Genomic DNA, 127,022 nt, shown 5'->3' with positions numbered 1-127,022 from the left:
GCCCAGGGGTCGGTTATGTTCCCTGTCTGGTCCAGAAAGAGAGGCTATGGACAAATATATTTGTGAGTCCCTTGATGCCGATCTCATCTGTCCCGCCTCGTCTCCTGCTAGTTCAGGATTTTTCTTTGTTAAGAAGAAGGATGGCTCCTTGCGCTCTTGTATTGATTTGAACGACATTACCATTAAGAATAGGTACCCCCTGCCCTTAATGTCATCTGCCTTTGAACTTTTGCAGGGAGCCAAGGTCTTCAGTAAGTTGGACCTCCGTAATGCTTATCACCTGGTTCGGATTCGAGAGGGGGATGAGTGGAAGACAGCATTCATCACTCCTTCGGGACATTATGAGTACCAGGTGCTACCCTTTGGCCTGACAAATGCCCCAGCTGTCTTCCAGGCCCTAGTTAATGACATGTTGAGAGACATGGTTAACAAGTTTGTCTTTGTGTACCTTGATGACATTCTCATTTTTTCTCCTTCACTTTAGGTACACACCCAACACGTGCGTCAGGTGCTACAATGGCTGCTGGAGAACCAGCTATATGTTAAAGCGGAGAATTGCGTTTCCACTTTAAGTCAGTTCCCTTCCTGGGCTATATCATTTCGGCGGAGGGAATCATAGCAGGTCCTGCTAAGGTAAGGGCTGTAGCCGAGTGGCCACCTGCAGACTCACACAAGGCACTGCAACGATTTCTGGGATATGCCAACTTCTAAAGGCGCTTCATCAGAAACTTTAGTCAGGTTGCTGCACCCCTGACAGCACTTACCTCCACTAAGGTGCCATTAAGGTGGCTTAGGAGGCCTTTAATGACCTTATGTTCATCCGATTCATTTCTGCTCCTGTTCTTTTGTTTCCAGACCCTGAACGTCAGTTTATTGTGGAGGTGGATGTTTCTGAGATTGGAGTAGGTGCGGTCCTTTCTCAGAGGTCCCCCAGAGATGGGAAGGTACATCCCTGTGCCTACTACCCTCACCGCCTGAGCCCAGCAGAACGGAATTATGACATAGGGAACCGGGAGCTGTTGGCGGTCAGGCTGGCCTTGGGTGAGTGGCGTCACTGGTTGGAGGTGTCAGCGCAGCCATTCTTGGTTTGGACGGACCATAACAATTTGGAATAGTCCGTTCGGCCAAGAGGGTGAGTTCACGCCAGGCCCGATGGGCACTCTTCTTTGGCCTGTTCAACTTCTCTCTCTCGTATCGCCCAGGCTCCAAAAATGTAAAACCCGATGCCCTCCCCTGTCTTTACAGGGATACTAAGAGAACAGGTGCATCAAATGAAACCATTATCCCTAGAGAAATGTTGGTGGGGTCCCTCTCCTGGGATGTGGAGAGGAGAGTGCTGGAGGCCATACGAGAGAGAGAGAGGTGCCAAGGGGGTGCCCAGAGGGTAGACTTTTCGTGATACGCTATGGGTGCATCATTACTATCCACAGAAAAAGTGATGGGACAAACTGGGAGCAATGCTGTGACCTTACAGCTGGCTCTCAGCCTGAAGAGTAAAAGAGTGCAAACTAGGACAAAATAAATGTTGTTTTTATGATTATTTATTAGTTTATTCAAATATGACTTTCTGGGATTGTTCTGTCACTCACACAAACATTTGTCTGAGGAACAAAATAATACCAGACTGTGCTCACTGACTAAACAACTTCCTGCTGAATGAACCTCATTTAGGCTAATAATTAATATTCATGAGGAAAGTAGAGCTGGAAAAGAAACTGACTAGAGCTGCAGGAAAATTACATCACATCAAAACACGGCTGATGAAAATGAAACTGCATCCGAATTCAAAGTTTCATACATGTTCTATTTTGAGATTAGTTTCCTGATCTTGTACCTCATATGCAAATACATATATGCTGCTAAGTTCACTCATTTCAGCCATGTACATAACATTGATGGGAGCTAATATTTTAATAATCAATGTAGATTTTTAGTGGCATTTGCATGTGCCAGTATAGGACCCTGTAATTAATAACTTATATATCAAAGCTAAATTGACCAACCTCAAATTTGAACCTGTAAGCTTGGCTGTGGCGTCAAAAAGATAACAGAAGTGAGAAAATTACACGTCTTTTGGTAAATCTTACCATTAAATCCCACTTAAGACTGGACATCTGATAGACGTGCAGATCATGTCTATATTACGTCCATCGATCCATGATCATTTCTTAATATCTATTCGACGTCCAAAGTAGGTCCACTATTTGGACGGCCTACCATGACCCAACTTGGACGTCATATTGACATTCAACATTTGATATTTGAACTGGTTATGTTTTTGGACGTCGTTTGGGACCGAATTTGGATGTCCAAAAATTACACGAAAAAGACGTCACTCCGACAGCACATTGCGCAGCTGGATAAGTTAACATTTGCATTTAGAATTATATCAACATGATAAACATAAAAAATAAACTTAACTGCACCTCAACTCTTTGTGGTCCCGCTGGAAGACGTTGAATTTGAATTCCGTGATTCCTGCCTAAACGCTGACATTGATGCATGCACAATTTGCGATGACAGATGTAACATTTTGGGGTAACTTATGTTTACTTTTTTATGTTTCAGATATTACTCTTAACAAATAGGTATTTTTTTTACTAATACTAATGATTGAATAGTAATAGAAAAATATAAGAAAAAAAAAAGGTTTTATTTTTAAAATCGCAAAAAAATGCATTATAATTATTGCATAAATATTAAATAGTACCATGAAATTCTCTCAAAATACAATAGATGTATTTTGTATTTAGAGAGAATTTCATGGTACTGTTTAATATTTCTATCTCCGGTCACTTTTGACAGCGAACAACAGAAGTATGACCCCCAAATGAATACCAGAGGGTTAATAAATATCTCAGACACTCGCTTAATTATGCTTATTTTATTCCACATAAACATCTTGTTTGGAAAGTTCCCTCATCTTTTGAATTTGAGTTATATTCATAAAGCAATTACTACTATTCTTGTCATAGTAATATTTAATGAATGTAACTAGGGTTGTAACGATATACCGGTATGAAGATATACCGTTATATAAACATGAACGATTATCATACCATGTACATTTGCTTATCTACAGTATTGGGAAAAAATAACAGACACTGAATCTCACCTGCACCTAGGCAACCACTTTCCACCTATCTGTTGTCTAGCTCCACCCACACGTACAGCGGGGACAACATCAGAGACAGAGGCCGTTATTTCTATCCCACATCAAAATAGGAGTTAAAATCGGCACTAGTATGGGAATACTTTTTATATAGAAAAGACAAATGCTTATTTGTCCTTGAAGGTAGACACCGTTTACAAAAACTGTGGTCGGAAAGCAGATGCAAAACGAGGAAACGCATCGAACATGTTTACCTATTCAGAACATCATCCGGTGCATATACAGCTATGTCCCATTTATAATTTGAGGTTAATGCATTATGATTTCTGTGATGTGGAGTGAAGCACAGAATCCAGTCATGACAAATTAATTTACAGTAGCTAGCCACTCTGCAGATGTCACATAAAATGTGCGATTTGATGGATTGATGAATAAATAAAAAACAAAGCTGTAAAATAATGACAAAAGCACTGCTATATAATATATAGGCTAATCTGTTTGTTTTGCATGTCTCTCCGTGAATGAGTGGCGTTGTGTCGTGTACTATACTCAAGTATGCACCAGCGTGGCTGAAAGTGGCAGGTTTAACAGAGCCTGCTGTCTCACTATCTGAGGACATGAACACAAACACTGAGAGCCTCACTGAGAGAACAATTAATAATCATTTCATTATTTTATCTCAGAAAACCACTGTCAAAAACAAATACATTGACACTCAAAGCTCTTCAATACAACCCGTCCAAAATAAAAGTCTGCTTTTTAACTAGAAGAAATTGACAAAATTATGATTGTACTATAATGTAGCCTACTTCTAAAATAATAATAATAATAATTTACATGAAGCAAAATTTCTTGATGGCTTTTGTTTTTTATAAAAAATTTGCTTTTGGTTTCACAAGGCATTATCTGTTGGACTAGAGTGGTGTGGATTATTTTCATGAATGATGCAATTCTACATTTCTCCAAATCTGATGAAGAAACAAACTCATCCATATCTTGGATGGCCTGGGGGTGATTTTCTCAAATTAAAATTTTTGGGTAAACTAATGATTGTGTATGCATTATTTGTGTCTTGAAGAGCTTCATTTATTTCAGTGTGCTTTTTTCTTGGATTTGCATGTAATATGTTTTGAGACTCACATATTGATATTGATGGTGTTTGCAGTAGCAACCGATACTCAGAGTCTCATTGCTGACCTTGAGAGTCTCATTGCTGACCTCGGTGGTCCTGAAAACCAAAGCGGACGCAGAGAGTCCTAGAGCAAGAACCCAGAGTCCTGCCAGCACCCGTGTGAGCATCCTGCGGTTCGTCAGTGTCCCCATGTGTTTTAGCCACACTATCACCACCAGCCTGTGGAGACTCATCAGCATGATCAGAAATATGGAAGCGTACATGTTGGTGCAGCAGAGGTAGAATAGGACTCTGCACAGAGCCAGGCCAAAAATCCAGCTGCCCTGAGCCAAACCTCTGCTGGGGTAGCTGTGGCCTAATGGTTAGAGCATTGGATTAATTACCAGAAGGTCCCCTTACGAAAGGAAAATATATTTACCAATATATTTCTTAAAATATATTGTGATATATTGTAATATATTATTTTCCCTTTTTATTTTCTAACATTTTATATATTTGAATACATTTAATAATATATTGATGATACATATATTATATAATATATTGCAAAATATACAAATGATTGCCACTTTCAATATATTGCAATATAATGGAAAAACTAAATATATATAAGAATATATGCCTAATATATTACATGATATTTTTCAATATACTGCAATATATTTTTGTTTCATAAGGGTCGCCGGTTCAAGTCTCGGTGCTGACAGGAGTTGTAGGTTAGAGGGAGTGAATAAATAGCGCTCTCTTCCTCTGTTAATACCCATGGCTGAAGTGCCCTTGAGCAAGGCACTGAACCCCCAGTTGCTCCCTGGGTGCTGGATCTATAGCTACCCACTGCTCTGTGTGTGTATGTGTGTGTGTGTGTGTGTGTGTGTGTGTGTGTGTGTGTGTGTGTGCACGCACTTGGAGGGGTTAAATGCAGAGCACCAATTCCGAGTATGGGCTACCATACTTGGCAAATGTCATGACTTTCACTTTTTACTTTCAAATACAAAGAATATTTTTTTTTAATTTGTATGAATTAAATTTAAAATTTTATATAATATAAAATTTTGTGGGCAGGCGAGGGAGGGGGTGGGTGGAATTTGCTGACCTGCACCCCTTTTTAAAAAAAGTGATGTTTATATTATTGTTGTTGTTGTTGTTTATATTGTTATTGTGTATTTAATTTATAAGGCCTACACTTGAATAACAACTGAATGTGTTATAAGTGTTATATTCTACTTCTTTTTGCTGCACGTGACCCATTTGTGAAACATTTAATACTGATAAACCACAATGTCAAGGGGAAACACATTTGTTTGCATTTTGGATATATTTTTTCGATGTCACTGTAAATGACGTCTGTGTTCTTCTGACAGCAGCACAGTTCAGGGTGTCATAGCCCCAGTGGTGGCCAGAGGAGAAAATCCTGTCCGCAGAGCCACTTACTGTACATTAGTGAAGTCATTAGCATACAGCAGACGCTGACAGGCTCTCTGGTGCATTACAAACACATTTCACTGAAGTGATTACAGGAGTCCTCGCGCCACATCTCCACGACTCAATATGACCACAAACCATCCGTTCAAGAGACACCAATGTTGTACACCGAGTGAAAGAACAATGCGTCCATTAGAGGAAAGATAAGAGACGCAGAACACCATAAGTGAAAGTCTAGGAAACACAGAATCAATCTGAAGAAATGCCAATGGACACTGTGCAGACTCAGTCTTTATACAGTATTTGATGAATGCCAGTGTTTGTATGAAGAACCACTTCTGCACTCAAAACTTGTTTATCACTGCAGGAAGTTAATACAGGAAATTATTTGAGGTCATTTATGCTGACTGGGGTTTTTACTAGAAGGTAAACCTGCATGTTTTTAATCAACATTAAAAAAATAAAAATGTCACACAATAAAACACATCATTTGGTTTTACTTGGTGTAGTGTTGTTACTTCAGCATTGTGCTATTAGTTTCTCATAATGTGTGGGTGTTTTTTGTGATTTAAAATCCTAATTATAATTACAAGACATAATATTTTTCTTATATGATTAATATATGATTCATAATATAAATTATAATTTAATAAATAAATACATAAATTATGCAAATATATAATATTTCCACATTTCTCCATTACATTATTAGTAATAGATAAGTCATCAAGTTATGAAATAACACAAAAATGAGTTGTGGGAATGATGTGGTGACCAAAACTTGTAAAGATTGTACATTTTTGAGGAAGAAAAGTTTATGTTTCACAATTTATATTGGGTTATAATTTGTTTGGCATGTGTGACGAGTGGGGCGGGGCCAAGAGACGTGGGAACGGGGAGTGAGGCCAGGTGTGGTGATTGGAGATGAGCTACACCTGCGACCCACCACCGGTCTCGAGTCCCACGTAGGAGATGGAAGGATATAAAACTGAAGCGACGACCGTGAAGGACGAGAGAAGACCAGGCCTGGGCAATATTTTATGTTTGCTTTTTATTTTGTGCACACCAGTCGTCCGTGAGGGGCTGATGCGCTGTTTTGTGTTTATTTTTGTCATTAAAGTTTCATTTTGATTGTGTGCCGGTTCCCGCCTCCTTCTTCCCGATGATTATGGAGTAATATTATTACAGCATGGTAAATGGCAAAAAAGTGCATGAAAAGTAGATTGTCTTGGTAGATATAAAACATTAAATTATCAGTTATTACACTAAACTTACACCTAAGTGTGAAAATAACTAATAAAAACTTTTTTTTATGTATACAATACAAACAATCATTTTCCTATTTGTCGCCTAAACTCTGGAATAACCTACCTAACATTGTTCGGGAGGCAGACACACTCTTGCAGTTTAAAACTAGATTAAAGACCCATCTCTTTAACCTGGCATACACATAACATACTAATATGCTTTTAATATCCAAATCTGTTAAAGCATTTTTAGGCTGCATTAATTAGGTAAACCGGAAACGGAAACACTTCCCATAACACCCTGTGTACTTGCTATCATTAGAAGAATGGCATCTACGCTAATATTAGTCTGTTTCTCTCTTATTCTGAGGTCATCGTGGCCACCAGATCCAGTCTGTGTCCAGATCAGAGGGTCACTGCAGTCACCCGGATCCAGTACGTATCCAGACCAGATGGTGGATCAGCACCTAGAAAGGACCTCTACTGCCCTGAAAGACAGCGGAGACCAGGACAACTAGAGCCCCAGACACAGATCCCCTGTAAAGACCTTGTCTCAGAGGAGCACCAGGACAAGACCACAGGAAACAGATGATTCTTCTGCACAATCTGACTTTGCTGCAGCCTGGAATTGAACTACTGGTTTCGTCTGGTCAGAGGAGAACTGGCCCCCCAACTGAGCCTGGTTTCCCCCAAGGTTTTTTCTCCATTCTGTCACCGATGGAGTTTTGGTTCCTTGCCGCTGTCGCCTCTGGCTTGCTTAGTTGGGGTCACTTCATCTACAGCGATATCGTTGACTTGATTGCAAATAAATGCACAGACACTATTTAACTGAACAGAGATTACATCACTGAATTCAATGATGAACTGCCTTTAACTGTCATTTGCATTATTGACACACTGTAATTATTGACACACTGTCACACTGTGTAGTTTCAGCGCTAAAATGCTTTGTGAAATACTTTAGGAGTACTTAAAGGGGGGGTGAAATGCTCGTTTTCACTCAATATCCTGTTAATCTTGAGTACATATAGAGTAGTACTGCATCCTTCATAAATCCAAAAAGTCTTTAGTTTTATTATATTCATAAGAGAAAGATAGTCTGTACCGATTTTTCCCGGAAAAACATGACCGGCTGGAGGCGTGATGTGTGGGCGGAGCTAAAGAATCACGAGCGCGAGTAGGCTTTTGAGTTGAGAGCGTTTGGAAGCTGTGACATTACCCAGAGCCGTTAAAAAACATATTAAAGGCTCTGACATTATCGTGAGGGAAAAACCATCATCCAAAACAAACCATGGCTAACAGTCAGATTCAGCCGTTTATTTATGATCCAAAATCAGATCCCGAGGCTGAAACTGAACGAAAGCAGCAGCAGCAACGACTCGCTCAGAGCGGGGCTCGAACCCGGGTCTCCGGCATGGGAGGCGGACGCACTAACATGGAGGCAGAGATATTTTAAGCAGTTTTACTCACCGCCTGCGGTTCCAACACACGATCGTGAACCTTTTTCCTTGGGATTGCATCATCCTTAAGAAATAAACAATACGCAAATCCGTCGTCAAACTGGGCCTTGTGAACAGGCATCTTCGAAATGCAGGGAACAAACAAAAACACTTGCACAACTCCGTTGATGCTCTGTAAAAATAAACTCCATCCACTGGTCCCTTAATGCTGTTTCTCTTTTGGTAATCTGTGCAGGGTTGTCTTGCCCTGGCAACCAAAAATACACTTCTTTTGTGACTTTTCGCAACGCTCTCGCTCTGATCAGTGAACGTCTGTTGTGCTCTCAGTGCTCTGCTATACGGGAGCGCGCTCTTCCGGCAGAAGTGCCTTAGGACCCATATAAGGAAATTCCGCTCCATCTAACGTCACACAGAGCCATACTCGAAAAAAACTTTCCGAAACTTGTGACAAACTGGAAGGAGTATTTTGGGAACAAAAATACTCCTTCAAACGTACAACTTAATTTTTGAAACTTTGTCCATGTTTAGCATGGGAATCCAACTCTTTAACAGTGTAAAAAACTCAGTATGCATGAAATAGCATTTCACCCCCCCTTTAATTTAGGATTGACACAACCTGTCATGATCCTGACTCTTTCCTTCTCTTTTTTTCATCCCTTGCCTCCCTCTGCTGGTTTTTTTTATGTCCTACTTTCACTCTTACCCACTGACTCTACCCCTCATTACCTTCAGCTGGTTCTCATTCTCTCATCTTCACACCTGTTCTCTATCTGCCTCTTTTGCCCTCGCTATATCTAGCTCTCTTTTTGTGACTGTGTTGTCAGATTATTGTTTGTCCTAGTTGCATGAAGCAGAATTTCCAGAATTTCTCAGTAATTGTGTCTTGTTTTGTTCAGTCCTGTCTAAATGGTGTTTACTCATTGAGCCTCAGTTTTGCCTTTGTGATTACCTCTTCTGTGCTGTACCCAGCGGTCTTCGTTGAGGGTTGCAGAGAGCATCTCATCTCGTCTGTACTCCAGACCCCTCTGCTCAAGATCTGCCCGAATCAGCGGCTGATATCCTGTGTTACCATTTTAAGAAGAAGCAGTCAAGCACCCTGAGTTACCTTTGAGACTTTTAGTTCTGTTTATCAGCCTTGCGGCGCATCATTATTAAAGAGAGACTGTACCTGTAATCGTTTCTGGACTCCTGTTTCATTACACAACCATTATTTTTAAGATTTTCTCCTAAATTGGCGAGTTACTTTTAGCCTTAATGTCATGAATCCGGTCTACATACTTCCATTTGTTCACCATCCGAGGTCATAATCCACCACATAGACTCTTCCTATAATCCTCTGCTTGGACATGTTATCAGTTGCACTCACCTGTTTTTCATCAGATCTCATCATCAGTTCACAGCTGTCTCACATTAGATGGACAGGGCCGAGAGCCGTGGGAACTGAGCGAGGCTGGTGGAGTTAATGAGTGACACCTGCACCACTCACCGGTCTTGAGTCCCGCAGAGGAGCTCTGTAAGGATAAAAAGAGGAGGAACGACAGTGAAGGATGAGAGAGGACCAGGTCTGGGTTTTATTTTGTGTTTTGTTTATGCATGGCAGTCATCCGCAAGGGGCTGTTGTGTGTCTATTTTATGATTTAAGTTTTTGTTTGAATGTTCGCCAGTTCCCGCCTCCTTCTTCACGTCCTACAAACGGCATTACAATGGTGATTGAATGTTTAGCCTCCTGTTGTCTTGCCTTCCTTGTTTCCGTGTTATTGTGTTTTGATCTTGGACTATTTCCTTGTTTTTCACATGTTACTGACTGCCATGACCTACGTCTGTTTATCTGGATTAGCCTACTCTTTTGCCTTGTCTTTGCTGTTGTTGTTTGCTAATATGTTGACCGTGCCTGTTTCTACTAAGCTCTCTGAATTAAAGTTTGCGCTTGGATTCCCACTTCGTCTTCATGACCCCACGAATGGTACACTTAAGATGTTTTGTGAATATGGGACCAGATGTTTTTTGGGATATTTGATATTTTCTGTAAATTCAATAGACTTTAGGTTTGAAGTTCAATACAGAATTATTAAGTGATAAAATACAACATCTTATACAACTACATAATTTATTTGAGTTTAATTATTTTTATAGGTTGACAAATTGGACTTTGAATTTTCTAGTTTCCATGTATTATCTTTTCCAGTGGAGTTGGCAAAATAAATTGCATGGCAGGAGAAAGCTGGTTCACCAACTTCATGCCAAGGCAACAAATTATCTCCATTAGGAGGCATGAGTGTTAATTCATATGTTGTACAAGCACCATCTGCTGGACAGAGAGTCATCCAACAACATCAGATGATTAGTCACAGATCACATGACTTCTCCTGGAAGTCCACTGTCCTGCAAAATGGCATTTCTCAGTTTGGAGACCCTGATTAACTGGTTCAGGTGTGTCTAATTAGGGTCAGTGTCTCCCAGAAGTATGGACAGAAGTATGTTTGCTGAATGAACAACAACAAACCTTTACAAAGTCACAGGTCTATTCATGTTTTTTGGAGATGCACTTCACAGATGGTTATTGGGTTTGTTGGTTATTGGCTCCCCGAGTCTAAACTGGCACAAACAGGAGTGCACTTCTGTAATGAGGAAAAAAAAACAACAACAGTCACAGAAAACTGGACAAACCAACTTTATTGAAGAACAAATATCGATCAGTTTTCAATAGTTAACAATCCAAGTTTCAAAAAACATTATATTGTGTTTCTTTTGGAGTTTAAACTAGGTCCCCTTCTATTTTCAATATACATGTTGCCCCTTGGTAATATTATTAGAAAATACGGAATTAGCTTCCACTGTAATGCTGATGATACTCAGCTATATATCTCAACGAGACCAGATGAAACTTCCCTTTATCTAAGCTAACAGAGTGTGTTAAAAATGTAAAAGATTGGATGACAAATAATTTTCTCCAATTAAATTTGGATAAGACAGAGATACTAATTATTGGACCAAAAAACACTACACAGAATCTTGTAGATTACAATCTGCAACTAGACTGATGTACTGTTACTTCCTCTACAGTCAGAAATCTGAGTGTCATATTAGACAGCAATTTGTCTTTTGAAAATCATGTTTCCAATGTTACAAAAACTGCATTCTTCCATCTTATAAACATTGCCAAGCTACGAAACCTGTTATCTGTTTCTGATGCAGAAAAGCTAGTTCATGCATTTATGACCTCTAGACTGGACTATTGTTAATGCAATTCTAGGTGGTTGTCCTGCTTCGTCAATAAACAAGCTTACAAGTCCTTACGAGGTCAAGAAAATATTATCATATTACCCCAATTTTACAGTCTCTGCACTGGCTACCTATTAAGTTCCGTATCAGTTACAAATTATCATTACTTACCTATAAGGCCCTAAATGGTTTAGCTCCTGCGTACCTAACTAACCTTCTACCACGCTACAACCCATCACGCACCCTAAGGTCACAAAACGCTGGACTTTTGGTCGTTCCTAGGATAGCAAAGTCCACTAAAGGAGGTAGAGCTTTCTCACATTTGGCTCCCAAACTCTGGAATAGCCTTCCTGATAATGTTCGGGGTTCAGACACACTCTCTCTGTTTAAATCTAGATTAAAAACGCATCTCTTTCGCCAAGCATTTGAATAATGTATCTTTTATTTGTGAGTGTAGTTGCATCTGATAAAAGGTGCATTCTTATTCATTAGCTTGGGTTAAACTAATTTTACTTTGTTGGATCAGCAGCTATGCTAATGATGTCTCTATTTTGTTTCTATGTTTCGCCACGGGATGTAACTAGGATTTACACAAGCTCCAGTCTGGATCCAGAACACCTGAGAAGAGATGATGCTGACCCTCAGAGGACCCCAGATGATGCTAACCCTGAATCCACAAACAGAACTAACAATTATTGCTAAATGTGTGACTGAATCATATAATAACTTAATTAATAATATTCATCGTCTAGCTGACTACGTCTTGTATTATTATTATAATTTTTTTTTTTTCTAAAATCCTGTCAAATGTGCACAAACTACTAGCTACTACTAAATATTGTAGAAACATAATTTTCTGTAAAGTTGCTTTGTAACGATTTGTTTTGTAAAAAGCGCTATACAAATAAACTTGAATTGAATTTAAAACTTGAAATTTAGCACAAAAACAATTTATTTATGCATTTGTTTGTGTACTGTATTCCAGTAAGGGTTAAGTCACTAGCTATGTTCCCATCCCTATCTTTACGCACATTTTGAGATATCTCATAAAAAAATAATAATAATAATAATAATAATAATAAATAAAAAATGCTGGATGGAAATGCCAAGATGTACATAAATTAAAAAATAAATGTGCTTAATTGAGGTGGATACTGTTTTTGTCCAATAAGAAGATATGTGCATAATTTACAGCATAAATCTTTTGCCTCAACAGAGGATGTGATTGGATACCTGGACTCATTGGAATCATCAATCATCATCTTTCTTTCCTACATTTTTATTATTATTATTATTATTATTTTGGTCATGAAGTCTATAATGTCAATCATAGTCCCGAGCCTCTTCTCCTGTAAGAGTGTAATGATGACATCACCACAACTCTTTTCTGACTTCAGTCTCAACACTACTGTCCGAAGAATCTAGAAATTAATTTTGTTAAATAAAGTTTATATATTAAATTCAATTAAATCTACAAATCCACAGAATTATATTTTACAGTGTGTCAGCACGCATACGAGTTATCAGTTGACAACATTTTATTCAATAGACTTTATTAATCAACAGCTACATTTATCAACAACACGGGTCTCAGTGGTTAATTTAAAATAGCTCTGTTTGAAACTGCTCAGTGGATGTCCATGAAACTGGTTCAGGGATTTCTATAAGCTACACTGAGTCAGTGGTGAGATGAAGGTTATCTTCATTCACAGCAGCTGTATGAGATCATTCAGTTATACATGACCCACTCATCATACTATTCTATAGATAAAACTAGACCGAATTCAAAAATACAAACACTCAAGTGGCAAAGCTATAACTTGCAGAAAACGCTGCGATACCTAAGGCGAGCATGAATAATGAGACTAATCATCTTTCACTTTGTATTTATAAAACAATGTTTTTAATGAAACCATATGCCTTGAGAGACATGCAAATAGTAATGGCCTAAAATAAGCACTGACGACCTCATCTCGCATGTTGTGTTTTAATATTTGTATTATCAGTCCTCTGTTGATGGCCTCATCAGGTCAATGTCCCATTCAAATTTTACTTGTTGGTGGTTTGTTGTTAATAAAGGACACATCTGCAGAATCTCTGTGTGAATCATGTTGTTTTTGTTGATGATGATAACAAAAAGATTTAAAAGTTAAATTTTTAGGCCAGTCAGCCTCAGCAGCGCTCGTCAGTATCATGACTGAGATGACAAATCAAATTGAAGTAGGCGGGGTTTACCGTTCACTCAAGCAGAGCGTGAATTAAAAGAGAAAGACAGTGAGATGATAAACTGATGAGAGTAGTGAAACACTTAATTATATTGTTGATCACGGGGGTTAAATATGAATGTTAAATGTATTCTTGTGCATTCTCAACAGCAACTTCAGCGTTCTCATAAGTAGCTGCTGTGCCCATCTTTACAGCATCATATACAGAATCAGATTCTCTTGCTGTGTCCCATCCTATAGCTCCTCCTGCGATGAATCCTGAAAGCCCTGCAACTGAGAGAGTAACACATGCAGCAGATGAACCAATCCCTGCACCTCCTGCAAGCCCTGCCTTTAGTGCAGCTGCTTCAATACCTGTCCCAGCTGCTTCTGAAGAGCTGGCTTCTATTAGGCAGGTCGCAGCTAATGCAACACTACCAACAATGCTCAATAAAGCACCAGTTAGAGCCCCTATTGATGCACCTGCAAGTTTCATCATTAGATGATCATGCACAATTCTCTCTGCTCTCTCTCGCTGCTGGTTTGGAGACACTGAGTCTTCATTTGTATTCATCATTTCTTGAATAATCATCTGCTCCACATTTTGTAGCATCTCATTGGTGTAGCGGCCGTTCTCATTAAACATTTAATTTATGGTAGCTAGTAGATTTTGAAGCTGGACCCTGTTGCTTTTGAACCCACAGCTACAGGGGCAATGGAGACATTATCTCCTGTATTTACTGTCAATGACGTGACAGCGACCTCCACATCTGTCAACAAGCTCCTGCAGCTGTGGACTTCTCTGAACAAATTCTTCAATGGTTTGACCCTCTACATCTTCACCGTGAGTGAATAAAACCACTGAATGTCTAAAGGCTTCCTCTCCACAATACTTTCTTATTTCATTCACAATCTCTCTTTCGTGTCTTGTGTACCTTTCAACTTTTAGAACAATGACAAAGGCATCAACGCCTGGAGCACAATTAATAATGGATCTAATGATCTCAGATCTGATGGACTCATCATCTCGATCTGTGTCAAAGAGTCCAGGAGTGTCGATAACTGTGATCTTCTGTCCATAAACCTTCCTCTCTCCTCTCATAGATCGAACTGTAACTCAATTTGGTGAAGCATCAGGGGTGAAAACATTTTTTCCAAGGATTGTGTTTCCAGCGCTGCTTTTTCCATCTCTGGTTTTCCCAAAAAGGATATAGAGAACAATAGGATATAGAGAAAAAAGACTACTTCAAAACAGTGTGTCAATAATGCAAAATGACAGTTAAAGGCAGTTCATCAGTGAATTCAGTGACGTCATCTCTGTTCAGTTAAATAGTGTCTGTGCAATCCTTTATAATCAAGGCAACGATATCGCTGTAGATGAAGTGACCCCAACTAAGCAAGCCAGAGGCGACAGCGGCAAGGAACCGAAACTCCATCGGTGACATAATGGAGAAAAAAACCTTGGGAGAAACCAGGCTCAGTTGGGGGGCCAGTTCTCCTCTGACCAGACGAAAACCAGTAGTTCAATTCCAGACTGCAGCAAAGTCAGATTGTGCAGAAGAATCATCTGTTTCCTGTGGTCTTGTCCTGGTGCTCCTCTGAGACAAGCTCTTTACAGGGGATCTGTATCTGGGGCTCTAGTTGTCCTGGTCTCCGCTGTCTTTCAGGGCAGTAGAGGTCCTTTCTAGGTCCTGATCCACCATCTGGTCTGGATACGTACTGAATCTGGGCGACTGCAGTAACCCTCTGATCTGGACACAGACTGGATCTGGTGGCCACGGTGACCTCGGAACAAGAGAGAAACAGACAAATATTAGCGTAGATGCCATGATAGCAAGTACACAGGGTGTTATGTGAAGTGTTTCCGGTTCCGGTTTACCTAATTAATGCAGCCTAAAAATCCTTTAACGGATTTGGATATTAAAAGCATATTAGTATGTTATGTGTATGCCAGGTTAAAGAGATGGGTCTTTAATCTAGATTTAAACTGCAAGAGTGTGTCTGCCTCCTAAACAATGTTAGGTAGGTTATTCCAGAGTTTAGGCACCAAATAGGAAAAGGATCTGCCGCCCGCAGTTGATTTTGATATTCTAGGTATTATCAAATTGCCTGAGTTTTGAGAACGTAGCGGACGTAGAGGAGTATAATGTAAAAGGAGCTCATTCAAATACTGAGGTGCTAAACCATTCAGGGCTTTATAAGTAATAAGCAATATTTTAAAATCTATACGATGTTTAATAGGGAGCCAGTGCAGTGTGGACAGGACCGGGCTAATATGGTCATACTTCCTGGTTCTAGTAAGAACTCTTGCTGCTGCATTTTGGACTAGCTGTAGTTTGTTTACCAAGCGTGCAGAACAACCACCCAATAAAGCATTACAATAGTCTAACTTTTTCAATTTTAGAAGGCAATGGAAGATACAAGCATGCTCCATGGTGTCAAATGTCTTGTAGAAATCTAAAAACATTCCTCTGAAATCAAATCAGAATAGTCAGGGATGTCTAAAATTAATATGATGTTATTAGAAATTTACCTATTTTTATTTTTTTAATTCAGATTGAGATTTATCAGTTAAATAGCTCATCACTTTCTATAATCATTGTGCAAAGACTTGAGCTAGAATATTGTAATCAGTGTTAAGTTAAGGGGGGGGGGGGGGTGAAATGCTCGTTTTCACTCAATATCCTGTTAATCTTGAGTACCTATAGAGTAGTACTGCATCCTTCACAACTCCAAAAAGTCTTTAGTTTTATTATATTTATAAGAGAAAGATAGTCTCTACCGATTTTTCCCGGAAAAACATGAGTGGCTGGAGGCCTGACGTGTGGGCGGAGCTAAAGAATCACGAGCGTGAGTAGGCTTTTGCGTTGAGAGTGTTTAACTGTGACATTACCGTGAGGAAAAAACCATCATCCAAAACAAACCATGGCTAACAGTCAGAATCAGCCGTTTATTTATGATCCAGAATCAGATCCAGAGGCTGAAATTTAACAAGAGCAGCATCAGCAACGACTACAGCAGGACGTCTCTATGTAGTATGTATTGACACAGTATTTATTTGCTTAGCGGTTTTGGAAAATGACTAAGTTCCACTTTATGTCGTCTTTTTTTTTTTTTTTAAGCTGTACATGTGGAAACTGCAGTTTGATGACAACAAGCATCTTCGAAATGCAGGGAACAAACAAAAACACTTGCACAACTCCGTTGATGCTCTGTAAAAATAAACTCCGACCACTTGTGACAAACCGGAAGAGGTATTTATGGAACAAAAATACTCCTTCAAACGTACAACTTAATTTTTGAAACTTTGTCTATGTTTAGCATGGGAATCCAACTCTTTAACAGTATGCATGAAATAGCATTTCACCCCCCCCCCCCCCCCCCTTAACAAATTGGACAGCAATTTTCAATAAGAAGTGGATCCTTTTTGGGTTTTGGAATCAGAGTAATAGCTTGGAATAAGAGACATTCTCAGAATCTCAGATCTCTGTGTAAACCTCTGCAAGAAATGGAAAAGGGTCCAGAAAAGACCTTCTTAAGATCTGTCATCCTCATCGAATCTAGAGTTATATTACAACTTATAAAACTTATAGCAATAACTAGAAATTGTCTTGGGGTTATCTGTTATGACACCATCAACACTTAGTTTAGTCATGCTATTATAACTGGCACTCGACTTCTCTAACATGAAGAAGTATGTTTATTTTCACCTTGCTCCATCCATCTCCTCCTAGATCTCACAAAGACACCTTCAACTTTACAGAGTGTTCATTTCCACGAGAAAACCAAAGGACATTACCCCATTGTGATCTCCAGAGTTTTACATCATTAACAGAGGAATGGGATTCTTGGAAAAAAAGGCTTCAGTTGTTTCGCAAAAAAAAAAAAAAACATCCGTCTGGACATTTCATGAAAAAAAATAACTACGCAGACTACACCGGTTACATTAAGTGAACCAACTTATCATATAACATCTTGACAAGTTCCAGACAAAAGGTTTTGGACTATACTTAAAATAATATTAAGGCCCATAACTGATCTCCATAATTAAAGAGTTGAGTGTGTTGTTGCTGTTGTCTTTTATTTGCATGTTTGTATTACTCTGTGTGATAGTGTTCATGACACAACTGATACAGAACATGTTCACATTTCGTGAGAATATTGTAGTTTGGGAAGCAGAAACATGTTGTTGGTCTCTGACATTATCAAAACTGAAAGAAAATGGAAAACAGAAATGTAAATGTTGAGGTTGTTCGTGTGAAGCTGCTGGAAATACACTTCATTCCAGAACACACAGACTCTCCGTCTCCACCACATTCAAATGAACACACTTCCACAGAATTACAGCAACAAAGACACACAGACATCAACAGTGACAGGAGGAAATACATGTGAACGAGGAAGAAGAATGAAAAGGGCTTTTGTTTTAGAGTAATAAACACGTGAAGTGACGAATGAGAGCAGATATAATCATCACAGAGTGTGAAGCTGAAGACAGAAACATCAGACTCAGAACAGAAACACACGACCTCTAAAGTAAGAACAACTCACATCTTCATTCTTTAAATCAGACTTTGAGATATTAATATTGTCTTAATGATTGTGTATGATGCATTTATGTTCCTGTTATGATGGATTTTTAATTATAACTGAAATAATGATTAACACTAAAATTAATTATTGAATTGTTAATTTATCTGTATTTCTCCCCCTCAGAAATGGAGCAAACTCTATATTTCATTCTTCTTCTCGTTGGTGAGTGTTTGTGGTTTTATTTATGGTTTCTAGTTTCATTAGGTTTGATGCTGTTCTGAAAAGCATTAAAGCAGCGTCTCTCTTTCACAGCTCTCTGCTCCGTATCTGAATGTGTTCAGCGTCAGTATCACTTTATAAATGAGAAGAAGACCTGGACTGAAGCTCAGAGATACTGCAGAGAGAAATACACAGATCTGGCCACCGCTGACAACATGAACGACATGAACGAGCTGATGAAGAGTGTGATTGATGTACGTTTCTGGATTGGACTGGAGAGAAAATGGCATTGGTCTTCAGGTGAACCTGTTCTCTATCTGAACTGGGCTCCTAAACAACCTGATGGCAGAGATGAGTGTGCAGGGATGAAAAATGGAGAATGGCATGATTTGGGATGTAGTGATGACTACCAATTCATCTGCAACAACAGTGAGTGCAGCTATTTAAAATTAATTTATAGAAATTCAACAACCATTCATTTATAGATGTGCAAATATCACATTTTTATGCAATACTAACCACTATTTTAATTAGATTGTAAATATAGAGGTGACTGTATATTTTCACTTTCATTGTTTATTCAATTTCTGTATAGACACAATATTTTCCAGAAAATAATAGACTTCACATTATGGGGTAATTTATCACAATGATAACCTGCAGTTAAAGAGATTATAGAGAAATAAATCACAGAGAGAGATATTGATATGGGTCTAGTTATAAATACTCATAACAATAATTGGTAACACGTTAGAATAAGGCTCCATTAGTTTATGCTAATGAATGTATTAATTAACATGAACAAACAATGAACAATACATTTATTACTGTGTTTATTAATCTTTATGAAAATACAGTTATTCATTATTAGTTAATGTTAATTCACAGTGCATTAACTCATGTTAACAAGCACAACTTTTGATTTGAATAATGCATTGGTAAATGTTGAAATTAACATTTACTAAGATTAATAAATTCTGTAGAAGGATAATTCTTGCTTAATTCATGTTAACTAAAGTAGTTAAATAACATTAACTAATGGAAACTGTTACGTAATCATACGTATCTTGACTGTGCCTGTTGTATCTCTCTTGTTTCTGCTTTTTCGCCAGGTTAAGAAGCAACACCTGTTGTTAATCAATGCTCCTAAGTGTAAGCGTCGGCTGATTCGCTCTTGTGACTGTTCTCCTAACCATAAAAGCCAGCTAGTTCTCCAGTGCAGGAGGGACGGGAGGTTTTCCCTCTGTTGTGAAGAGTCCCTGTTGTCTGTTGCAGACGTGTGGTTTCTTTTTGGTGACTGATTATTGCAGGACTCTTGTTATTGAATCCCTGAGTGCAGGGCTAGTTGTTTTCATGTTTTATTTATTTTCCAATTACTTTATGATTTAAGGAAGCTGTAGGGAGGGGGGTGCCATTTATTTTTATATATTCTTTTCTCCTGTTTATGGGTAGTCAGGGAGGTAGGTTTAGTATTGTCTTTTGGTTTGCATCGTTATTTTGTGTTTAGGTTATTTATGTTCCTAAAGTATTTAGATGTATTTTTGTTTGTTATTTTGGCCTTTACCCCCTGCTGAATTTAATTTGCTTCCATTTAGATGTCTCTGTTTCTTATGTTCTATTAATAAGATTTTATTTTTGTTTAACTTATGTTCTGGGTGTTGAGTCAGTGCTGGGACAGAAGGCAGGGGCTCTGAAGAAGTTTAATTTATTTGGAAATCTTTTTTTTTTTCATCTGTTCATTCTCCTCTACCCTAGACAGAGGAGATTGTAACAAAACATATTCTAAAGTGTTACCCAGTAATCATCTGACTATAATCATAATGTTTATAAGAAATATGTACAGCAGTGACTAGAGTTGATAAAGTTTATTTCAGTCTTCAGTATCTCAATACAAACCTGTAACATCTTTATTTTACTTGTACATGAACTCAAGTCCAGTTCATGATACTCCATTAAAACAATTAATTTATTATCTTTTATTTTATAAATTACTAATCTACAGTCCAAATGAATGTTAATGAGCATATTTATTTTTTATTTTATTTATCTGCAGTGTAACATCTTCCTCTGTTTGATGTTTCTCTCATCGGCTCTTTGTGTCTGAGTCAAGTGTTCATAATGGATCAGTAGAGAGAGCTTTAAAATCATCACAATGTTCCTCAGTGTTACTTCATGATAGAGCTTTAATATAATCCTGAAAATATAGTTAATATTCAGTAAATCACCAGATGAAGAAGCAGCTCAAGTCTCTGACAGATGTGTTTTTGATCTTTCCACCACTGCTCCTGTTCACATCCAAACCATAAAGCAGCGAAAGAATAATGAACAAACTGATTCATGAATCTTTGTCCATTTGTCTTTCTTAAAGCGAACACAGGACTCATCTTTATTGATCAGAAGAAAAACTGGAGAGACGCTCAGAGTTACTGCAGACAGAATCACACTGATCTGGTCAGTGTGAGAAACCAGGATGAGAATGAGAAGGTTAAGAAGTTCATTAGTGAGAAGCACCCATCTGGATCATTTGTCTGGATCGGTCTGTTCAGAGACTCATGGCAGTGGTCAGATCAGAGTAACTACTCTTTCAGTTACTGGAAGTCTGGTGAACCTAATAATGATGGAGGTAATGAAGACTGTACAGCTGTTGAAAAGAGTGCTCAGGGACGATGGATTGACATCTCTTGCAACAATAAGTTTCCTTTTGTGTGTCATGAAGGTGAGTAGATCCTCACAAAACACACACAATCCATCATCTCCTCCAGATCTCCTAAAGTTCCCGCTACATGTCTGACATGACAAATTCATCCACAGTGTTTGTTCTGATGTTGTTTTTGATCAGTCTCTCTCTAGTTTCTGCTTGTGCTCTGTTTGGTTTCCAGATAAACTGATTGTGATCAGAGAGAATCTGACGTGGTCTGAAGCTCTGAGATACTGCAGACAGAATCATGTGGATCTGGTCTCGGTTCATTCAGAAGAGATTCAGCGTCGTGTGATGAACGTGGTTAAACGAGCGTCTACTGCGGAGCTGTGGTTGGGTTTACGTTACTCTCATATTTTGGGCGTCTGGTACTGGGTGAATGGAGAGACGGTGTGCTATCAGAACTGGGCTCCAGGGAACGGCACATCAGAGGAGGACTGTGAACACACAGTGAGATCTGGAGCAGTTCAGTCTGGAGGAGATCAGCGCTGGATCAGCCGTCCTGAAACTGACAAACTCAACTTCATCTGCAGCAGATATTAAGAGTGAAAGAGTACACAGACCTTCATGTGAGGAAACAAGTGTTTGTGTGTTCACTTCCTTTAACTTCTTTTTCAGTCATTACTTTGTTAAACAATCATTTTTCATATAATAATTTAGTCTGAGCAGACAGTCGCACCAGAGGTGAATCTCTTGCTCAGACAGGGGAAGTCGTGGCCTAATGGTTAGAGAGTCGGACTCCCAATCGAAAGGTTGTGAGTTCGAGTCCCGGGTCGGCAGGAATTGTGGGTGGGGGGAGTGCTCCACCTTCAATACCATGACTTAGGTGCCCTTGAGCAAGGCATTGAACCCCCAACTGCTCCCCGGGCGACGCAGCATAAATGGCTGCCCACTGCTCCGGGTGTGTGCTCACAGTGTGTGTGTGTGTGTGTTCACTGCTCTGTGTGTGTGCACTTCGGATGGGTTAAATGCAGAGCACAAATTCTGAGTATGGGTCACCATACTTGGCTGAATGTCACGTCACTTTTAAATATGATTTTTTTGTTTGTTTGTTTTGTTCAAATATATTCTTCAGTCAACTGTAAATTGACTAAATTGTTCTGTCGAGGCTCTGTTTTCCATCAGTTAGATGAGTTTCTGTTGATGTATGAGTTTGATTCTTCTGGGTTTATTTGATCCATTTTATGAGCCCCGATGGCAAGAATAGTTGTTAACATGTTTTGCTTTTACAAACTAATTCTATCATGTCTTTTTGTTATTTACTTACTTCAAAACTATGAGACGCTAATCTGTTAACTGCATTTTGTGAGGGGTCAAAGGGTATAATTTACTCAACATTGGATATACATTTACAAAGTTTCCTTCTATTATATTATAAGATAATTTATGAATTTTTATAAGATTTACATTTATGATTTAAGGATCTGAATTTGCTGGTGTGAATTTGATTTATCTTTTTTCTTTTATTACATTTCATGTATTGATCATATCTTTGATTAGAAATGACTGGTTCAGTGTGAGTTAGCAAACACATGCCTTAACTCAATGAAATATTGTTTATTCTTAAAGGTGTGAAGATCATGTATACAGTAATATATCTACTATCCTTTTGTACTAAACATAAAAAAACATGTCAACAACATCAGCTCAAATAAACTACAACCAGCAAACTCATCTCTTGACTCTTTCCCAACATCAGAATGATCATTACATTATAAAATCCAACAAAAAGGTTTAAAAACCTGTTTAACTTCTGAGGCATAATGTAACTCTTCTGTTGTTGTTATTTTTTAATACGACTGACTTTATATTAAATGTGAATGTATCTTTTGAAAGTTAATGTGATATAAATAACCAGTGCCAGCCAGTGAATATGAATTTAGCAGCTGATGATATGACCCAGCAAACATTGGTCTGATGGCAACGTCGTGTGTCCAGCCAAAAATAGGTGCGGTAGGACGGCATAAATCTGTAAAAAGAACATGTCCGAAAAAATGCATTCAAATACATTTGTTCATGTCTGAGCCTGTCCTCCAACAAAAAATTACCATATAGGTCATTTGTGCAAGCACCTTATTACTACCCATATTTACGTTTTAAAGTTAAGCACCCTCTAGCAGGCGTAAAAATAATGACAGTATCGTGTTCCGTCTAATTCATACATATTTTACTAGGTGGCTTATTCGTTCGAATTACCACACCTAACCCCACCCCTAAACCTAACCCTCACAGAAATCATGCTAAATTATGATTCATTGAGCATATACATATTACGCGCACATCCGTCCATTATAGCATGATTACATATCATATAAATAAAAGAGTACAAAACATTAATATGAAAGCAACCTTTTGCCAATAGGGGCGCAATTGTAGTATACGCTCATATGGGTCGTATTTCAGGGATTTGGACAAACGACCTATACGAGCGTATTGGTTGGAGGACAGGTTGACATGTCTATAGTTCTATGGGGTTGCATGTATAATTGTTACTTTGACTTTTAGCTACGTGTAGTTCAATATATATCCGTGTTGTAATTTGGTTGTGAGAGGACATCACTAGGGGACGTCTTTTACACGTGCATTACACGTCCATTATGACCCTCTATGAAATCCTTTTGAAATATGCAAAAGCTGTGCTTATACCTCGATTAATACGGCAATAATTAATTCAAGTGCACCAAGTAGTTTTCAAGAGGTTTTCAAGGGGTTGTGAAAAGACATCCAAGCAAGACTAGCAGAAAAAAACAATTGTATACAAAGTAAATATATTTACTTTATCTTGTTTAAATAAATTATAATCACAAAGTGCCCAGTGTGTTTAAGTGATTGCAAAGCCACGCTGCAATTTAGTCATTATTTCAACCTGTTTTATGTTTTGTTTTGTTTTTTCTACAATGGTAGTTAATGGGTTGTGAGATCTGCTTGGTTACAAATATCTTTGTTTATTAGATAACTGTCTAAGTCAATGACAAGATTAATAAAGACATGATAAAAAGAAACCGTCTTTTAACATTCTAGTAGAAAACAAGTGAAAACATTCTCAGTTATGTAATATTTGAATTCATGTCGTTTCTGTAAAGTTTAAAATCATTTACACCCCTTTGATTTTATAAATAGCAATGATTTCAATCACATTTTATGATGAGGGTCTTCTATGTTTTATGAGTTTCTTGTCACATGACAACAATGGCTCCTGCAAGGTTGTTATTCCACTTGTTCAAATATAAAAATATTCTTATTATTATTTTTAAATAAATATGATTAAACTATTTAAAAATAAATGCAATTAATATTTATATTATTGTACTGTATATTAAAAACATGAACAAAAAAAACTGGGGAAAAAAAATATTTATACTCAAACACTATTCATAGATTGTTCCTGTAATTGTGTATGTTGTACCAAGTGTCACGTCCCCGGGCTGATCTGTCTGTTTTTCCTTATAGTGTGTGTGGTTGTTTACATTTACCATGTGCCTCTGTGTCATCCTAGTGCCTGTCTCCTCCTTCTTGTTTCATTATTATCTTGTTATTGGTCACCATCACCTGCTCTGCATCATGTTAATCACTCCTCTATTTAGTCTCCTCATGTGTGCTGTCTGTTGTCAGATCGACGTTTTGTACTTGTTTATGTCTTAGCGTCACTCCTTTTCTTCAGGTTTGATAACCTGGTCAACTTGGCCCTCCGTGTAGAGAGCCGCCTTCACCTTCGTCGCCAACAATCGACTGCTCACACTTCTTGGAGGGTGGGGGATATGACCAGCGATTCAACCCATGTCCTGTCTCTGCCATCTCCTGCTGACTCTGAACCTATGCAAGTGGGACGTCTGCATCTCACTCCTCAGCAGAAGCAAGAGAGAATCATCCAAGGCTTATGTTTCTACTGTGGGAGGGCCTAACACTTCGTATGAAAATGCCCACCAAAAGCCAGGGCCCATCAGTAGCCAGGGGGATTCTGGTGGGCACATCTCCTTTTAATTTCCCCCAATCTTCCCGCACACTTCTTCCCGTGGGTGTTCAGTTTGGAGGTTCCAGTCACTCCTGTTCGGTCCTGGTGGATTCTGGGGCCGGTGGTAGTTTCATGGACACGGCACTGGCCAAGCAGTGGGGAATTCCTGCCATTTCCCTCTCTACTCCTATCTCTGTTTGGTCTCTTGATGATTCCCCGATCACAACCATCACTTACCTCACCCCTCCTGTAAGTCTTATCGTTTCGGGCAATCACCATGAGATCACCGAGCTGTACCTTCTTGACTCCCCGAGTGCCCCCGTGGTTCTGGGACACCTGTGGTTGGTGCAGCATGGCCCTCATGTGGATTGGGCCAGAAACTCAGTTTTGTCTTGGAAGCAGTCTTGTCTCAAGTCTTGTTTGGGTTCTGCCTCTTTTCCTGGTGCTGTGTTTCCTGTTGTGCAGGTGGATGATGTTGATCTGTCCGGGGTTCCGGAAGAGTACTGCGATCTACGGGAGGTTTTCAGCAAGTCCCGGGCTGTGTCCCTGCCTCCTCACCGGCCTTATGCTTGTGCCATCAAGATCCTCCCAGCAACTTCTCCGCCCAGGGGTCGGTTATATTCCCTGTCTGGTCCAGAAAAGAGAAGCTATGGACAAATATTTTTCTGAGTCCCTTGCTGCCGGTCTCATCTGTCCCTCCTCGTCTCCTGCTGGTGCAGGATTTTTCTTTGTTAAGAAGAAGGATTGCTCCTTGCACCCTTGTATTGATTACAGAGGTTTGAAGGACATTACCATTAAGAATAGGTACCCCCTGCCTTTAATGTCACCTGCCTTTGAACTTTTGCAGGGAGCCAAGGTCTTCAGTAAGTTGGACCTCCGTAATGCTTATCACCTGGTTCGGATTCGAGAGGGGGATGAGTGGAAGACAACATTCATCACTTCTTCGGGACATTATGAGTACCAGGTGCTACCCTTTGGCCTGACAAATGCCCCAGCTGTCTTCCAGGCCCTAGTTAATGACATGTTGAGAGACGTGGTTAACAAGTTTGTCTTTGTGTACCTTGATGACATTCTAATTTTTTTCTCCTTCACTTCAGGTACACACCCAACACTTGCGCCAGGTGCTACAATGGCTGCTGGAGAACCAGCTATATGTTAAAGCGGAGAAGTGCATTTCCACTCCAAGTCAGTTCCCTTCCCGGGCTATATCATTTCGGCAGAGGGAATCAAAGCAGGTCCCGCTAAGGTAAGGGCTGTAGCCGAGTGGCCACCTCCAAACTCACACAAGGCACTGCAGCGGTTTCTGGGATTTGCCAACTTCTACAGGCGCTTCATCAGAAACTTTAGTCAGGTTGCTGCACCCTTGACAGCCCTTACCTCCACTAAGGTGCCATTTAGGTGGAATTTGAAGGCTCAGGAGGCCTTTAATGACCTAAAGTTCATCCAATTCGTTTCTGCTCCTGTTCTTTCGTTTCCAGACCCTGAACGTCAGTTTATTGTGGAGGTGGATGTTTCTGAGATTGGAGTAGGTGCGGTCCTTTCTCAGAGGTCCCCCAGAGATGGGAAGGTACATCCCTGTGCCTACTACCCTCACCACCTGAGCCCAGCAGAACCGGAAGCTGTTGGCGGTCAGGCTGGCCTTGGGTGAGTGTCGTCACTGGTTGGAGGGGTCAGCACAGCCCTTCTTGGTTTGGACGGACCATAATAATTTGGAATAAGTCCGTTCGGCCAAGAGGGTGAGTTCACCCAGGCTCCAAAAATGTAAAACCCGATGCCCTCTCCCGTCTTTAAAGGTCTTTACAGAGAACAAGTGCATCAACTGAAACCATTATCCCTAGAGAGATTGTTGGTGGGGTCCCTCTCCTGGGATGTGGAGAGGAGAGTGCTGGAGGCCATACGAGAGAGAGAGAGGTGCCAAGGGGGTGCCCAGAGGGTAGACTTTTCGTGATACGCTATGGGTGCACCATCAGTATCCACAGAAAAAGTGCTGGGACAAACTGGGAGCAATGCTGTGACCTTACAGCTGCCTCTCAGCCTGAAGAGTAAAAGAGTGCAAACTAGGAAAAAAGAAATGTTGTTTTTATGATTATTTATTAGTTCATTCAAATATGACTTTCTGGGATTGTTCTGTCACTCACACAAACATTTGTTGGAGGAACAAAATAATACCAGACTGTGCTCACTTACTAACAACTGCCTGCTGAATGAACCTCATTTAGGCTAATAATTAATATTCATGAGGCAAGAAGAGCTGGAAAAGAAACTGACTTGAGCTGCAGGAAAATTACATCACATCAACACACGGCTGATGAAAATGAAACTGCATCAGAATTCAAAGTTTCATACATTTTCTATTTTTAGATTAGTTTCCTGATCTTGTACCTCATATGCAAATAAGTATATGCTGCTAACCAGTTCACTAATTTCAGCCATGTACATAACATTGATGGGAGCTAATATTTTAATAATCAATGTAGATTTTTAGTGGTATTTGCACGTGCCAGTACAGGACCCTGTAATTACTAATTTATATATCAAAGCTAAATTGACCAACCTCAAATTTGAACCTGTAAGCTTGGCTGTGGCGTCAAAAAGATAACAGAAGTGAGAAAATTACACGTCTTTTGGTAAATCTTACCATTAAATCCCACTTAAGACTGGACATCTGATAGACGTGCAGATCATGTCTATATTACGTCCATCGATCCATGATCATTTCTTAATATCTAGTCGACGTCCAAAGTAGGTCCACTATTTGGACGGCCAACCATGACCCAATTTGGACATCATATTGACATTCAACATTTGATATTTGAACTGGTTATTTTTTTGGACGTCGTTTGGGACCGAATTTGGACATCCAAAAATTACACTAAAAAGATGTCACTCCGACAGCACATTGCACAGTGGGATAAGTTAATATTTGCATTAAGAATTATATCAACATGATAAACATAAAAAATAAACTTACCTGCACCTCAACTCTTCGCGGTCCCGCTGGAAGACGTTGAATTTGAATTCCGTGATTCCTGCCTAAACGCTGACATTGACGCATGCACAATTTGCGATGACAGATATGATATTTTGGGGTAACTTATGTTTTATTTTTTTTATGTTTCAGATATTACTGTTAACAAATAGGTACTTTTTTTTTTTTACTAATAATAATGATTAAAAAGTAATAGAAAAATATTAAAAAAAAAAGTTTTATTTTTAATCGGAAAAAAATGCATCATAATTATTGCAGAAATATTAAATACTACCATGAAATTCTCTCAAAAAACAATAGATAACTTTTGTATTTTGAGAGAATTTCATGGTACTGTTTAATATTTCTGTCTCCAGTCACTTTTGACAGCGAACAACAGAAGTATGACCCCCAAATGAATACCAGAGGGTTAATAATTATCTCAGACACTTGCTTAATTTTGCATATTTTATTACACATAAACATCTTGTTTGGAAAGTTCCCTCGTCTTTTGAATTTAAGTTACTGTATATTCATAAAGCAATTATTACTATTCTAAAATCGGCACTAGTATGGGAATACATTTTATATAGAAAAGACAAATGCTTATTTGTCCTTGAAGGTAGACACCTTTGCAAAAACTGTGGTCAGAAAGCAGCTGCAAAACGAGGAAACACATCGAACATGTTTACGTTTGCAAAAACTGTGGTCGGAAAATGAGGAAATGCGTCGAACATGTTTACCTATTCAGAACATCATCATCCGGTGCATATACAGCTATGTCCCATTTATAATTTGAGGTTAATGCAATATGATTTCTGTGATGCTGAGTGAAGCACAGAATCCAGTCATGACAATGAATTTACAGTAGCTAGCTACTCTGCAGATGTCACATAAAATGATTGATGAATAAATAAAAACAAAGCTGTAAAATAATGACAAAAGCACTGCTATATAATATCTGGCTAATCTGTTTGTTTTGCATGTCTCTCCGTGAATGAGTGGCGATGTGTCGTGTACTACATACTCAAGTATGCACCAGCGTGGCTGAAAGTGGCAGGTTTAACAGAGCCTGCTGTCTCACTATCTGAGGACATGAACACAAACACTGAGAGAACAATTAATAATCATTTCATCGTTTTATTTGAGAAAACCACTGTCAAAAACAAATACACTGACACTCAAAGCTCTTCATTACAACCCGTCCAAATAAAAGTCTGCTTTTTAACTCAAAGAAATTGACAAAATTACGATTGTACTATAATGTAGCCTACTTCTAAAATAATAATAATAATAATTTACATGAAGCAAAATTTCTTGATGGCTTTTGTTTCTTATAAAATGTTTGCTTTTGGTTTCACAAGGCATTAACTGTTGGACTAGAGTGGTGTTGATTATTTTCATGAATGATGCAATTCTACATTTCTCCAAATCTGATGAAGAAACAAACTCATCTATATCTTGGATGGCCTGGGGGCTTGTGTATGTGTGTCTTGAAGAGCTTCATTTATTTCAGTGTGGATTTTTCTTGGATTTGCATGTAATATGTTTTGAGCTGAAAAGAAAAGAAACTGACAAGTCTGAAAAGACTCACATATTGATGTTGATGGTGTTTGCAGTAGCACCCGATACTCAGAGTCTCATTGCTGACCTCGGTGGTCCTGAAAACCAAAGCGGGCGCAGAGAGTCCTAGAGCAGAGTCCCGCCAGCACCCGTGTGACCATCCTGCGGTTCGTGAGTGTGCCCATGTGTTTATTATTATTCCACCAAAGTCGAAAAAAAGCCAAATTCACCACACAAAAGGTTTCAAAACTGCGTCCGCTTCAAACAAAGCCACTGTGCCTCTTGTTAAATATCAAGAGACTGTGGTGAGGAGAGTTAGATAACTTTACTTATATACATTTTGTCAACACTTTCACAAACATGCTGTAGAACTGGTGGAAACTGGCCTGGGAAGGTTTTCCTGAAAGCGGTTTATGTGCCATGGGTGAAGTTTATGTGGAAATGTGCAGGTAACTGTAACTTTTAGCTTTTTACCTTTATTTGGCCAACTCAGTAAATATAGTGGCCAAAAGTGATGTACGGAGGGGATGTTTGCTTTTAATGACACTAGGTTCAGTTAAACAATCAAAACATACGGAGTAGGAGTATGTTATATTGGGGGAAAAAATAAGACACGACATTTGGTTTAAATGACAGTTATTTGGCAATAAAGCAATTTCCAACATATCATGGATTATGGGTTTTATTGCAACAACAACAACAACAAATGCATAGTAGTATAACAAAGAGCTTACTGAAAATGTAAATGCATTAATATTACACAATTAATAAACGTAACCAGCTATTAATAGTTTGTCTGTTTCTCCATTGTTTTTGATTACAGAAGCCATTCTTTTAGCTGATATGTCATTATTCACTTCTTTCAGTCCTCCTGAAGGTCTTCCCAAAGTTGAGCATCATTAGAAGAGCTGCATGACTTACAACAGTTCAGCTTAAAACATTTCCCAAAAGTCTATTAATCTACAACATGTTGGCCATTAAATATTAATTTTGTCTGCTGTAATATGATCTTTATCTGTGTCTTTATCTATAATGCATCTTTGTGATTTATCAGAGGAAAAACTCCTTCACACATCTGATGCTCAGTAATCAAAAAGGTTGTCCATAGGTTTCCTACAGCAGAATTTGTTTTAGTATTTAATCTAAAGTTCCAGGATTTTGATGTTATTGTGACATGTATGAAAGAGATTAATTTATTTTTAATTAATACATATTTCCATTAGGTTCCACCTGGTGATGGCTTTATATCTAAAGTGCATTAGTAATATTTATCTCGATGCTCCCTCTTGTGGCCTTTTCTTCACCCTACTGAAATTATGCATTTTAAATTCGAATGTTAGTACAAAATACAATTTTAGTTTTTCAGCGATTTCATACACATGCAGAGACAAATTCAAAATGGCCATGTTATTGTGGTCCAATTCCACACATTCAATTTAAAGACTTTTGGCCCTGTCTGCCTTCCACAACACTTACAGGTGACAAACATGGGTACTGAAAGCACACAGTTCTTCAGATTAAAAGTTTGTCAGTTTATTAAGCACCCCCCAAAAAGGCACGAGGTATATATTTGTTAACTGTTAGTTGCAATGGGTGTTTTGTGTAATTCACTGTATGTTGATGATAATGCAATGGAGAGAGCACGTTTAATGTGCACTTGCCAAACTGAGTTTTGTTTAGCTCTTATGTTTTTTTTTTGTTTGTTTGTTGAGTGATAAAGTAAGCAATAAACTTAATAAAACATCAGTAAAGGCAGTAACACATCATTCAAGTGAGGTCCATACACTTACAAAAGTTACAAAAGTTATTTAGTCAAGAATAGTGTGCGATCTTTTGCTATTTGATTAACATTAAAGTGCAGACAGCAGCGCTAGGATTACACAACAGACATTATACAGCTCAGTGTCTTCAGTTAATTCATAAACCCTCGGTTTGTTAAATCAGCCTTTTCCTTATATAGCCGATATGCCGATGGTTGGATATTGAGGAAAAATCAGCCGATAATTATCGGTGGCCGATACATCGGTGCATCACTACACTCTCAGAAATAAAGGTACAAAAGCTGTCACTGGGGCATTACCTTTTCAAAAGGCACATTTTGTACCTAATGGGTCCATAAAGTGTACATATTAGTACCTAATAGGAACAAAAGTGTGCCTTTTGAAAATGTACCACCCCAGTGACAGCTTTTGTACCTTTATTTCTGAGTGTGTAGATTTCATCAATGTTCAGGAAACGATGACTGATTGCTCTCTCACTCCCTGACAAGCAGCATTCGGACAGAATACACCAGATCTGTGAGGTAGATCAGGAAGTTGAGAGCGGTGAGAACGGCTACGACCACCAGTTTATCCCACGGACACAAACCGTGACTGTTTCGGCAGTAGTCCGGTCGGCTTGAGCTTCTCGAAAAACGGCTGTCAAAATTAAAGACCGGCCAAATGATAGTGGCAGTGAGGTACATGACGGCCGCCAACAGGCTGTAGAAGGAGAGGAAGCGGTCGAATGACATCCACCCGGTGCATCCAGCGCCGCACATCACCACGATGGCCGCCGAAATCATGAAACAGATGCAGTACACAGCCATGCACCACTTCAGAGCCCAGTGACTGTCATACGAGACGGGGTCAGTTTAAGGCTTTTTTTAACATGATTTGACGTGGTGATATTGTTCACAAACCACACACACGTTATCTTGGCACATTCACTTCTATGGAAAATGAGAAACCCTCAAATAAACTTGTATTTCATGTGTAATTCACTTCTACATACACTGAGTGAAATAGCGTTATTTAGCAGTCTGTTATTTGCACTGTGCAAATAGCGATATATTTTATTTACGCTATTTATAAATAGCAGTATGTTTGCATTTAAGTGTTGATAAGCAGATAGGCTATATAAAAAGTATGCAGTAGTTAAAATGAAAATATATATAAAAAAAAAAACATTGGCGGGAAAAAAATCTCATTATGTCACTTTTTTTATTTGCATTAATATACTATATATATATATATATATATATATAACTTTCATGTCGCTTTTGCCGAATCTGCTGGAATGGGACGTGAAACAGTTAGCTCAGATGCACGCGCACGTCCCCAGTTGATCCATAACACGGGTCGTGGTGTTGGTGTGATAGTTGTGTTTTATGGCTCTGATGAGATTGAGATGAACTCAAAAGTCATCCTTTATGGGGTTGTGACGTCCCCTTTATAGCGACGCAATCTCTGAACTAAACACATTGAACAGATTCATCACAGAACTTGCGCTTAAAAGATGCCTGATGTTCAGCTAACTACGAAATATACAAATAGATTTAAATCCAGCGCAGACTGAAACTGTGAGCGATTTTATTAAATTGAGGCGTATTCCTCAAACTGACGCGTCCTGTCTACAACAATAAACCAGTTTTTCTTAATTACTAAATCAATACCAAGGCAAGCAGACAAAACCAAACCAACAGAAATTAAGTGATACAGACTTACTCTGCGATAGTTTTTTCCCGCTTTATTCTAGTTGAATGTATGATAAAGGAGATTCGAGCCCCTCTTTGTCTCACTTCAGTGCTCCACACCCATTTCCCCAAATTCACTGCCTTTCTTTCCTTCTCCATCTGACCTCCCTTACAGTACAGAGAAGGGGGTGTAAGAATGTGAATGTGACCAAACTGTTTAAAATAGCTGGACTAAGATATATAACTTGAAATATATTTCTTTAGCCTATACTCACATTATCCTGACCATAAAATGTTTCACCCCCCCCCCCCCCCCCTAAAAAAAAAAAAAAAAAGATCGTTTCAACGGCTTACTAAAGATACATCATTTGGATATTTTCATGTCCGGGACGAAATTGGGGATTAAACCGGTTACGTAAATAATGTTACATATTGAGGGCATGGTGCTAAACAAGGGGAGAACACTCCGTTTAGACAATCTAATGATATAAGAGTTAGCCGAATCATGGTAAAAACAGGATGTATCCTGCGACCATAAATCTGCACACAGCGCTCCCTGGTGGTCTAGTGGTTAGGATTCGGCGCTCTCACCGCCGCGGCCCGGGTTCGATTCCCGGTCAGGGAACAGTTGCTTTTTACATTCGATAGAAAACAAAATATCTATTTCTTCTTGTATTAAGAATCAAGGGTTACTGAAATGGATTAGCGTGAATACATTGAAGATATTGATTTGATTTGTCGATTTGAGCCCATGTGAAAAAGTAGCATAATTTACATATGATTTACAGTTTATTTTAATAAATATTAAACATTATATTCAATTGTGCATTATAGCTGACACCTAGATGAACAGTTACAGTTGTTTTTATGACTGTAAGTCATTCTCCTCAAATGCTACTGACGTTAGAAAAGTGTATACCAATATCGCATGTAACTTTAGAGACGGTCCCTAAATTTGAGACTCTCCAACGCCAAGACAACTTTATGTCCTTTTCTTCTTTCTCTTTTCGGCACCAGAGGGATACATCCTTTTTGTGACATGACTTATCGTTTATTACAGTGACGCGCACATGCGCGAATTATCAATGCACGCGAGGAGTCTATGCGCAATTGCACATGACTCAAACGCTAGCAGACACAGCAGCAGTTGTCGGTAAATACGAATTTTCTTGTCTTGAATTATTCATTTATTCGTTTATTATTCATTCATTCATTTATATCACTTGTTTAAGTTATTTAATTGTAAAAAAAAAAAAAAAAAACACATGATTGGGGGGCCCCCTGACCACTTATGCCTCGGGCCGGTGTTCTGTCAATTTGTCCTACGATTTTTACCTACCTCCCACTAAAACAGTGGATAGTACAATTCCACAACGAAAAATGCTACTGTAAAGTCATGGTTTATTAACGTATACACCTACCACAACCCTACCGGCCCTGAAAACCAGGTTCTTGCGCTTCCAAATCAATAGTCACAGGTCATTTCGTGTTCTAGCGTACGCGAACACAGCGCTCCCTGGTGGTCTAGTGGTTAGGATTCGGCGCTCTCACCGCCGCGGCCCGGGTTCGATTCCCGGTCAGGGAACAGTTCTCTTTTACAGTCGCTGGAAAACAAAATATGTATTTCTTCTTGTTTTATAAATCAATGGTTATTGAAATGGATTAGCGGGAAATTGAATACATTGATTTGATTCGTCACTGTGATAAATACGAACACGTAGCCAAAATAGAAGCTACATGTGTTAAATAGCGGGGCTAAGATATATAATATTTTTTATGACATCAGAAATATGATATTTCTTTAGCCTATACTCATATTATCCTTACCATAAAATAAAAAAAATAATAAATAATAATAATAAAAATGTATTGATTGTTTCAACGGCTTACTAATGACACATCATTTGGATTCATGTCCTTGACGAAATAAGGGATTAAACCGGTTACGTAAATAACGTTACATATTGAGGGCAGGGAGCTAAACAACTTGGACAACAATAATAGGACTGTGCACTGACATATAATGAGAATAAAGGGAGAATACTCCAGTCAGACAATCTAATGATATAAGAGTAGCCGAATCATGGTAGGATCATAGACAGTAAAAGAAATGGACACAGCGACCCCATTGGAACTCAATTGAGACAAATGAAGCCCGGTTTTAGCGTTTTTTAGCACTTCCGTTTCTGACGCGCAGACTCAAACGAAGCTTGACGACGTCAGCAACCTGTCTGGCAGATGTAAATCTTCTAGTAGCTGTGCGTGAAAACTGCCATCGTTAATCTTGCAGAGACGGCGAGTTTGAGCGGGGAGTTCTTTGACGTGAGTGAGCAGGAGTAAGTATTCTGATTAATTATTTTGTATAGTATTTTAAAATGTAACGCCAGTACGCCATATTAAGTTAATTGCCTGCGAGCTTCTCCTCCTGTCTGTACGGTAATGCGACAGAGAGCCGAGTGGTTATGACGCAATAGTTAGCCTATTTTTTACAAAAACTGTTTATACGGGGCCATAATGTAACATAGAAGGTAATGGAGTCCTTTATACATTGTCGTGTATCTTTAGAAATAAATAATGGACAAACAGAGTCTTTAAACGCCTCAGATGTAAAGTTATTCGCTGTCAAAGTGACGCCAAAATGAATGGGAGTCAATGGGAATGCTAACGCAAGTGAAGTTCTGCTAAAAGATGGCAGCCCCCACCCGACTTCAACTTCCGGTCGAGTTCCTTGCCCCCTGGGTAGGATGCATCTTGCGCCTGTGAGTCAAGAGTGACAGGTCATTTCGAGTTCTAGCGCACGCGCACACAGCGCTCCCTGGTGGTCTAGTGGTTAGGATTCGGCGCTCTCACCGCCGCGGCCCGGGTTCGATTCCCGGTCAGGGAACAGTTGCTTTTTACAGTGGCTGGAAAACAAAATATGTGTTTCTTCTTGTTTTATGAATCAATGGTTACTGAAATGAATTAGCTGGAAATTGAATACATTGATTTGATTTGTTACTGTGAGATTTACGAACACACATCCAAAATAGAAGCTACATGTGTTTACTGAAAAATGCAAACAGTCAGAATTTTTATTATTATTATTATTTTTTAACCATGTACAACAACTACAAATGTATGCATACTGCAAGAGGTGTTACCAAAACTAAATAGGTAAATTTAGAATTTACGAGTTGTGTTCTTTTAGTATCAGTGAGAGATAATATTGTTTTTGTCCATATTTTTAATTAGATGATTTTCTGATTTCATGTTTAAATTTACTTGTTAATTTTGTTAAGCTTTTGTCATTATTGTTTTTAGTTTTAGTTGTTTTTAAGTATGTTTAGAACTAAATTAAAATGAGAATTGAGGCCTCGGAAATTAACTATTTTTTTTTCTTCTTTTTTTCTTCTCTTTTTTCTAGTTGAGATTTATTTTATTTAGTAAGAAAATTTTCTTATAGTTTTGGTTTTAGCTTTAATTAACTATAATAACTGAAAATAAAAATGACTGAGCAGATCCATTATATGCATAGCTTGTTTAAAATGTTTAAAATATATCTCATCTTTCATCAATATTCACACATGAATATGATACTTTCCTAGTAAAATTATATATATATATATATATATATATATATATATATATATATATATATATATATATATATATGTTGTGGGTTCGAATCTCGATCAAATAAGATCTCTTCATCTGGAAAGTATCTGCTGTGTCTCTAAAATGTTAGTTTTAGATGGATTATAAATCATAAACATATTACAGACATCTTCTAAACGTCTATTTAACATCTGATTGGAAATGCCTTTTGTATCTATTGCAGGTGAACATACACTAAAAAAATAGGTCTTGCAGATGTAATGCAGACGTCAAACAGATGTGATGTACGTGTAAACACATCAAGTAGTTAATTTTCGGAATCTGACGTAATCCAGATCAGATGTAATCAGTCACTGATCTAAAAACCTGATTCTCCTTGTTCATCCAGTTTGACCTGTGCACGAGTTTTACACGCAGTAGCATAATCCAACCGATTGAGGACGAGCGCGAGTCTGTTTGCCTTCCCAGCCGAACATAAACCCGGGATGATGGTGTTATTCCGGAATGGCGAACGCTCGCGCGTTGGGATTACACCACCAATAAAGACCGACAGAGCACACATTTTTGGGAAGCAGTGAGAGGACATCGACGCTGACCGTGCATACACCGAGAGACGGACGCGAGAGACGCGGATTCAAGAGCCTGCGGATCAAATGAATGTCTCTGGCCGCCAAACGAGCGTGTGCGAGTCGCCGAGACACGGACAATAATTGCGCCGCGAAAAGAGGACGTTCCGAGGCGGCTTTGTCGCGCCACGCGTGCAGAAGATCGCGAGCGGAACGCGCGGCTCGCCAGTGTTCTACCGCGCGCGCGTGAAGGTGAACGGCCGTCGGAGCCGCGCTCTGCGTGCGGCGCTTGTCCGGTACGCGGCGGCGGGGATGCGCGCCGTGCGGGCCTCGCGTGCACTGGACCGGCGGATTGTCTCGCTGAAAGCACGGGATCGTGTGTGTTTGCGCGTCGCACGGTATTGTTCAGTGAGTGCGTTGAGCGTCAGATGGTGCATGCATGCTGTCACCTCTGGGAACCTTGCTGCTGATTAATCATTTCTATGCACTTTATTTGCGTCCTATCACTGTGTGTTGAGTAGCTGCTCAGTCTTTCTGCTCCTCTTGCATTGCACTGAACTCAGTAGCTCTAAAACACTAGCAGCATCTGACTGTGAATCACCTCGAGTCCCAAAACACAGCAGTGAAGCCCCAGGATCGCACTCGGACTGATCGAATGGTTTTAAAGCGATCCTAAAGTGGGACGATGACTCAGTCCACAGGAATCTCTTTACTGAAGCTCCAGAGATTAAACAGAAGTGTGGTGTATTGATCCTGCATGCTCCCCTGAGAGAGTCTAGCTCTTATGAAGCTAACAAACACTACGAAGTGACCTTCACTCGGTGTATGTGTACATTAGGAGCTTGTTTATTAAATGGGACGATGCTGGTGAGGAGGATCTCTGTGTTTCCCCGAAAGGAACTTTGACCCTTACAGAACTGAAAGGACTAAACTCATCTCGAGAAGTGGGAAGAGGAAATAATACTCACTCCACACTAATGACATGATCTCAGACTGACAGAGAAAACACTAGACTAGTAATCAGACAAACCTGACAGCCATGAGTGTTCGACAGCCGACCTCCACGCTGGATAGGTGAGGCTTTCTGACAACGACCTTTAGACCCACACCGATTCCCCGATAGAACGTAAACATCTCGGAGACGTCTATTTGACGTCTGCGTTACATCTTCAAGACGTATTTTGTAGAGTGTTTGCTCCTCTGCAATACGTCTACAGCACGTTTCCTATCAGATGTCAAATAGACGTTTAGAAGATGTCTTTAAGATGTTTATGAGCTAGAATGCATGTAAAACTGACATCTTAAAGACGTCTACACCGCAGATCTTGCAGATGCATGTGTTTGTGTGTATTGTCTGTGATACCTGACTTTAGTCTATTCCACAATGCAGAATCACTTAAAAACAACTGTTTTCAGTTACCATGCTTTATTTCCCGCTAGCCACACAATTTATTTGTTTAGCTAGTGAAATTAGGGCTGTACTGAGTGTGTAGTATCCAGCTGATCACGTGACATCAACATGACGGCCCTCGCGAAAAATAATAAGATGCATCAGAAAAAAAGTTCTTGGTAGAGCAGTGCCACATTCAGCGATTTTAGCATAAATCCCAGTATAATAAAGAGAGAAATATTAAGATTTGAAACATTTTAAATAAGGAGAATTTTACCAAGTTTATGATTAAGTTTTAGGATGGTTCTCGCGAAACTATATTTTCTGCCATTTTTGTTTTCAAGATAAATGAATATATACAATTTTTGAAAATGGAGGGAAAAATATAATTTTGTTCATAGTTTTTATGCATGTGTAAGTAACAAGTCAAGCTGCAGTGCCAAAAAAGACCACACGGTCTACCAATACTAGTCACCTTAACCTGACTATATACGGATTCATTCAGAATTATTAAAGAGAGTAAAAAAAACAAATAAAAAAGTATATATAAACTTTCAGAATTTGTTGAATGTGGTGACTGAACAAACAATATCGACTGATTTGTGTTTTTCAGTGCCGATTATTACAGATCAAGTAGACTGATAACCGATATGTCTGGTGTAAAAATACAATTAATGTCAAAAGTAAGAGTAACAAACTTTTTTTTTTAAATCATATTATCTGCAAATCGATTTTGAAAATGACCGATAACCATAAAAAGCGTAATATCGGTGCCGATAATCGGTCGACCTCTGTTGAGAACGACTGAGAAAAAAAGTCACCAGATTTATCGGTAGACCTGCTAATTGAATATAAATGTGAGATTATCACCGTTATTGAGCCTCTAGACTCTATTTCCCAGACTTTACTGTAGATTTTAGCCGATAGAAGAGGACACACAGGTAAAATCACTGTTTACAGTGAAAACACCAGCTAAATTCAAGGCTTTGTGGGCTTGCAAGGGTAACATTAAGTTCAGACGGTTACTGCCTCCTCAGATCACTGTCTCGTGTCCTCTGTCTAACAATACAGGTTTTTCCATTCGTCCAGTGTGCCTTCGTTTCCTCGTTGCTATTTTTACCGTCTCAGTGCATCAGTTTGTGTCACAGCTGTGTGTTTTGTGTTTAACTGATGAGTCGCTCTGGAGAAGATCACCCATCAGAAGATGCTCTTCATTAATGTCCACTTGTCTTGTGTGTGTGTATTTCTGTTTGGTTCTGTCTCAAGATCTTTTGTTTCTCTTTCCCACTGACTTGTTTTTCCTGTGCATCCACTTCCTGTTTGTGTCATGTGACTGCAGGGCAGCCATTAAGAAACAAACACACCTGCCCAGGTATGACGAGTCAAAGTCAAGCCCAACACAAGACATCTGTCAGTCATTAACACAGGTTTCCGCTGGAGTAGTAGTGATGATGATGTTTAACTGTTGAGTTTTGAGCTGTCAATCACACGAGCCTCTTCCACTATGTGCTTATTTGGGAGGAGTTACACCAGCTCTGAACTCTCTCACACGTCTTTCACTTTCTCACTCAGTTTTACAGTCCACCTCATGTTGAGTATTTGCTCTTTCTTTGTATTTCTCGCTCTTTTTCTTCCATCTGTCTCACTGTAATGTCTTCCTTCTCTCTTTCACGCTTCCTTTTAGTCCTTTTGCTGCTTGGTGAGTTTTCCGGTTTATTTTCATGCTATAATTAGTGGCAGACCAGGATGAAGTTTGTAGATTATGTATGTTTTTTGTTTTGTTTATTTGTTTCTTAGTTTTTCCAGTTGTGTAATAGCAGTTTAAGTAATACTGTATGTGTAAAATGCATTTTTTTTGTCGCTCGATATTTGAGTTCCCTATTGAAAACACAATATTGGTCAACCACTGTTTTCTAATGCCAGCGCTGATGTGAAACTCTGGAACATGTCTGAAATCCTTTTACTTTTTGTTCAGTCTGGTTAAATTCAACTACTTTCAGTTTTATTTTGCATCATGCATCAATTATGTTGCATGCATCATTCCCTACTTTGTATTTTTTCTGGTTCTCTGTCCTTATCTCCTGCTCCCTGCTCTCCTAGTTATCTATTTCTCGTCTCATTGATTTTAACATGTGGTTGTCTCAGGTTGAGCAGTTTGACGTTGGGAGACTCGGAGCGCAGGTCTTCTCCCGGCCAGCAGAGGGAGACACTGTCTGATCTCCCCTCGGACAGCGCAGGTGAAGCACAGCTCCCGTATGCAACTGACCACGATCACATGACTTGTTGTTATTGAAAGGTCCTCTGTTTTTGGTTCATAGGGACGGGTTTAGTCCAAAGATGTGTGGTTGTGCAGAGGGACAATCTGGGGTTTGGCTTCACCGTGTGTGGCGAGAGAATCAAACTAGTGCAGAATGTCCGGCCAGGTAATTAATACCTGTAATAAAGCCCGAGGGTAACACACCTGTAAATGATAAACCGCTTCCAGAACCAAACCTAATGTCTTTGTCCTCGCAGGTGGAGCGGCGGTCAAGGCTGGAGTCCAGGAAGGAGACCGAATCATTAAGGTACGCTTTGCCATCGTAAAACAAAAGTGATTGTAATTGAATTAATAGCTAATCTCTTATTTGTCATCTCTGTTTGCGTTTCAGGTCAATGGTTCTTTGGTTTCGTCGATGTCTCATCAGGAAGTGGTGAAAATGATCAAATGTGAGTCTGGCAGCTGTGTGTTTAGTTTGTTGTAGTTGTGAGGAGTGTCTTCACTGACGTTTGTTCTCGTCCTCGGACAGCTGGGACGTATGTGGCGTTGACTCTTCAGGGCCCGCCTCCTTCAGCCGCGTCCATCCCGCTTCAGCCACTCCCCACTGACCCCTTGCCCAATCACAGGACTGCTCCTGGCGAAGCCCCGCCTCCTCCACCAACTCCACCCACAGGAAGCAGCACCCCGACTCAGAGAATCACAGGACCCAAACCCTTACAGGTGCGCCATGTTTTGAAGCTGGTATTGACTATATTATAGTATTATAGGCGTCCAATCTGCCTTATGGAGTATTACCAGTCAGTATTAAACGCAAATAGACTCAAGAACTGCTCTGAGAGTCACATGTGGCCAAAAACTTAAAGATTTTCTACAATCCGCCAAAATAAAAGTTCGGATTTACTTGAAGAAATTATGACAGAAATATATTATTATTCTACAGCAGAATGTGCTCAAAGTGATAATACATTATTTTTGAAGAAGCATCACACACAATTGTTGTAGCTCTGTTTGCTAATTAAAGGATTGTTCAAATGTTATTTTATTTGAAGTTTTTATTCATTAACGCGCAGAATCCAGATAAAAATAAAACCGACAGCACAGGTTTTGAGAAATGACACCTTTTATTATTAATATTGTTTCACTACAGTTTTGATATATGATTAAATTATTAAAGTTAAAAAAAAATTATAAACTGAACATAATTATTAAAACTGAATTTAACAAAACCCTTAATATAGAAAACAAAAAATGAAAACAAAAAAATAATGAATAAAAACAAATTAAAAATAAAAACTTAGTATTAAATAGGAGTATAGGGTTTTTGTATTGTTCAAATGAAAATTGTTAATTTTATATGAATTGAGATGCATTAAACCATTAAAATATAATTTTTATTATTTTAAATAAATTTATGTTAATATAATTTTTATTATTAATTTCTATTAATATAAACCGTTAGGCATTCATGATGATTATTAAAATGTTAATTAAAATGGAAACTAAAAATAAATAAAATAAGCAACACAGATTTTGTCAGGGAAAACTATAATTAAAATATAAAAAATAATTTAATAATATATGATATAATAATAATAAAACATTTCATAGGGCACTACTATTGTTAAAATTGTATTAAGTGGTTATATTGTTAAAGTTTTATGTGTTTAATTGATCTACATTTAAGTAAAGGGGACGTAACACACAGTTTCTGCCAATCTCATGTTAATCTTGAGTTATACTCTTAACAGTGTAAATAAGTCAGAATGCATGATGGAAAACAGTGCATTTCTGAAATATCAAACAGATTTTTTTATTGATTAGTGAAGTCCTTCATCATTCAGATGTGTCTCTCCTCTGTTGTCAGGACCCTGAGGTGCAGAAACACGCCACAGAAATCCTGCGCAGGATGCTGGAGCAGGAGGAGGCAGAGCTGCAGGTATCAGTGATGCAGCACCAGCTCTTCTCAGGTGTGTTCAGACACTTCATTAATGATGTTCACCGCTCTCTCTCTGTCTGTGCAGAACCTCCTGGAGGAGCACTCCCGAAACCCCTCGTCTTCTTTAGAGGAGCGGATCGAAAGAGCCAGACGAAGAGCCAGCCAAGTCCGGGTGAAGATCCAGCAGGATGTGGTACGAGTGCTGCTCGATATAATCTAACTCACTCAGCCTCACATCGTCTAAGATGGAGACATGTGCACCAGTAGTTGCCTCTTATAGTCGATCAGTCGTTTCCACACACACAGCGTTCATCTGAAATGTCTCTTCTGTTTCAGGATGGCACTCGATCAGAAGCGGTCGCTAGCTATCTCACAGCTGGAGAAGGTCACTATACCTTCATTAACTCGTGTGTGAAGAGCTGAAGAGATCTTTATGATCCGTCAGTGCTCGTGGTGTAATGCTGGTGTGATTTCTCTCTTTGAGCAGGTCGGTTATCAGTGGACTCCAGCGAAGGAGACCTCGAGGTGAGCTACGTTCTTATATTCTCAAATGCTAGTATTGTGATTGTACTGTTGTTCTGTAAAATAAGACAATAATAATAATTACAACTGCTCTGTTGATGCTTTTATTATAAAGTTCACACATAGTGTTCAAATCAGGATTTTTAAACCGTTTTGAAAGAAGTTTCTTCAGCTCAGCAAGACTGCTTTTATTTGTACAGTAGAAGAAAGTCTGACGGCCAACAAATACTATTTTACTAACTTAAATTTAAGTTAAATTGTGCTTAAATTGATTTGCTTATGATAGATTTTTTCTTTTTTCTTTGGAAAGCAAGACAAAACAGTGAAAAGCACATTTTGGCTATTTAATTTATTCAGTTGTGACCCTGGAGCGTAAAATCAGTCTGAAGTCACTTGAGTATATTTGTAGCAATAGCCAAAAAAACAACAACAAAAAAAACATTTTATGGGTCAAAATTATCGATCATTCTTTTATGGCAAAAATCATTAGGATATTAAGTAAAGATCATGTTCAATACTGAAATTTAGTGATTTTCCTACCGTAAATATATCAAAACTTTACTAAGAACAAAGCATTGCTAAGAATTAATTTGTTCAACTTTAAAGGTAGTTTTCTCAATATTTAGATTTTTTTTTCACCCTCAGATTCCATATTGTCAAATACTTAAATCTCAGCCAAATATAGTCTTATCCTAACAAACCTTGCATCAATTGAAAGTTTGCTTTTGTATTCAATATAGAAAAATTGACACAAAAAAAAAAAAAAAAAAATACATGGAGGAAAAACTCCAAACCATGTTTTGTATTCAGCCTTCGATTCAGTGTTTAATTTTGTTCGGCTTCAGCCAAGAGTTTCTCTGTCGGAGCATCCCTAGTTCACCGTTCACTTTAAGAAGCGCCTCTCATCAGATTCCTCGGAGTGATTTAACAGTCTCCTGTGTGTCTGTGTTCAGGCGTGTGAGAGCCCCTTCTCGTCCCCCTCCACCTTCAGGATCCGCCGGCAGGGGTCCGACACGCTCCCCTCAGACTCGGTAAGAACCTCAGAGGATCCCTGTAGCGCTCGCCTGTGCTCTGTGTTCAGCCTGAGGTCTGAGTGTCCTGTGTCCCGTCAGGGAGGGAAGAGCCAGATCATCGGCCCGGAGGAAGAGGAGGAGGAGGAGGATGGGTACTCCATCAATGAGGTCAGACCGTTCGCTGTTATCACTGTCTCCCAGAGTTAGGGGTTTATTAGATGAAAGAATTCAAATAAATTAGGGATTTAAAATAGAAACATTTGAATAAATAGTTTACCTGTAAGCATACAGATTAGTGCTGTCAATCGATTAAAAAAAATTAACTAATTAATCGCACAATTTTTTAAAATTAATCGCGATTAATCGCGATTAATCGCAATTAAAAGACTGAAACTTTTTGGATATGTAAATGTAAAATGTAAATAATTAATGTAAACTCAAGACAAAGAAACTATTTAAATTCAAAATATGATTGTTTATTGGAATTTTTGTTTAACTTGTAACACAGATTTTCTCATGTACCTACAACATACCTGCAATAAACCATCAATATCCTCCAAATTAACTGTTGGCTTGAAAGCCATATTTATTACAGAAATAAAAACACAGGCATGTAAGTATCATTTGAATTTCAAAACAATCAATGCCAATAAAAAACAAAAATGATTTCCATGTTGAATTCTAAGTTGACTGCAAAAAAATTCCAAAGTATAGTCATTGCCAGTGCTTTAAGTGGGCCAGTACACACAGGTACTCAGTACCGCCACTTCCAAATATAGCTCTTGAGCGTACCGCCACCTCTCCGTGCGCCCAGAACGTGCTTGTAGCGTACCGGTACGCTCATTTGGACATCTGTTTTAATAGAGGTTTTAATCTTTTACCTGCACTGCCGATTTTCAGAGCGCCCTTCACAATGCAAGCTTCCTAATTCATCCCACCCAGAGTAGAAACTACATTACCCATTCACCCTTAAGTTATACAAGTGAATAGCGCATGTGTCGCTTTTCCCACTGTTAAGTGTCAACAACTCAACGTGGCCGGAGAAGGTGTGTGAAACTCGTTGTGAGTTATACTAAAGCAAAATCTTGAGTATTTATTGTCTGATAAACATTACAAACTGTCTGCGGAGGTTGAGTCGTCCTGCAGCCCCCGCTGGCTGTTCATTGGCTGCAGCATCTTTTTTCTAAGTTCTAAAAAAATACCGTAGACGGAAAGGCACAAATTTAGATATTCATTTATCTAATTAATCTATAGCCTATGCACAAAGACAATATGATCTTTTTGTCCCCTTTTTGTTTTAAAGCTTGATGAAGAGAGAGAGCGCAAGTTGCTGCAGCTGCGAGGAGGACAGTGATGCACGCGTACAGGAGTGATTGACAGTTCGCGGCACTGTGTACAAAAAATACTCCGCTACACAATTATTTCGTTATTTTCGCTTAAGCTTATTAACGTTAGCGTTACAGAAAGGTCTGATTCACGCACTGTTACAGTCATTGTTTTTTTTTTTTTTTTTTTAAACAATGATATTTGAGTTCATGATTTTAATGTTGCTGTTTCTTGTGGCAGACTAAATGAAGAGTAATGTTTCTTGTGGCAGACTGAAGAGTAATCCGGCAGAGTTTTATACTGAAACTTTACGTCTAAAAGTCCTTCCTTGGTCTTATCCATATTTCTTTGCACGTTGAACACACATAGGCCACAACTGGAAATAAAAAAAAAACTGCAACCGCGTTAATTGCGTTATTTTTTTTTAACGCGTTAAATATTTCAAATTAATCGAATGCGTTAACGCGCTAATTTTGACAGCACTAATACAGATATGTTCTCAAATTCTTAAAATATTTGTGTAATATATAAATTAAATAATATATATTTTAGTAATTGATATATTTTAGTGTCATCAGTTGTTTTCTCTCAAATAAATATTTTACACATTCATATGCATTTAATTTTTGAGAAATGGTGTTGAATATCTCGGCAAGTGAAGTTGAGCGATGCTTATCTGTTGAGATTGTCTCTTTATAACCAAGACCCTCTTATTTTATTGGACATTATTTGGATATGCACAATTATGCAAAGCGTAGTCATCAGAGTTGTTAATCACATTTTCATATGCGTGTTAAATGCATGCATTAAAGACAACCTGGGCTGAGTCTAGAATAGCACACTACTCTTACTGTTTCTGCCACATCTTTAGTGTGCTGTTCCTAATTCAGTGTTTAAATCGACCTTTGGGGTTATAGCACATAGAGCTCAAAGCTAGAGATGGATAAACATGCTTCTGATGAAGTATTATAGACAACAATGTTATTGTGCTCCACAGCGCCACACAGTGCATTCAGTTATAACTGACTTTGTGTGCTCAGGATTTTTATTTACTGACAGCAAAGCAACACATTTAATTCGAAAAGTGTCTTTATTTTTTAAATAATAATTACCGATCGAATCTTCGAGTGTTTGTGCGCACTCCTGATATTATTTCACGTGAAGCCAGAGACCGTGGAGTAGATGAGATGGTGTCTGTAACTCTTCCTCACTGTTCATGACAGACGGACGGGCCGTTTCAGGACATCGAGCTGCTGAAGAGTCGTCCGGCTCACATGACGGTCTTCATGAGATACGTGTTCAATCAACTACTGGATCCAAACCCGCTGGTCAGCCCTGCTTTCTCATGTGATACACAGGGGTGTAACGTTCAGTGTGCATGTGTACCGAACAAATACATCGATGCTTTAACCACTGCACGAGCAGAACTTCACTGAAGAGAAACCACAGCTTCAAGGGGCTTATTGCGTTTATTAAACGGTTATTCCATATACGTAGTAAAGTTTCACAAAATAAAACCCGGTTAATAAAGTGTAATGCTATTAATAAGAACAGTATTCTTCCGCCGAACAATGTAGTTCCTCAGAAACAGGTGTTGTTCTGACAAATGGTTGCCAAGCAACACACAGAAGTAAACAAAGGTGTTTGTTTGGAGAGTAACAGTTTGGAACTTGGCTCAACCAATCAGAATCAAGGACGGAACTCTGTTTAAAAAATTGTTACTTTCGATAAGAAACAAAGTGTCATCTTTCAAATAATGTAATTTTTTCAGGAAATTCAAAACCTAAATGATTGTTTTTGATGTGTCCACAGATCGCTTTATAAACGCCTCAGTTTGTGATCATGCATCACTCTTTACTACTAGTTATAACACAAAATAAACATGAATGAACATATCATCCTCAAAATCGCTCAGAGTTTGAACTGTGAAAAGACGGCAATAAAGCAGTGACGTAAAAATAGTCATAAATAGCAGTTTAATTTAAATTTGGTCTCTGTGGTTAATTGTAACGTTATAATAATGTAAAGGGCTACTGTAAGCCGAGGTGGATTTTTATCCCTAAGAAAAGTTTAATTGCAATTAAATTAATTTAAAGAGAGCAGTTTGTTCAGTACACCAGTTTAACTCCTTAACTCTCATCCCCCTTTTTGAAACATAAACGTGAAAGTGCGCTATTTAAAGTTATATTGTTATAATTCATGAACGCTTTTGAATACAAACTTGGTCTCTTTCTAAACAAAACAATCATCAGATTATTTCAAAAGTGAATCATAAAAAAAAAAATGAAAGTATAAAATAAGTTATAGAAGATTAAATTTACTGTAAAGAAAATGTACTGTTTTAACTTTATGTAAAATAAATATTTACAAAATCGTTTTTTAATCCACAATTGCTATAAAGTGTTTCAAGTTTTAAGTGTTTGAAGTTGATGTCTAAATATGATGATGTTCCCATTCAATTTAGTTTAGGTGTTATACAAAACTTGGCCACCAGGTGACACCCAAATTCCTCTGAATTTTTTTTGGATGCATTTTTCTGCCACAAATGTTTCAATTTCTCTCTCAATATTACTTCTATCAGAAAATGAACCACTAAATATGAAATCTTGAGACTCATACCTTTCCAATGATATGTATTTTGTCAAGATTATGTTCAGTACACCAGTTTAATATAAAAAAAAAAGCCTTTTCACCTCTCCTGCTGTACCGAACCATGATGAAAACCGAGGTACCCTCATGTTTGTGTACGTTACACCCCTAATCTGAAATCTTAAAGGCCAGCTCGATAAGCATCAGTGGCTGCCTGAGCACAGATGTGTGTGTGACGTGTGTGTTTGTGTCGATGCAGCTCTTTTATCTGTCTGTGGAGGCGTATCTGGGCTCGAGTCCTAAAGACGCCCGATCGCTCGCCCCTCAGATCTGCTCACACTTCCTGGAGCCCGATGCGGTGAGTGTCTGATGTACAGTCGACCGGCGCTGCGTCTCTCACCGAGCTCTCTGTGTGACTGTGATCTGTGATTCGTTTCAGCCTGTGAAGATCAAAGTCCGGGAGGAGATCCTGACAGACATAGGTGAGCTCTCGTGAACAGAAACCCCGTCTGGAGCGGCTGATGGGGCGGTGTTTAACCGTGTGTGGTGTTTGTTCTGGTGTAGAGGGTCGTCTGCACGCTCAGGAGGACATCAGAGGACCTCTGTCTGAGCTCCAGCAGCAGGTGCTTCCAGACATTCAGGAGCAGCTCCAGGACTACAGGTGCGCCTCCAGATTCACCGCAGTATTCACAGAGGAGCAGGTTATCTGACACCGCTCAGGTGGATTCAATTCATGGTGTTTTTTCTTTTTTTTTACAAAATTTGATTTACGACGGATTATTAATTAAATGTGAAATTGAAATATAACACTATAATAATACACTAATATAGCACTTGCTCTTTTGTTGGTTCTGATTGTCTCTATTGTCATCATTTGGATAAAAGCGTCTGCTAAATGACAAAATTTTAATATAATGTTAATGTAAATAACACAACTAAATGTACATTGTAAAACAAGCCCCAAATCAAATAAATAACACAAGTAAATTAAATCTCTTCATATAAACAAACTAAGGCTTCGTCTGAGCTCTTTCCATCTAAAACGAAAGGCAGCCTCTGCAAATCATGATCCGAACAAAGATGCTGCTGCATGCAACATGAGCAGTTATTAATCTAAATCACCGAAAGCAGAATGATTTGACTTCAGCTGTGTGAAACTATACATTAGAAACATCTGCATGGAGATAGAAACAGCAGACGAGCTGAACGAGACGCAGATTGACTCTCTGCCAGCAGGTGGAGCTTAAAACCTTTCCCTGGTTTCTGTACTCATCAACTTTACTATGCATTATACCGAGGTAAGATGAAACTATTAAATACCATCTGAACTCTTCTAAAGACTCAGACACACATTCGTATAAACTCCTACCTCTAACTGAATCGTGATTTGTTGAGCATCTCAACTGATTTTAATCATCACATATTTGATGTGACTTTCAACCGTCTCTCAGTTAATCGTTACACCCCTAATACTCAGTTCTGCTGCTGGAACCCTTCTCGTAGTTCACACACACACACACACACACACACTGATGTCTGATGTCTGTGTGCTGCAGGAGTAAGCAGACGATGGGGCTGGGCTCTCTGTAACACACACACACACACACTGATGTCTGATGTCTGTGTGCTGCAGGAATAAGCAGACGATGGGTCTTGGCTCTCTGTTTGGGGAGGGTGACCTGCAGCAGTTAGATGGAGACCCAGTGAAGGAGCGGACGGTGGTGGACAGACAGGTGCTGGCGCTCTGGGACATCCTGTGAGTGGAGAACACCTGCACACACACACACACACACACACACACTGTGTCTCTCTAATGTGTGACGCATCAGTGCACCTGAGACTGAGGACACAACTTACTGGCTTTAATCTGAAGCAGACTTCTGCTGTAATATAATACTTTCTTCTTTTGGAAAAAAAATATTAATAGCATTTTAGTATTTCTGTTGTTTTCATTCTTCTTATTAATCAGTTTTTATTATTATTATTAATATTACTAAAATTAATAACACTTTCAATAATACATTTATTTATTAGTTTTGATTTTTAAAAGTTGATAGTAACAACATTTTTAGTTAATACATTTCTTTAAAGGTATTATTATGTTAAAGGTATTATTTTCTTAATTGTATTATTATTATTATTATTATTATTATTATATTTTTATTAAATACTCAAGTTTTATAATACAACTAAACAGTAGTAGTACAACACTGATAATAGTAGCAATAGTTATTATTCATTTATATATATATATATGTATCACTATTGTAGTGATAGTTTTTTACTACGAATATTTTTATTATCAATATAATAATTTTTGCAATAAAAGAAAATAGTATTATCACAATGGTAATGCAAATGGATAGTCTTATTTTATAATTTAATAAACATAATTATAGTTATGATTATTTCATAGTACAAAGGTATTACAATAGCAATACATTTGTTCAATGGTTTAATTTTAAAAAATTTTATTACTAATTACTAATTTTACTATTAAGGTTTAATAAGTTAGAATGGGTTTCATTAAGAAAAAAAAAATTGTGCTTTAAAGTTCAGCTCTGTATCCTTTCCCCTCTGGATCCTCATGTTAAAGTGAAATCCTCTTAAATACTTCAGATAATATTTGAAAACACTTCTTGTCAGGGAAAGTGAAGAGAAAAGGCACACACTATACCCCGTCTGGTTAATATGCTGTAAAACCAACAGGAGAAATCTACCATAAACCAGCAGCACGGGTTATAAAGCCGTCAGGTGACAGAAATAAACTGAAAGTGAGCTAGCGTGAGATACAAAGGTCCCGGGACACGCCTGGACGCGGAGCAGTCACATGACCCACAGACGGGTCACATGACCGCTGTACACACAGCATGAGGCGTCCGTCACGGGACCCTGTCTCTCTTCAGGTGTGTGTCTGAGTAAATCCAGTCGTCTAACAGCAGCTTCCTCTCCTTCCAGCTCCAAACATGAGGAGGACCGAAGGTATGAGCTTCAATCCTGCGCTAGCGCTGATTTCTGTGATTATATGAGATTAGATGAGGATGCTGACCGTTGTTCTGCTGTCAGCTCTCCGCTAGCGTCTGCGGTTCATCTCTACCTCAGACACTCGGGCATTAAACTCAGAGACTCCAAAGTGTTCCCCGGCTTGATGTCCGAGAAGGAAAAGTGGCTCCCGTTCTTTCCTAAAGCGAAGAAGGTAATGTGTGGTGTGCAGTGATCGGACCAGCTCTGGCTCTGACTGGATCCTCACGATGCTCTTCACGTCTCACACACAGCTGAGCAGCGCCAGACGAGAGAAGGACGGAGACGACAAGAAGCGCAATCCCATCCTGAAGTACATCGGCAAACCCAGAAGCACGTCCCAGTCCAGTAAACACACACACACACACACACACAGCACGTGTTTGAGTCGTTCAGTGTTTATTTAGTTTTCTTTATTTTAGTGTGAAACGCTGTCGTTTGTATCATTTTCTCATGGTTTGTTTATGTCTCCAGCGTTCCATGTTCCTTTGTCCCCGGCTGAAGGTACACCTCCTCCACTTTTACATCTTCATTTGTTTTGTTTTTTCATTTCAGTTATATATTAATATATTTTTTATTATATATATATAATGATATGAGTTTATGCTTGAAACAAGAACAAATGTGTCAATAAGATCTTGAAGTGTTTTGAGGCCATTGATAGGTTTTTGTTCTTGTTTAAAACTCATTTTATTTTCATCAGTTTCTCAGACAAGACGTCATTTTACTTCTTTTTTCCTTTTTTTGCTCGTTTCATTTATTCAAGGACACACAGTAGTAGTGTAGTTTTAGTAAATATTCAAAACATTGATGTTAAACAATACAAAAGTGTTGTGTTGTACACAATTGGAGCAGGAATATTAATGACTGACTGTGTTTGTGTCCACAGTTCGTCCTGGCAGCGTGAGAAACATCATTCAGCAGTTTGAGAATAACTCAGACTCGGTTGAAGAAGGGGACAGTGAGGGACAGACCCTGTCCTCCAGCAGTTTTGGAGAGGACAGCATGGACAGGTCACAACACAGTTACACGTCATCCAAGACGTCCAGCTTTAATGAGTTGATGCTGATTGGTTTATTCTCCTCCTCAGTCCGACCATATCAGTGCGACTGGCTCGCAGCGAGTCTCTGAAGGCTCAGGGGGAGGGGCGTCGGCGAGGAGGCGGGGCGGGGGCGGAGTCTGTCCCTCGTTCTCGTAGTGATGTGGATATGGAGGATGTGGAGGAGAGGGAGGGGCCTGGACTGAGGCTGTTACATCACAGCGCTTCGTCTTCAGCCTCCAGCAGCTCGGCACGGTACACACACACACACACACGGGACACAAATAGACACTCCGTTAAAATAATGTCTAAATATCGGCCGATATATCGGTCGACCACTATTTACATTATCGATTTTTATAGAGTAGTTGTTGCAGCCCTAGCAACATTCAATAGATAAATCCATTAAATTAAATTACATTTTCTTCTGTGTTGAGTTTCTAACTTTATTAGTGTTCTTTCAGATCGCTGGAGAACCCGACGCCGCCGTACACACCTCGCTCTCAGCGCAGGTGAGGTTTATCAGCTCTCGTTCTGTCTCTGCTCTGTCTCTGCTCGTGCGTCTCACTCTCTCTCTCTCTCTCTCTCCGTCCTCAGGATGCTGGACGCTCCGGTGGCTCTGTTACCGGACGCTCCGGCTCTGGACGAGGATGTGGTTGACTCACACAACTGGCAGGAGACGGTGGAGCCACACGTCCTGGCGTCTCTCAGCTCACGAGAGATCGACCGACAGGCCGTCATCTACGGTACACACTTACACAGACACACACTGAAGTCAGGTCTCGTCACACACGCTTGACTGAGCAAAGGCAGGACACTGGGAAACCTGTTTGAAAACAGTCATTTTGTGGTGCAGAAACGACTCGCTTCTATTTAAACATCTGCATTTATTAAATAAATATTTCCTGTTCAGTTCAACTTTACAGCATCTGTGACATGACATCAGTCACTGCAGCTCATTTTAAGACACTTATAATGGGAGATATTACACTAAGCACTGATTTAAAGTACACAAACAATAGGTAAACTCTTCATTAAAGGGTTAGTTCGCCTAGAAATGGAATATGTATTTAAGCAAATGTATGCATTTTTATAAGAATAAACAAACAGTCAAAACACTTTAATCTAGTTAATCTGTGTTTACTGTTGTAAACGAGGCAGTTTAAGACTAGGTTGCTGTTGTGAGATGTGTTAGTGAGACCAGCAGGGGGCAGGATTGTGAAGAGCTTTATAATATCACATCAACTATCAACAGTTTAATACACTGACTGTGTCTGTCACACACTGGACATCTTTAATAAATTATTTTAAATCTCAGTGCATGACTTCCTCCAAGTAATAACCAGCTCAGGGTGAAGCATGAACCGTGAAATACGAGAGAGTTTCATCAGATCCGTCAGGCGTCTGTGTCTCTGTAATGAGCAGTGTTTCTCCTCGGGACGGAGAAATGAGCTTCACGACAATCCCAGACACGCTGGAGATGTTTCGTTTGTTTTAAGATGATACGTCTGTGAAAACTAATACAGTGATTTCAGATAGCCTCGAGCCTCAGACTTCAGTGCGTTTATGGGTTAAATGGAAGAACATGAACAATTTTAAGAAGTTGTAACCCAAATCTCAGGATGTTTTGAGAGGCACGTGAGAAGATCTGAGGATATTACGCTGTCAGAGCCTCGTCAGGTTCGGTGTGTTTTATGTGGAGAATAGTTAAACCTCTTCAACTGTAGCTCGAGGTTTGAGCAGGTTCTGGTGATGTTGTAGCAGATTAAGCGATCAGAGCGTGTGTGTGTGTGTGTGTGTGTGTGTGTGTGTAGCTCAGGTGTTTAACTCTCTGTTCTTCAGAGCTGTACACCACGGAGGCGTCTCACCTGCGGACGCTCAGGGTCCTGGACCAGGTGTTTTATCAGAAGATGCAGAGCGTCCTCAGTCCTGAAGAGCTGTCCTGTATCTTCCTGAACCTGCGGCACGTCTACGAGCTCCACGGTCAGTGCTGGTCAAACACTCAGACACTGGGATCCTTTACTGTTGTGTTTGCGCTGACTGCTGTATATTTAGTCTTGTAAGACACATGTATTCCTGCAGGGTGGACATAAGACTTAACAAACCTATGAACTGAATGCAGCGCTCTGATGAATGCATGCGTGTAGATGTAATACTCCAGGTCTGATGATGTTTCTCTATCCCAGCGAGCTTATGTGAGGCCATGAAGAAGCGCAGGGAATCGCCGGTCGTTCAGGGCATCGGGGACATCATGCTGGCCAGAGTGAGTGCCTCGCTCCTCTCGTCTTAGAGGAGTTTGAGGAAAAGTTCATCAAAAATCTGCTCTCTCTTGGGCCATCCAAGATGTCTGTTTCTTCATCCGGTTTGGAGAAATGTAGCACTGCATCAGAGTCTCATCAATGGATGCTCATCAGTGAGTGGGTGCCGTCAGAACGAGAGTCCAAACAGCTGATAGACACATCACAATAATCCACAGCTCTCCAGTCCATCAGTTAATGCATTCAGAAGATAAAAGCTGCAACAGATCCATTATTAAGGAGTTTTTAACCTTCAACTGCTGCTTCCATCATCCATAATAACACTTCCTCTCTTGAAAAGTCATTCTGCCTGGATCAGGAGAGAAATCTGCACAGGTCAAGCATCGTTTAAAAGCCAAAACAGATGAAGGACTATTATACTGTAGGAAGCATTATTATTAATTATGGACTATAATACTTATATATATGGACTTTCAACTCATTTGATGTTAAACACATCTCAATTATGGATTTGTTTCTCATAAACATGCAGTTTTTCATTTCACAAAGTGTTAACTGATGGAGTGCTGTGGATTATTGTGATGTTTTTATCAGCTGTTTGGACTCTCGTTCTGACGGCACCCATTCACTGCAGAGCATACTGAACAAGTGATGCAATGCTACATTTCTCCAAATCTGATGAAGAAACAAACTCGTCCTAATCTTACATGGCTTGAGGGAGAGGAAACTGTCAGAAATGTTTATTTTGGGGTGAGCTGTTCCTTCAAAAGTGATGGTTTTGTGTGTGTGTGTGCGCGTGTGTGTGTGTGTGTGCAGCTGGAGGGCGAGGCTGGAGATCAGTTCGAGGAGCAGGTGTCTCATCTGTGCAGTCAGCAGAGTCAAGCGCTGGAGCTCATCAAGAGCAAACAGCGTAAAGACCCTCGCTTCGCTCACCTCATACAGGTAAGACCTGCTCCAGGGCCCTGTGGTGCGTCTCCAGCCCCCCGTGACTCACGTGTGTGTGTGTGTGTGTGTGTGTGTGTGTGTGTGTAGGAGTGTGAGGCCAGTCCTCACTGTCGCAGGTTACAGCTGAAGGATCTGCTGGTGGCTGAGATGCAGCGCTTGACTAAATACCCTCTTCTGCTGGACAACATCATCAAACACAGCGAGCGTGAGTCCACACACACACACACACACACACACGTCAGGATCATGAGAACGACTGGCGCTAACCCTCCTCTGTGTGTTATATCTGTGTGCAGCGTCGTCTCCGGACCTGCCGCTGCTCCAGAGAGCTCAGGCCCGGTGTCGTGGTATACTGCAGGCGGTCAATGAGGTGGTCAGAGAGACGGAGCACCGGCATCGGCTCGGACAGTACCAGCGCAGGCTGGACCTGACGCCTCTGGAGCGGCTGGCCAATCCCCTCGCAGCACAGTTCAAGGTGAGAGCCGTCCCCGTCCCATCATCACTCACTCACAGTCACAGAGATCTTCATGCTGTCGCTTCTCTCTCAGAGCCTGGATCTCACCACGAAGAGGATGATCCACGAGGGGTCGCTCACCTGGAGGGTCAGCAAGGACAAGGCCATCGGTACAGATGTGTGACGCACACCGACACAGAACACAATCAAAGTGCAACTAATTCAAAATCACCAGTTACCATAGTGTCTGCTGAGATGCATTACTCCATACAGGAGCTTTTGCTACAATCCAGTAATGCACATTTATCTAAAGGCAGTTCCTTTCCTATGTTGACTTGTAGATGTGCAGTTTATATATAAAAATATATTATTCAATCATGCTGTGTTGCAATAGCAAAATATATATCACACAAATACATATACATAAATATACTTATACATTATATATTTGTGTCTGTATGTATTTCAAATATATTAAATTATATTTTATTATATTAAAATATCTTAACTTTTAAATTAAGTCATTTGATTAAATATATTATTTGTTATATTAAATATTAATACATTTTATTTAAATATTTTCTTTTCAATGTAACATTTTAAATATGATTATTAAATTTAATAATATATATTATATTTTTTCGTTTTCATTAGTGTAGGCAATGCTTTAGTAATTTTGTTGTTGTATTTTTTATTAGTAGGTTTATGTGTGTTGTTAATTTTTATTAAGCAAATCTATTTATTAGAAGTTCGATATTTATTGATAAAATCTGTTTTAGATTGAATTATTTTAGTAAATCAAGTGTTGCCTTAGGAAAGCTAAAATAAGTTGTTTTTCATTTTATATTTTGAGTTAATGTTAAATATTTTTAAATATTTTTTATTTAAGGAAAGTGTTTAATGGTTTGAGTGAAGTGTAATAGCACATATCTGAGCTCAGAGCTTGTAGACGTGAGATAACGTGTGTGTGATGTTTGGGCCGTCCCAGAGGTGCAGGCGCTGCTGCTCTCAGATCTGCTGGTGCTCCTTCAGAGGGGTGCAGACGAGCGCCTCGTCCTGCGCTGTCCGTCACGCTCGCTGGGCGGAGCTCCAGACCTCAAGATCCCCTTCTGCCCAATCCTGCGCCTCGACTCCGCCCTCGTCCGATTGGTTGCCACCGGTGAGAGTGGAAGCTTCACGAGCTGCTTCATGTTTTACGCTCACTGAGTGAACTCTGAATCTTCTCAATACACCCTTATTATTTAAAGTATTTGATGAACTCATTTCCGTCTTGCAGACAATAAAGCTCTGTACGTGATCAGCACGTCTGAGAGTCAGATCTACGAGCTGGTGGCCGGGACGTCGTCAGAGAAGAACACGTGAGTCTCCGCTCGGCCCTCATTGGCTGCTCGTGTGATTGACAGGATTGCAGCCAATCAGGGAGCTTTAATCATTCCTTCATGTTTCCTCACAGTTGGAAAGATCTGCTGGAGAAGACGATCGCTGCTGCCAGTCTAGGAGCAGGATCGAGCAAACAAGGATCGCCAGCGCCGTACGTCACACCATCAGCACACAAACACTGACATACAGCCGTATCATCACTAGATCTGATGAACTCACGTCTGCTCTGTTTCAGGTCCTCAGGTGTGCGCTCATCTGACAATGCTTTAGGTGAGAGCAGTGTGTGAACTGTGTGTTGTAAATGCCAAAATCAGGAAATCAAAAATAGCATATATACTACCATTCAAATTTTTGCTATAGAGGATGATTTAAATGGATCAAATGGTCATTATAAAGCAATACGTTTCAAATGCAATGCATCACCGTTTTTTCACAGAAATGAGAATCAGTGCGTTTTCAATACTGATGATGATCAGAAATGTTTGTTGGGCAGTAAGTCAGTATATTATGATGATTTCTGTATATCATGTGAATCTGAAGACTTTGTTCAACCGATATATCGGCCGATATTTGTCATTTTTCAAATAACTGCATCGGCTGATAACTTTTTCTGCTTGGGCGAAGTGTTGGAGGTGGGACTTTTATTTTGACGGCGCTGAGAGAGGAGGTGCCAGACACTTTCGAACAGTAGTACATAATGCAATTTCATACATTCAGTAAAAACAAACAATTCTACGTGTGCAAAACTGCTGAAATGAACAGTTACTGTGTAAAATATTCTTATTCATTCTAAAGGCTGAAGATTTTAGACATAAGTGATTTTCTTGGAAAGTGCACATTAATCTGAAGGTTTTTTATAATACTTCATGCATTAAATTGCACAACTAAGCTCAGACGTTTCCTGTGCTGTTTGATGTAAAATGCACCAGAAGTTCATGACATGATTTCCCCCGTGTCTCTCAGATGTGCTGGAGTCGTCCGTGTCTCTGGAGCAGGACTCTGTCAGTGATGATGAAGCCGCTCTCACACCAACAGACGGATCGGACACACACCATCATCAGGATGGAGACGGGTCCCCCCGAACCAAAGCTGCTGTAGCCGAAGCTGCTCTCCAGGACGGTGAGCCATTGTTTTCGCTTCGGAGATGGGAGTACATTTAATTGTCAAATTTAATGATACAAGAAAGTCTTAATTATAATTTCAGGAGGTCTTACATTTGAGGACAGGAAGATGAAAATTTTTACGGCTTAATGTGTGATTTCATGAAATAAACATGAGTGCTGCACATTTCAAAGTCAGGGAAAACCACTGTATTCACAATGTCTGCTGTTCCAAATGCGCCACCTGCTGGTAGAAAATGCACTTGCCTTTTCAGTTTTTGTTCAGACAAATTGAAAATCAATGTTTTTTAATTAATATAATAATTTATACTTTGATTAATTTTCTTATAAGTGGTTTAAAGGCTGAAATGTTAAGTTTATTTTATAAAACCTGTAGTTTGAAAACTTGTATCTGAACTATAAATCATGCTTTACAGCTAAATATGTTACTATACACTGCCCTACCCCACTCATATGGTATTGATTTTATTTGTGCAGCTCTTAAAAAGTATTAAATATGAAACTCTGGGAGATTAATCTGAAATTAAGGGTGAACCCTGAATCAAATCTTTTCATCTAAAGCAATTTTTTGTCTGAAGGAAACATTTACATAAGTTTCTAAATGGCTCTTTTTATGCTGTTTCAACTTGTTTCTCGCCATGAAAAGAGCCAAGAAAGCTGTAACCAAACACCTGTTATGAAGTAAAATAAATTAAAATAATAAATGTTGAAACTATTATAAATATGTATTTTTGTTAACTGAAATAGCTTATTTTACTTAAGGTACATATTAAATCGACAAACTTAATCACTGATTAGAATTCATAAAATTGACTAAAACCTATAAAAAAAAATACAAAAAAATTGAAATAATAAATAGTGTATAGATAATACTGGAATAACTCTGAAAGCACTTAATGAGAGGAATAGACCATTTCTGTCCAATCAGAAGTCAGTACCAACTATTTTGCTCCTATAGCTGATAAAACAAAACACAACACAGTTCAGCTCTTCAATATCTTGTTTACTGGCAACTTACAATGTTTTTCTTGTTTTCTCAGTGGAAACCCTCCGGCAGCTGATCTTCCGAGATCTTGAGGACGGGTGGAGTCAGGATTCAGATGACACGCCCACTAATGAGACGGCCAATGAAAGGAGTCCTTTGACCGACGGAGTGGGGGCGGAGTTCTCTGATCCCGCCCCCAGTGAGAGGCCCAGCCAATGGGGGGAGGAGTCTGTAGAAGCTCCGCCTGTAGAGGTGCCGCAGTCGCCCATTAAGGTGGTGAGGAAAGGTAAACACTCAGCACCATATTATATGATGATCATAGTTAATACTACAGTGATTAAAATCACATTTATCATCCAGTGTTTAGATTTAAAGGGATAGTTCACCCAAAAATTTTAATTACCCCATGATTTACTCACCCTCAAGCCATCCTAGGTGTGTATGACATTTCTCTTTCAGACAAATCCACTAGGAGTTTTATATATATATATATAAAAAAAAATGCCCTGGCTCTTCCAAGCTACATTATGGCAGTGAATTAGGGCTGGGCGATATGGAGCAAAAAATATATCTCGATATATTTTGCTATATCTCGATATGCGATATATATCTCGATATCTTTACAGGAAAAATAACCCCCCTAAAACTACTGCAAAAACAAATATGCCAAATATTACATGTTTAGGGCCCTATGAAACGTTTTATTTTTTTCTTCACCATATGCTTTATTGTTACCTAATTCTGTGTTTTAGCATGTGTAATTATTGAAATGCATAAAAACAACTTAATTAGTTTTAAAAAAATCTTAAAATAGCCTTATGTGAAATTTTTTCCCTTCAGAAATTCTGTGTATTTACATTTTTCTGGTTGTCAAATGAAGGCATAAAACATTTATTTAATTTATCTTTTAATTATTTAAAATTAAGCAAACTTTATTTTTTGGTAAACAAAGGGGATTTACTATTAAAAATAAAACATGGAAGAAATGTTGTGTGATTATTCCTTAAAAAAATATGTTCATTTCATTTTAATAATAGTAGTAGTGGGCTATGTACATTCTGCTGAACAATAGTAAAATATTTCTGCCAAATACTTTTATTTTGACGGGTTTACCTTTACAGTTCTGTGTATGTGATACTACAGTCTATGATGTGATATGAGCTAGTCTTACTCAAATCAAACGGTCAGATGCTCATGAAGTGACTCTCGGTGCAGTTCTGGAGATGTTCCTCATGTTTTCACATCTTTATCAGTGATAGGAAAGACGCTGAAATCACCGTAGCGTCACGCGCACTTCTGTGTGTTTAATGAATGAAGACGCGCTTCTGCGCCATTCGTTAACACAGACACGCAGAACATGCAGGATTCATATTTAAATAGACTTTTCCGGGTTAATATTTGCAGATATTAGTCTATATCGCGATTTGATTTAAGTGCATGACCTACTTTTGATAATTCATTCAAAATTTAACCAATTCCGTGACATTCCGCGTTAAACTGTAAATACCGTTTTTATGACTGGATTCCGTCCTCGTTTTCTGCATCGCGGAAATCATTGGGCCCTACGTTAGACATCTGCCTTCTGTTCGTCCTACGCCTTAAAACCAAAGTATCTCCATATAATGGAGCCAGTTGTCCTTTTGTTTTTAGACTTTGTTTTTTAGACTAGTTCCGCGAAGGGAGTGGGGACAAAAGCAAGGAGGCGGGGGCGAGCGAGCGAGCGGGGGCGAGCACAGCACAGAGAAGGCAAAGAAGCAAAGTGGCGGAATCAGAATTAAATATAAACAACATATCGATATATACGATATGTCAAAATCCATATCGTGTTTAAAAAATATCTCGATATATTTTAAATATCGAGATATCGCCCACCCCTACAGTGAATGGGTGTTATTTTTCAGTAGTCTAAAAGATGTCAAATAAAACGCATCCATTATTAGTATAAGCACCTCACACAGCTCCGGTTTGTTTACAGGAGCGAACGAAAACCAGTCTCCTCTTGGCTTAAATCAAAATCCTTCAACATTTTTCTTTACAAATCTTCGTTTTTTTTTATACTTCTCGCACGACAGCTAGCGGAAGCTACAGATTACGGTTTATAAAGTTTTAAATATTGATATTTTTCGTACAAAAAGCATCGATTCGCTTCAGGAGGCCTTCATTCACCCCCTGGACCTGTGTGAGTCGCTTAAACTATGGATGGATGCGCTTTATTTGATGTCTTTTGGACGATTGAAATATAACACACATTCACTTCCATTATAAAGTTCGGAAGAGCCAGAGTGTTTTTTTTAATATAACTCCTATTTGATTTGTCTGAAAGAAGAAAATCGTACACACCTAGGATGGCCTGAGGGTGAGTTAATCATGGGGAGATTTGAATTTTTAGGTGAACTGTCCCTTTAAATCTTCATTTCAGCTTTATTTTGAATAATGAAAATGTTTTTGATTTCTCTCTCTCTATTTTCAGAGAATTGAAGCGTTTGTCTCTTCTCTCCTCTGTCTCTGTCTGTCTCTCTGCATGTGCTCAGATCTCACTGTGATGAAGCTTATTTGATTTAACACGCTTCTCTCTCTCTCTCTCTCTCTCTCTCTCTGCTACTTCTCCACAACACACACTTTCTCTCTGTCTCTCTCTCTCTGCTACTTCTCCACAACACACACTTTCTCTCTGTCTCTCTCTCTCTGCTACTTCTCCACAACACACACTTTCTCTCTGTCTCTCTCTCTCTCTCTCTCTGCTACTTCTCCACAACACACACTTTCTCTCTCTCTCTCTCTCTGCTACTTCTCCACAACACACACACTCTCTCTCTCTCTCTCTCTCTCTCTCTGCTACTTCTCCACAACACACACTTTCTCTCTCTCTCTCTCTCTCTCTCTCTCTGCTACTTCTCCACAACACACACTTTCTCTCTCTCGTGTACTGCTGCTGTGGTTTCTTGTATTTGTCTGTCTCTAACTACACGCACACCTCTTTCTGCACTCCACTCTCTCTCTCACACACACACACACAAACACACACACACACGTCCTCTCGCTGTCTTTCACACACAGTTGTGGGTGCGGGCTGTTCTCTTCCTGATGACATCACCGATGATGTCACTGCTGGCCAGTCCTCTGGGGACGGAGGTGGGGCTAATGTTTATCATGTTATACCGCTGACAGATGCATTCTGGGCCGGTTTCCTGCAAACAATTGTGACTGGTCTCTAACTTCGTGGCTTGTTTTCAGTCTCGGCCGACTGTGAAATATAATCCGGTATGAGGTTTGGTTTCAGTTTTGGAAGCCGGTCCTGAATGATCTGGATGCAGTCTCTCTCTCTCTCTGCTGAGATCTTTGCAATGAGATGTGTATAAAGAATCATTTTTATAAACTTATTTTTAACTTATTTTTAATTAATTTTATTATTTTGTTGGTTTTTACTAGTAGTTGACTAATATGTTTTTCATACATTGTATGTAATATATTATAGGTCTGGGCGATATGACCCCCCCCCCCCCCCCCCAAAAAAAAATAAATAAATCATATCTTTACACTTTTGGTATTTGTATAACATTTTTGTATAAAAAATAAAGTAAATAAACAAAAGAGCACGAGTTAATTATTATATTTTGATGACCCCATTACTGCATAAAATACACTTACCACTGTACTAGGTTTAGAATTCATGATACGATTATTGTCTGTTTGTTCAAAATTATTATTATTTTTATTTGCTAAGTAGTAGAAATTGCTGCAGCTTTCATTTTTTTCTTTTTATTATCGGTCTTCATTTTTTATATTTTAATTTTAATTGTAGTAATTTTGTTTATTTTCAATTTTTTATTAGTTTAATCATTCTATTTATACTTTTATTAGTTTCCATATTCAGGTTTAGTACTTTAAATTTATCTGATTTTCATTTATTTCAAGTTTTCATCTTACATTTATATCTATATTGTTTATTTATTTTCAGCTTTATTTTAAATATATTTTTTTTTTCATTTTAGTATTTTAGGCTTAGATGAAAAGTACTATTTGTTTTCAGTTTTAGTAATTTTACTTAAAAATAACATTATTTTAAGTTAATTGGCCAGGCAACATTTCTATTTTTCATTAACTTTTCAGCTAATATTTAGATGAAATTGTATGCATTTCTATCAGTATTTATTTATTTTTCTCCACTTTACTCCAGTTTGATGTCTTTGTAAGTTTGTGTTTTAAGTGTTTTGTTAGCAATAACACAATGCTGTTGCTGTGCTGCGTCCAGGAAACATGTTTTATCTGGTCATGCCCAGAGAGGCGTCCAGCGCTCTCACAGACGAGAGCAGCACAGATGAGCTCAAAGACTCGGACGCGTCTCACAGCATCCATCAGACTCAGGACACGTCCTTCATCAGCGAGGAAGAGGAGCAGGAGACACCCTGTCTCTCTCCAGCTGACCAATCACTGACCGAGACCCTGAGTCACAGGGACAGACCCGGCCAATCACCACCGAGCCTCCAGCGTCATGTGATCAGAAACGTGGACGAGATCTTCAGCACCATGGAGGAGCTGATGAGGAAACTGCAGCACCTGCGGGTAACACACACACACACACACACACAGTACGGTCCTTCTGTTGTCTGCTGGTTATTATTAGGTTCGGTGTGTTTCTATATCTGTATCTGTGTATCTGATGTCGCAGGACATTGAAGCAGATCACTATAAACTCCTGAAGAAGTTAAGAAAGCCCCTTCCTGTGGATAAAATGTCCAGTGATTTTGTCTACAAGTCTCCCACAGCGGCCCGAATGCCGTCACTGGACCGCGGAGCTGGAGATGGTGAGGAGAACAGCCTCAAACTGTTGTTTAAAGGCCTTTTCACACTGAACACGTTTTTTTTTTTTTTTTTTTTTTTTTCAAACCTGTGTCAATTTTTTTTCGCCTGTAGTGTTCAATCCTTTGTAAAACTCACAAAGAGTGCATTTCAGACTTATAGAAACTAATCCACTTCAGGTCACAATTGGACATTAATACAAGCATTCAAATTGTTCCTCTTCCAATTTCTTTTTCAGGATTCTTTGATGAATGAAAATTTGAAAAGATAAGCATGTATTTAAAAGGAAGTCTTTTCTATCACTTCTTAACAATTGAACGCATCCTTGCTGAATAACCGTTTTAATTTCTCTAAAAAAAATTGAAAATAATTCACTGAACCCAATCTTTTGAACGGTAGCGTATATTGTTTATTTTAAATAAATGCTGCTCTTTTTAACTTTTTATTCATCAAAGAATTCTGAAAAAAAGTATCACAGCTTCCAAATAAATATTAACAGTTCCATAAAAAATCGTTTTGATCCCGAACTTTTGAAAAAAATCAGATGAAAAATGCATTGTTGAAGTGTGAATTAGCAGAATGCTAATTCAGTGTTTCATGCTCAGTGTGAAACAGCCTTAAGAGTTAAGTGCAGTTTTTAACGCACTTCAGCATGTTTAAATCAATTTCCCAGAGCAAGAAAATGTTCATAAAGTTTGTTATATTTAATATTTCTGTGTTGTTCGTTCAGGTAAAGAGGGCGTCTCGACAGAACCAGCTCAGCCCGAAATCCAGTCCACTGGTTTCTGATGGTTTACACTGGACCTGAGAGAGGACTTTCATCTCGCACACACAGACTCACACAAACACACACTCCGCACTCTATGATGTAGCCCCTTCCCAGCATGCCTTGCGCCTGGAAGCTCCGTCCAGGCTAAATTATGTGTTGTTTGTGTCAATAAGAAATTCGTGTCTGGGGACGGACGACACTTCGGCCAGCGCTGAGAAAAGAAAGGACGAAAAAGAAAGTGAGGATTGTAGTAGCGCATTCGAGAGAGAGAATGAGATGTTATTGACGAAGAACGTAATCGTGAAGAGATGCGCGAAGAACAGGAAAAATGCAAGTGGAAAGTGAACTATCGCGGCTGAAGACATGACTCTGTTCTACGAAGGAAACCGAGCACTTTACCTGCTGTTCGTCTGTTCCTCGTCAGGAAACTCGTGAATCCAAACGGGCGACGTGTCTGCCGTGTATATCGCGAGTCGCGTCTGTTTACGGATAAACTGCGTTGACAAATTCAGGTTCTTTTGCACTGGGACCCCTGTGGAAATACACATGGGTGGGAGGAATAAGGACGTCTCATGAAATCCCTGTTCGTTCGTTAATATCGTAGCTTGTATTTCATCGCGTAACACTATGCGAAGAAAAAAAAGGAAGGAAAACTAAAAAAGATGAAGGTTTTATTTTGAAGATTTGTGCTCCAATATCAAACGAACGTACGTTTGTTCGGTTTCTACTCACAGTTTAACACTATCGCACAGTTCGTAACTGGAATCCTGTTTGTATCGTAACAGAAAAAAAGGGGCGTGTCTGTGAATTCTGACATCATGTCATGTGACCTGCAAGCTGACACATTTGTATTACGTGTAAATACTGTGAACTCTTGTCGCTCTTCGTTTGCGGTAGTTCATTCGTAGCTCAACGGGTGCTTGAAATACAAATGAAGGGATCGGGAACTCTAATAAAATAAAACATAAAAATAACGCGACTTTGCGTTTGAAACACAAGCGTCTTTATAAGTATTTAACTTGTACACCTAACCTGCCAAAGGAGGATTGTTACCTCACCTCCTTTTAAAGTTTGTTAATTTTTCGTATTTTTTATTTTAATTGTTTTTGCGAGTTTATGTGTGAGTGCAGAACATGTTTAACGCGGATTGAATTCGGCGGTGATTGCTTGTACCGATAACTACTGTTAACTCAGGTGGAGAAATGTTAGACGTGATTTCTCTCGTTAGCTTTAACTCTTCCCATCGTGACTGGTTCCCCGTTTCATTCCTTCATCGTTCTACATTAATTCATGCGGCTCGACAATTTGTACGCTGCACAACGAAGAAACCCATACTCGTGCGAACTACTGAACGTAAAGGTTTGTTTTTATTTTTATTGACATTGACTCATGTAATATAGTTGACTGCCTGTTTTATATGTTCATTTTCTGTAAAGCTCTAGTCATTTCTTTAATTTTATTTTTTTGTAGATACGACAAACGAAAAGATGTGTAAATTATTTTCTCTTCCTCTTTTTAAAAATGGCGCGATTGTTAGATGCACAGAAGGAAAATGGAAACCCATGTTAAAACTCATTTGTTTTGTGGAATTAAAAATGAAAAAAAAAAATTAATTGTGCAGTGTGTTTTTGGTGGTGAATTTTAAGAGGTTTCTAGTATTCAAAACCTGCCCGGACCGATTTTCTTCTCACATTCCAGTAATTTTATCTCTTAATAGGGAATGAAAGGCTGCTTTGGAATTTGATATAGCTTTTGAAAACAGATTGAAAGCATGAAAATTGATATCTGTCAATATTGTTGGGAGCACTAATGATATATAGCATGAAAACGAATAGTGTTTAAGATTTTAGAAGTTTTTTTTTTTTTTTTATACAGGAATGCAGTTTGTATTGAATTTGCTCGATTTCCATTTTTGGTGTATGGATATTTTATATATTATATAGCATTATTTTTTAAAAGGCTGATGTCAAGACTGGAATTATATAAGGATTAATCTTTTTGAACTGATGTTTTTTTCTGGAAGAGAGTCATAAATGTCAGAGCAGGGCAAGCCATCGCTTGTTTTATTACATCCTGTAATTTTATACAGTGAATTAATTACTATTTCAGTTGGCCAAAAGCACACTTTAAATGTTACCTTTTAGATTTTTGCTCTTTTGAGAATCACATTTTGCTGCTGTTTATATTCTTCTGATAAGTTTGTGAGAAGAGTAGTGTTAAATGCATAGAACATATATATATATATATATATATATATATATATATATATATATATATTATAGTCTACAAATAGCAAAACAATTGACTGATGTCAAATCTCAAAGATTTCAAAAGTAAACAAACCCATATGTTCAAACAAATAACAAATTCTAAATAAAGTTCCAAAAGTGATGTCATTCCTACATGTTTTCTCAGTAAGTTAATGTGGTTCCCATGACCAGTGTGTGTGTGTGTGTGTGTGAGAGAGAGAGAGAGAGAGAGAAGGCGGAGCAGGATCGTGGGGGCGGTCGGGTAAGTCGGGCGTCCATTCGGGGCGTGTATCAGCTCAGGTTTGAATGAAGACGGAAATATGTGAGTTTCTGTGAGAGAAAAAAAAAAAAGAAGAAAAAAGAAAAGCCCGGACGAGGAGTAGAGGCGCAGCCAGAGAACATTTCACATCCACTGATCCGAAGAGATTCAAGAAGAGGATTTACTCACCTGCAAAACTGTGAGTTTACGAAGAGAAGAGGGTCGTTTCTTCTTGTTTTGTATCTTGTGGATTATTGTTCCTGGAAAAGAGATCGAAAGAGACGAGTGGAAGCGGCTGGTGCATGTATCATTCACGGGATGCAGAGAGTATCATCATACTTCCGTTTTAAAACATGTTCTTATTAATATCTCTTTTGGATTGGTTTCTAGTTAAGTAAGTTTAGTGTTGCATGAGAGGTTTGAAGTAAAACAGTTGGCCGTGAATCTATCGTGGACTTTGCATGTAAATGCATGTTGAAGGATCATCTTTCATTGTTGTGGGCGCTTCTGATTAAGTTTTTGTGGAGCAGTTTGTTTCGCTTATTTCGGACTCCTCTTTGTGTTCAGAGATCCGCAAATTCAGCCGTTTGGAAGAAAATGTACAGCTGGTTGTAGCCTGATACGTTTTGTGTGTTGAATCTCTTTTTGTAACCACAGTCAATAGTTTGAAACTGCAAGAAAGTATTGTTTTTTTCTCTCTCTCTCTCTCTCTCTGTTTGGAGGATAATGATTCATTGTAGTGAATCGATTCGTTCCAGTAACCGATTCGTTCGGATTCCCTACCAGAAGTCTTCTTGCGTTTGATTTATGTTTTTGTGGTTTATCTATATTTAACTAGTTATTTTAACAGGTGTTTGTTTATGATTCCAGTACACCACATATCACGCATTCTAGGGATTTACGAATGTGGAAGGAATCTGTTCATCTGAATGATCACTTTGAATCGGTTCAATAGAATTAATCGTTGTCCAGTCAGGCACCGCTGATGATAATTATTCACTGGATGCTGTTACACTAATGATTGTAAGTAGTGTGAATACAATGTATAAAACATTCATACAATCACTATATATAACTTTTGAGATTTTAGTTTTTAATCGTAAGCGTTTTCCTCGAAACTAAAATAATTGCATAGTTTTTCCATCTGAACTTCATGATTTTCACATTTTGAGTGCATAATCGTACAACAAACATGCGAGTTTTAAAAGTAATTTGTTTGCTTATTGTTTGTATTTCGCTTTCTAAAGCGGTATCGAGACCTCAATAAGAAATGCCCGTTCTACTTAATATGTAATTGCGGGTTTTGTTGCAAATTGTTTATTATTATTTACGTGTAGAACGTAGACAAACTCGACATATTTGTTTCTTAGTTTTGTTTGGTTTCGTTGTATCTAGGTTACGGTGTCACGTCAAGTATGGTCGCATGAAGGCCCGAAAGCCTCGGACTCTCGTAGCCACAGTCGGCGGGGTCTCGCGCATGTCACGCGGCTGTGATTGACGCCGCTAGTCCGAGGCTTTGAGGCCCGCGCGGAGCGATGAGCTCAGATGTCTCATGTGTCGTCTCCCTGGAGACTGTAACCCGAGCACTGCATCGAAACACTTAATGGACGCTCATTTTAAAACAGTTAGACATTCACAGTATGCTTTCCATTCTTCATAAACGAAAGTAGAGAGTAGGTGATTTGTTTTAGTCTTAATTTGGTGCTTGCAATGTGTCTTGTGACACTTGAACATGTGTTTGTTCAACTGTGTTGTTGTTTAAATAGGTCAGATGAGATCAGGAATAATGGGTAACTGTATACGCAGGCCTAATCCACACCTGGGACCGTTGTGTGTTCATAAATCACATCTGCCACGCCTCACCTCTCCTCAACACCCATCACTGCAGCTGCCGAACACGTCCACAACGAATACCAGATCAACTTCTGCTCCTCTACAGTAAAACTGTCCTGGAGTCATATCACTGAGAGCACACGCACAACTCAGAGACGTCTATTTGATGTCTGCATTACATCTGCAAGACAGATTTTGTTTGAATATATCAGGAAATATCCTAGCAGATTTCAAATAGACATTTAGAAAATGTCTATAAGATGTTTATGATTTATAATGCATGTAAAACTCACATCTTAAAGACATCTATCAGATGTTTGTACCCCACAGATGTTTTCCAGATGAAGTGATCTTTAACAGACGTCTCCTGGGAAAGCCCTTTTCTTTTCTAGAACTGGAATAATGTCCATCGTATCACTTATTGGCCATACACTGATTCATATCTATACATTTAAGTTTCAGGTTGTTTTGCTCATCATATCTGAATCTGAAGTGTTTGTGAGCGGATCCCACATCGACACAAGTGCTGCTTCCCAGGTGTAAGACAGATTTTGATAGCATGAAGGTTTATCTTCTGTAACAAAGTATGAATCAGATCATGCAGAACCAAATTGGGTTAGTCTCAATCTTTCATAAAAGTGCTTTTGTAAAACATTGATACCAAATCAGAGCCAATTCTGCTGTATGGAGAATTTAAAGAGGCAGACGAGTGTGTGCTTAGAATAAACAGACAATATCTGTGATATTTTGAGCAGTTTAATGAGTCTGATTCAACTTTAGGAAGTGTTACCCAATAATTGCCATATTTTCCAAAAGTCCCACGTGAATAAGTTGCACGGGTCAAAATTGCATCGAGGAAAAAATGTTTACGAAATATTTCAGTTCTCCTCACTTCACAAAATCCTCTCAATTTAATGGAAAGCAGAACAAAATGCTAATGAGCTCTGAGATGAGTTATAGCATGTTTAAGATGATTAAATCATGGCTTGTAGTCTAAAAATGTATGTATTGTGATATCCAGCGGCGCTTGAGGGTCTCCTCAGACTGATGGGTGACACATGTTCAGGATCCGTCCGTACGGGACAGATGGTGTCTTCAGCTCTGTAAACACCACACACACACACACACACACAAACACACACACACACACGTCTCACATGAGTCCTGTTAGGAGACAGAAGTGTGAGTGCTGGCTCTTATTTAGATAATCAGATCGAGCTGTTACCTGTCTGCTGATGAAGATGATGCAGGAATAGACCCAAAAATAGTTCTTTCTTCACACTGGTGTGTTTCATTCGTTCATATTCGGTGGATGTGTAAAGGTTAGGGGGCCATAAACCCCCCCGACCCATCACACATTCATTCCCATAGCAACATCCAAGCTCAGTTGCCGTGGAGATGCCAGGCGACGGCTGGGGAATGTGTGTGTGTGTGATGGGGTTTTTATGGAGATGCTGAAGTCTTTGTGCGGGACGCTCGGCTGAGATTAGTTGAAGAGTTGTGTTTAAGTGTTTCAGAGATCTCTGTCCAGCTCAGCAGCGGTCTCTGAGGTTATTTCAGACTGGTGAGTGCTGATGGTGTGTGTGTTTGTGAGGTGTCTGAACACCACGGCCGTCGTTCATTCACACGAGCAGAGCCAGGGTTGTGTTGCTGAATGAGACGGTCTACGTGAGCGTGATTTAAACACTTCTTCTGCAGTCTGTGTTTCACAAATGAAGACGTGTTTGTACATGGAGGTCAAGTGTTGGGTTTCGGGTGTGAATATGAATGAAATTAGGGCGGCGTTGTTGAAGAAAAACACGATACTCTCCAGTTGTGTTGGGGAATTTGACCTACATGCTTCATTTTCAAACTGCTCCAAATACTGGTTGAACTATTCATTTCTCCTTAAAATTTGGTGATTATTTCTGAATTCGGGTCATGAATGTGTGCATGCAGATGTTTTTTGGGAAGTCTGAACAAAAATGGCAGATGTTGTATTGAGCACTATTGGTTTGCATGCAGTTTCACAGAAACTAGTGCTTTAGAAAACACTGAAGAGTCAGGTAAAGCAAACAGAAAACTGGAACTAGACAAACACTAACATATGAAATGCAAATGTAAGACACAAAGTTTCCTCATGGAATCACATGGAAACCAGTTTGGATAAATGTGACCTATAAAGTCTCAGTACTCAGTTGTTTGAGCATATCAGGGAGGTAAAATCATGGTATATGCAGTATGTAATTCTTTAAGTGTCTCTGAAGCGGCGTGTGTTTGTGTTTGAGCTGAACCGGTGTGAGATGTTGACGTGTTGAGTGTTTCCTCACAGGGCCGTCCTCCTCCTCTCCGTCAGCCTCCAAGATAGATTCTCTCAGGAGTAAAGTGGAGCTGCTGAAGCTGCCCTTGAGTCTGTCGTCCAAATCCATCTCAGAGCGCAAGACTCGGCTGGGCGGAGCCACAGAGCGCTCCAGGGGCGGAGCTGGGGCCCACAAACCCCGCCCACCGGCCCCAGACATGGACAACGAGTCGCAGTACTCGGGCTACTCCTACAAGTCTTCACATTCACGCAGCTCTCGCAAACACAGGTGCACACCCATCACACACATAACAAATCAATCAGTCCAGTCAAAGTTTTTCTTTTTTTCTTTCTTTCAAACTTCTACAAACAAAAGACCGCAGAGTTTAGCTCAGTAGTTTACATGTCGTGTGTGTGTGTGTGTGTGTGTGGTTCAGGGAGCGCAGGGACCGGCATCGCTCCAAGAGCAGAGACGGCAGCAGCAGAGGAGATAAGTCTGTGACCATCCAGGCCCCCGGAGAGCCCCTGCTGGACGCCGAGAGCACACGAGGAGACGAGCGGGTCAGTAACACACCACACTGACCACGAGGTCTGAAGAACCAAATAAATGATATTCTCAAAGCACTTAGTCAATATCTTGTTTTTAATGGTGCTGTGCATAGATACAGTGTAAAACGTCTCATGACTGTCACTGTACACAGATATAGTTTCCTTAGACTGCATTTTATACTTAAGAATTAATTTAGCTTAGTTGTTTTGGCAATTTTATTTTATTTCTGTTCTTTCAGTTATTTTTAATAATTATATTTTGGAATTAATTTCAGTTTCACTCATTTTAGGTTCATCTGTAATTTTTGTGAGAAGTTGTTTCTAATTTTTATTAAGCTGTTTTATTAATTTTAGTAATTTAACTCAAAACACTTGCCTGAAAAAAGTGTTTTTTTTTTTCTTTCATTTTCTTTTTTTTTTCTTTTTCTATGTTATCTGTTTTAGTATTTCATAGTTTTTCATCTAATGTTTATTTTATTTTTGATTTAATCTCTTTTTTTTGTGGATGTTTCAGTCATTTTATGTATTCTTTTTTTCTTTCTTAAATTTTGTATTAGTTTTAGTGCTATAACTTAAAGAATAGAAGTGTTGCTTCGGTGAGTTTAATCCTCATGTGATTTATCAGGATAAATCTCTCTCTCTCTCTCTCTCTCTCTCTCTCTCTCTCTCTCTCTCTCTCTCTCTCTCTCTCAGGATGATAACTGGGGCGAGACCACGACGGTGGTGACGGGGACGTCGGAGCACAGCGTGTCTAACGAGGACCTGACGCGTGCGTCTAAGGAGCTGGAGGACTCGTCTCCGCTGGAGTGCGGTCGGTTCGTGGGGCCGGTCCTGAGCGGTGTTCTGGGTGTGTTTGCGCTCCTGACGCCCCTGGCCTTCCTGCTGCTGCCCCAGCTGCTGTGGCGGGACGCTCTGGAGCCCTGCGGGACCCCTTGCGAGGGCCTGTACGTCTCTCTGGCCTTCAAGATGCTGGTGCTGCTCATCTCGTCCTGGGCTCTGTTCCTGCGGCCGCCCCGCGCCACGCTCCCGCGCTTCTTCGTCTTCCGCTGCCTGCTGATGGCGCTGGTCTTCCTGTTCGTGGCCTCGTACTGGCTCTTCTACGGCGTGCGTGTGCTGGAGCCCCGCGAGCGAGACTACAGGGGCATCGTGGGATACGCCGTGTCTCTGGTGGACGCGCTGCTGTTCATCCAGTATCTGGCGCTCGTGCTGCTGGAGGTCAGGCACCTCAGACCCGCCTTCAGCCTCAAGGTGGTGCGCAGCACTGACGGAGCCAGCCGCTTCTACAGCGTGGGACACCTCAGGTACAGCGGGGCTGAGCTCACATGTGTGCACCCTGTAATACAGCAGTGAGTGATGACCGGTGCTCTGTGTGTGTGTGTGTGTGTGTGTGTGTGACAGCATCCAGCGGGCAGCGGTGTGGCTCCTGGATCACTACTACACTGATTTCCCGGTCTACAACCCTGCTTTACTCAACCTGCCCAAGTCCGTCCTGTCCAAGAAGATGTCTGGCTTCAAGGTGTACTCTCTGGGAGAAGGTACTCCTCGTCTTCATCGGGTCATGGCCGCTCTGGGCGAGTGAGAGGTGTTCATGTCCTTTGCTCTCTTCTCTTCTCCAGAGAACAGCACTAATAACTCGACGGGGCAGTCTCGGGCGATGATCGCCGCCGCCGCACGCAGACGGGACAACTCTCATAACGAGTATTACTACGAGGAGGCTGAGATGGAGCGCAGGGTGCGGAAACGCAAGGCCAGGTCAGAGTCCTGACGACAAACCAAAGAGATCCTGGGTCAATCTCTCTGAACTGAAACTGTGAACAGTTACTGCTACACTACTGACTGTCTAATCAATAGAGGAAACTCATTAAAAGAAGAAAGTGTTATGAAAATAGTCCATGCTGAAAATCTTACTTATGCATGTTATTTAATAATTGTTTTCTTTTAATATATATTATTTAAGCTTAATTCAATATTTAATATCAGTATAATCATTAAATATATTCATACAAATCCTCCCTTTCATTAAATCACAAATATATTTATCTGCATGAACAACTGATCCATTCTGTTAAATAGATTTTTTTTTATTTTTTTTTTTTATAATTGAACAAGTAAGCATTTATGTAAATGGATAAATAACACTAAACATTTGCAATTTTTTTTTTATAATTTAATAATATTTTTTTTAAATAATTATTTTAAATAAAGTTTTTTAATAATAAATGCTGAAAAACTTGTGTATAAATTTTTTTAATTTACAAAGTTTATTATTTTTAATTATTTCATTTTTATTTGTATTCCACTTATTTTATTTATTATTTTAATGTTTTTGTATTTTATTTTTTTATAAATGTTCCTATTCTTTTGTTGGAGTGTACTGTGACCAGCACAATACAGACCAGACTCTTGTATCTGCGGTGTCAGTTTGCTCAGAGCTGTGTTTCCTCCTCCAGGCTGGTGGTGGCAGTAGAGGAGGCCTTCACTCACATCAAGCGGCTCCAGGAGGACGAGGCGTCGTCGCCCAAACACCCTCGTGAGGTGATGGACCCTCGAGAGGCGGCCCAGGCCATCTTCGCCCCCATGGCTCGGGCCATGCAGAAGTACCTGCGCACCACACGCCAGCAGCCGTACCACAGCATGGAGAGCATCATCACACACCTGCAGTTTTGCATCACGCACAACATGACGCCCAAGGTGTGTGTGTCTGTGTGTGTGTGTGTGTATGTGTCCAGAGTGCAGTGCTCCATCCACCCATCACATACTGTCCGTGCACTATATTAGCAGATCTTATATCCCAGGCATGACCTGTCACTTTGTAATGTCTAGAGTTAACAGTGAGTAACATGGTTAGGATCGCTCTCTTTCTTGACTCAACTGCTGAAACTTCAGATTGTTTTGTCACAGAACTGGATTAAATGAGTTAGACACCACACGCTGAGTCAGATGTGCATCAGTGAGGTCAAGAGATGCAAATACTACATCTGTGAATACTGTTCAGCATTCTGTAGGGAATTGTGTTATTTGATTTTTTAATTATTTTTGACATTTTAGCAAAAAAAAAAAAAAAAAAGATTTTAATATATATAAAAAAAATGTATAGTAACAATCACTTTTTGTTATAATATATTTTTTATATTAATGTTCTTTAATATAAAAGTATAAATATAGAAGCTGTGTTTCATTCATTTTTTTTTTGTATATGGGTAAATTATGTGTAACATTAGCATAACATTTATTATTTTATTTAATATATATTATAATAATTTAATTATTTTAACCTTATTTTTAGTAAGTAACAAACAAACCATTCAGGCCTTTTCTTTAATTGTGTTCATGTCTTTATGTTAATTATATATATATATATTAGGGCCGGGACTTTAACGCGTTAATTGAGATTAATTAATTACACACAAAATAACGCGTTAATTAAGATTAATTAATTACAGAAAAAAAAAATCACGCATTTTTAATAACTTATTTTTGCACCGCGGAACGTTTCTCACTGGATGAGTTTCGGCAGACCGATTATACTGGAGCACCAACTAGCGTTCGCTTATCACTGCAGCACATGATCGAACCTCAAGTATCACCTCAACGCAAAACATATAGCAGCTGGCGTGGACTTTACACTTTATGTTGAACTATGTATTATTTTGTTGGTGCAACAGTTTATGTTGAACTCTTTATTGTTTTGGCCAAGGTTATTGAGAGTTGGACTTAGTATGTTATGGCCTCTGAAGCAACAGAGAGATGTTTTCTAAAAGTCAGGGTTTCCAATGTTCTGAATGTACTTGACAGTATTGTGTTTTACTTAAAAAACTCTTTACAGAAGGTTCCAGCACCTATAAGCTTCCTGAATTTCTGAAATGTACTATTTTGAAATTGTTTCTAAATATGCTATTGCTACACTTCATGGCAAAAATTGCACTGGTCTGCTAGACTTGGTTGAACAAAAATAAACAATATTTTGTTGCTTAAGCTTATGTATTCAGTCATTATTCAATGGTATACTATAAATCCATGTGAAAAAAATGACTTCTCACTGTTCTCAGATCAAATATTTATATGCGATTAAAATGTGATTAATTTTGATTAATTAATTACAAAGCCTCTAATTAATTAGATTATTTTTTTTTATCAAGTCCCGGCCCTAATATATATATATATATATATTAGATAGATAGATAGATATAGATATATATATAGATAGATAGATAGATAGATAGATAAGGCATAATGTGGCCAAGACCTGTTGTAGTTTATATTTTACATCCTTTTAATGGTCAATATTTAATTTTTTTTCTCACCAGTTTTAATCAGCTCAGTTCACTGTAAATGGTCCTGTGGTGTAAAAGAGTCATTTTAAAGGGGTCATATGATGTCAAGTTGTCCTTTCTATCTGGATTAGTTTCATCTCTTAGTCACATCTCTATATCACGATGTGGAAATATTTGTGTAATGCCGCCCAAATGTTCACGCAAAGAAAGGAGACGTGTTTCAGTAACAGTTAGTGTTGAAGCAGTCGTGTCAGAGAGATGTGTGTGGATGTAGGAGAAAGAACAAACACTTTATTTGTTCTTCTGAAAGTAGATCATTTAGGACTCTTTAAAATTACTTCCAACAGAACAGAAACACATTTTATGGATGACCGTTTCGTGAATCTTGAAGAGGAGGTCATTCTGACTTTGCTAGGACAATCTGAATCAGCTACTGGAAGTGTGTTTTCTTATTAGTTTAACCATTTGCTATTGAATCTTCAAATGCTGAGTTTTGTGTGTGTGTGTGTGTGTGAGAGAGAGAGAGACGGTCACACAATAGTGTCAGCTGTCTTAACCGTCTGTGGCTTGTGTACCACAAACGAGCTTCATCACTGTGTGTGTGTGACTCAGTTTCACCATCAGCTCAAGCTGAAAGAGGAACTAAGGACATTATTAACTGTCTTTACTCTTATTATGAAAGATGAAGCTCATGATTAAGGAAAGGGGCGTTACATTCACAATGCACTGGGTCAGCTGGCCAATCAGAGCAGGCTGTGCTTGTCAAGGGGAGGGGCTTAGTAGAGAGGCGGGGCATAGAGGACCTACAGTAATGTACAGTATTTGAAAAGTAATGTGTTTTGAACATTAAAGCATGTCTGTTACACCAAATACACACAATAATCACATCATATGACCCCTATTAAAACACTTCTACAAGAAGTCCAGTGTAAAGATCACAGGATGCAAATAATCAAGCGTGTGTCCTCTCTGTGTGTGGTTCAGGCGTTCCTGGAGCGGTACCTGGCCCCGGGGCCCACCGTGCAGTACCAGCGAGAGAAGGCCAGCAGGGGGCGTCAGTGGACGCTGGTGAGCGAGGAGCCGGTGACCTCATCGCTGCGGCAGGGTCAGGTGTTCTCCCTGCGACGCCTCGACTTCTCTCTGGTGGTCACCGTCACCCCCCTCCCCTTCCTCACCCTGGGGGAGGAGTTCATCGACCCCAAGAGCCACAGGTTCGTGATGCGGCTCCAGTCAGAGACCTCAGTGTGAGAGCCGTCTCAAGGACTCCACCGCTCCACTTCTGTCAGACATCACACTACTGCTCTCGAGACGTCTGGAGGACTAACACTTCTAGCTGTGAGTCTAACACTTGTCTGGATGAGCTCAGTGCTGCACAGTATATAAATACAGACGATTCACCAGCAGTCATGATCATTACTCTGAGGTGATGAAACACTACAAGGATGTAGCGGAGCGATCAAGTGCTTTACTCTTTATAAGAGCTCACCAGAAACAGTCTGTAACTCGAGCTCGCTCTCCATCGTGAATGTTTTTAAGATGTGCTGTATCTTTATTTGAATGAATCGAGAGGCCTTTATATATCATCCGTTTATGTTGAAACACATTCTGTACACCAGCACATTCTGTCGTAGATGACCAATCAAATGTGAGCTTTACAGAAAATGCACAAACATGAATGTGTTCGCTGTGCCTCAGTGCAGGTTTAAGGACGATGAGTCCCTCCTGTTTCTTTAACTGGTGTGCCAGCTTTAGGTCCCTGTTGTCCCACTCACTTCTTGTATAGAAAGGATCTGAAACAATGTGGCTCTCTGACCGTTTCACCTTTAGGCCTGATGCATGTGGGCGAGCGATGCAGTTTTGTACTTTTGTTTTTTTTTTACTTTTTATCACTTTTGTATGGAAGCTAATCTTTTAACATTTTCTCTCAAGAAATTGTTTGTTGTAAAGAGATTTGTAGATTTTCGGTTATTATTGTGTGAAGACTGTTTTTGGCATCTGATAATTTTAGAACTAAAGATGTTGCAGCTTTTTGTAATAAATGATGAACTCGACTCTAGTGTTGGAGAGTTTGGCTCGTGTTTATAGACGCATGTATGAAGCGCAGTGTCTGATAACAGGATGTGGGTGGGTTTTTTGTTTTCTGCTTTTCTGGACACCAATTTCCAAAAGCCCCCTCAAATAACAATTGATTTTAAAAATGGTGCTATTAAGAAAAAAAAATCCTTTAAAAATCAGTTTCTATCAAGTTAAATATTTGAGAAAGTGCTTGGCATACATTCATTATAAAAAGCCCTTTGTGAAAGTTGATGGAAGTATAAATTCAATTGAGAAATGTCTTGTTTTTTTTTTTTTATTATTATTTTAGCTGATTAACCGTCTGGTGCCATTCAGTCTTTTTGACCCTTTTTTTGTTTTTAAGAATTTGTTAATGGTACAAACATTGTTTTTATCACTTGTGTGAATGAATACACACACACACTCACACATGAACATGATTCAAAAAGGTTAAATGGTAGGCTAAAAAGGTAAAAAAAATACCTGCTCTGAATTTTTTTTTTAGCTTTTTTTTGTGTGACATCAACCTGAAATTTGGTGTGTGATATATAAATTTATATAAAGTACAGACCAAAAGTTTGGAGACATTACTATTTTTAATGTTTTTGAAAGAAGTTTCTTCTGCTCATCAAGCCTGCATTTATTTAATCAAAAATACAGAAAAAACATGTAATACTGTGAAATATTATTACAATTTAAAATAACTGTTTTTACATTTATTATACTATAAATTATCATTTATTTCTGTGATGCAAAGCTGAATTTTTAGGATCATTATCACATGATCCTTTAGAAATCATTCTAATATGATGAATGCTAAATATTTTTGCAGAACATGATACTTTTTTAGGATACTTTGATGAATAAAAAGAAAAAAAAAATTACTGACCCCAAATTACTGACCAGTAGTGTAAATTGTTATTACAAAATATTTATATTTTAAAAACATAGCTTCTTTTTTTTTTTTTTTTTACTTTTTATTCATCAATGTTTTTAAAATATAAATATTTTGTAATAACAATATACACTACTGGTCAGTAATTTGGGGTCAGTAATTTTTTTTCCTTTTTTCTTAACAAAATCAATACTTTTATTCAGCAAGGATGTGTTAAATTGATAAAAAGTGATAGTAAAGAAAATATATTATTAGAATATATATTAATAGAATTTTTTTTTTTTTTTTTGAATAAATGCAGTTCTTTTTAAGCTTTTATTGATCAAATATATTAGACAGCAGAACTGTTTCCAACACTCATAATAAATCAGAATATTAGAATGATTTCTAAATGATCATGTGATCGACTGATGTTACATGTGACACTGAAGGCTGGAGGAATGATGCTGAAAATTCAGCTTTGCATCACAGGAATAAATTATTTTTTTAAAGTATATTGAAATAGAATACTATTATTTTAAATTGAAATAATATTTCACAATATTACTGTTTTTTCTGTATTTTTGATCAAATAAATGCAGGCTTGATGAGCAGAAGAAACTTCTTTCAAAAAAATTAAAAATAGTAATATTTCCAAACTTTTGGTCTGTACTGTATATATATTCTTGTGTAATGGATTTAATAATAAAGCATGTATTTCATATAGAACTCGAAAATAGTAATTATTATTGTTCATTAATTTCACTTATTGAAGTATAAGAACAATTTTTTTAAAGCCATCTGAGGACCCCTAGACGGGTTCAAGCTTGTTTTAAATTATTTTAATCATATTTTTTGACTTTTTTTTAATCTTTTGCTTTTATGGATGAGGCATCTTATTTTAACACTGGTTTTATTTGACATCATTTCAAGTCATCTTGAGTCCAACATTTATCCAAAAAAGTAATAATAATAAGTAAAACTGTCATAAAGGTCTCTGTATTGCAGTTCCTCAGAAATCAAGTTGTGTGTGAGAACCGTGTTCAAACAAGCCGAGTTCACTAAACATCTTTCACAATGCCACAGATATGTTTGCTCTGCATCCAAATATACTTCCTCAAACCAGAATGTCACTGACCTTAATGGCATTCAACATCATGTTAATTTATCACTGGCCTCATGACGTGATGTTAGAGAAAGAGGAAGAGTACTAGAGAACCGCTCATTGTAGAAGCATGACAGATTAACAGTTATATGTACTAAATTATTATATATATATATATATACACTTTGTATGTAGCAAAGCAGCAAACATTCTGCAAAACACAGTTTGAGTTCCACAGGTTTGGGTCAGCTCTGGGGTGATTCCTTCATAATTTCAATAAAAACTGATCGGGACTAATGCGATGGATAAAGCTCCAGTTTCACTCAGAAGTGGACGGTTGTCGCACAAAATCATTGTGAGTGATAAGAGGAAGTGCATCATGTCTAAGAGGATGTTCATGCTGCCTTTTATAACTTTTGCAGAAATGCTTGCGTCATGACAGACGGAGGCCTTACATTTTTTGGGAAGGTCTCTTTATTAGCTTCTCTTGGATCGTTTGCTCAAAAACACAGAAGCTTATTCTTGTACTTTCCAAAACTGGCGAAACGTTAATCACAAGGTACATGCTTTACTTCTGCTTCTCGAACAAGTGAAGTGTTATTAGCATGACTCAAGAGGAGTCAGAAGACAAGTGGCTTCAAGGACCTCTGATTTACGCCGGCAAGCCCTCGAGCAATGAGTCTGTGTGCAGTTGTGCTGCTTTGTGTCGTGTTCATCCATCAAGGTGAGTTTACCAGATTTCACTCTTAAATCACGCAGTTTGTTGAGTTAATGTTATAGAGTTTGGTCTCGTGGGCGAGATTACTGGACAGTTTATGAGAAGAGAAGAAACTGTCAGTGAGAATCAAATAAAGTTAACCTGCATTACTAGGTATTTCCCTTTCTCGTGAAGCGACAGAAATGTTTCCCGTCGCATGTTGGGGTGTTACATGCAAACCAATGGGTGTGTGTTTAATTTTGCAGTACGTGCCAGCGAGGATGTATATATTTCTGGTTACACTGGCCAATCAGTCGTCCTGAAATCTGGAGCGGACAGCTCATGGAAACTCACCAGAGTTCAGTGGTCCATTTATCAGAACACCACATTTATTGCGGGTCTAAAGGAAGGCCATGTGATTATATACCAGTTTTGGAGACACCAGGGTCGACTTCAGCTTGACAACACAACAGGAGATTTAACAATCTGTAATGTGACGGTGGATGATAGCATGATCTATAACGTGGCTTTGGTCACATCAGACGACACACGGAAACAAGTTAAAGTTCATCTCTCAATTCAAGGTAAGCAGTCTTCAGTACAGTCAAAATCTACGTAAGTCTTGCTCAATGACTGTCTGAGTAATTTATGTAACGTCCTGCAGAACCTCTCCAGAAACCAGTCATCAAGAAGACGCTTCTTTCTCTCAGTGACAGTCAATGCCATGTTGGCCTTGAGTGCACTGCATCTAACCAAAGTGTCAGTTTGTCCTGGATGCCCGATGGCGAGTTCAACGGATCGTATATTTCAGGAATCCCAAACGCTGTCGACTCACCGCTGGTTCTTTTCGCATCATTTAATGGGAAAGTAAGCGTGACGTTCAACTGCACTGCCTCCAGTGATCAACAGACAGTGACCAGACAAATCACAGTGCAATGTTCAGGTGGGTCTCCCCAACACTTTACATTAACTTCCACTTCCAAACACTAGCCGGACTCCAATCATTCAGTCCCTTTAAACTCCATCCCTGCTTTCAAACTCAAATTAAACTACTTCGTTTTTAAATCCATTGCCCACATTTTAACCAATTCATACAACCATGATCCCACTCTATATTTTTTTCTTTTTCACTAATCTATCAAGCTCAAGTATATTTTAGTTTACGCTGAAAGCACATGCACATCTCGGAGATGTATATACAGCATGACATCTGCATTTCCATCTTTTATGTAAGTGTTTACCTATCTGCAATACATCTATAGGACGTTTCCTTTTAGATGTCTATTAGATGTCTGTAAGATGTTTATGATTTGGAATGTATGCAAAACTGACATCTGAAAGACGTCTGTCAGACGTTTGTAGATAGCAGATGCTTTCCAGATCAAGAGATCTTTACCAGACGTTTTGGAGATGTACGTGTGCTATCTGGGAATAGATTTTCCAACCGCTTGTACTCGTTGCGTTCAAGTCCTCCTGAGAAGTTTGTATTAACAACTTACGCTGATAGCACACATATATATCGTGTATACGTCTATTTGACGTCTGCATTACATCTGCAAGACGTATTTTTTAGAGTGCATCTGCAAAATGTCTATAGAACGTTTCCTACCAGATGTCAAATATGTGTTTATAAGATGTCTTTAAGATGTTTAGGATTAAGAATGCAAGTAAACTGACATCTGAAAGACGTTTGTAGACAGCAGATGCTTTACAGATGAAGCTATCTTTAACAGACGTACATGTGCTATCTGGGTAATGTCATAAAAGTTGCATTTCATAATTGTAAATTTATCAGATGCTTTTATCCACAGCTATTTACAGTGCATTCAGGCTATACTTTTATTTATTTTTTTATTTTTTTTTATCAGTATTTGCTTGGGAATTTCCCTGGGAATTGAACCCACAACCTAACATAATGCTCTACCACTAAGCCAAAGGAACACAGTCATGTCAGGCGTATTCAAGTCACTCTGGTCGGAGCAAGATGGCAATGTACCAAAAAAAAAAAATCATCATGATAACACTACTTCTCAAACATTATAAATAAAAATGGGCTTAGAGTAGGGATCGGCAACTAAGCTTGGCATCAGGCCAAAAAAAATGTTGCCACTAGATGGTGGGCCAGAACATATTCAAAAGATAATTTAAGGAATTAATTGATGAAAAAATTCAACTAGAATCGCCTGTGACAGACTGTTACGGTGTCTTTTGTATCTGGCAGTGAGTTGTTACTCCTGTTAAATCCAATAGTAGGACAGTCATTAAACAAAAAGACAGACTTGGTTGGCGGTATCCTGGTTTTACACTGGATAAATTAATAAAGCAGAGTACAGACACACAACCTGGCAAGTATCTTCATTCACCGATTTGCTACAGAGACCGCCTTGCTAAAATAAACATATGTTAGAGATGCGGAATGGATAAAAATAACTCAAAATATAAAAGAGGACTTGAATAAACCTAATAATGGCATCTTTGAGTCATGCACTTAGGTTTTATTTCCTCTTTTCATACGTAAGCGGTGTATTCTGCGTTGTTGTTTTTTATGGAAAGACCAGGCGGACATCAGATGATGACTCGACTCTTGACATATTATTTTAGACTGTGTGGTTTCGCCCTTTTTTTATGTAAGGGGAATTCAGAGTGCAATGAAATTAGCACGTGCTTAGTTCACATCGGACAGAAAAGTGATCAAACTTGATGAAAATATGAAAATAATCAAATACACATGAAAAATATTTGATTTACAAGACAGATTTATACAAAAGTAATTTAAACTAAAGAGATGTAATTAGATTAATCAGAGCTCATTAGAAACTCACCTCTCCCATGCAGAGACAGCGCAGAAAGGGAAGAGGAGGGGCAAAGACAGGAAATTAGGATCAACACTGCAGTCAGAAATTTAAAGGGGAAGGTACACAGAAAGACTACTTTTACTCCTTGGCATCCTCTCGTACTAAACTGCATTGTTGTTTAATTGTTTGCATGCTGGAGATACAGGGTATACAAAGAAGAATAGAAAGACAGCTATGCATTCATCCTACCTAGTTTTGTGAATGTGACATATAAAAAAAAATTGTCATTGTTCGCAAAGAATATAATATTAGGCACAGCAAATTAAAAGCTTTTCAAAATAAAAGCTCTCAATTAATCTCAAAATGTAACATTGCTGCAAAAAAGTTCTGTTTTATTTTGAAATCACTAAAGATGAAGTGATTGTGAGTAACTGTTGCTGTCATGATCTATTTCAGCTGCTTTCAGAATAACCTGACTCCAGATATTATTACCGGCGGGACAGTTTTGGGGCCGCCTGTTGCTGACCACTGGCTTAGAATTATATTATCATGTTTCAAGATTATTTTATTCTAATATTGTATTTTAATATGTTTCCTTTCATAATCATCCACCATTCTGTACATGCAACTTTGTTTTATTGTAAATGAAGAAAAAAACAAAACGTTTCATTAATTTTAACAAATTTATGAACGCAATTTCCCAACTCGAGGGTTAAAGAAATTTGCTAGTATCCCTATCGTAATTATATCTCTGTAGTGGTGTTCATGTGCATTCAACACAAAATTAGGAACTATCTGACATGACTCTAAGTGTGCAGCACACGGCCTGAAAAGGGAAGCCAATACACTACAAACTTTTGGCTTAACTTTTCTTTAATGGAAGGAAGTGGAGATGCGTCTTGCATATGTCTTTTTACAAAATCACATACTTCCTACTATATAGGCGAAAAACACTATGTGAGAGAAAAAAAAAAAGTCTGTCCTAGTTCACAGTACCCATAAAAGTAACTTGACTTACTTCCAGACACTTTAATAGAAAGGTCATGAATATACTATGGGCTTGAGATGTAAAATGTGAACAGTGAAAATAATGAATGCAAAAGATAGCAGAGACTTTGTTTAGGCTAAAAACACATAAAACCTAGGCTTTGCGTGTTCCTAAAACCTTTTTCTTTTTTTGTTAAAATGAACTGAAAAGTAAGGGAGACCAGTTGGAAGTATATATATATATATATATATATATATATATATGTATATATATAAATATATATATATATATATATATATATATATATATATATATATATATATATATATATATATATATATATATATATATATACAGTCAGGTCCATAAATATTGGGACATTGACACAATTCTAATCTTTTTGGCTCTATACACCACCACAATGGATTTGAAATGAAACGAACAAGATGTGCTTTAACTGCAGACTTTCAGCTTTAATTTGAGGGTATTTACATCCAAACCAGGTGAACGGTGTAGGAATTACAACAGTTTGTATATGTACATCCCACTTTTTAAGGGACTAAAAGTAATGGGACAGATTAACAATCATAAATCAAACTTTCATTTTTTAATACTTGGTTGCAAATCCTTTGCAGTCAATTACAGCCTGAAGTCTGGAGATCAATTAGACATCAGCGTACGCTGGGTTTCATCCCTGGTGATGCTCTGCCAGGCCTCTACTGCAACTTTCTTCAGTTCCTGCTTGTTCTTGGGGCATTTTCCCTTCAGATTTGTCTTCAGCAAGTGAAATGCATGCTCAATCGGATTTAGGTCAGGTGATTGACTTGGCCATTGCATAACATTCCACTTCTTTCCCTTAAAAATCTCTTTGGTTGCTTTCCAAACACCAAACTACCCGGAAGACCATGGAAAACAACTGTACATGGGATGTACATATAAAAAAAATTAGCCTGATCAGAAGTCGCTTCAGATAAAAGCATCTGATAAATGTAATGCAATGCATAAATGTAACTTCATAAAACCTGCAGAAACTGTGATCATATGAAAAGGGCCTTCACTGACAGCAGAGACACTGTTCGTGACAGAAACAGCCTGTAACTTCACCGCACTGGACTCTTGTGACACACATGTGGATATGAAGAGTTGTTTGATGCTTCTCTCTTTTTTTTCTAGAGGAGAAGCTGATGTGTGAAGTCTGCACCATCTTCTGTTCATGCGTTTCGTCTGTGATGCTGAGTATCGTGTTTACAGCTGCAGTCGTTTTGGTTTTAGCATATGCATTCAAAAATAAAGGTACAAACATATCTCATAATCCTCTTTACAATACAACCTTTACATGAGTCCTGTTGTGTTTATGAATTGTGCTTGATGTTTTCTAGACACAATTTCTGCTGCCTGCTCTGAAGGCCTCCACAAGTGTCCTACAGGATATACTGTCACACCACGGACTGAGACGTAAAGGACTAAGTTTTACTGCTGTACTTGTCCTGGACATTTGTTTTTTGAAGCACCAGTTTCAGTCCATCTTCCCGTGGAGTTCAAGGGAAAGCAGATGTGGTGTAAGAAAAAGAAAACTTCAATTTGCAACCATTACCTGATGGAAAGGAACATATGATGTTATCTTTGACTTTTTTTTTCCCGCTCTGTTTGACTTTTTCTTTTTTTGAAGTAGTTTCTTTTGAAAGCAAATAATGAGCGGAGGATGTGACTGTTGGTTTGACCTCATTGAATGCGGTCTATGAAATGTGTCATCAGTCACCTGTGTAATGATTGTTTCTGCTACTTCAGGCAACCTTTTCAAAGATCTTCAAAATCTGGGTCAAAGATCTCAAGGCTTGAGCTCCTTCATGCTACTGAATGTTTTTTTATCAATAAACGTTTAATTATTGATAGCCTTATGCTACAATTACATATTTAAATTTTCATGAAAACGCCAGTATTTGTATCTGTATCAATCACAATATTTTTTGTATCTGCATTCGGATACAACGTCGTACGGTACTTGATAAGACCGTTATGGCGGTCTTATTTTTCATAGTTATCACTGAACAAGTATGCCGTGTTGAAATAAAATAATTATTAATTTCTAAAATAATATTTATCATGCAAGCAGAGAGATGTCATGACAAACGTTCAGGGATCATTCGAACACGACTGAATCAATTAAATGCGCACATTTTCATTACATTAACTCTTTAAGCGAGTCTTAATGTTTAGTGAACTTCACTAAACAAATGTGTGTGTGCCGCGCAAACCAGGAAAAGAAAAAATTGCAAACATGTAGGACAAATAGAAAATGTATCCGCATCTAAGTTGATTATTAGCCTGAGGGAACTGGTTTGGTTTTTGAAAGACTGTGACGCGTAGCACGGCTGTTTGATTGGTGAGCGTGCTGTGCTTATTTGATTAATTCGTATCATATCATAGCCTAAGCTTTAAAGCATTGCCTTTTAAATATATACAATAAAACGTGTATGATGTATTATTAAAGGGGATGTTATTCTTGCATGGAGAGGAACAGCAATGCTGTTTTTGTTTTGCGTTCTTTTGACTCATAAAGTTTACATTCATTCACTTCACAATTGTGACTTTAGAGGTCTGTGTCTAATATTGCACTGATCCCCTTACTCACCTGTTATCTAGCAAACCCCGGACTGTGCGAGCTTCATCCGAATATTCAGGCATAATTATTCCTTGTCTGTGATTCATTTTTCATGCCATTCAGAATAAGATATTTTTGCTTCAGGCACACCCCTATTTACATATTTTAATTTTACATGTAATATAGATAAGGTCATAGAAAGTAACAGCTACATGCAATTTTGTAATCTTAAAATTCAGGTAGTAATTGCAAACTATTTGTACGCATTATGGTTAATGCATGCTCGACTAATCGATTGTTTCCGACAGCGCCGACTAGTGGTTGAAGTAGTCTATGCAAGCCCTAGTTTGAATGTATGATGCTTCTGGTACTAATGTCCTTTAAATCTTGACTCATCATGGCAGCTTTTTTATTGAACAAATTGTCTAGCCTCTTTGTTCAAAACGTGTGTGTCAAATATGTTTTCTTTGTCATTTCTGGGTTGTTATCATGAATTGTCATTGTATTCTGAGTAATTAAACTTCTGTTTCCGTCTCGTCAATGGGAAGTGGTCAACTTATGCAGACATCACATCGATTTCAGCAGAACTGGATTTGAGAAAATACTTCAGAAATGGATTGCATTAAACGACATTGCAAATAACTATTTTCACACTTGTCGAAAATGCCCAGTGACTTTACTTTAGAAGTTTTATTGTCGAGCTTTTCTTTGGCTCATTCACAGAAAGAACATAAGAATATAAAAAATTATAAAAATATAATTAAACAAACAAAATACAAGGGATATCAGAGTAACACTCTCTCACACACACACACACATATGTATATTGCCCCGTGTCTCATCACCTCACTTGTGGATGAATCATAGCAAGTAAATAGCCTTAAACAGATTGTGCATAGCACTTTACCTTTTATAACATGGCAATTCGGCCAAATGACAGACAAACCTAAGTGCTAACATAGCTCCAGAAAACTTTATAACCATGAAGTTTAAGAAAATGTAATGCAATGCATTTACTGTCTCAGATGTTTCTGATGGACAAAACATTCACTGGTCGAAACCTTTTAACTCCACTTGAGCTTCACCTGATACGATGTTAATAAAATAAGGCACATGCAAGAGTCTGACCATATATTCAGCCACAATATTAACTGACACCTCAGTGTTTATTCAGTTATTTTTAAAATGCAATGTTTTACCATTTCCTGAAAAGTAGCGCTTTTGTACCTGGTTTCCGTGATGATTTGTGTATTCTGCTGGATAATGCATTATTAACAAGCTAAAATATACAGCATCATGATACACACAGTCTCATTGTGAATTTGACCTTTTACAGTATTTCAAAGACAAAAACATGAACTGTGAAACTACTGGCTTTACATCATCAGGTCAGCTATTACTGTATTTTGAGTCTTGAAATATCAACTCAATATATTCTACTTATGAATATCACCTATAACCACAGCAAAAATAAATATGTAAAGTCTTATGACATGAAAAGTTAAATTGAAGGGGGCGTGGCTTATTATTAGGGCGTGCTGAAAGATAGGGGGCGTGGCTAACAGTCTTTCTAATTGGTTAGATTTAGAGCCATCACTCATATCTGCATCTCCGCAGCAAAACCACACATGAAAACTAGCAACACGCATGTAAAACATGTCAGACAATTAAATATGTTCACACATCACACAGCATTTTTTTTTTTTTTTTTTTTTTGGTCAACAGTGCTGAATACTTAAAATGCTGTGTGTCACTCTTGTAAATAATGTGTTTGAACTTAAATACAGGACTGACAGCTTTAATTTGGAGTTAAACATGGCCTCATTTAGTTTTTGACAGGAATGAAAATGATTCTGTGACAGATAGAAGTGCCTTCAGTGGGGTGCACTGTTATAAGATGACACAAAGAGCGAGCACACATGCTTGTGTATCCCATCATGCATCTTGTTCTGGATTTAAATTATGAGGATTTTTGCAGAGATCTCGTGAAAGGTTACAGAAACATTTCCAATGCATCTAAAAATTTAACAATAATTTGATTTTACATATAATTTGGTAGTAAAACAAAGAGTTGCATGTTTTATTGGTGCAAATGAGCAGTGGTGATATTTATTTTCTACAACATTTGCAACTGCTTTTTATCACTTAATTAGAAGCACTTACAAAATTAAAGGTGCCGTAGAATAGAAAAGTGTATTCACCTTGGCACAGTTGAATAGTAAGAGTTCTGTACATGGAAATGACTGGTTAAACATTATTGTTTCCTCCTTCTCATGCATGCAAAAGACCACTGAAAACTAAGCGAATCAGCATCTGATCTTGTAAAAGTGTGTGGTACTGTAAAGACTACTGCTGTAGTTTACACAGATAACGTGAGATCGCAAATCTTGAAAGTGAAAAGCGACTTTGCATTTGGAGTTTCAATTCCCCAGATATTAATAGCAGCTTCCTGATGCCCACATTTTTATATAACTGCGAGAGACGATATTTAAATATATATTTTACCTATGTTTCCTTCCTGCTGTCTGAACTACTGAAATGAGTTGCACTGTGAAACAGCCAATCAGAGCACAGCTCAACTTAATTATTCATGACCCTTCCAAATAAGGTAAAAACAGATCATTTCATTCTAGGGACAAATCCTAGGGTTGTAAATGGACATATAAAACAGTTTCTGGAGATTTTTTCCTCTTACCTAAGCCACATACCTTCTATGCAGATATCAGAGATCAATTTAAAATATCGTATCAGTATGTTCATCTGTTATAGGGACTACTAAACAAATAATTAGAAGTTGATTTTAAAATAAAAACAATGCTTTGTAAGAACTTCTATTTTAACAACACCATTTGTGAGTCCTGTCAGATGAAGAAAAGTTCTACACACACTTGTGGTCTTCATGCTCTCTACAGGAAATACGTCATAGGAGAAGTCAAGTGGTCAAGTGCAAAGACCACAAGTGTGTGTATTTGGACAAGACAATAAAGGGAACAGACAGTGCTCTGTGTGCACGCAGAATGAGATTACCGTAAAACATCTACTCTGAGCCAAACACGACACTCTGACACAGGTGACACATTTACACACGTCAGATAAATATCTGAAGTCATATCATACAATGTCTCTCGTGCCTAAAGCAGGTGCATGATTGTGAAGTTGTGAACGTTTGACACAAACATGGAAACATTGACGAAACACTGTGTTCATCCCCTCCAGGTTCCCATTAATGATGACACAGAATTTACTGCTATTTTGAGACGGATGTGTGAAAGGTACTTTACTGGTTAAAAATAGGGAGTGCATTGCCCATGTAAACATTGCATCTTTGCAGTTACTGGTAGTCATTCTGGTAATTTTACAGCAATTTAACGGTTTCAATGTTGTTTACAGGGGTTTTAAGGAAGTAGGTGCGTCAGGTCAAGCGTCAGGCTGATAATTTGGAAGTATTACTCATCTCAGATGGATGGGTGGCAGTGGCTTGAGGAAGAGAAATGATGGTGCTGATGAAGCAGAGATACTGTGTTGAGCTGTTAAGTGACCAAGCAGTAAATTCCTGACAGTGTGAATATAAAAAGGAGAAATGACTTTGATTCTACATTCTGCAATCAGAAATCTGAGATCAGCTGACCGATAGCAAAGACTACATACTCCTACACAGTCAGATTATCTATACATGATGAGATGAACGATAGCTGTGGACATGCTAAACGTGTTTAAATGTCATTAATAAGCATGCAGAAACAATACATGCTTGGGCCGTTGTGTCTTTGGTCTCAATATTATTGCGTCACTTTGGATGCATGTCAATAAGTTTAACGAACACATCTTAAGTATTTATTATATACAGAAATGCGTGAAGAAAAATACATACATTACCTTTCAAACGTTTGTGATTTTTTAAGAAATCCTACATTTCGTTCAGTTAAGATTTAGAATGTTACATTTCTATTTTTAAATAAATAGAATGTTCAAAAAAAAAAAAAAAAAAAAAAAAAAACAGAATTTATCAAATAATCATGAAAAAAATAATATAGCGCAGATTCCACCAAAATATAATAACTGTTTCCAACATTGATGATAATCAGAAATGTTTCTTATCAGTAAATCAGTATATCAGAATGATTTCTGAAGATCATGTGACACTGGAGGAATGATGCTGAAACTATAGCAATAAATAACATTATAACATTTGACATTGCAAAGATATTTCACAGAATTGACTGTATTTGTGATCAAATAAATGCAACCTTGCTGAGCATAAAACACTTCTTTCCAAAATAATCTCTCTGAGCCCAATTCAACTTTTGAATGCTAGTGTGCATGAGGTAATACTGAGTTGCATTGTGAATTGTGCATATGCAAAAAAAATAAAAAATAATTTCCTTCATAATAAAAAACATTGTTAACATGATACACAGCACTTTTAATGCAAGAGTTGGAAGGACAAGCGATGCAGCCAGTAATAAATAGAGATCTCCAGAGTTGAGAGGACGTCTCACTCACAGCACTTCCTGGTAAGAGGAGGGTGTGCTGGTGCTGGTTTTGCCCGCTGGCTGACGCTGATAGTTGATTTTGTCATACAGGGTTTGAGGCTGCAGGGAGAGTACGTGAGGTTACCACAGATACCAGATAAATGCATCGCAACAGAGCCCCAACTTCTCCAAACACGCAACAAGGCTCTTACTCTCACAGATTCACTGATCACATGCATGATGACTGTGACTGTCGTATTCACTTAGCCTACCGTGGTATGTGCAGTAACTAGGATTATGGTAGTAAATGCATGATATGAGCCTAATTTATAAGCAAACAAACGGATGACAGCAATAATGGGTACACGCATGCAAGTACTCACCAAGTTTTGTGAGAGTTTTGCATCATCCACCGTTTCATAGATAGTCATGCCGTTTACAACACTTTCAGATCGTTTCTGTAATATAGATTAAATCTTGTTAGCTAGAAGTTTATCACCATTGCTTTGCCACAAATGAGGTGTGTCTAGGAAGTAGTGTCGAACACTGAAAAAAAAAAGGTTATATTTTTTATGTATTTATTGCAATAGTAGTATATTTTACATGAAAATACAACTGGCATCTTTCTCATTCAAAATTTCATGTTTATTTCAATTATTTGTGAAACTTAATAGCACTTTTTAAGAGAAAATATTCAGCACCATTTTTTTTCGCTCAGAAATTTCTAGTAAATTTCACAATAAATGACAAAGAAACGGCAAACAACACATTGCATAAAACATGAAAATACTATTTATATCCTTCTAAACTTACTCCAGTAATCTTTATTTTAATCACAGCTTCAGAAATGTATTTGAAATCTTTTTGCCGAGCCACAGGAACCTTTAAAAGTGGATTTAACTGTTTAGACAGAAACGAGCCGCTCACCTTTGCAGGGGCATCAATGTTCACGTCTTCATACACTGTAATCCCAGCTTCACTCTCTCCTTGGCCTGAACGAGTGAAACAGCTGTGAGCGTGTGAATGAAATGCTGTATAACTTCAGTAGTGTTTGTGCACAGTCACACTTATTGAACGCACCTCTGTTCCTCCTCCACCTGCAGCACACAGCGAGTGTAGCACCCAAGATGACCACAGCCACGATTCCCACGCCAGCCGCGATCAGAACAAACTCCCGAAGAGAACCTGCTTCTTTGAAACAAGTTGTACATTTCTTAGTGGTCTTTATGGATTTCAGAGTAGGCTATAACATGTTTTAATCATGAGATTTTTAAGAAATTCTATATTTGATTGTAGGACTGTACCTGATGTTGAATCATTAGTTTTCTCTGTGCACACTACAGTCTTGGTAGTGTACTTGATGCTGACGGTGTTGTTGGCTGAGCAGCTGAGTGTAGTATTCTCTCCTAAACTGAGACTGATGTTCAGCTGTGATCCTTGAGTCTGACGACTGATCCAGCTGTAGGAGGGATTCTCATCACCAGACGCCACACACCGAAGATTAAACATGCAGATGTTTTTTGATGGCAGCCACAAATACTTGTCCTCAATCTGTACATCTCTGATGAGCTCTGTTGGAAAATAATTTGCAAATATTAAATATATAAGCATACTTATTCCTTCATTAAGGAACAATTTAACCTCATTTAAATGGCCATGAGCATATACAGTATCAGTAATTAAATGTGTTCTTTTAGAATTTGCTATTTACATTCTGACAGAATAAATATCATATAATTAAACTCACCATGAACACGTAGAACGTATCCTTTTGTCTTAAGTTGTACAGGACCAGTTTTATTTTCTGCAACAATAGAGAATCTTCCAGAATCCTGGAGGTTAAGGTCTGTTACTGTTACACTAATACTGTCCTTATTCATGTTTAGTCTGTCGTTAAATAATTCAGATTTAACTTTTTGGAAATCATCCTTTTGATACTCAGCAAATGTAATCAGATTATATTTCCACTGCACTTCAAGATCTTTTTTTGGATAATCAGCGATTAATTCCAGCGAGTCTCCAACAGCTCTGTGCAGCTCAACATCTGGATCAGCACACGACCCTACAATACAGAACAAACAACAACACATGATACTGTCACTAATACATGCAAAAACTAAAAACAAAAATTCACATTCAAAGAAAGCTAACATGCATCCATCAAAACATTTCATTACACACTTATAGCTTATGGAAGCCAACATATTCATTATTCACAAAGTTTTTTTTTTTTTTTTATCATCTTATGTTTTTTCTCTGTCCATGTATTAAACGGATAGTTCACTCAATAAATAAAATGATCCCATGATTAACTCACATTTAAGCCAGGTGTGTATGACTTTCTTCTTTCAGAAAAATATAAATAAAATTAAAAATACAGATATAAATGAAAAATGTCCTGGTCTTCCAAACTTTATAAAGGCAGTGAACGGCTGCCGAGTCTGTTCTCACTGGAGCTTATGCTACATCTACATCATCTGCTGGACATTAGACTCGTTTGAGACGCACCTAGCCTCGGCTGATATTTAGACAAGAATACACTGCTGCAGTGAGAGGACAAGTGAAATAAGCCTAAGCACAGTCAAGACAGACAACAGACTAAAAACACTTGCTATTTATTCCATTTGAAAGATGTATTTATCATCCATTATAACTTTAATACAAACATGTATTGTAATATTTGTCAGAAATATGAGAACAATCACATATTTTACTCATCGTGAGATCGCACTTTCATGGTGTTTGGGAATATTCATGCAGAATTTAAGAACATAATCATGTGATATCAGATAAAAATAAACCATTCCAGAAGGGGAGGAAACATCAGGGCTGTTTGAACCAGTGATCATTAGCTGTGTTTCCATCAGCCGTGTAATAACATGGACGTAGTGTTTCTGAAGAGCATTTCTGAATCCTAAAGTGAGCGGAGCTGGCCGTCACCATCTCAGACGAGCCCACTCTCTCGTGTCCGCTCGTACCAGTCAGCAGAAGATAGAGATGACCGTTTATAAAGTTTAAAAATTAATATTTGTCTTACAAAATCACATCATTTCACGTCAGGAGGCCCTTATTTTTCCAGAACTGTGTAGAGAACTTTTTTTAAATTATGGATTGGCGCAGTTTATTGGACTTTTGTTGGACTATTGAATAACACCCATTCACTGCCATTATACAGCTTAGAACGACTATGACATTTTAAAATATAATTCTGACTGGATTCATCTGAAAGATGAACGTCGTACACTCTTAGGATGGCATGACATGAGATATAGATATAGATACACACACGCATCGTTCGATCAAAATGATTGTTTCACACACTCTTGTCTTCTGGAGGATGGCTCCACAGCACCATAAGGAAGAAGAATAACTTGATTCTGGATAACTTGATTCATGTGCATCTGGATGCACATGGTCTTTAATGGCATTGATCATTTGAACAGTTTCTAATCTGTGTGTGTTTTTTGGTTATTTGTGCTCATTCGCTCTCTGTAAGGAAGTGTTTTACAGCCGCACTTCCACCCACCACACTGCACTGTTTTCTTCATGTGACGCTTTTCATTTTAACATCTTAATTTTATTTTCTCCGGTCCACCTATTTACTTTTCACCACATCACCTCAACAACTGCATGTCACGTGTTGCATGCTTTGCCATTTTGGTGAAATAATACCGAATGACAAGTCAACATTAAACCATGTTTTTATTTAATCATGGTGAATTCAGGTAAATTGGGAAACTTCTTGCCACTGAGATGTCCCAATTAACCTGATTTTAGACTGTAATACTGGTTGCAACATAAAAATGTTCTATGACAACTGCCCACATTCTCTAAAGATAAGGCTTGAGGTTTCCTGAAACGAACTGCCTTTTGTCACAGATGAAACCCTGATATTACTGAAACGTGCAAGATCATTTCCCTCAAAAAATAAAGTTCAAATACAGTCAAATAAAATAGCTTTGCATATGCATTGCATTAAACACAATTCGTTTTGCATTCATTAATCACAAACATTTAACTTCATTTACTATGTCACAATGGAATCAAGAGCATTAGCATTGCATATATGGAAGCTAGATGCACATTCATGTCCCATTCATACAAGCGTCTTACAACCTGTGGGTTAAAAGCTCCTTTGACTTTAACTGCTGTATTTCTGGAGTCACTCACCTCGGAGAAGGAAAACCAGGAGGACTCCTAAGATGGAGCAGCGGGAATCGAGAAAGATGTTCATGTCCAAACGTTCAGACGACAGACTGAGGCATTCGTGACAGCAGACACAGTGAAACAGAAGAGACAGAAACAGACTTCCTCACAGCGACTGCTCTGCGTCTCTCAGTTTTGCATATCGGCACAAATAACAACACACAAAGCACTTTGGTGACGAGACCTTTAAGATGCACCTCCTGAAAGTGGTGCTTGAGGTTTAGGGGCTTTTTCTGGTCTAAATTCGATTGCACCTCCCACTGAGTTCTAGTGTAAGAGTGCAGGCATTACATCTACTGTCATGCGGGAAGTGAAGTTTAAGCACTTAGATATGTGTTACTATGAATGACCCAAAGTACTGGCAGTGAAGTGAAATCCTAGATGGAATAAGGAAGTTTTACTTAGAAAAGAGAGTCTCTTTGTTAAAGGTCCTGATCTGTGAGAGTCCCTGTTCCTGTTTGAGTTAAACAGCAAAATCCATTGGCTGATGGTGCTGTGAAAGAACAACATTAGTTTTTATATTGTGCGTAGGTCAACCACAACGTACAAGACTCATGTAACCGCACATCCACAGCGAGCCAGAGCATCATCTCACATCTCATCCAAAATGAGAATGTGTTAAAAAAGGACATTTATTCAGATCACATGCACAAAGACACACCCACTGTTGCTTCTACATCAGAAGCAGTTATTTTAGACTGTGCCGGACATTGCAAAGCAGCAACAGCGAGTCCATCAGAGGAAGTGAAACTCAGTAGACAGAGGTTTTAGTTCTAACTGAAAGTATGAGTCAAACGGTCAACAGAAAAGTCAGAACTCTCAGGAAAAATAACTAAATACAGAACACAAAACAGGTTTATTCTAGTAACTGTTCAGCTGGATTTTTTCATAAGTATTATATTTTACTAATTTAAATAATTAATTCATAATAGGTCAATTCTAAACCTTTGTTTTAAACCTATATTCACACAGCTTAAAAAATGGAAAAAAGCGAAGTGTCATGACTTGTGGCCAACGTGGTAACCCAAATTCTGAGCTCACAGCAGTGGGAAGCCATTTTTACATCAGCTCCCAGGGAGCAGTTGGGTGTTTGTTGTCTTGCTCAAGGACACTTCAGATGGGGGAGTGAACGGTTCATTCACATTTCCTGCCAGTACTGAGACTCAAACCTGTGACCTTTGGGTTATGAGTCCAACTCTCTAACAATTAGGCCATAGCTGCCCATTCAATCGGAGTAAACCATTAAACCTTTCACATGCGAGTTTCAAATATTCTAGCTGAGCTCCTATAGTGAGTTGTTTTTAGGTGGCCGTTATTTTAGAATGTATTGCATTATTGTTTTCAATGACATGTGCCAATGCAGCCACAATAACACTGTCTGACACATGGATCGCTTTTATTTAGTTTTTCCTTTTTTATTATTAATATTCATAAACATACTCACTATATTATGGAATATCTGATATTCCGTTTCTGAAATATGTGCATGTATTTGGTAGTTACAACATTTTATATCGACCGTGTTAGTTGATCTATTGCATGATGGGCACAGCTGTGGGACAACACGCAAATTCATCTTATTTCATCCGGTATCCAAGGAGGAGAGCAGATTAATCTTTATAGTGCACAGTCTGTACATGATATTATTAAAACATATCGTCAGATTATATTTGTAAGAATCGTTATTGATACCATAGACATCAGCTCTATTTTACAAACTATAAATGTGTGGTTTTGCTAGTACTTATGTGTAAGTGTCTGAACTTATGTTAAATGTCCAAGACCTAAAATAAGCATTATATGGTTAAAACACTGAATAGTTGTGATAATGAGAAGCGCTCAGTGCGTCCAATATGGGTCCACAACAGCAAAAGCAGATCTGAATTCTGCAGTTGATCAAGTGATGCTCTGTACATTCTAATCACACTGGTGTGATCGTATACGTCAAAGGATTAAAGGGCACCTGTAATGCCCCTTTATTGTAATATTAGTCTTGAGTGTCCACAGAATGTGTCTGTGAAGTTTCAGCTCAAAAATTTAATTTTGGGGTCTGAAAAGTGAAAATGTGTCTGAAAGAGTTGTTTTGGTGTGTATCACTTTAAATGCAAATAAGATGCTTATTTCCTATATATTATATAAGGTCTTTGAGCCAATTCACTGTGTTTAGGTTCGTCATTGTGATCCGTTCCTGTTAAAACCCCAGATAGCAGAAAGATGTTTTCTTTATTTTATAAAAGCACAACATTTTGTTGATATTGAGAGTGCACACAAATAAAACTAGCCATTAACAGTTTAGAATGAGATATTACTTTTACCTTTATGAGCAAAAATGACTGCATATTAAGTTGTTTCTACTGTTAGAAAAAACTGCCAGTGATTGTGATGTGTCCATGTCCTGCAGAACGTGCTTCACCTTCAAATCTCCGCACAAATGTCTCAGTTAAACATTTAAATTAACATTGTTATATCCTTGAACTGTTTTATGTCTATTTTATTTTAGGCAAGTCGCGATGATTTGAGAAGCTAGGGCTAGGGCCTATATTTGAGGCCTATGCAGGGATCTACTCCACTTCATCCAATGCTGTTTTGTTCTTATCTGTGAGCATGCTCTTGTCTTCAAAGCCATTTAACTTGTACATAAACAATGTAGAATCATTGGACACAACTATGGGGCACCATTGTGCAGCAGCAAGCATCAAAAGAAAAAAAAAGGAACCTCGAGGTTGATCTAAGAAAATGTATAGGGTTCATTTCCTACATTTTGTCCACATTTGTTGTGGAACTGGCTAATAGGCACATCGAACAGTTGGTACAGATCCATCCTTGATTAACAAGCCCGCCGTGTATTGCCACCCATTCACAAAGCAAACTCCAGTAAAATGGGAAAAAAAGGGATTGTCTTTTCAAATCTACTGCCGCTGGCTTGTGTGGTTTAGCATGTTTAGCACTTTAGATGCTGACGTACTTCCCAGTAAGGGAGCATAGTGAGAATCAGTGCTCTCTACATGTTGCAGTGCATTGTGGGATTCTTTCAGGGAGCAAATGTTCCAGTGCACTGGAAGCATTTTACGATTATGATCAGTGACCTAACTATGGAGCATACTGAGACGCATCAGTGTCTCAACAGAAGATAGTGTCTACAGCTGAATCATCCATCCATTTAACAAACCACTGATCCAATGAGAGTTAGATCAGCTGTGATATAATTAGTTTACGCTAGTTTCCATGACAAAGTTCAACATAAATCTTCTCATTGCTACTTAAGCTTCCTATTCGATAATTTTTCAAATGATTACCAAAAAGCACAAACTATACAAAAGCAGCAGCTCTTCCAGTTCACTCAGTGTCTTGGACTAATATAGGGAATAGTGAACGAGGGGGTGGTTTCAAACACAGCAGAAGTCAAATGTGGGAACATCAGAGTTGAAACATCCCACTTTAAACCTCATGAGTTTCAACCAATCACACATCACCTTCACATGTTAACCATATGACGCCAAGGGGGCCGGTGGCTAGAGTGGTCTGTTACCGCTCCGCCAAAAGCTGTGCAGTTACATAAAACATAAGAAACAGACACTCTGATCGGAGCTTAGCTTGAACACATCTTAACTGCGCAATTGCAATTATCACAATCAACATGCAGAATGCTTTCTTTTTAATTACTGACTCAATGCACAACAAATCCTCCCCTCCAGCCTTGATATACTCACTTCAAGGTGCACATAATTACATTGAACACAAAGAACATGAAGAACATTGGCATACAAAACAGTCTCTTACTTTCTTTTACAAAACAGCAAACAGCTTATTGAGCAATGTCAACAACTATGACTATTCTTTTCATATAACTTCTCTTGTTTTGTTCATGGCATCTGTCACCGTATATACAAGTCCAGCATGTTAGATGGTCTACGGATGCGCTCAGGATAACGTCTCGTCTGAGACTTCACATTTTGAGGAAGAGTGTGGTCTCGTCACCTCAGTGGCTGTTGATGGAGTCTCTGCTGTCATAAGGGCATACTCCTCCGAGCATTGTGAGTTTTCCGCACTATCTATGGTGTTGTGAGGAGAGTTAACCTGTGGTTGCATCTAAATGCTGATCAATGTGTCTATGCCAAACCATGTTATTACCCCCTCGTACAGTCTAAGTGAGAGGTCCAGTCTTAGACAATATTGTACCGGGTTGCCACTTTGGGAGTGATTGTGTATAATCTCTGGCAAGCACATTTTGACTAACTTGCAGGGTCCTGATCACAGATTGTTTTAGATTTTGGCTACACTGCTTGATTTGTACATGTCGGCGTAAGTCAGGCTTAAGTAAGTCTAGACGTGAGCGAAGACTTCTTCCCATAGAGAGTATGGCTGGAGACTGACCTGTGTTTGAGTGGACTGAGTTCATATAGGCCCAGAGAAAGTTTGTAATCTTTTCTTGCAGTGTTACTCTCTCCCCTCCCATGGCTTTCAGAGATTGTTTCAGGGACTGAGTAAAGCGTTCAGCCAGGCCATTCATTACGGTGTGATAAGGAGCAGATGTAGTGTGCTTAATTGCATTGCCATTTCAATTCTAACAAAATGCTCTGGTAGGCCAGTCTTTGGAGATGTAGCATTTTTGACGAGAAATACCTCTGGCCATTTTGAATATGCATCTACTAATACAAGGAACATTTTGTCAAGGAAAGGTCCTGTGTAGTCAATGAACTCACTTCCCGGTGAATGTTGGGAATTTCCCACACATGCAAAGATGCTACTTGTGGCTGTCATTGAATCTGTTGACACCCAGAACATGTTTTAGCTAGATCCTCAATTTGGTGGTCTAGCCCAGGCCACCAGACATAGCTTCTAGCCAGGAGTTTCATTTAAATGACACCTAAATGTCCTTCATGTAGAGCAGATAGTACCCTGGCACATAGCTTGGGTGGCACGATTACTCGGGTACCCCACATGACACATCCTTGTGTTAAAGAAAGCTGTTCACTATGGTTTGAGTAGTTAGGAATCTGTGGATCACCTTTTTCCGATCAAACACCTTGGCCAATACAGGATCTCGATTTGTCTCCCGTTGAATTTGAGCACTCGTGACAGACAGAGGCTCCATTTAATGATGTGAAACATAACTGTGTCCTCCTCGACCTCCTCTGGTTTCTGCTGAGGAAGCCGTGACAATCCATCTGAATTGCCATGGTACTTTCTGCCTTTGAACTCAATTGAATAATCATGACCATTAACGCACCAATGCTGTAGTCGTGCTGCTGCCATCACTGGAACACTTTTACTAGGGCTGTAAATAGCCACTAAAGGGTGATGATCAGTAATAAGAGTGAAGTGTTTCCCATAGAGTTAATTATTAAACTTCTTCACCCCCCGCATCAAGCTTAGAGCCTCTCGATCAATCTGGGCATAGCTGCGTTCTGCAGCAGTCAAGGGCCTAGATGCAAATGCGATCAGTCTCTAAGATCCATCAGTCATTTTGTGAGACAATACAGCGCTTATTCACATCTGCTTCTGTTTGCTCTCAGTCCATACTCTGGTAGCCTTTCAAGAACAGCTGGTACTGGTACAACTGGTACTGGTCCGCCAGCAAGACTGGGTTAATTGTGACCTTGAAGTCGCCACAAATTCATACCTCACAACTTTTCTTGACAACTGGAACTAGAGGTGTGGCTCATTCAGTCCAGGTTACTTTAGACAGGATTCCTTGGTCTTCAAGTCACTTGAAGACCAAGCTCAGTCTCCCACTTTCGGGCGTAACGAATATGGCACAGGGCCTTGTGAAATGTGGGCTGCACATCGCTCTCAATAGTAAACCTTGCCTTTATGTGCTTCAATGTTCCAATGCTATCTTGGAGGACTTGATTGCTCTAGCACATGCTCTAATTTGTCTTGTACAGAGCACATGGTTACCTTAGGGGTAACTTGCATGGCTTTTATGGACTGCCAATTGAGCTGAATGCGTCTAAACCATTCACGTCCAAATAAGGGTACTTCACCCTTTTTCAGCACATGAATGTCCAGAGTGCGCTTTTTGTTTTCACATCTCACTCTTAAGTTTTCACTTTGGAGCTATTTTCTCTCCTGTGTAGGTCTTAAGCATTATGGAAGTGCGCCTCAATTTCAGTTTGTCAAAATGGCCTTTCTAATCCTTGTATGAAATTATTGACAGCGCAGATCCTGTGTCAAGTTTTGCGATCTGTCTCTCTAAGAGAATGCTGCTCAATGTATGAAAACGCCTGCCCTATCAGAGTTGTCTAAGTCAGGTTCATCCAGTTCATTTATCTTTGCATTTCTTTTTGCAAACGTCCTTCTCTTCTTCTCATTTGGTTTTGTTTTACACATTTTCTGTATGTGTCCCATTCTGTTACATTGTCTGCACTCCTCTTTAAAGCAGCATTCAGCAGGGTCATGTGACTTTTTCCCACATCTAAAACATATTTCGCCACTTCGCTTTGTTGCAAAATTGTTTACGCAATATCCAGTTGATTACGCTTAATGGAAGCGAAAACGCTCCATAACATTGGAACGTTACATAACATGGAAACGAACACTCTGATCGCATGTAACTTGAACATGTCTGCACAATTGCAGTTATTACATTCAACACTAGTGTGCGCAGATGCAGAGTGCTTTCTTTTTATTTATTGACTCAATGCACAACAGTGAGAGTGGTTCAAATATGGCCCTTGGCACAGTCTTGTCACCAAAGATAGCATACAATAATTTTCTGGCAGTTTCAGAAATCCAGTGTGTTCATCGCACAGTGTGTTTGAAAGCACACGTGAAATCAATGCAACATAGCACTAAAACATAAAACTGCTTACCTCAAACTATTATTTCTACCACTTTTTCCACTCCTCAGCACACAAAACTACAACTGTCAAAGTGTGAACTAACTGTGAGCCGGTTGAAAATCACTTAAAATATGTGGCGATTCAAATCGGTTGAGAGGTTAAACAAAGGGAGATTCTATGAATATATGAGTTTATGAATGCATGTTTGAGGGGAACTTACTGTCTTTAGAGTAGTTTTGATGGTGTTTTTTATTTTCATCTAGCCTCTGTATAATGCATATTAAATGCATATGTGCAGTGATGTTAAAAAGAAGAAGAAGAAAAAGGGCAGCGTTGTTTTGTTTACAACAGAAACCAGGCTTTAGGCGCCATCTGCTTCATGGTCCGCTGTTTCACGCAGATATTTTCATCTATAGTCAAACCATTCTGTTTTTTGCTTCAGAATTATACAATCTGATTTAGATTAAAAACTGCTCATGTTGCATGCATGGAGCATCTTTGTTTGGATCATGATTATATTGCAGTGGTTGCCTCTCATTTTAAATGGAAAGAACACAGACGAAGCTTTCTTTTGTTTATATTAAGTGCTATACTATTATTATAGTTATATTTCAATTTCTTAAAGAAATGTGCAGCATTTTGTCAAAGAAATAAAAAAAGGACAAATGTAATTTATAATTTATCTTAAATCTACTTTGTTCTATTACTGTGAAATCAAGATGGTAAATCGAATCGCGAGTTGAGTGAATCGTTTCATTCCTAGTGATTCATTATGCTCTTTTTGTTTACCTCATGCATGCCACTATCATTTTATTCTTCGTGCATCATCAATAGGTGTATGCATGTCATGTCAAGTTTACTAGATCCATGTCACAGTGTGACCAGCAATTATCTTAAAGGATTGCTAAAATCATGCAGTGTGTAAGCCTTTCAGAGGAGGATGTAGAGCAGGACTTCTTCTTCTATCGTTCCAGCAATGTAGACACTAATGAGAGTATTAGTGCCCTCCACAGGTCAAAGTTTGAACTCAATTATTTTATACAATCCTTTATCACGCAAGAAATTACTCTGAGATCAGTTTATGCTCATTACTGTGTCCAAACAAAGTAAGAGAAAATACTTTAACTCCAAGTTCTGCCAATTTGTCAAAAAGTGCTTTTCTTTCTGCATTATACTTAAAAAAAAAAAAAACCTGAACAAACTAATCAAGCTCTTCAGGATCATTACAGACAGGTGAGTGTGATCAGGTTTGGAGGTAAACTCCAAAATCATAGATCAAGATCATACTGCTACTTCAGTATTAAACAATTGCACCTGATGTGACTCCTGTGCCATATTGTAGTTAAAAAGTAAATAAGATATAAATGAGATATTAAATAAATAGTAAATAAGATAGTAAATAAAAATGCTGTATAACTGGTGGCTTGATGAGATTTGATTTTTAATTGTGTCAGTGTGGTTTAAATGTACATATCCTAAAATTGCTTGTGTACATATCATGATGACCCTTTCAAGTGTACTATTAGTATACTTCTTTTAAACTTAAAATAGGAAAGTGTGCTTTTAGTTTACTTTTTATGTACTTCTCAGAAATGGGCTATATGTACTCCTCAGAAATATACTTAAAATGACATTTAAGCATTCTTGACTTTTACTTAAGAAAAGACAATAAATATATTTGGGCTATACTCCAAGAACCCATGTTCTCATTATTATACAGTAGAGGGCGCTAATACACATCTTCTGCACATAATTAAAAAAAAGAAAACAGTGAAGTGAAGAAGAAACACCATACTAGCACGTGTAACAAGATCATCTGACACGAAACAGCAATAAAAACTGTAATGTTATAGATTAAAATGACAGATGAAGAAGTAATAATTACAGTCAAGCTTTGGGGTGTTAACCGACTCCATCTATGTTTTGATCATCATTCTGATCAATATAGTCTTTTTCTTTCGTCTTTTTGTTAAAAATTTTATTTCTTTATTTTTTATGAAACCTACCAACATAAAATTGTAAAATAAAAAGCATGAAGCTTGAATAAAAGGCTAACTTTTAGTATAATTGCAGAACAAACTACAAACATGGAGGTAAACTAGTTGTGTACTCAAAGTTTGCTACTGCTATAATTAAAGAATACTTAAAAGTATTCTGTTATATACTAAAAAGTGGGGCAATTTAGTCCCAAGGAGTACTGAAACAGTACACTTACAAGTATACTACTCGAACACTGATATTTGTATACTTGCTAAATAAAGTACACTTAAAATATACTTGAATGTTATACTTAATAAAAAAAAAACTTGAAATATACTACTTTATGGTAAGGGGAATTATAATCTAAAAAGATAATTGAAGAGCAAAATCAACAAATATACATACATCTCCATTCAAATGGATCTCCAAAAATGAGCGGCCTATTTCTAAGTTTGTCTTTATTTCAAAGTAATCTTTCTGTAAATTGAATAATTCTTAGAGAAATGAATCGTTTAAGTTTTTACACAGAAGCGCTGACCCTCAGATGTCTCTGTGTACACTACAGTCTCAGTAGTGTACTTGACGCTGACGGTGTTGTTGGCTGAGCATCTGAATGTAGCTTTCTCTCCTAAACTGAGACTGATATTCAGATGTGATCCTTGAGTCATCTGAGGACTGATCCAGCTGTAGGAGGGATTCTCATCACCAGACGCCACACACCGAAGATTAAACTTGCAGATGTTTTCTGACTGCAGACAGACATAATTGTACAAAATCTGTACATCTCTGATGAGCTCTGTTGGAAAATAATATACAGATATTAATTAAATAAGCAATTAAGCATTATAATACCTTCATTAAGAAACAATTGAACTTTTAATTTAAATTTAAATGAACATAAACATACTCAGTATCAGTTCTTAAATTTGTTGTTTTAGAAATTATTCAGCATTAACAGAATTAATATCATATAATTAAACTCACCATGAACACGTAGTACATATTCTTTTGTCTTAAGTTGTACAGGACCAGTTTTATTTTCTGCAACAATAGAGAATCTTCCAGAATCCTGGAGTTTAAGGTCTGTTATTGTTACACTAATACTGTCCTTATTCATCTTTAACCTGTCACTAAATAATTCAGATTTCACTTTCTGGAAATCATCATTTCGATACGCAGCAAATGTAATCAGATTATATTTCCAGTCCACTTCAAGATCTTTTTTTGGATAATCAGCGATTAATTCCAGCGAGTCTCCAACAGCTCTGTGCAGCTCAACATCTGGATCAGCACACGACCCTACAATACAGAACAAACAACAACACATGATACTGTCACTAATACATGTTTTCACATTCAACAGATGATTACATGCATCGATTAACACATTTCATTTAATAAATAAGTAAATATAATTCAATCAGACATCTGCCGTCTGCTGGCTGGTTATAGACACTAAGGAAGGAGAGACCTGACACTTTGTCAATGTCAAGGTTAACTTTAATATCACCAAGAGGGCAATTAGTTCCAACTTTAAACAAGAAAATAACAGTCTACTTTCACTTGAATTAGTCTAAAGCTGGCTGCAACAGACATAACCGTTGAAACTGACCTCATTCTCTAAAGATAAGGCTTGAGGTTTCCTGAGCTGAAATCTTTCCTCACAGAAGAAACACTGATGTGACCTAACTGTTCATGATCATTTGCTTCCAACAGTCAAATATAAACACACAATATGTTTTTATTTTAAAACTCCTCTAAGCATCGATTACAGTAAACACATTTAGTTCCATATTTAATAAACATAAACATATCTCCTATCTGGACAGTAATAGTTTTTAAGAGTTCTGTGATCAAACACACATGATCACATGACTGTCTGCTGTAAATATCATGTCAAATGCTTTGAATAATAATAGATTCATATTAAATAATATCCTACTGATTAATTATTTAAACTTCCTGTTTTAATATAGGAAGAAAGACGCACTATAGTGGTTTAATTATACAGGCTGTAGTTATTGTATATAATAAGGTTACATGTTTTAAAGTTGTATTGCACACACACCTGTTAATTATGATACATTTCAAATATAGATTTTAATGCTGGAAAGTAAGCTGTTTACAAGAACAGTATTTATAACTGCTTCACAGTTAGCTAGAGCTGTTAAGAACAAGAAGAAAAGAATGTAAATATTTGAAATGTGTCATTATTAACAGGTGTGTGTGCATGTATCTATGTATGTACATTCTGACATCAGTGGAATCACACATCTACACTAACCCCTGTAAATGCTGAAAATAATTTCTGTCTGGTTATATTTAATTGATTTAACATATTCATATTCATTCCCCATGCAGGAATAACTGCTGTATTTCTGGAGTCACTCACCTTGGAGAAGGAAAACCAGGAGAACTGCTAAGATGGAGCAGCGGGATTCGAGAAAGATGTTCATGTCCAAACGTTTAGACGACAGACTGAGGCATTCGTGACAGCAGACACAGTGAAACAGAAACAGACTTCCTCAAACTAGCGTCATGCGTGAGAGCACAAGCGTTTCTTCAAGCAGCACAAGTGAAGCTTTTACACACATGTTGATGCAGATGAGTCTGCATCTCTGAGAATCAGAACAACTCTACTTACATTTAGAGGTCTAGATATATGATTTCTTCATATTAGTTAAATATGGTTCTTGTGTTAAATGTATATGAAAATATATTTGTATATAGTACTGTGCAATGATGCCAAACTTGAACATCAGTTAGACCTGTAGACGCGTGAAGCTCACAAACTGACACAATATTCAGCCCATTTCAGTATTTATAGATGGGGTTCTGTTCTGCATCCTTTGTGGAGCAATTAAGAGACCATTTCCACATGTCCAGGATTGGAGCGTGTAAATCAGACATCTGCCCTCTGCTGGCTGATGATAGACACTAAGCAGTGAGAGACCTGACACTTTGTGTCAACTTAACTATCACCAAGAGGACAATCTGTTTCTCAGCCAGCAGTAAACCATACAATCAACAAAACCAGCACGCACACATACACACACACACACACACACACACAGACACAGACACACACACACACACACGCACACACACACACACACACACACGAGACCATAGTGAACGAGGCAATAGTGAACGAGGGAATCGTGAACGAGGGAATAGCGAACGAGGGAATAGTGAATGAGGGAATAGCAAACGAGGGAATAGAGAATGAGGGATGTCTGACTTCGAGCAGCGCTGCAGATCTGATTTCCAAGAAGGACGTGGGAAATATGTTTTGTTGTGAAATATGTTTGATGTTGAATTGTTTTTTAACAGCCAGAAAGCAAAATAGTGTTGGCCCAGATCCGGTCTGTATGAAATCCATGTGGGCCAGATCTGGGCTGACACTGCTTGCTGTCTGGGAGTGTAAAAGAGGTGAATCTCAGGTAAAATGTGGTGCTAACCCCGTTCCTAATTTACAAGTATGCAATACTCCTTTACCCATGATTAAAGGTGAGTTTTAGGAGAAAAGATAACTCTGGGTTAAGTACAATGTTAAAACCCTCTTAAGCCCGAGACACACTGCAGATTTTCAGCTGTCCCAGACAAAAGATTGGCGTTGTGAAACAATCCTGCCGATTTCAGTGATCCTGGCTCCTAATCAGTGGTTCCATGTCCTACAGCGAGAGAGGTTCAAAGATGGCCGCTGTCACTGTCTTGTGATCAAATATAGCCCTCGATTATTTTCTGTCAGTTTCAGAAATTCAGCTTGATCATCACACAGTGTGTTTGCAGTTACGACCCACGTTTACTGACCAACCAGTAAAAATGTGACATGAAATCAATGCGACATGCCGCTAATATATAAAAATGCTTACTTCAAAATATTATTTCTTCCAATTTCGCTGCTCCCAGTTTTTTTTCAGCACACAGAAAAACTACAAATGTCAAAGTGAGATTGATTAGGGATGTTATGATTAACCGCAAACCGGTTGAAAATCATTTCATATCAGTTGAGATGCTAAACAAATGGAGATTCAGTTAGGGGTAGGAGTTTACATGTCTGAGGGGAACTTACTCTCTTTAGAAAGGTATTTTTTTCTTTTCATCTAGCCTCTGTATAATGCATATTGGATGTATATGTGCAGCGCTGTAAAAAAAAAAAAAAGGTAGCACTTTTGTTTACAGCAGAAACCAGGGAAAGGCTTTAGGCTCCACCTGCTGGCAGAGAGTCAATTTGCGCCTCATTCAGATCATCCCCTGTTTCATGCAGATATATTCATGTATAGTCAAAACAGGGCTGGCCCTAGCGTTTTGGGGGCCCTAAGCAATTCAATTCAATTCAATTCAATTCAATTCAATTCAAGTTTATTTGTATAGCGCTTTTTACAAAACAAATCGTTACAAAGCAACTTTTCAGAAAATTATGTTTCTACAATATTTAGTAGTAGCTAGTGAATAAGAATGCACATTTGATCAGATGCAACTACACTCACAATTAAAAAGATACATTATTCGAATGCTTGGCAAAAGAGATGTGTTTTTAATCTAGATTTAAACAGAGAGAGTGTGTCTGAGCCCCGAACATTATCAGGAAGGCTATTCCAGAGTTTGGGAGCCAAATGCGAGAAAGCTCTACCTCCTTTAGAGGACTTCGCTATCCTAGGAACGACCAAAAGTCCAGCGTTTTGTGACCTTAGGGTGCGTGATGGGTTGTAGCGTGGTAGAAGCAGATTTCCAAAAGGGGCTCCCATACTTAAAGTTTCATCTAACTTTCAAGGTATAGATAGGAAAATATATTTGGGTAGTTGACAAAAAAAAAAAAAAAAATGCTTTTTTTTTGTAAAACAATATTCCTGGTCCTTAACTAATTAAAATTGTCCATAGAGTCTAATAACAGGATATGGAGTCACACCAGAGGACAAAGATTTTAGTGTCATAATGTATCACATTCATATGCTTTTAGAAATATATGGATTAAAAAAAAAATCTAAAACAGACACTTGTAAAATTATGCCTGAGGTATTTTTATTAGTTTTTCTTTTAAATTTATAAAAGTTGTAATTAATTGAACATCCTTGAGACACACCAAATGTAAATTCTGAGATTTAGCTAATAATAACAATAATAATAATAATAATAATAATAATAATATGACAATGGTTCCATGTAAGACAAAAACATTTTAAATGATGACAATATTAATTATTTAAGTTTCAAATCTCGAGACTGAAAAAAAAGTGAGTGAGTGAAAGTGACATTCAGCCAAGTATGGTGACCCATACTCAGAATTTGTGCTCTGCATTTAACCCATCCGAAATGCACACACACAGAGCAGTGCACACACACACACACACACTGTGAACACACACCGGAGCCGTGGGCAGCCATTTATGCTGCGGCGCCCGGGGAGCAGTTGGGGGTTCGATGCCTTGCTCAAGGGCAAGGTTTGAAGGTGGAGAGAGAGCTGTTCATGCTCTCTCTAAATAAGTTATTATTGCATACTGTTTTATAATGTACTACAATACTGAGGTGAATCTATGTGTTAGATCATTTAAGAGCAAATCAACAAATATACATCTCCATTCAAAAAGGTCTCCAAAAATGAGCGGCCTGTTTCTACGTTTTTTTTTTTTTCAAACTAATCTTTCTGTAAATTGTATAATTCTTAGAGAAATGAATCATTTAAGTTTTTGCACAGAAGCGCTGACCCTAAGATGTCTCTGTGCACACTACAGTCTCAGTAGTGTACTTGATGCTGATGATGTTGTTGGCTGAGCAGCTGAGTGTAGCGCTCTCTCCTAAACTGAGACTGATGTTCAGCTGTGGTCCTTGAGTCTGAGGACTGATCCAGCTGTAGGAGGGATTCTCATCACCAGACGCCACACACTGAAGATTAAACTTGCAGATGTTTTCTGATTTCAGCCAGACATAATTGTACAGAATCTGTACATCTCTGATGAGCTCTGTTGGAAAATAATATGCACATATTAAGCAATTTAGCATTATAATATGTTCATTAAGAAACCATTTATCTTAATTTAAAAGACCATAAACATATTCAGTATCAGTTCTAAAATGTGTTGTTTTAGGATTTGCTATTTGCTTCCTAACAGCATTAACACAATAAATATTAAACAATTAAACTCACCATGAACATGTAGTACAAAGCGTTTTGTCTTAAGTTGTACAGATTTATTTTCTGCAACAATAGCAAATCTTCCAGAATCCTGGAGTTTAAGGTCTGTTACTGTTACAGTAATACTGTCCTTATTCATCTTTAGTCTGTCGTTAAATAATTCACATTTCACTTCCTGGAAATCATCATTTTGATACTCAGCAAATGTAATGATATTATATTTCCACAGCGCTTCAAGATCTTTTTTTGGATAATCAGCGATTAATTCCAGCGAGTCTCCAACAGCTCTGTGCAGCTCAACATCTGGATCAGCACACGACCCTACAATACAGAACAAACAACAACACATGATACTGTCACTAATTCATGTTTCTTTTCACATTCAACAAATGATTACATGCATCCAACACATTTGATTAAATACCAGTCTAACAACATCATGAACAAAACCCACGAGCACAAAGGAACAGAAAGTTGACAGATAATAACTAGAGTCTGAGTTTAGTCTTTGCTGTCAGCACAGAGCAGATCACGCTTCTCTCTACTGTATGTCTTCACACTCCTGTCTTCATGAGGACGGCTGCACAACAGCATCAGGATCAAGCACATTATTCCCACAGATATTAGCACATTTATAATGTATATTTACACAGTGATTTAGACCGTATCATAGTACTGAGACTGCTCTCCTTAGAGTTACAAATGATCTGCTCTTATCATCTGATCGTGGGTGTATCTCTCTATTAGTTTTATTGGATCTTAGTGCTGCGTTTGACAAAATTGACCACAGCATTCTTTGGCATAGACTGGAACACTTTGTTGGCATCAGTGGAAGTGCATAAGCATGGTTTAAATCGTACTTATATGACCGCCATCAGTTCGTAGCAGTGAATGAAGATGTATCATATCGATCACAAGTGCAGTATGGAGTACCTCAAGGCTCAGTACTAGGGCTGCAACAAAAGATTATTTTGATTATCGATTAATCCGTTAAAGGATTTTTAGGCTGCATTAATTAGGTAAACCGGAACCAAGAACACTTCCCATAACACCCAATGCTACATCATTAGAAGAATGGCATCTACGCCAATATAAGTCTGTTTCTCTTTTATTCCGAGGTCATCATAGCCACCAGATCCAGTCTGTATCCAGACTATTTACCATCAACTTCATCTTAAGCCATAATCCTTTAACTATAATTTTGCATTATTGAGACACTGTTTTGCTAATGAATGTTGTTCAGTTGCTTTGACGTAATGTATTTTGTTTAAAGCGCTATATAAATAAAGGTGACCTGACTACTGTCCCTACTCGTTCTGCCATAGTATTACATGCACACGTTGTTCGTGTTTTGCTTTCTTGAGTATTTCTGCATTATATGAGTGGCTTTGGAATATATTTGGCAGCACATTTCAGATTAAAAAAAACAAAAAATGATTTTCACATAATTTAGAAAGAAAAATTCTAGGCTACAAGCTCCAGTTCTCAAAAATCCTGGGAACCATTGTTCTTTATGTGTTTTATGGCCTTTTTCAAGTGTTTTAAAATTAAACCACGCATAATATTTGTTTTCTCAAAAATACAATCATATACATACATGCATTTCACATATTATTATAGCCCAGATTGTGCTGATTACAGTGAGATTAGACTTTACCCATTTAGATATTTATAAGAAACTGAAAAAAGCACAAATGTCATGGCATGACAAAACTTCTCCAGGCCCCAAAAATACCCTTAGACTCCAGAGGGTTAAGGAACTATTTAACTACATTTAAAAGACCATAAACATATTCAGTATCAGTTCTAAAATGTGTTGTTTTAGGATTTGCTATTTGCTTCCTAACAGCATTAACACAATAAATATCAAACAATTAAACTCACCATGAACATGTAGTACAAAGCCTTTTGTTTTATATTGTCCAGATTTATTTTCTGCAACAATAGAGAATCTTCCAGAATCCTGGAGTTTAAGGTCTGTTACTGTTACACTAATACTGTCCTTATTCATCTTTAGTCTGTCGTTAAATAATTCACATTTCACTTCCTGGAAATCATCATTTTGATACTCAGCAAATGTAATGATATTATATTTCCACAGCACTTCAAGATCTTTTTTTGGATAATCAGCGATTAATTCCAGCGAGTCTCCAACAGCTCTGTGCAGCTCAACATCTGGATCAGCACACGACCCTACAATACAGAACAAACAACAACACATGATACTGTCACTAATTCATGTTTTCACATTCAACAAATGATTACATGCATCCAACACATTTGATTAAATACCAGTCTGACAACATCATGAACAAAACCCACGAGCACAAAGGAACAGAAAGTTGACAGATAATAACTAGAGTCTGAGTTTAGTCTTTGCTGTCAGCACAGAGCAGATCACACTTCTCTCTACTGTATGTCTTCACACTCCTGTCTTCATGAGGACAGCTGCACAACAGCATCATGATCAAGCACATTATTCCCACAGATATTAGCACATTTATAATGTATATTTGCACACTGACTCCTGATATGTCTGTACTTAACTTGTGTTTATTCGCTCTCTCTACAGTATATTTCACAGCAGCACTTCCTCCCTCCTCACTGACTACGTTTACAAGCTGTTAAAATTTGGGTTATGGTCGGGTTAAGGTCACTATTCGGGTTTCTGAAACATTCGGTATAACCCGTTTACATGCGTGAGCAGAGAGAGTTACTCCTGTATACATGGAATGTGTAATCAGTTGCCAATATCCCGATGTAAACGGCGACGCACGGTTAGCGTCTGGACGTAAGACGCAATATGCGTCATTTCCGATTCTTCTTCCTGTATCCAAAGACTCAAAAGACCAAGATTCCTTGCGAACAGAACATGCACAGAACACACATTTTGCTGGGGATATGCCGAAACGCGTTTACAAGACCAAATATTCGGGTTAGAAAAGGGGTAACCCAGGTATGAGCATATCCCGGTTTTTGCCTGTGTTTACATGGCCGTGCGCGACCGGGTTATTGCTAATATCCCGGATTTGAACGGGTTATTGGCTGCATGTAAACGAAGTCACTGTGCTCTTTGTTCCTTCATGTTTTCATTTTAACATCTTCATTTTTTATCTCATGTCCAGTTACTGTACTAACTCACATCACCACAACTTGACCCCAAATAACTAATTAATTATAGACCAATCTCGAATCTCCCTTTTCTGTCAAAGATACTAGAAAAGGTGGTATCCTAACAATTATATTCCTTCTTGGAGAAAAATGGCATCTCTGAGGATTTCCAGTCAGGATTCAGACTGTATCATAGTACTGAGACTGCTCTCCTTAGAGTTACAAATGATCTGCTCTTATCATCTGATCGTGGGTGTATCTCTCTATTAGTTTTATTGGATCTTAGTGCTGCGTTTGTCACAATTGACCACAGCATTCTTTGGCATAGACTGGAACACTTTGTTGGCATCAGTGGAAGTGCATTAGCATGGTTTAAATCATACTTATATGACCGCCATCAGTTTGTAGCAGTGAATGAAGATGTATCATATCGATCACAAGTGCAGTATGGAGTACCTCAAGGCTCAGTACTAGGGCTGCAACAAAAGATTATTTTGATTATCGATTAATCCGTTAAAGGATTTTTAGGCTGCATTAATTAGGTAAACCGGAACCAAGAACACTTCCCATAACACCCAATGCTACATCATTAGAAGAATGGCATCTACGCTAATATTAGTCTGTATCTCTCTTATTCCGAGGTCACCGTGGCCACCAGATCCAGTTTGTATCCAGATCAGAGGGTCACTGCAGTCACCCGGATCCAGTACGTATCCAGACCATTTACCATCAACTTCATCTACAGTGATATCATTGACTTGATTACAAATTAATGCACAGACACTATTTAAACCCGAACAGAGATGACATCACTGAATTCAATGATGAACTGCCTTTAACTATAATTTTGCATTATTGAGACACTGTTTTGCTAATGAATGTTGTTCAGTTGCTTTGACGTAATGTATTTTGTTTAAAGCGCTATATAAATAAAGGTGACCTGACTACTGTCCCTACTCGTTCTGCCATAGTATTACATGCACACGTTGTTCATGTTTTGCTTTCTTGAGTATTTCTGCATTATATGAGTGGCTTTGGAATATATTTGGCAGCACATTTCAGACAAAAAAAAAAAAAAATGATTTTCACATAATTTAGAAAGAAAAATTCTAGGCTACAAGCTCCAGTTCTCAAAAATCCTGGGAACCATTGTTCTTTATGTGTTTTATGGCCTTATTCAAGTGTTTTAAAATTTAACCACGCATAATATTTGTTTTCTCAAAAATACAATCATATACATACATGCATTTCACATATTATTATAGCCCAGATTGTGCTGATTACAGTGAGATTAGACTTTACCCATTTAGATATTTATAAGAAACTGAAAAAAGCACAAATGTCATGGCATGACAAAACTTCTCCAGGCCCCAAAAATACCCTTAGACTCCAGAGGGTTAAGGAACTATTTAACTACATTTAAAAGACCATAAACATATTCAGTATCAGTTCTAAAATGTGTTGTTTTAGGATTTGCTATTTGCTTCCTAACAGCATTAACACAATAAATATCAAACAATTAAACTCACCATGAACATGTAGTACAAAGCCTTTTGTTTTATATTGTCCAGATTTATTTTCTGCAACAATGGAGAATCTTCCAGAATCCTGGAGTTTAAGGTCTGTTACTATTACACTAATACTGTCCTTATTCATCTTTAGTCTGTCGTTAAATAATTCACATTTCACTTCCTGGAAATCATCATTTTGATACTCAGCAAATGTAATCATATTATATTTCCACAGCACTTCAAGATCTTTTTTTGGATAATCAGCGATTAATTCCAGCGAGTCTCCAACAGCTCTGTGCAGCTCAACATCTGGATCAGCACACGACCCTACAATACAGAACAAACAACAACACATGATACTGTCACTAATTCATGTTTTCACATTCAACAAATGATTACATGCATCCAACACATTTGATTAAATACCAGTCTGACAACATCATGAACAAAACCCACGAGCACAAAGGAACAGAAAGTTGACAGATAATAACTAGAGTCTGAGTTTAGTCTTTGCTGTCAGCACAGAGCAGATCACACTTCTCTCTACTGTATGTCTTCACACTCCTGTCTTCATGAGGACGGCTGCACAACAGCATCAGGATCAAGCACATTATTCCCACAGATATTAGCACATTTATAATGTATATTTGCACACTGACTCCTGATATGTCTGTACTTAACTTGTGTTTATTCGCTCTCTCTACAGTATATTTCACAGCAGCACTTCCTCCCTCCTCACTGACTACGTTTACAAGCTGTTAAAATTTGGGTTATGGTCGGGTTAAGGTCACTATTCGGGTTTCTGAAACATTCGGTATAACCCGTTTACATGCGTGAGCAGAGAGAGTTACTCCTGTATACATGGAATGTGTAATCAGTTGCCAATATCCCGATGTAAACGGCGACGCACGGTTAGCGTCTGGACGTAAGACGCAATATGCGTCATTTCCGATTCTTCTTCCTGTATCCAAAGACTCAAAAGACCAAGATTCCTTGCGAACAGAACATGCGCAGAACACACATTTTGATGGGGATATGCCGAAACGCGTTTACAAGACCAAATATTCGGGTTAGAAAAGGGGTACCCCTGGTATAATATCCCGGTTTTTAAAAACCGGGATATGAGCATATCCCGGTTTTTGCCTGTGTTTACATGGCCGTGCGCGACCGGGTTATTGCTAATATCCCGGATTTGAACGGGTTATTGGCTGCATGTAAACGAAGTCACTGTGCTCTTTGTTCCTTCATGTTTTCATTTTAACATCTTCATTTTTTTATCTCATGTCCAGTTACTGTACTTACTCACATCACCACAACTTGACCCCAAATAACTAATTAATTATAGACCAATCTCGAATCTCCCTTTTCTGTCAAAGATACTAGAAAAGGTGGTATCCTAACAATTATATTCCTTCTTGGCGAAAAATGGCATCTCTGAGGATTTCCAGTCAGGATTCAGACTGTATCATAGTACTGAGACTGCTCTCCTTAGAGTTACAAATGATCTGCTCTTATCATCTGATCGTGGGTGTATCTCTCTATTAGTTTTATTGGATCTTAGTGCTGCGTTTGACAAAATTGACCACAGCATTCTTTGGCATAGACTGGAACACTTTGTTGGCATCAGTGGAAGTGCATTAGCATGGTTTAAATCGTACTTATATGACCGCCATCAGTTCGTAGCAGTGAATGAAGATGTATCATATCGATCACAAGTGCAGTATGGAGTACCTCAAGGCTCAGTACTAGGGCTGCAACAAAAGATTATTTTGATTATCGATTAATCCGTTAAAGGATTTTTAGGCTGCATTAATTAGGTAAACCGGAACCAAGAACACTTCCCATAACACCCAATGCTACATCATTAGAAGAATGGCATCTACGCTAATATTAGTCTGTATCTCTCTTATTCCGAGGTCACCGTGGCCACCAGATCCAGTTTGTATCCAGATCAGAGGGTCACTGCAGTCACCCGGATCCAGTACGTATCCAGACCATTTACCATCAACTTCATCTACAGTGATATCATTGACTTGATTACAAATTAATGCACAGACACTATTTAAACCCGAACAGAGATGACATCACTGAATTCAATGATGAACTGCCTTTAACTATAATTTTGCATTATTGAGACACTGTTTTGCTAATGAATGTTGTTCAGTTGCTTTGACGTAATGTATTTTGTTTAAAGCGCTATATAAATAAAGGTGACCTGACTACTGTCCCTACTCGTTCTGCCATAGTATTACATGCACACGTTGTTCGTGTTTTGCTTTCTTGAGTATTTCTGCATTATATGAGTGGCTTTGGAATATATTTGGCAGCACATTTCAGACAAAAAAAACAAACAAAAAATGATTTTCACATAATTTAGAAAGAAAAATTCTATGCTACAAGCTCCAGTTCTCAAAAATCCTGGGAACCATTGTTCTTTATGTGTTTTATGGCCTTTTTCAAGTGTTTTAAAATTTAAACATGCATAATATTTGTTTTCTCAAAAATACAAACATATACATACATGCATTTCACATATTATTATAGCCCAGATTGTGCTGATTACAGTGAGATTAGACTTTACCCATTTAGATATTTATAAGAAACTGAAAAAAGCACAAATGTCATGGCATGACAAAACTTCTCCAGGCCCCAAAAATACCCTTAGACTCCAGAGGGTTAAGGAACTATTTAACTACATTTAAAAGACCATAAACATATTCAGTATCAGTTCTAAAATGTGTTGTTTTAGGATTTGCTATTTGCTTCCTAACAGCATTAACACAATAAATATTAAACAATTAAACTCACCATGAACATGTAGTACAAAGCCTTTTGTTTTATATTGTCCAGATTTATTTTCTGCAACAATAGAGAATCTTCCAGAATCCTGGAGTTTAAGGTCTGTTACTATTACACTAATACTGTCCTTATTCATCTTTAGTCTGTCGTTAAATAATTCAGATTTCACTTCCTGGAAATCATTATTTTGATACTCAGCAAATGTAATGATATTATATTTCCACAGCACTTCAAGATCTTTTTTTGGATAATCAGTGATTAATTCCAGCGAGTCTCCAACAGCTCTGTGCAGCTCAACATCTGGATCAGCACACGACCCTACAATACAGAACAAACAACAACACATGATACTGTCACTAATTCATGTTTTCACATTCAACAAATGATTACATGCATCCGACACATTTGATTAAATACCAGTCTGACAACATCATGAACAAAACCCACGAGCACAAAGGAACAGAAAGTTGACAGATAATAACTAGAGTCTGAGTTTAGTCTTTGCTGTCAGCACAGAGCAGATCACACTTCTCTCTACTGTATGTCTTCACACTCCTGTCTTCATGAGGACGGCTGCACAACAGCATCAGGATCAAGCACATTATTCCCACAGATATTAGCACATTTATAATGTATATTTGCACAGTGACTCCTGATATGTCTGTACTTAACTTGTGTTTATTCGCTCTCTCTACAGTATATTTCACAGCAGCACTTCCTCCCTCCTCACTGACTACGTTTACAAGCTGTTAAAATTTGGGTTATGGTCGGGTTAAGGTCACTATTCGGGTTTCTGAAACATTCGGGATAACCCGTTTACATGCGTGAGCAGAGAGAGTTACTCCTGTATACATGGAATGTGTAATCAGTTGCCAATATCCCGATGTAAACGGCGACGCACGGTTAGCGTCTGGACGTAATACGCAATATGCGTCATTTCTGATTCTTCTTCCTGTATCCAAAGACTCAAAAGACCAAGATTCCTTGCGAACAGAACATGCGCAGAACACACATTTTGCTGGGGATATGCCGAAACGCGTTTACAAGACCAAATATTCGGGTTAGAAAAGGGGTAACCCAGGTATGAGCATATCCCGGTTTTTGCCTGTGTTTACATGGCCGTGCGCGACCGGGTTATTGCTAATATCCCGGATTTGAACGGGTTATTGGCTGCATGTAAACGAAGTCACTGTGCTCTTTGTTCCTTCATGTTTTCATTTTAACATCTTCATTTTTTTATCTCATGTCCAGTTACTGTACTAACTCACATCACCACAACTTGACCCCAAATAACTAATTAATTATAGACCAATCTCGAATCTCCCTTTTCTGTCAAAGATACTAGAAAAGGTGGTATCCTAACAATTATATTCCTTCTTGGAGAAAAATGGCATCTCTGAGGATTTCCAGTCAGGATTCAGACTGTATCATAGTACTGAGACTGCTCTCCTTAGAGTTACAAATGATCTGCTCTTATCATCTGATCGTGGGTGTATCTCTCTATTAGTTTTATTGGATCTTAGTGCTGCGTTTGACAAAATTGACCACAGCATTCTTTGGCATAGACTGGAACACTTTGTTGGCATCAGTGGAAGTGCATTAGCATGGTTTAAATCGTACTTATATGACCGCCATCAGTTCGTAGCAGTGAATGAAGATGTATCATATCGATCACAAGTGCAGTATGGAGTACCTCAAGGCTCAGTACTAGGGCTGCAACAAAAGATTATTTTGATTATCGATTAATCCGTTAAAGGATTTTTAGGCTGCATTAATTAGGTAAACCGGAACCAAGAACACTTCCCATAACACCCAATGCTACATCATTAGAAGAATGGCATCTACGCTAATATTAGTCTGTATCTCTCTTATTCCGAGGTCACCGTGGCCACCAGATCCAGTTTGTATCCAGATCAGAGGGTCACTGCAGTCACCCGGATCCAGTACGTATCCAGACCATTTACCATCAACTTCATCTACAGTGATATCATTGACTTGATTACAAATTAATGCACAGACACTATTTAAACCCGAACAGAGATGACATCACTGAATTCAATGATGAACTGCCTTTAACTATAATTTTGCATTATTGAGACACTGTTTTGCTAATGAATGTTGTTCAGTTGCTTTGACGTAATGTATTTTGTTTAAAGCGCTATATAAATAAAGGTGACCTGACTACTGTCCCTACTCGTTCTGCCATAGTATTACATGCACACGTTGTTCGTGTTTTGCTTTCTTGAGTATTTCTGCATTATATGAGTGGCTTTGGAATATATTTGGCAGCACATTTCAGACAAAAAAAAAAAAAAAAAAAAATGATTTTCACATAATTTAGAAAGAAAAATTCTAGGCTACAAGCTCCAGTTCTCAAAAATCCTGGGAACCATTGTTCTTTATGTGTTTTATGGCCTTATTCAAGTGTTTTAAAATTTAACCACGCATAATATTTGTTTTCTCAAAAATACAATCATATACATACATGCATTTCACATATTATTATAGCCCAGATTGTGCTGATTACAGTGAGATTAGACTTTACCCATTTAGATATTTATAAGAAACTGAAAAAAGCACAAATGTCATGGCATGACAAAACTTCTCCAGGCCCCAAAAATACCCTTAGACTCCAGAGGGTTAAGGAACTATTTAACTACATTTAAAAGACCATAAACATATTCAGTATCAGTTCTAAAACGTGTTGTTTTAGGATTTGCTATTTGCTTCCTAACAGCATTAACACAATAAATATTAAACAATTAAACTCACCATGAACATGTAGTACAAAGCCTTTTGTTTTATATTGTCCAGATTTATTTTCTGCAACAATGGAGAATCTTCCAGAATCCTGGAGTTTAAGGTCTGTTACTGTTACACTAATACTGTCCTTATTCATCTTTAACCTGTCACTAAATAATTCAGATTTCACTTCCTGGAAATCATCATTTTGATACTCAGCAAATGTAATGATATTATATTTCCACAGCACTTCAAGATCTTTTTTTGGATAATCAGCGATTAATTCCAGCGAGTCTCCAACAGCTCTGTGCAGCTCAACATCTGGATCAGCACACGACCCTACAATACAGAACAAACAACAACACATGATACTGTCACTAATTCATGTTTCTTTTCACATTCAACAAATGATTACATGCATCCGACACATTTGATTAAATACCAGTCTGACAACATCATGAACAAAACCCACGAGCACAAAGGAACAGAAAGTTGACAGATAATAACTAGAGTCTGAGTTTAGTCTTTGCTGTCAGCACAGAGCAGATCACGCTTCTCTCTACTGTATGTCTTCACACTCCTGTCTTCATGAGGACGGCTGCACAACAGCATCAGGATCAAGCACATTATTCCCACAGATATTAGCACATTTATAATGTATATTTGCACACTGACTCCTGATATGTCTGAACTTAACTTGTGTTTATTCGCTCTCTCTACAGTATATTCCACAGCAGCACTTCCTCCCTCCTCACTGTGCTCTTTGTTTCTTCATGTTTTCATTTTAACATCTTCAAGTTTTTACCTCATGTCCACTTACTTACTCACATCACTTCAACAGCTGCATGTCTTTTTGCCATTTTGATGAAACAACACCTGTAGGCTACTTCCTTGAATAAAGGCTCCAATATACTTCAAAAGAAAACGAAGAACAAACTAATAGGATGACATTTCGGACAAAATCAGGCCGAAACAAAGGTCGTTTTGAGTTTGTTTTTGCAGTTCGAGACAGCTGACCAAAGCGAAATTTCTGGGGGAGTTTGTTTTGGTTCGTACCTTTGAGCCTCTATTGGTGTGTGGCATTTACACAATCAATGGATGTGTACTGTGTACCTCCTCTGACCTTTATTTTTTTTTCAGGAAAGAGAACAACATCTAGTGACTAGCAACATGAATACACTGGAGTGTTGAATAGCTGAGCTGCACAGATACAGGTGCATCTCAATAAATCAGAATGTCGAGGAAAAGTTCATTTATTTCAGTAATTCAACTCAAATGTTTTAACTCATGTATTAAATAAATTCAATGCACACAGACTGAAGTAGTCTAAGTCCTCTGTTCTTTTAATTGTGATGATTTTGGCTCACATTTAACAAAAACCCACCAATTCACTATATCAACGAATTAGAATATGATGACATGCCAATCAGCTAATCGACTCAAAACACCTGCAAAGGTTTCCTGAGCCTTCAAAATGGTCTCTGACAATCATTGACAACCTTCACAAGGTTGTAAGTGTAAGTCATAAAAGTTACTTGCCAATAAGCTGGCTGTTCACAGAGTGCTGTATCCAAGCATGTTAACAGACAGTTGAGTGGAATGAAAAAGTGTGGATGAAAAATATGCACAACCAACCGAGAGAACAGCAGCCTTATGAGGATTGTCAAGTAAACTGGATTTGAGAATTTGAGTGAACTTCACAAGGAATGAGGCTGGGGTAAAGACATCAAGAGCCACCACACACAGACATGTCAAGGAATTTGGCTACAGCATGCAATGCATTAAACACATTTTGTTTCATATTTAATAAACATAAACAACGCCTATTTAGAGGGTAATCGTTTCTCAGCTAGTGCAGAAGTGAGTTCTGTGATCCTATGAACCTATGAATGATCACATGATTGTCTGCTGTAAATAACAAGTCAAATGCTTTGAATAAGAATAATAAATCCATAATAAATAATATCTATTTATTAATCATTTAAATTTCTTGTTTTAAAATAGGAAAAAATACATGTTTTAAAGTTGTATTGTACGCAAACCTGTTAATAATGGCACATTTCAAATGGTTACATGCTTTTCTTCTTGTTCCTGACAGCTCCCACTCGCTGTGGAGCAGTTATCAAACACGGTTTCTACAAACAGCCTACTTTCCAGCTTTAAAATATAATAATAATACATTAATGGAACATACATCTACACTAACCCCTGTAATAAATAAATGTCTGAATAGGGTTATATTTAATTGATTTAACATATTCATATTCATTCCCCATACAGAAATAACTGCTGTATTTCTGGAGTCACTCACCTTGGAGAAGGAAAACCAGGAGAACTGCTAAGATGGAGCAGCGGGACTCTAGAAAGATGTTCATGTCCAGACGTTCAGACGACAGACTGAGTTATTCGTGACAGCAGATACAGTGAAACAGAAGAGACAGAAACAGACTTCCTCACTGCATTGATGTGTTCCATGATAAAAGGCCACAAGATGGCAGTATAAGGTGACTATAAGCTAAGTTCAGGCCTGTGTTTAAGTGCAGAATGAATTCATTCTGACAGCAGTACTTGGTGTGTACCTCATCAATACATGGTACCAGGATAAATTATGAAAAATGATGAACTCCATCCATTCACCAGATGACTGATGAATTTGACAGGAAATGTCAACGAGAATTGGAAAGTTTTCAAAAAAGTTTTCAGCTTTATGTGCTTGGCATTGGGCTGGATGGTAATGAATGGAGGAAAATAGCATTGCTGCTAACAGTGGCAGGACACAGTGCACTGGATGTGTATAACACATATGTCTTCACAGAAGAAGAAAAAGATAAGTATCAGGCTGTGATAGAGAAATTTAACTTATACTGCACACGGAGAAAAAAAAGAGACCTACGGAAGGTATATCTTCAGAAACAGACTGCAGAAAGAGTCAGAATCCATCGAACAGGATGTTATGGATTTAAGATTGAAAAGCCAGTCATGTAATTTTGGAACACTGTGTGACTCCATGATTTGAGATCAAATAGTAATTGGAGAACAACATAAAAGAGTGCGGATGCAACAGTTGAAAGAGACTGACCTCACATTAGAAAGGGCAATACAAATTTGCCAAAAGTCAAAATGTGCAGTGGCACAGCTAAAGACTTCCAGTGATGAGAAGGAGACAGCAGAAGTGGATGCATGTCAAAGAAGAAAAAGCAAAAGCCAAGCCAAGAGAGCAGGGGCTGTGGAAAGCGTGGCAATAAACATGCACAGAGAAAGAAGGATGTTTCTTTTGTGCTTGTGGAAGGAAACAAATAAACTATACTGGGACTGGGAAAATGCACAACTGGTTATTCATTGCTTTAAAGGAAAGACTGAGAGAGAAACTGGACACTCTGAAACAGTCATCAGGAAACTCCTTCGTAATAGTGGAGAAACTGGATGGAGATCTAAGGTTGTGTATAAATCTTAAACTTAAAGGACTTAAACCAAGCAATCCAAAGAGAGCACTGTAGACGTCCAACAAAATCAGATATTAACGACTGCAATGAGTGGAACATGTTACTTTTCTAAATTGGATGCCTTGTTGGGTTTTTATCAGATGATACTAGATGAGGAAAGTGCAAAAGTATGCACCTTTAACACGCCATTTGGAAGGCATTGTTTTCTACAAAACCGTGTAGCAGTTTTTTGATGGAATTGAAGGAGTATGAATTTTCATAGATGATGTGGTAGTACGGGGCCGCACTAAGGAAGAGCACAGTTTAAGACATCGCAAGGTCCTAAATCAAGCACAAAAAACAGGGTTAAAACTGAATAATAACAAGTGTCAATTTGGTGTGAGAGAAATAACATACCTGGGAGAGAGACAGTCTGAAGAAGGGGTATAGCCGAACAGAGAACAAATTCAGGCACTCAAAGAAATGCCGGAACCAAGAAATAACAACAACAACAACAAAAAGACCCGCAGGGAGCCTTAGGGTTAGTAAACTACCTGGGAAAATGTGTTCCAAATCTGTCAGCAGATACAAGGTGTATCAGAGTGAATCAGACAATTTAAGAATCGATCAGAACATTGTTGAAACACAAAGAGCCAAAGTCCACAAAGAGGCCCAAGACAACATGTATGATCGTAAATCAGATCCTAGTGTCAGCGAGTCTGAAGCAAGTCCAACCAACCAACTCTTTCACAGCTTTGAACAGCTTACAGCATTGAAACTAAATATCATGGATTGATAATTCCACCTCCGGAAGGAGACTTTTCATATATGAATGGTCAAAGATATCACGCATCAGCATCATGACCATCTCGACCGAGATCACAAGTTCTCCTTCTAGATCTTTGTTCCTCCCCGAACCTGTCCCCATGTTCCCAGAATGGCACAGAGAATGCCTTGACACACACACAAACACACACACACACATGACTTCATATCATGTATGTAAGCCACACATTTGACTATCATGTCATAATCACTCATTGTGTGTGTCTTTTTGAATAACTATTGAATGGTTTATAGGTTTATATTCATGTTTGGTATGTTAGAATTTGAAAATATTTCCTTAAAATGTTTTTATAAATCAATTCATTGTAAACTGTATCATATTCTTGTCACAGATATGTCTAAATTTTACCCTGCAAGAGCGTGAAAATTCAGACCATGTGGCTAATTTATGTTAGCCTGTTGATTTAATTGTTGAGAGGAGTAACATAGCAACACCCTGAGCTAATAAATAGTGTTTTCACTATACTTCAGATATTCATTGCTGAGTTTATGTTATATGGTCCGTTTTATTATTATTATTGTTTTTGTTTTGTTTTTTGCCTCAGATGTCTCAGAACTCACTTATAGTTCACTCTCGGTGAAGTATATATCATGATTCATCAAGATGTTTTCTCCAATCACTAAATGATTCCTAGCTTGCGGGCCTCCGCAAACATTATATCAAATTATTTCAAATAAGACAGAACAAGCATTAAAATCAGCTAAAACAATTAAATCAAAATATTTCTTTATCTAACTTCAACTCCTTCAACAACATTAGATTTTTTCTCATGGTCTTGAAAATTTTGATATATGAAGAACCCTAACTAGAAAAAATACATAAACTTTATGGTGCAGTTGTGGCCTACAGTCCTAAAAATAAAGTTGCTGAAAAGGTTCTTCATGCAGCGTTGCCATAGAAGAACAATTTCTGGTCCCACAGATAAATATTCAGTCAAACGTTCTTTAGAGAACCATCTCTTTCGAACATTAACTTTTCATGATCTGAAGAAAGGTTCCTTGGACGTTAAAGGTTCTTTATGGAACTATTTAGATAAAAAGGTTCTTCTAGGGCATCGTGAAGCACCTTCATTTTTAAGAGTGTTATGGTTAGAGAGTCAGACTTATAAGCCAAAGGTCACAGATTCGAGTCTCAGGTGCTTCAGGGATAGACGGTGGGGGGAGTGAATATACAGCTCTTTCTCCCTCCTTTAACACCACGACTGAGACCCTTGAGCAAGACAACGAACCCCCAACTGCTCCCCGGACACCACAGAAACACTGGCCTCCCACTGCTACAGGTGTGTGTTCATGAAGTTGCCTT

The 127,022-nt window shown here is 38.3% G+C and overlaps 5 protein-coding genes across 26 annotated transcripts; 4 read left to right on the top strand and 1 right to left on the bottom strand.

Moving 5' to 3' along the window:
* The first annotated feature begins 18,142 nt into the window (after nt 1-18,142).
* On the top strand, nt 18,143-22,910 carry LOC128017476 (macrophage mannose receptor 1-like). The gene is made up of 5 exons (XM_052602889.1): nt 18,143-18,335; nt 18,516-18,554; nt 18,645-18,980; nt 20,920-21,267; nt 21,431-22,910. The coding sequence occupies exons 2-5, from the start codon at nt 18,518-18,520 to the stop codon at nt 21,790-21,792; spliced, it is 1,083 nt and encodes a 360-aa protein (XP_052458849.1). The 5' UTR covers nt 18,143-18,335; nt 18,516-18,517; the 3' UTR covers nt 21,793-22,910.
* A 14,261-nt stretch (nt 22,911-37,171) lies between these two features.
* On the top strand, nt 37,172-66,586 carry arhgef11 (Rho guanine nucleotide exchange factor (GEF) 11). Of its 10 annotated transcripts, none has more exons than XM_052602863.1 (42): nt 37,209-38,420; nt 40,421-40,435; nt 40,882-40,973; nt 41,055-41,159; nt 41,251-41,300; nt 41,385-41,442; nt 41,523-41,713; nt 42,858-42,929; nt 43,015-43,122; nt 43,266-43,314; nt 43,417-43,454; nt 44,405-44,482; nt 44,564-44,632; nt 47,014-47,118; nt 48,639-48,737; nt 48,819-48,861; nt 48,944-49,040; nt 50,013-50,135; nt 51,338-51,361; nt 51,446-51,575; nt 51,655-51,733; nt 51,875-51,904; nt 52,290-52,413; nt 52,491-52,694; nt 52,904-52,951; nt 53,037-53,185; nt 54,282-54,422; nt 54,626-54,702; nt 55,514-55,639; nt 55,730-55,847; nt 55,939-56,117; nt 56,191-56,266; nt 57,085-57,255; nt 57,373-57,454; nt 57,550-57,627; nt 57,712-57,746; nt 58,440-58,595; nt 59,638-59,868; nt 62,640-62,714; nt 63,835-64,145; nt 64,252-64,387; nt 65,113-66,586. In XM_052602863.1, exons 1-42 carry the CDS (start codon nt 38,386-38,388, stop codon nt 65,169-65,171), a joined length of 4,266 nt encoding a protein of 1,421 aa, XP_052458823.1. In that variant the 5' UTR covers nt 37,209-38,385; the 3' UTR covers nt 65,172-66,586. The 10 variants fall into 10 exon arrangements, 7 of the variants coding, with proteins under 7 accessions (XP_052458828.1, XP_052458823.1, XP_052458826.1 ...); XM_052602861.1 differs by having other exon boundaries at nt 37,210-38,420; nt 51,655-51,748; XR_008184463.1 differs by lacking the exons at nt 64,252-64,387; nt 65,113-66,586 and adding an exon at nt 62,114-62,169 and having other exon boundaries at nt 37,208-38,420; nt 51,655-51,748; nt 62,270-62,714; nt 63,835-63,909.
* A 1,070-nt stretch (nt 66,587-67,656) lies between these two features.
* LOC128017459 (vang-like protein 2) lies at nt 67,657-78,649 on the top strand. Of its 2 annotated transcripts, XM_052602859.1 has the most exons (8): nt 67,657-67,858; nt 71,804-72,059; nt 72,208-72,331; nt 73,013-73,620; nt 73,718-73,854; nt 73,936-74,071; nt 74,770-75,010; nt 77,578-78,649. In XM_052602859.1, exons 2-8 carry the CDS (start codon nt 71,989-71,991, stop codon nt 77,839-77,841), a joined length of 1,581 nt encoding a protein of 526 aa, XP_052458819.1. In that variant the 5' UTR covers nt 67,657-67,858; nt 71,804-71,988; the 3' UTR covers nt 77,842-78,649. The 2 variants fall into 2 exon arrangements, with proteins under 2 accessions (XP_052458819.1, XP_052458820.1); XM_052602860.1 differs by lacking the exon at nt 67,657-67,858 and having other exon boundaries at nt 72,217-72,331.
* A 2,239-nt stretch (nt 78,650-80,888) lies between these two features.
* Nucleotides 80,889-88,250, top strand: LOC128017458 (uncharacterized). The gene is made up of 5 exons (XM_052602858.1): nt 80,889-81,351; nt 81,591-81,908; nt 81,989-82,267; nt 86,281-86,400; nt 86,487-88,250. Exons 1-5 carry the CDS (start codon nt 81,303-81,305, stop codon nt 86,564-86,566), a joined length of 846 nt encoding a protein of 281 aa, XP_052458818.1. The 5' UTR covers nt 80,889-81,302; the 3' UTR covers nt 86,567-88,250.
* Nucleotides 88,251-89,273: 1,023 nt separating this feature from the next.
* On the bottom strand, nt 89,274-123,918 carry LOC128017457 (uncharacterized). Of its 12 annotated transcripts, none has more exons than XM_052602844.1 (14): nt 123,763-123,918; nt 121,482-121,790; nt 120,330-120,422; nt 118,719-119,027; nt 117,569-117,661; nt 115,929-116,237; nt 113,173-113,481; nt 112,149-112,241; nt 106,137-106,451; nt 93,486-93,752; nt 93,262-93,372; nt 93,109-93,173; nt 92,565-92,639; nt 89,274-92,301 (listed from the first exon to the last, which is right to left on the bottom strand). In XM_052602844.1, the coding sequence occupies exons 1-14, from the start codon at nt 123,824-123,826 to the stop codon at nt 92,209-92,211; spliced, it is 2,505 nt and encodes an 834-aa protein (XP_052458804.1). In that variant the 5' UTR covers nt 123,827-123,918; the 3' UTR covers nt 89,274-92,208. The 12 variants fall into 12 exon arrangements, with proteins under 12 accessions (XP_052458804.1, XP_052458806.1, XP_052458807.1 ...); XM_052602846.1 differs by having other exon boundaries at nt 93,262-93,369; XM_052602847.1 differs by having other exon boundaries at nt 93,262-93,366.
* Nucleotides 123,919-127,022: the final 3,104 nt, after the last annotated feature.

Source organism: Carassius gibelio, chromosome A7 (genome assembly GCF_023724105.1).
Source record: "Carassius gibelio isolate Cgi1373 ecotype wild population from Czech Republic chromosome A7, carGib1.2-hapl.c, whole genome shotgun sequence".
NCBI classification, from domain to species: Eukaryota; Metazoa; Chordata; class Actinopteri; order Cypriniformes; family Cyprinidae; genus Carassius; species Carassius gibelio.
Note: the sequence above shows the minus strand (reverse complement) of the source record. Positions and strands in the feature narration are given on the sequence as shown.

Excerpts from the sequence above, each read along its gene's own strand:
- LOC128017476 (XM_052602889.1), top strand. The coding sequence starts at position 18,518 with ATGGAGCAAACTCTATATTTCATTCTTCTTCTCGTTG. Across the intron at positions 18,981-20,919 it reads CCAATTCATCTGCAACAACA|CGAACACAGGACTCATCTTT; the intron begins GTGAGTGCAGCT and ends TCTTTCTTAAAG. Across the intron at positions 21,268-21,430 it reads TCCTTTTGTGTGTCATGAAG|ATAAACTGATTGTGATCAGA; the intron begins GTGAGTAGATCC and ends TTTGGTTTCCAG.
- arhgef11 (XM_052602861.1), top strand. The coding sequence starts at position 38,386 with ATGAGTGTTCGACAGCCGACCTCCACGCTGGATAG. Across the intron at positions 40,974-41,054 it reads TCTCCCCTCGGACAGCGCAG|GGACGGGTTTAGTCCAAAGA; the intron begins GTGAAGCACAGC and ends TTTGGTTCATAG. Across the intron at positions 57,256-57,372 it reads CGTCCGATTGGTTGCCACCG|ACAATAAAGCTCTGTACGTG; the intron begins GTGAGAGTGGAA and ends TCCGTCTTGCAG.
- LOC128017459 (XM_052602859.1), top strand. The coding sequence starts at position 71,989 with ATGGACAACGAGTCGCAGTACTCGGGCTACTCCTACAAGTCTTCACAT. Across the intron at positions 72,060-72,207 it reads CGCAGCTCTCGCAAACACAG|GGAGCGCAGGGACCGGCATC; the intron begins GTGCACACCCAT and ends TGTGTGGTTCAG. Across the intron at positions 72,332-73,012 it reads GCACACGAGGAGACGAGCGG|GATGATAACTGGGGCGAGAC; the intron begins GTCAGTAACACA and ends TCTCTCTCTCAG.
- LOC128017458 (XM_052602858.1), top strand. The coding sequence starts at position 81,303 with ATGAGTCTGTGTGCAGTTGTGCTGCTTTGTGTCGTGTTCATCCATCAA. Across the intron at positions 81,909-81,988 it reads AGTTCATCTCTCAATTCAAG|AACCTCTCCAGAAACCAGTC; the intron begins GTAAGCAGTCTT and ends AACGTCCTGCAG. Across the intron at positions 86,401-86,486 it reads ATATGCATTCAAAAATAAAG|ACACAATTTCTGCTGCCTGC; the intron begins GTACAAACATAT and ends GATGTTTTCTAG.
- LOC128017457 (XM_052602844.1), bottom strand. The coding sequence starts at position 123,826 with ATGAACATCTTTCTAGAGTCCCGCTGCTCCATCTTAGCAGTTCTCCTG. Across the intron at positions 116,238-117,568 it reads AACTGATGGCGGTCATATAA|GGTCGTGTGCTGATCCAGAT; the intron begins GTACGATTTAAA and ends TCTGTATTGTAG. Across the intron at positions 113,482-115,928 it reads CTTTGTACTACATGTTCATG|GGTCGTGTGCTGATCCAGAT; the intron begins GTGAGTTTAATT and ends TCTGTATTGTAG.